The sequence below is a fragment of the Rhinoderma darwinii genome, chromosome 6 (genome assembly GCF_050947455.1).
Source record: "Rhinoderma darwinii isolate aRhiDar2 chromosome 6, aRhiDar2.hap1, whole genome shotgun sequence".
Classification (NCBI taxonomy): Eukaryota; Metazoa; Chordata; class Amphibia; order Anura; family Rhinodermatidae; genus Rhinoderma; species Rhinoderma darwinii.
In genome coordinates, this window is record NC_134692.1 from 81,050,059 (window position 1) to 81,194,237 (window position 144,179).

Genomic DNA, 144,179 nt, shown 5'->3' on the forward strand with positions numbered 1-144,179 from the left:
CAGACATGTCCGTGATTTTTCCTCAGCGTGAGTCCGCTGAAAAAAAGTCACGACATGACCGTTCTTTCGGCGTTTTGCACGCATCACGCACCCATTGAAGTCAATGGGTGCGTGAAAACCACGCATGCCGCACGGAAGCACTTCCGTGCGAACTGCGTGATTTGCGCAAGGGCTGTCAAAAGGATGAATGTAAACAGAAAAGCACCACGTGCTTTTCTGTTTACAAACATCCAAACGGAGTGTCTTCTAACCAGAGTAGAAAGAGAAGTGGGAGGCCCCGCTGCACAACTGAGCAACAAGACAAGTACATTAGAGTCTCTAGTTTGAGAAATAGACGCCTCACAGGTCCTCAACTGGCAGCTTCATTAAATAGTTCCCGCAAAACGCCAGTGTCAACGTCTACAGTGAAGAGGCGACTCCGGGATGCTGGCCTTCAGGGCAGAGTGGCAAAGAAAAAGCCATATCTAAGACTGGCTAATAAAAGGAAAACATTAATATGGGCAAAAGCACACAGACATTGGACAGAGGAAGACTGGAAAAAAGTGTTATGGACAGACGAATCGAAGTTTGAGGTGTTTGGATCACACAGAAGAACATTTGTGAGACGCAGAACAACTGAAAAGATGCTGGAAGAGTGCCTGACGCCATCTGTCAAGCATGGTGGAGGTAATGTGATGGTCTGGGGTTGCTTTGGTGCTGGTAAAGTGGGAGATTTGTACAAGGTAAAAGGGATTTTGAATAAGGAAGGCTATCACTCCATTTTGCAATGCCATGCCATACCCTGTGGACAGCGCTTGATTGGAGCCAATTTCATCCTACAACAGTACAATGACCCAAAGCACACCTCCAAATTATGCAAGAACTATTTAGGGAAGAAGCAGGCAGCTGGTATCCTATCTGTAATGGAGTGGCCAGCGCAGTCACCAGATCTCAACCCCATACAGCTGTTGTGGGAGCAGCTTGACTGTATAGTACGCAAGAAGTGCCCATCAAGCCCCAATCCAACTTGTGGGAGGGGCTTCTGGAAGCATGGGGTGAAATTTCTCCCCATTACCTCAGCAAATTAACAGCTAGAATGCCAAAGGTCTGCAATGCTGTAATTGCTGCAAATGGAGCATTCTTTGACGAAAGTAAAGTTTGAAGGAGAAAATTTTTATTTTAAATAAAAATCATTATTTCTAACCTTGTCAATGTCTTGACTATATTTTCTAGTCATTTTGCAACTCATTTGATAAATATAAGGCTTTATTCAGACGAACGGGAAAAACGTCCGTGCAACGCGCACGATTTGCACGCGCGTTGCACGGACCTATATGTGTCTATGGGGCTGTGCAGACATGTCCGTGATTTTTCCTCAGCGTGAGTCCGCTGAAAAAAAGTCACGACATGTCCATTCTTTCGCCGTTTTGCACGCATCACGCACCCATTGAAGTCAATGGGTGCGTGAAAACCACGCATGCCGCACGGATGCACTTCCGTGCGAACTGCGGGATTCGCGCAAGAGCTGTCAAAAGGATGAATGTAAACAGAAAAGCACCACGTCCTTTTCTGTTTACAAACATCCAAACGGAGTGTCTTTGAGATGAGCGAACCCGGACAACCGAACCGAACTTCACCGGGTTCGGCCGAACTCGTTTTGGCCGAACCCGGCAAAATTTTTTACGGTACGCGACGTCAGGAGCTAGTCACGGTCCAGGGTGCTGAAAGAGTTAAACTGTTTCAGCACCCTGGACAGTGACTTCCGATCCCAATATACATGAACGTGTAAAAAAAAAAGAAGTTCTGACTTACCGATAACTCCCGGCTTCTTCCTCCAGTCTGACCTCTCGGGATGACAATTCAGTCCAAGTGACAGCTCCAGCCAATCACAGGCCAAGCACAGGCTGCAGCGGTCACATGGACTGCCGCATCATCCAGGGAGGTGGGGCCAGATGTCAAGAGAGGCGCGTCACCAAGGACGCGTCACCACGGCAACGACCGGGAGGGAAGTTCTCGGTAAGTACGAACGGCTTTTTTTTTTTTTAACAGGTTGCTCGATATGGTGATCGGAATTCACTGTCGAGGGTGCTGAAAGAGTTACTGCCGATCAGTTAACTCTTTCAGCACCCTGGACAGTGATTGACGTCGACTAGCCTCATCTCTATGATGGCGGCTGCGTGTTCGTGTGAATCCAGCCTAAGTGTGAGTTTTCATGGAAAACACAAAATTGTCTGGGCGATCCCAAACATTTGAACGGTAGTGTATATACACAATGGACGTTGATCTGATATTCCTGTGCAGACCGTTGCACCGTTGCACCATTGCTTTAGATGTAATTTCCCGTACATCGGATAATCTCTATATATATCGGTCCATTTCCAACTTCCTCATTCATTTTAAAATGTTAATGTTTTTAATATAATTTCTTGCTGCGTTTTTTATTTTCTTAACATTGTTATACCATGTCTTATGCTTCTCTAGTGCATTGCACAATTGAGCTGTGTTTTTATTTCTGTTCCGACATTACGTCACAGCTGTTCTTTTTTGAACTGTTATTTGGCGGTCTTTCCGTTTCAATGTGTTTTCTAATCATGCTGTCAATCACTATATAAACCAGTGAGGTTGATTTTCGTTTGTACCTGACCTGAGGAAGACACCTGTTCAGCGTTTAAACGCATAGTCTGTAAAATAAAATAAGATATTTAACAATAATTATATGACTTTCCTTGAATGATAGCAGCGCTGCGCTTTTTCTGTGTTCACCGTTTTCCATATACTCAAGTTCTTATACAGCGGTTCCCTTGCTCAGGGACCGGCTCCTGAACCTAGCTGCAGCTTCATCATATATACCAATTTCGACTTTACCAGTGTTGTGCCTATCGCAGCACAACTTCAATAGGTGAGCAGTCATTAATACATTTTAATTGCTCTACCTCTATATTTTGTGACCTGCACCATGTGGCGCCGTGTTTTTCACCTTTTTCTCTAGATTTGCACGAGATAAATAACATAATATTTTTTGTTCAGGCAATTGCGGGCGCTGCGATACCAAATATGTATGGTTTATTTTTATTTTTTCAACAATAAATGACTTGATAAGGGAAAAAGGGCGATTGTGTTTTGTTTTATTTTATTACTTGAAACTTTTATTTTATTTTATTTTTTATGAACTTGAATGTCCAACTGTTTGATTGCTGTTCTAATACATTGCACTACCTATGTAGTGCAATATATTAGACCTGTCAGTCCTTAATTGACAGCAAGACGATTAGGCTCCACCTCTGGGCGGAGCCTAACCGGCTTCTTTAAGGCCATTTTTAGGCCTCTTGTTGCCATAGTAGCTGTCTGCAGCCCTGCTATTGCATGCAGGGTTGCCGATTTACTACAAACCACCAAGATGCAGCGATCACTTTTCACTGCATTGAATGGGTTAATGGCAGGGATCGGTGCTAGCTCAGGTCCCTGCCATTCCAGCAGGGTGTCAGCTGTAACATACAGCTGACACCCACCACTGATGACGCCAGCTCAGCTTCTGAGCCGGAAGCTGAGCCGGCGCCATCTTGCCGTCGCTACCGGAAGTCTTTTAGGCCCTGCCTCCGAGTGGGGCATAGGAGGTTTCCATAGCTGGCAGACCAGGAGGCCGTAATGTGCCTCTGGATGCCATTGCTGCCACCGGTAACCCAGCGATCACATTGCTGCAGTACCGGTGGCTAAAAACCCCTCAGATGCTGCGATCTCTATTGAGCGCAGCATCTGAGGGGTAAATCGACCTTATCAAAGGCTAGCTCCGGTCCTAGCCGTTACAGCAGGGTGTCAGCTGTAACATACAGATGACACCCAGCGGTGATGATGCGGGCTCAGCTCCTGAGCCTGCACGATCAGCGGAACGTAACTGTACTGCGCTTTGCTGGAACCCCGGTATGACAGCGCCGTATATATACAGCGGATGTCGGGAAAAATGGACTGCCCACTTCCACCTTTCCTAAACAATGCTGTGTTTTCCCTTCATTTGTATTGCAAATGGTTCCTTAGATATATCCTGAATCCTGTTTCCCGTATCCAGTATCTGAATTTAGATCTAGTGCCTAAGTCAAGTGTCCGAGATGACTTTGACATCTGTGTCCGGTGCCCTATCCATGTCCAGTGTCTGAGACGACATCATTACTCCAGTCCGGTGTCCTAGCCAAGTCCAGTGTCCAAGACGGCTGCACAACTCCAGTCCAGAGTCATAGCCCCACTTCATTATCCTGCACAGGCCTGCTTCTCCCTGACTTTCTGGCATATACCGACTTCTGACCTTCCAGGTACTTTAGCATTACTGACTCTCACAGACTCTCAGCAGCTACTCCGTTACAGCGGAGGAGCCCAATGAGTCCACATACCTGCAAATTGTTATACTTTGCTCAGGCCATGGATCCTGCTGGTCAACCCAAGACAGCGGTCCAGTTGATGCAAGCGGACATGCGTGACCTACGTGCTTGACCGGATCAGCTCCCACAGGCTGTTTACTAAATTTTTACTCATTTGGATTCGCCTTCTGTGGCTGCTATTCACCATCCTCATGTGACGTCGGCAATTCTCATTGGAGGTTGACGCTTCTTCCATTGGTGCTAGAGCACTTCTCTTCCAAAAAAAAACCACAAGGATAAGGCAGTATTCTGTCGCCTTTACTCTAAACTCTTCTCTCCAGCAGAACGCAACTATTCCATCAGGGACCGTGAGTTGCTGGCCTCCAATTAGCCTTAGAAGAGTAGAGGCACCTACTAGAAAGGAGCTGCACATCCTATAATCATCTTCACCGATCACAAGAATCTCACGTATTTACAGTCTGCACAACGTCTGAAGCCTCGTCAAGCCAGATGGTCTCCATTCTTTGCCAGGTTCCACTTTCTACTTCACTTCCATCCTGCAGATAAAAATATAAAGGCTAATTTCCTGTCTCGGTCATTTGAGACAGATGACTCAGCAGAGGATCCCCAACATATCATTGATTCTTCTAGGATAATTTCTGCTAACCCTCTGCAAATTGGAGACATTCCTCCTGGAAAAAAATTTGTTCGTGCTGTGGACAGGAAAGAAATTCTCCTCTGGGGTCACAATTCCAAGTGGGCTGGGCACTCTGGTTTCCGTAAAACTCATGAGTTTATTTCTCATCACTACTGGTGGCCCACGCTGCCTAAAGATGTTGTGGACTATGTATCTTGATGCACAAACTGCGCCCAAAACAAGGCTACCCATTCCAAGCGTACAGGTCTGCTTCAACCTCTTCCTGAAGGCCCCCGGCAACATGTTGCCATGGATTTTATAACCGATCTTCCCCCTTCTGCTGGATGTACCACTGTCTGGGTCGTGGTGGACCGCTTCTCTAAAATGGCAAATTTTGTCCCTCTGACTGGCTTCCCTTCAGCTCCTCGTTTGTTAGTTCAGCATATATTTCGTCTGCACGGACTACCGTTCCATATCGTGTCTGATCGGTGTTTACAATTTACATCTAAATTCTGGAGAGTCCTGTGTAAACTTTTAAATGTGAAATTCGACTTTTCCTCCTGCTTATCATCCAAAATCTAATGGTCAAGTTGAGAGAATTAACCAAGTACTTGAAAATTATCTTCGGCATTTTGTATCAGTTCAACATGGCAATTGGGTACATTTTCTGCCGTGGGCCGAATTCTCATATAATAATCACACGAGTGAGTCTCGTGCTTCTTCTCAATTCTTCATTGTGTACATCACGTGTTCCTCTTCCAGTGCCAGCAGCAAATTTCTGCTTCATGTTTTTCTCTTGTCAAGTGCCTACAGCCAATTCTTCTTTCGGTAGCTTCCTTCACATCTGGCGGAAAATTAGGTCCGCGGTCCTGCAGGCAGTTGATCGTATGATAAGTTATCTCGATAGGAAAAGAATAATTCCTTCTCAGTTTCCTCCCAGAGTCAAGGTCTGGTTTTCCTCAAAAAATATTCGTCTGAAGATCCCTTCCTACAAATTTGCTCCTAGATTCCTCGGTCCTTTTGAGATTTTGCAACAGATTAACCCTGTGTTTTTTGAGCTATGGCTACCTCCTACCCTCAAAATTCCCAACTCGTTCCATGTGTCCCTTCTAAAGCCTGTGGTCCAGAACCGATACAGGAAATCCCCTGGCTCTGCAGTTGCTCCCTGGAGTTCTTCTGATGTCTTTGAGGTAAAAGAGATCCTGGACTACAAGAAGGTAGGAGGGAAAATCTTCTATCTGATGGACTAGAAAGTGTTTGGTCCTGAGGAGTGGTCTAGGGGGCTTGAAGAAAATGTGGATGCCCCTGCTCTTATCAAGAAGTTCTTTCTACGGTCTGAACCTAAGAAGAGGGGGCATAAGGGGGGTATTGTAATGCCCACGGTCGCTGACCGCCGGCATTCCACACTTACTGACAGCTGTGACCGCAGGCCTCTCTGGACTTGCTGGCGTCTCATTCTCCAGAGACACTGGCACCCGCTGCTCTCCCCTCCTGCTGTTACACTTAGGGTGTGCATGCGCGCACTCGTCCCCGGTCTTAAAAGGCCAACGAGCACACCAACAATTTAGTCCCTGTCCAATTCCAGGGACGTTGAAAAGGACGTTGCCCACTTCCACCTTGCCTAAATAATGCTGTTTTTTGCCTATTTTTGTCTTGCAAATGGTTCCTTAGCTGTATCCTGTATCCTGAATCCTGTTTCCCGTATCTAGTATCTTTGTTTAGTTCTAGTGCCTAAGTCGAGTGTCCGAGGCGACTTCACCATCTTTGTCCGGAGCCCATGCCAAGCCGAGTGTCCAAGACTACTTTACCATATGTGTCCGGTGCCTGTGCCAATCCGAGTGTCCGAGACGACTTCACCATCAGAGTCCAGTGTCCTAGACAAGTCCAGTGTCCGAGACGACTGCACTACTCCAGTCCAGTTTACAGCGTCAGAATCCGCACCAGAAAACGTCCGAAATTGCCGTACGTTGATTTAAATGGGAGGCGGAGGCGTTTTTTTCCCCAGGCTGCTCTTAGCCATTCACGGGGAAAAAAAGCGGCATGTCCTTACTTACTGAAATCAATGGGAGGCAGAAAAAGCGTTTTTTGCCCACGGTCTACAATGGCCACGGGCGTAAAACACTGCAAAAAACACTGCGAAAGCCACAACAAAAAAGCACAGGCAGGTCAAAATCTGTCTTTCTGAAGGAATTTTGAGGCAGATTTTCCCTGCCTACAAAACACTCTGTGTGAACTAGGCCTTAGGCCTCATGCACACAGACACAGCAATGTAGACGGTCCGTGATTACGGGCACAGACAGCCACGGACTTCACCCGAATTTGCGTACCTTTCTCTCCTTATATGTCCTATTTTTTTTCGAGTCATTTCTATGGCCCGCACACTTACCCATAATATACAGAAAAGGTGTCTGTGGGCCATAGAAAAATTACAATCGTGTGCATGGGGCCTTATTGGCAGGTTTCCCCAAGGATTACAGTCGATTGCTATGAGACCCAATAGGTGGACACATTGTGATCAACTTATTGTTAAGGGACTCTTCTAACAGGTAGAGATTGTACACAGCAGACAACCCAATTAACCCCTGAACGAGCGGGTGCTAGTTCTGACAGTGTTCCTTTCCCTGTTATTTCACACCGAATAGCCACCTCTGTAAATTGGAAACTGAGGGCATGCATGGAAGAGGGCATGCATGGGCCTAGCAACCTACTACTGACCACTCGAACCAGGTGGGTAGGGGTTTTGGATTTCTTCACCAGCTTGAGACGAGCTACTCCTTATGAGTAACCCCCCTTTGTACTTGGACTTCCAAGGTTTCTGAATGGTCCTAACTTTCCCTATTCTCCGCAGGATACAGGATGGTTGTCTTTAGAGGGACTGTCGGTATCACCTCGTCTATTTGTGTAAACATAGTGGGCACAGTTGAGGTGTGCCCTAGTTGGTCGGCTAACCCTTGTAAAGCATCTCAGGTATAATTTACAAACCGCTGCGGGCTGTAATATATATATATAATTAATCCAGTCTACATTTTTATTAACGGTAATAATTGGGATGAGACTCAAATTCAAACTGGTATGTAGCTACATGTGTATTAGAAGAATTATACCAAAAGATGGTCACCCCATCAGCCTGGGTGATTGCTACATGTCCCCCCTCAACACTCTGTGCAATAACACGAAAAAGGATAAGGAAGTATATGGTGATAGTCATTCTTCAGAAGAGACCCTCTTGCAGTGCGATGCGTGGATCCATGTCGGCCTTCCTTCCAGCTTAACTGCAGTGGGCGAGATCAGGAGGACCTGGTATGGACCCTCGAATCTGGCTTCTAAGCCCCTAGCCTTCTTTACTGTTAAACCTACTAATATTGGCAATAATCCAAACTTCTCCTCCATCCTCCTCCGTCCCATCTCCGTGGAGTCCTTGCCCTTGTTCTTGAAGCGGTTGATGCGGGCGGCAGCGGCAACGTTCTCATTGTTAGACATGATCACAGCGTCAGATTACGGGAAACCAGAAATATCCACCTGCCCGTTCTGGTTCTTCTCCTGCAGCGGGGACAGCGGATCGTCCGGGCAGGAGCTGACCTTCCTCCTCTTCAGTAACTGGTCGTCCTTCTTGGCCTTGCGGAGCTCCACGTTCATGGGAAAGAATTGCCATCCCCGATCCCTATCACAAACGGAGTTCAGCGGTTTACCCACACCTGTCGGCGAAGGGTAGACACACGCTGGTTCGTTCAGTGTAGCACGCGTGCAGCCCCGGACATCTAAGGGCATCACAGACCTGTTATTGCTCGATCTCGTGTGGCTGAACGCCACTTGTCCCTCTAAGAAGTTGGACGCGGACCCACGACTTATCACATGTCTTATCGTGCCCCTGTATAAGACAGGTCATATTTTCTATCTAGTCCCTAATTACCCAGAGGATGGTTAGTCAGGCGCGACTAATTTCTTACGGGTTCGTGACCACACAGCGGGGATGTCTCTCCTGTCGCCTGAGGTAATCCAGCCAACCGACTAGTGTTCTACAGATTCCCACAAGACCGTCCACTAACACAGATAAGTCGAAGATTTATAAAATCACTTACCGTGTTATTGTGGAGGTTATCAGGCTCCTTCAGTGGGCAGTACCGGGTCATCTGCTTCACCCTGTGATTGTCGGTTGTCCGGATTCCGAGATCCCCTCGAGTGTGGCCCCACATTGGGCGCCAACTGACAGGGTTCCTTTCCCTGTTATTTCACACCGAATAGCCACCTCTGTAAATTGGAAACTGAGGGCATGCATGGAAGAAATATACCAGTAAGAGTTGTTGGTAAAGATCCTCTGTAATGACAGGGATAGGGAAACAGACAAGTGAGCCCTAATCTACCCGCCACTCAGTCCCTGCCTACTTGCAACGACCCGCCCTAGGCGACGGGGTACAACTGGGCGACAGTCCCTACGCTCAATCAGTGCACGACAGACAAACAGACAAGGGTACACAGAGCTAGGGGGAGAAAGGGGCAGTTGCCCACGGCAACACCGTGAGCAACAAGAGAAGTAAACAAGCCGAGTCAAACCAGGAGTGTACGCGGTACCAAACGCAGAGCAGGAGAGTAGTCAGCAAGCAGGGGTCAATATGAAGCAAGGACAATAGTACAAGACGCTGCAGCAGGGCCAGGAAACCAAACGAAAAGAATCACAAGCAAAGGAGGAACAGGAAAGGCAGGTATAAATAGACAGAGGGCGGGAGCTAGCTCCGTCTGGCCAGGCTGTGATAGGTTCTCCCACTCCTAAGCCTGCCACCCTGAATGGTGGAAGATGGAGTCAGTCTCACAGACATAGAAGCAGGTGCAGACTGATTATCTATGGGCGTTAACCCCGAAGCTGTGCTTGGCAGATCCTTTACAGTACCCCCCCCTTTTATGAGGGGCCACCGGACCCTTTCTAAGTGGACCTGGTTTACTGGGGAAACGAAGGTGAAACCTCCTGACCAATATCCAAGCGTGAACATCCCGAGCGGGTACCCAAGTCCTCTCCTCAGGCCTGTATCCTCTCCAATTGACCAGGTACTGGAGGGAGCCTTGGACCATCCTGCTGTCCACAATCTTGGCCACCTTGAATTCTGCCCCCTCAGGGGTGAGAACAGGGACCGGAGGTTTCCTCGAGGGAGCCAAGGACGGGGAGCAGCGTTTAAGGAGGTAGGCATGGAACACGTCGTGTACTCGAAAAGATGAGGGCAACTCCAGTCGGAAGGAAACAGGATTGAGGACCTCAATGACCTTGTATGGCACTATAAACAGGGGAGTAAACTTCTTGGTCGGGACCTTAAGGCGCAAATTTTTAGACTAGATCCCCGACCACAAACAAGGGGCCAGCAGAACGTCCTCCATCTGCCCGAATCCCGTGCATGCTCCGGGACGCCACCAGGCTCCTCTGAACCTTAGCCCAGACTGTGCACAGGTCTCGATGAACGACCTCTACCTCGGGATTGTTGGAACTACCAGGTGAAACGGAAGAGAACCGTGGATTAAACCCAAAATTACAGAAAAAGGGGGAGACCCCTGACGAGTTACTGACCCGGCTATTAAGGTAAAATTCGGCGAGGGGAATGAATGAGACCCAATCATATTGACAGTCAGAGATAAAACACCTTAAATATTGTTCTAGAGACTGATTATTCCTCTCAGTTTGGCCATTAGTTTCAGGATGGAAGGCAGAGGAGAAGGACAGATCAATCTCCAACTTTTTACAGAAGGCTCTCCAAAACAATGAAACAAATTGTACCCCTCTATCAGAAACAATATTGACAGGGACCCCATGGAGACGCAGGATGTGTTTGACAAACAAGGTAGCCAACGTCTTAGCATTGGGTAGTTTCTTGAGGGGCACAAAGTGGCACATCTTACTGAAGCGGTCTACTACAACCCACACCACCGACTTGCCTTGAGATGGAGGCAAATCGGTGATAAAATCCATGGAGATATGGGTCCAAGGTCTCTGGGGAATGGGCAAAGAACATAGTAAGCACGCTGGTCGGGACCTGGGAGTCTTGGACCTAGCACAAACTTCACAAGCGGTGACGTAGGCCTTAACGTCTTTGGGCAACCCAGGCCACCAATAGTTTCTGGCAATGAGGTGTTTTGTACCCAGGATGCCTGGATGGCCAGATAGTGCAGAGTCATAATTATCCCTAAGCACCCTTAGCCGGAAATTGCAGGGGAACAAAAAGCTTGTTCTCAGGAAGGCTCCCGGGTGCTGAACCTTGATCAGCCGCAATTTCAGAGACCAAATCAGAATCAATAGAGGAAATGATTATACCTGGAGGCAAAACACATGCAGGATCTTCCTCCAAAGGAGGGCTGGCCATGAAGCTACGCGACAGTGCATCAGCCTTAATATTTTTAGACCCAGCCCTACCCTTAGGGAGCTTAGCTCCTGGTACCAAATCAATTGCGCAATCGTATTCTCTATGAGGGGGTAACACTTCGGAGGCCTCTTTAGAGAAAACATCAGCGAAGTCCTGAACAAACTCAGGTAGAGTGTTCACCTCCTCAGGGGGAGAAATAGAATTAACAGAAAAACATGACGTCATGCATTCATTACCCCATTTGGTAAGATCCCCAGTATTCCAGTCAAACGTGGGATTATGCAACTGCAACCAGGGAAGGCCTAAAACCAAATCGGACGATAATCCCTGCATCACCAGTACAGAGCACTGCTCCAAATGCATGGAGCCAACAAGGAGTTCAAAAACAGGGGTATGCTGAGTAAAATAACCATTAGCAAGAGGAGTGGAGTCGATACCCACTACCGGGACAGGTTTAGGCAAATCAATCAATGGCATAGCTGGAGACATAGCAAATTCCACAGACATAATATTAGCAGAAGACCCTGAATCCACGAAGGCACTGCCGGCAGCAGACCTACCACCAAAAGAGACCTGAAAGGGAAGCAAGATTTTATTACGTTTCATATTTACGGGAAATACCTGTGCGCCCAAGTGACCTCCCCGATGATCACTTAGGCGCGGAAGTTCTCCGGCTGCATTCTTACGCTTAGGACAGTTGTTCACTTGATGCTTGTCATCCCCACAATAGAAGCAGAGACCATTCTTCCTGCGGAAATCTCTACGTTGTTGGGGGGACACGGAGGCCCCGAGTTGCATAGGTACCTCCGAGTCTTCCGTGGAGGAACGAAGCAACGGAACCTCGGGAGGCATCATGGGGGAGTCAGAGGGGAAAACACATAAACGTTCACGTTGTCGTTCCCTGAGACGTCGGTCAAGTCGTACCGCTAAAGCCATAACCTGGTCTAGGGAGTCAGAAGAGGGATAGCTAACTAGCAGGTCTTTCAGGGCGTTCGACAGACCCAACCTAAACTGGCACCTTAAGGCAGGGTCATTCCACCGAGAAGCTATGCACCACTTCCTAAAGTCAGAGCAATACTCCTCAACAGGTCTCTTACCCTGACGTAAGGTCACCAGCTGACTCTCGGCAAAAGCAATCTTGTCAGTCTCGTCATAGATGAGTCCGAGAGCAGAAAAGAAAAGATCAACGGAGGAAAGTTCAGGGGCGTCAGGAGCCAAGGAGAAGGCCCATTCTTGGGGCCCTTCCTTGAACCGGGACAGAACCAGAGGAGTGGGGCTTTAAGCGAAAATAGAGCCTACAACTCTCCCGAAAGGAGAGAAAAGTCTTCCAGTCCCCTGAGAACCGGTCGGGCAACTTGAGGTGGGGTTCAAGAGGTGAGGGACACTACCATGGTAGCATCAGGCTGGTTGACCCTCTGAGCCAGGGCCTGGACCTGTAGGGAGAAACCCTGCATTTGCTGAGCCAGGGTCTCAAGGGGGTCCATAGTAGTGTGAGGGACCAGGGTAGAGTAGGTATATGGGCTTGTGATTATGTAATGACAGGGATAGGGAAACAGACAAGTGAGCCCTAATCTACCCGCCACTCAGTCCCTGCCTACTTGCAACGACCCGCCCTAGGTACAACTGGGCGACAGTCCCTACGCTCAATAAGTGCACGACAGACAAACAGACAAGGGTACACAGAGGGGGAGAAAGGGGCAGTTGCCCACGGCAACACCGTGAGCAACAAGAGAAGTAAACAAGCCGAGTCAAACCAGGAGTGTACGCGGTACCAAACGCAGAGCAGGAGAGTAGTCAGCAAGCTGGGGTCAATATGAAGCAAGGACAATAGTACAAGACGCTGCAGCAGGGCCAGGAAACCAAACGAAAAGAATCACAAGCAAAGGAGGAACAGGAAAGGCAGGTATAAATAGACAGAGGGCGGGAGCTAGCTCCGTCTGGCCAGGCTGTGATAGGTTCTCCCACTCCTAAGCCTGCCACCCTGAGTGGTGGAAGATGGAGTCAGTCTCACAGACATAGAAGCAGGTGCAGACTGATTATCTATGGGCGTTAACCCCGAAGCTGTGCCTGGCAGATCCTTTACATCCTCCCTCAGTGAAGTAGGAAGTACCACTAAACTTTTATTACACAAAGAGTTTACAAAAAATCTTCTCTGTATGAAGGTGGGACGTGCTTAAGCCCTATTCAACTGTGAGTTCATCTGTACACTCCTCTTGCATTCCAGGGGCGGTGTCTTCCATAGGCGTGTTCCTTATGCAAACTCCATCTTGTTACATACATTCAAGTTCTTTGTGGAATATACTGATATATATATATATATATATATATATATATATATATATATGTGTATATATATATATATATATATATATATATATATATATATATATAATGTAAGGATAATATTTTTGCAAACAATATACATGCTAATGATCCCTGACAGTTCCTGCATCGTAAAGGATGTATCCGTCACTCTGATCTCATGGGTACTGCATCCGCGGCAGGAGCAAGGCTGCTATACACAGCCAGGCGCCTGCCACAATTGATGGAATTGAAGAGTACTCCGATTCCAGCAGTTTAATTCCTTAGATATCACGGTCTATAGCGACTGTGCCATCTAAGGTTTTTGACAGAGGCAGGAAGCTCCCTCTGGTAATACCGAAATGCAATCGCCGGCTCTGATTGGTTACTGCTTCTGGCATGGCCTAATAAGTTGCCTATCAGTTTTTCACTACTAAGTATTGCAAAGCATTATACAAACGATCAAAGAATCTCTGCTTCAAGTCCCATAGTGGGACAAAAAAAACATTTGTTAATGAAACCCTTTCCTCATTAAAAATTATTAGAATTAGTTAAAAATAGGTCACTGTAAAAACTACATATTAGGTACAGCTGCAATCGTAACGACCCATAGAATAAAAATAACTTATTAGTTATACTGCATGGCGCAAAAAAAACACACAAAAATCATTGGTGGAAATGCTGTTTTTTTGTTATTCCACCACAAAATTTATTATAAAAGTTAATCAATAAGTTATATGTATACCAAAATGGTACCAATAAAAACTAAATAATGCATAAAACAAACCCTCATACAGCTACGTCGAAAAATAAAAAAGTTATGGATCTCAGAATATGTCAACACAAAAGTGAATTTTTTCTATAAAACACTTTTTCACAATAATACATATTAGACCCCGGGGCGTGGCTTGGGCATGGCGGCGTGAGGCAGCATCTTCCCGGAGCTCCGGACATATCCTGCTGATCAAGACAGCACATCCCCTCTTACCTGCCCGTTGCAACATGCCTTCCCCCAGTGCATCCTCTCCTATGCCGTCAGCCATGAATACCCTGGTGGATCGCACACTCACCAAGCTATGGGAGATGGTGAGAGCTCTCCCCACGCGGGCCAAAATGGATGCGCACATGACACGTCTGGAGGAGAAACAGGCCAAAGCCCTGCAGGAGGTCTCTCTGACTGTCCGCTCACTGGATGATCGAGTCACTTGTCTAGAGAACCATAATTTGTCTCTCGCTACAGACCTCACAGCGCTTGCTACAACTGTGAGTAGCCAGGCCGTAAGTTTGAAAGACTTTGCCTTCCACCTAGATGATATCAAGAATAGAGGTCGGCGTAACAGTCTTAAGTCACGAGGTGTCCCCGAATTAGTGTCTCCAGAGGATTTATATGACGTAGTGTCCACCATCTTTAATAAAATGCTGAACCGCGCGCCTGAGGCTCCACTCGAACTGGACAGGGTCCATCGCTCGGCAGATTCTAGAGTCAGGGATCTGGAGCACCCTAGAGATGTGATCTGTAGAGTCCACTTTTACAAGCAAAAAGAGGACATTCTTCGCAATGCCTGGCAGCGTGTCTCGGTACCATATAATGTAGCCGACATCCTGATCTTACCTGATAGTGTCTAGGCTAACGCTATATATTAGATGTGTTGTTAAACCTCTATTGGAAGCCACCAAGCGGGCAGGAGCATCGTACCGCTGGGGTCATCCTTTCCATATAATCCTATGGAAGGCAGGTAGCCCCTTTGCCGTTAAAGCCCCATTGGATCTTGCTGGCGCCTTTCGTGTTTTGGAAACAGATGTGGTCTTGGTCCCGGACTGGACCTTACCTCACCCTTCATTGCCACCCAGGAGGGAAGTGGGCACACGTCCCCCCAGACCAGAGCCTCGCGGAGGAAGTTCCGTGCGTCCAGTTCGCAGTCCCCGTGTTGGTAACAGTGACTTAAGGGACAGATTTGAGTCTTTTTTGCTACCCACCAGGATTCATTCTCCTGGTCTAAGTGTGACCTCTGCTGATCACTTCGATGTCAGTTTCCTATAATGCCTTCTGACTATCCCCTCTAGGATGTCTTCCTCCTCCGACATTTTGTTCTGAGAAGAGACGTGATTTTCTGAACTTGCAGCAGATGGAGGCCAGGTTCGCGGTCCAGTTGATCACACATTCGCAGATTGCACCGATTTCTCTACTTTCACCGGGCCCAGGATATTTCTCTGGGGGGGCCGATTGTTGAGTAATATATTGGACCTTTAGTGTTTACTCGAAGTTGTTCATACTGGTGGTCCCTTTTTATATAATGTCTACAGTATAATTCTTCCTCCCCTTGGATGTTCCTGGGGAAACTTTTTGTTGGTTACTAACGATGTGTTGTCAATATGTCCTATGCACTTTGCAGTCCAGGAAGCTCTGACTTCTTATGTTGTTGTGCCTTTATACAACCTCATTTAAAGACCTGTGGTTTTGCTCCTCCCGTTTTTAGGGTCGAGCAAATGGCAGTAGTCCCTTGGAGCCTTTGGGCTCTTCTTCCTCATTTACTCCTCCTATCTTTCCTGTAGTTTCTGACTTCTTACCTTTGCTTTGATTTTCTCCCTCCTCACCCTTTCCCACCCTCTTTTCTCAGTGTCATAATGCTTATCATGTGTAACCTAACTATTGTCTCACTAAATGTCCAGGGATTGAACTTTCCCACAATGAGATCTTCTCTACTCTGTCTCCTTTAGAAAAAATGGGCTCAGGTGGCCTTCCTACAGGAGACGCATTTTCGCACGGACCAACAGGGTGTACTTGTAAATCATAAACTAAATAACAGCATGCAGTGTCAATCAGCTGCTTCAAAGGCCAGCAGGATATTGTCGTGTCTTAAAAAAGGCATGGACTCGTGGGACAGGGATGTAATATTGACACTTTACAAAGCATTAGTAAGACCTCATCTAGAATATGCAGTTCAGTTCTGGGCTCCAGTTCATAGAAAGGATGCCCTGGAGTTGGAAAAAAAATACAAAGAAGAGCAACGAAGCTAAGGGGCATCGAGAATCAAAGTTATGAGGAAAGATTAAAAGAATTAAACCTATTTAGCCTTGAAAAAAGACGACTAAGGGCGGAAATGATTAATTTATATAAATATATTAATGGCACCTACAAAAAATATGGTGAAATCCTGTTCCATGTAAAAAACCCTCAAAAAACAAGGGGGCACTCCCTCCGTCTGGAGAAAAAAAGGTTCAACCTGCAGAGGCGACAAGCCTTTTTACTGTGAGAACTGTGATTCTATGGAATAGTCTACCACAGGAGCTGGTTACAGCAGGGACAGTAGATGGTTTTAAAAAAGGCTTAGATAATTTCCTAGAACAAAAAAATATTAGCTACTATGTGTAGAAATTTTTACCTTCCCTTTTCCCGTCCCTTGTTTGAACTTGATGGACATGTGTATTTTTTCAGCCGTACTAACTATGTAACTGTATGTAACTATGTAACTATGTAAATCCCGTCCCTCCGAAACTCAAGATTCCCAGACATATATCATAGTACCTCCCCGGACTTTAAAACCAAGGGCCAGAGGCGTAGCTAGGTTCTCCAGCACCCGGGGCAAAGATTCAGTTTGGCGCCTCCCCCCCAACCTCTTTCCCGACATCTCCTTCCCCCTCGCCGTGTTTGTTTTCTATACCAATCGACGTGTCATTTCTTTTTATGTAACGCGAGCATAAAATTATTTGTACATTTCACAAGCAATATGGTTCTATACACAACACCAGAACCAAGCTCAGTACATATATACAGCCCCAGAGCAAATACAGCTCAATTTAGTGCAACCCCTGCCGTATAGGTGTGTACGGCGTAAAACTACAGCTCCCAGCATAGCCCGAACAATGGTAAGGATATGCTGGGAGATGCCGTTTCACAAAAAATAAATCCTATCATAATCATACCACCCATCATCTCGCTGCAGATCATACAGTGCTGATTAGAGGAAGAATAAACATTTACATTAAGTGACTCACCGGTGACGTCTCAGATTCTAGTTCTTTTTCTCCATCCGGTCCAGACCACTATGGTGGCTTCTCCCGGTCACAGCCCATTTCTGCAGTTTGCCGCTCACATGTCTTCAGCTTCTCACTTTTCCAACATTTCTGCACCTATAAATAAAGATAAAGTTCTCATTATACCACACACTACACCCCTAAATATAATAGCGCCATACACTGCACCTCTAATTATAATAGCACCATACACTGTGTCCCACACACACACACTGTGCCCCCTGTAGATAGTGCCTGCCATAGAGCCCCCTGTAGATAGTGCCTGCCATAGAGCCCCTGTAGATAGTGCCCCCATATAGACCACCCCTGTATATAGTGTCCCACAAATAACTCCCCCTATAGTGCTCTACAGATAGCCCACCCCTGTATATATCCCCCTGTAGATATAGCCCACCCCTGTATATAGAGCTCTACAGATAGCCCAACCATGTATGTAGTCCCCCTGTAGATATAGCCCACCCCTGTATATAGTGCTCCACATATAGTCCACCCCTGTATATAGTGTTTCACAGATAACCCACCCCTGTATATAGCCCCCCTGTATATAGTGCTCCACTAGATAGTCCACCCCTGTATATAGTGCTCCACAGATAGCCCACCCCTGTATATACTATATACAAGGGTGGGCTATCTGTGGAGCACTATATACAGGGGTGGACGATATGTACAAGGGGGCTATATACAGGGGTGGGCTTTCTGTGGAGCACTATAGGGGGAGCTATTTGTGGGATACTATATACAGGGGTGGGCTATATCTACAGGGGGACCATATACAGGGGTAGGCTATATCTACAGGGGGACCATATCTACAGGGGTACCATATCTACAGGGGGACCATATCTACAGGGCTGGGCTATACACAGGGCTGGGATATACACAGGGCTGGGATATACACAGGGGGGCTATATCTACAGGGGTGGGCTATACACAGGGGGGCTATATCTACAGAGGGGGGCTATATACAGGGGGGGCTATATACAGGGGTGGGCTATATACAGGGGGGGGCTATATACAGGGGGAATATATCTAAAGGGTGCTATATCTACAGGGCTGGGCTATATACAGGGCGACTATATCTACAGGGGGGCTATATACTGGGGTGGGCTATCTATGGAGCACCATATACAGGGGTGGGCTATATCTACAGGGGGCTATATAGTATATAGCCCACCCCTGTATATGGTGCTCTATAGACAGCCCACTCCAGTATATAGCCCCCCCTGTAGATATATTCCCCCTGTAGATATAGCCCCCTGTAGATATAGCCCAGCAGATATAGTGCCCCTGTATATAGCCCAGCCCTGTAGATATAGTCCCCCTGTATATAGCCCCCCTGTAGATATAGTCCCCCTGTATATAGCCCCCCTGTAGATATAGTCCCCCTGTATATAGCCCAGCCCTGTAGATATAGTCCCCCTGTATATAGCCCAGCCCTGTAGATATAGTCCCCCTGTATATAGCCCCCCTGTAGATATAGTCCCCCTGTATATAGCCCCCCTGTAGATATAGTCCCCCTGTATATAGCCCAGCCCTGTAGATATAGTCCCCCTGTATATAGCCCAGCCCTGTAGATATAGTCCCCCTGTATATAGCCCCCCTGTAGATATAGTCCCCCTGTATATAGCCCAGCCCTGTAGATATAGTCCCCCTGTATATAGCCCAGTCCTGTAGATATAGTCCCCCTGTATATAGCCCAGCCCTGTAGATATAGTCCCCCTGTATATAGCCCAGCCCTGTAGATATAGTCCCCCTGTATATAGCCCCCCTGTAGATATAGTCCCCCTGTAGATAGCCCAGCCCTGTAGATATAGTCCCCCTGTATATAGCCCAGCCCTGTAGATATAGTCCCCCTGTATATAGCCCAGCCCTGTAGATATAGTCCCCCTGTAGATAGACACCCCTCATAGATAAAGCCCCCCCCCCCCCCCCCCCGCAGATACAGCCGCACACTTCTATTACAATTTAAAAAAAAACAACTATTCAAACTCACCTTATTCCCGCTCCCACGCCGTCCGGCAGCCATGGAGACCTGCTTTCTTCTGCGCAGGTCTCCAGGGGGTTGAACGCGGCGTCTATGAAAGGCGCTGATTGGCTGGGCAGGATGACTTTCCCTGTCAGTCAGTCAGCGCCTTTCATCGACGGAAGCGTCACTGGTACAAAAGGTACCAGTCGCTTCATTCGTGGAAAGGCGCTGAATGGCCGGGCACGGAACGTGCCCGGTCATTCATTGCTTCTAATTGTACCTGTGTCCTTGCGACACAGGTACAATTATAGTGCAGGAGGAGGGGGCGCTGGTGCCCCCCTCTGAACTGCGCCCGGGGCACATGCCCCGCTTGCCCCCCCCCTAGCTACGCCCCTGCAAGGGCGTATCCATCCTTTTCTCAAACTCTGTGAGTGTCTGGGGTGTCGCACAGATGACGTGAGAAGATATCTATTCGTAAAAGATAAGATCGCAGACTCCACACTGATATTTGCTAACTTATACCTTCCTAACTCGAGTCAACTGACGCTACTAGAAGAGGTCCTTAATACAGTGGACGAGTTTGCAGAGGGGACTCTAGTACTGGAAGGTGACTTTAATTTACCTTTAGACTCCATGTTGGATACCACATCACCCCAGCTCGCCTCCAATAAACCATTTACCCGTCGTCTACATCGTTTGCTCCATACACACCAACTAATCGACCCCTGGCGTATACACCACCCAGGGGCGGATTAAGGGTACCATGGGCTCCGGACAATTTTTCAAGTCTGGGCCCCCCCCCCCCGAACTCCGAAGACAGAACTTTGAAGAAGCTGTACCGTATATATTTGAAGATTTCTGTTTAGGCGGCCACAGATCTGGAACAGTTTTGAATTAGCTGTAAAAGCAGAATGAGCCATACAGAAGAGAGAAATCAGAATATTTTGAGACACTAAAGTGGTCAGGAGCCTTAGAACTTTTTTATTTTTGTGGCAATTGAGTGGTGTGTGAAGGATTATTTTTTTGCGGGAGGAGTTGTAGTTTATATTGGCACCATTTAAAGTACCATATAATTGGTGAATTGGAAAAAACTGAGATTCCTCCATGGTTTTTTGGGTTTAGTTTTTACTGTATATATTTACCTTCTCTTAAGGTAAAAGTAGATTTTAACATCTACTTTTACCTTAAGAAAATGTAAATATATACAGCCCCAGAACCTAGCTCAGTACATATATACAGCACCAGAACAAAACTCAGTACATATATACAGCAACAGAACCGAGCTCAGTACATATATACCACACCAGAACCAAGCTCAGTACATATATACCACACCAGAACCAAGTTCAGTACATACATACAGCCCCAAATCCAAGCTCAGTACATATATATAGCCCCAGAACCAAGCAAAATACAAATATACAGACCCAGAACCAAGCTCAGTACATATATGCAGCACAGAACCGAGCTCAGTACATATATACAGCACCAGAACAAATACAGTTCAGTTCAGAGATCATTTGTAAATTCAGTTTAACCCCTGCTGTACAAATTTGTACGACATAAAACAACAGCTCCCAGTATAGCCTGAACAACGGTTAGGTTATGCTGGGAGTTGCTATTTAACATAAAAGAATGCTACCATCTGTCATCTCGCTGCAGATCATACAGTGACTACAGTACTGATCAGCCACAGGGAGAATAAACATTTACATTGAGTGACTCACAGGTGATGTCTCAGATTCTTTTCCGTTCTTTATCTCTTTTTTGCTCCATCCGGTCCAGACTTCTTCCGGGCACGGCCCATTTCTTCAGCTCCTCAGTTTTCCAACATTTCCGATCCTATAAATGAAGATTACATTTCTAGTGATGCCACACTCTATGCTTCTAAATATAATAGTATCATAAACTGTGCCCCTGAATATAATAGTACTATACACTGCGCCCCTGAATATAATAGTACTATACACTGCACTCCTGAATATAATAGTACTATACACTGTGCTCATGAATATAATAGTACTATACACTATGCCCCTGAATTAAATTGTGTCAAACACTGTAAAGTAAAACACCACACACACTAACAATGCCCCCTGTAGATAGTAACAGTCCCAATGCCCACTGTAGATAGCGACAGTCACAATGCCTCCTGTAGATAGTGCCAGTTACAATGCCCTCTGTAGAAAATGCCCGCTGTAGATAGTGCCAGTTACAATGCCCTTTTTAGATAATGTCCCCCGTATATAGCGCCAGTTACAATGCCCTTTTTAGATAATGTCCCCGTAGACAGCGCTAGTTACAATGCCCTCTGTAGATAATATCCCCTGTAGATAGTGTCAGTTACATTGCCCTAAGTAGATAATGACCCCTGTAGATAGCGCCAGTTAGAATGCCCTATGTAGATAATGCCCCTGTAGATTGTGCCAGTTACAATGCCTTAAGTAGATAATGACCCCTGTAGATAGCGCCACTTACAATGTCCTATATAGATAATGCCCCCTGCATCTTTTACCCTCAACGCTGCCCAGAATAAAAAAACATTCTCACCTGTCCCTGTGCCCGCTTCTTCCTCCAGCGCCGCAGGACTAGTCAGATACCAGAGGGCGTCATCCAGTGTAATGGCGCAGTCGGCGTGATGACATCATCACGCCAACTATTTCATTAGTAAAGTGCCAAATGGGAGGAAGGGAAAGGATAGTTCCCTGTCTCGCTAGCACTACAGTAAGCAATTGTACCCGCATCCTAAGGATGCGGATATAATTGGGTGAGAGGTCCCACTTCACTCCGGTTCTCTGAACTGCCTGTAAATTTAACAGCCGGTACGGGAGAACCGGGGCGAACTGGGCCCCCTTCCAGCCTCGGGCCCCGGGCACTTGCCCAGATTGCCCTCATTATAATCCGCCTCTTACTCCACCCCAATGATAGGGACTACACCTTCTTTTCTCACCCACACAATATGTACCCCCCGCATAGACTACTTCCTACTCCGCCACTCACAGCTTACACTTCTTTCCTCGGCCTCCATAGATTGCATATCGTTCTCTGACCATGCCATGATACTCTTAACTTTGTCCCTTCCCTCCCTTCACTCTACACTGTGGCAGTGGCATCTGAACGATTCCATGTTGCAAGACCCATTGATCTTGGAAGAATTGGCGACTGAACTTCGCTTTTTCTTTGACATTAACGTTACAACAGACTCTAAGCCTATCTCAGTCTGGGAGGCCCATACATGCGTCATGAGGGGCATTCTCATAAGGATTGGTTCCCGCCTCAAAAGAGAACGCTCGGCAGTCTTCGCAGAGCTTGTGGGGAAAATACACACCTTTTAACTCTCCCATAAACGGTCCCTGGACCCAGGATCGGGCTCGTAACTGACAAGGTTACGGGACAAATTGCATACTCTGACATTTTCCGCAGCTAAAGCCTCCCTCACTAAATGCCGTAGACACTACTATTAATTTAGTAACAAGCCGAGTCGAACTTTAGCACGTGCCCTACGCACGCAGAGAGCGCGCACATACGTCCCATTCATTAACACCCCTAATGGCACGAGGGTGCATACCCCAGGAGAAATTGCAGACACTTTTCGATCCTACTATTTAGGGTTGTACAACCTGCATGGTAATGCAGGCATTCCCCTTCCCAATTCCAGACTCGACACCATCAGGTCTTACATCCAGGCCTCGGGATTCGGTCATATCCCACAGGATGCTGTAACTGCATTAGACTCCCCGATTTCTGAAGAGGAGTTTCTTGAGGCCGTCAAAACATCCCCCTCGGGAAAGGCCCCAGGCCATGATGGCATATCATTACCCTATTATAAGAAACTTGCTTCCCTTCTCACTAGTCCCTTTTTGGCTGCTTTTAACTCCATCCCTGAAGGCAGATCGATGCCTGCGGATACACTGAGAGCCCACATAACAGTGATCCCCAAGGAAGACAAGCGCCCATTCCTCTGCAATAGTTACCGTCCCATCTCTCTTCTTAATTTAGATCTAAAACTTTTTTCAAAGATATTAGCCACACGAATCACACCATTCCTGTCCACAATAATCCATAGGGACCAGACGGGCATTCTCCCAGCGAGAGAGACCAGAGACAATACCATCCGGGCCATTATTCTCATTAATGCTTAAAATAAATAAAAAGATAGGACCACCGGCGCTGCAATGATGGACAGGAAAATGAAGGACTTTAGGCAACCATCACGGTAAAGATTTAATGACAGAGGCTACGCATTTCAACACCGGACTGGTGTCTTCATCAGGCCAATACAGAATGAGCAATACAAGCACATTTATATACATACAGGAAGAGAGAAAACCCGCCAAATCCAGCAGGTCAAAGATCATAAGTCAAACATATTATAAACTTTGCACATAACAAATCTAACATAAATACATAAATACTAGCTAAAATTTGATGTTTGACCACCACATAGGACATCGTGAATCACATAATCACATTAAAAGTAAAGTGACAGTAGCCGAACAACAATGCGGCTAATCTTGCCGTCTCTACACACATACAAACTAAAGGAAAATAAATGAAAATAGATGATACACAGTTCATATCATCAGTGGCCCCAATAATACCCGTAGGGATGAATGTTAATTCTAAATATTTACCAAACTTAGTTGTTATAGTTCTGAGACACTGAGCTGGCGTCTCTGGTTGCCAAGCAACCTAGACAGCACAGTGGCCGGAAGTAAGCGCTGAAGCACAAAGTGAAGCGCATAAAGCTTGATAACAAGAAAACAGACGAGTGATGAACAAGGATCCAACACTTTATTACAGAGGGTAAGTGAACCTCATTGTTACCTATACTATAGTTGCTATAATCCTGAGCCATTAAATTAGCGTCCCTGGTTGCCAAGCAACCCAGACAGCAATAGCCTGACATGAGCACTGGAAAGCAAGAGGAGCGTGTGTGGCTCAACGACGGGGAAAGAGGCAAAATATGAACAGAGCTCCCCCAATTGACCTCATTATTGGCTATACTATATTAGATGATATATAGGGGTGACATAAACAATATGAGATATTTACAGTCTTTAGTAGAAACAGATATTAATCATGTACTTTACCAACAGAGGGAAAGAAAGAAATCGCAACTAAAACGATCCAAGGAACGGAGCCCATGCAGAACAAACCCAAAGGTAAAAAACAGGTACAAGGTTCCAGACCAAGAGACTAACAATCATTGAGTAGAAGAAAATATATGGATAAAATGTCAATGTAAGGGCTTACACCAATAGGGGACCTGATTGGTATTAATACACTCATTTAAAACAATAAATATGTGAGTAGCATATGATGATGATATATATATAATAATACTGACCAGCAGCGTAAATAAATAGAAGTGATAATATATAAATGTCATAATATATATTAAAAAAATAATAATATATAGGATTGGTGACCCTGTGTAGAACATAGGGAAAAGACTAGCACAAAAAAAGGTTGAATTTATTCCAAAGCTGATTCAGTAAGATCATTTAATCCATTGGGATGAAGGGTACCTAATTTATATATCCAGAAATTTTCTCTCTGTTTGAGCCTAATATATTTATCCGATAGATCAGCAGGTATTTGCTCTATAGGGGTGACTTTCAAGCACGCAAAGTTACAATCATGCTTAGCTGCACAGTGTCGCGATACACTTTGTTTTAAAAAACCTTTATTTACATTCGACCTATGCTTATTAATACGGTTCCTCAAGGTCTGTGTTGTACGACCCACATATTGCAACTTGCATGTGCATTGAAGCACATATACTACATATGTGCTCCCACAGTTGAGGTAGTTTTTGATCGGAAAACTTTCGCCCGTCAATGCAGAGGAATAATCCGTACACTTATTGGTAATATTGTTGCAACACAAGCATCTGTTGCGTCCACAACAGAAAGAACCTTTCACATCAATTGAAGAATCTTGGTTTGTCTTTTTAATCTTACACATTTTACTAGGGGCTATTAAATTTTTAATTGTTTTAGCACGTCTGTAAGTAATTGTAGGGTTTGCAGGAATCAAAGGTTTCAAAAAAGGATCATTGGTCAGGAGGATATGCCAATGTTTCCTTAGTTTCCGGTAATAAGTGGTGTACCCCAGGGTTCAGTGCTGGGACCACTATTAGAGATGAGCGAACTTATCAAAAGTTCGGTTCGGCTAGTTCGCCGAATTTCACAAAAAAGTTCGGTTCGGACCGAACTAGTTCTGACCGAACCTGTCACTTCCCTGCGCCGAGCATGCTACTGTCCGGGGTGCTGATAGAGTTAATGGGCTGCACTAACTCTTTCAGCAACCTTCACAGTACATGCTCGGCGCGCGGAAAATACAATTTAAATGTAATAAAAAAATAAAAATTATACGTTCGTACTTACTTTCCTCCTGTCCGGCCTCCAGCGATGACGTTTCATCCCTTTCGCCGCTGCAGCCAATCACAGGCTGTAGTGGCGGTCACGCACGTCAGGATGACGCTTCATCCCACGTGACCGCCTCTGCAGCCAATCACAGGCTGCAGCGGCGACATGGATGAAACGTCATCGCTGGAGGCCGGACAGGAGGAAAGTAAGTATGAACGTATTATTATTATTTTTTGGCATGTATGTATGTTGGCATGTATGTATGTATGTATGTATGTTGGCATGTATGTATGTTGTCATGTATGTATGTATGTATATCTGTGCATGTATGTTGGCATGTATGTATATATGTGCATGTTTGTATGTATATTTGCATGTATATATTTGCATGCATGTATGTATGTTTGCATGTGTGTATGTTTGCATGTATGTATTTTTGCATGTATGTTGTCATGTATGTATGTATGTTGTCATGTATGTATGTATGTGCATGTGTGTATGTATATTTGTATGTATGTATGTATGTTTGCATGAATGTATGTATGTTTGCATGTATGTGTGTTTGCATGAATGTATGTTTGCATGTATGTATGTATGCATGCTTGTATGTATATTTGCATGTGTGTACATATATATATGTATGTATGTATGTATGTATGTTGTCATGTATGTATGTATGTATGTATGTATATATGTGCATGTATGTTGGCATGTATGTATATATGTGCATGTGTGTATGTATGTATATTTGCATGTATATATTTGCATGTATGTATGTTGTCATGTATGTATGTATGTATATATGTGCATGTATGTTTGCATGTAGGTTGGCATGTATGTATACATGTGCATGTTTGTATGTATATTTGCATGTATATATGTTTGCATGTGTGTATGTATGTTTGCATGTATGTTTGTATGTATGTTGTCATGTATGTATGTATATATGTGCATGTATGTATGTTTGCATGTTTTTATTTTTGCATGTATGTTTGCATGTATGTTTATATATATGTGCATGTATGTAATTATGTTTGCATGTATTTATGTTTGCATGTATATTTGTGCATGCTTGTATATATGTATGTATGTATCTTTGCATGTTTGTTTGTATGTATGTTTTCATGTGTGTGTGTATGCATGTATGTATGATAGTTTGCATGTATATATGTGTGTATGTTTGCATGTATATATGTGTATGTTTGTATATATGTATGTATGGCCATGTATGATACTGTCTGCTGGCGCCCTGTATCTAAGTCAACTTCACGGCAGGCTTCTATACATGGTATAACAGTCAGTATCACACATAAAACTGAATCTAAGCCTACGACATGTTTTATTTCATTTTTTTTTTTTACAGGTTTGGTGTTTGGACTACGTCGGTTTCGAGGACTACTTAGATGACGTTTTTTTTTCTACAATAAAATGGTTAATGAGGGTTGTGTTGGGGGTGCTTTATTTCAATAAAATATTTTATCTATATCTTTGTCTTTTTCTTTTCAAATTTTATTACTACCACTTTAGTAATGGCCGCTGTCTGAGTGACAACATCCATTACTAAGGCGAGGCTTAGTGTTAGCCGGTGCAGAGGCTAACACTAACCACCATTATTACCCCGGTACCCACCACCACCAGGGGTGCCGGGAAGAGCCAGGTACGATCCAGTACCCGACCATCTGTTGTGAAGGTCTGGCCCTGGGGCGGCCGCAGGCTGGTATTATGAGGCTGGGAAGGGCCAAAAACAGTGGACCTTCCCACCCTTGTAATGCTAGGCTGCTGCTGCTGTGTTGTATCTGGCTGGTTATAAAAGTGGGGGGAATCCACGTCATTTTTTTAAATTATTTATTTATTTAATTTTTTTTTTTTTAAAAAGACATGGGGTTCTACCCAATTTATCATAACCAGCCACATACAACACAGTGTTATTAGCCTGGGAATGGACAAAACCAGTGGCCCTTCCCACCAATGTAATGCCAGACTGCTGCGGCCTTGTATATGGCTGGTTATTAAAAATGTGGGGGACCATTCTATTGCTAAATTTGTTAAATTAAAAAAAAAAAACGACGTGGGGGTCCCCCCATTTTTATAACCAGCCCGATACAACACAGCAGCAGCAGCCTAGCATTACAAGGGTGGGAAGGTCCACTGATTTTGGCCCTTCCCAGCCTCATAATACCAGCCTACGGCCGCCCCAGTACCCGACCATCACAACAGATGGTCGGGTACTGGATCGTACCAAGCTCTTCCCGGCACCCCTGGTGGTGGTGGGTACCGGGTAATAATGGGTGGTTAGTGCTAGCCTCTGCACCGGCTAACACTAAGTACCGCCTTAATAATGGATGCTGTCAATCAGCCGGCGGCCATTATCTAGGCACTAATAAAGTTTAAAAAAAAACACAAAGACAATTCTTTTTTATTGAAATAAGAAATCCCCAACAAAACCCTCGTTAACCATTTTATTAAAATTTGAAAAAACGTAGAGCTATGCAGTAGTCCAACGAATCGAAGATGTAGTCCAATCGGTACATCAAAATCTGCAACAACATAAAAAAACAGTTATCAATGTGAACAATACCAATACTTCTACTCACCTACACACATATATATACACGCACACACAAACAAACAACCATACACAGACACACACATATATACACAAACACAACAAGATATACACACACACACACACACATAAACAGACAAACACACACACATATACACGAACTCACACATATACAAACAAAAACACACATATCCAAACACACACACACACAGTTATACACACACACACATACACGAACACATATACACAAACACATATACAAAAACACATATACACATATACACAAACACATATACAAACAAAAACACACATACCCAAACACACATATACACAAACACATATACACAAACACACACCCATATACACACATATACACAAACACACACATATACAAAAACACACAAACATCTACACACAAACATATACACAAATACACCCATATATACACAAACATATACACAAACACATATACACAAACACACCCATATATACACACACACACACACATATACACAAACACACATATAAAAACAAAAACAGACAAAGTCACATACCCAAACACACATATATACACAAACACGGTTTCTTTTAAATGCTGCTGGGGAACCCGCTCGATCCACTATATAAGGCTGCGCTACAGTGCAGCATTTAAAAGAAACAGGATCCTGACCTGTCCATAGAGTTTAAGGCAGCACAGAGTATTTCAGGAGATGAGCGTGCAGATTCAGTGCTGCTGTGAACTCTGCTCTTACCATTACGTAGCTCTCAGTCTGTTACCTCTCCTCCACTCCTGTCCTCCAGAACACCTTCACATGATTGGCAAGTCACCACGTAATGGTAAGAGCAGAGTTCACAGCAGCACAGAGTATTTCAGGAGATGAGCGTGCAGATCTTGTGCGGGGTGGTGACTTGCCAATCATGTGAAGGTGTTATTGAGGACAGGAGTGGAGGAGAGGTAACAGACTGAGCTACGTAATGGTAAGAGCAGAGTTCACAGCAGCACAGAATCTGCACGCTCCTCTCCTGAAATACTCTGTGCTATAAATAATTATTTAAAATCTCACATTCCTTATTGAAATATACTTCATCAGAGCAGTTTTTTCTAATTCTGCGGTATTGACCAAAGGGGACATTTTTAAGCCATGGAGAGTAGTGTGCGCTTTTAAAATCAAGGTAGCTGTTCACATCTACCGTTTTGAAATGTGTTCCAGTTAGAAAACGGCCATCCTTTTTCTCAATCTAAAAAATCTATTCCATTACCCGAGACCGTATGGGTAAAGGACAAGCCAAACATATTCTTATTCAAATAATCTATCAAATCATTTGCAGTAGATGCATCACCCTTCCAGATAAAAAACAAATCGTCAATATAACGTCTATACAGTAACATTTTATCTTTAAAAATATGCTCATTCAGTATAAAGGAGTCTTCAAAGGACCCCATATATAGATTTGCGTATGAGGGGGTAAACCGCGACCCCATAGCACAGCCCTTTATCTGCTTATAAAAATCACCATCAAAAGTAAAAACATTGTGGGTTAAAATAAACTCAATGCAGTCCATAATAAAATTGAGTTGTAGGTTAGAAAAACGGGGGTCATTTATAAGAAACCCAGAAATGGCTTCTAAACCTTTTGCGTGAGGAATATTTGTATATAAAGCGGACACATCAGCGGTAAGAAAATTGATGTCTGATATATCATTGACAGTTTGTAATTCAAAAAGATCTCTAATCAGTTGGGTGGAATCTGTCAAAAATGAAGGTAATTTTGAAACAAAAGGTTGGAGATGAACATCCACAAAATGCGATAAATTGCTGGTCAATGATCCTATGCCCGAAATAATTGGTCGGCCAGGTAGGTTTGACAAAGCTTTATGTATCTTCGGAAGATGATACATAAAGGGAATAGTTGGGAAGGGAATGGTAAGAAATGCCCTTTCTTTTTTACATAAGAGGTTGTCCTTAAATGCATTATCTATAAGAGATTTATATTCACTCTCAAATTTGGAGATAGGATTGAACTTTAGTTTCTCATAAAATTGCTCATCCGAGAGTAACCTAGATGCTTCCTTAAGATATTCAAGTCTATCTTGAATAACAATGCAGCAGATAAAGGGGGGGCCTGCTGGTTTTGGCGGGTTTTCTCTCTTCCTGTATGTATATAAATGTGCTTGTATTGCTCATTCTGTATTGGCCTGATGAAGACACCAGTCCGGTGTCGAAACGCGTAGCCTCTGTCATTAAATCTTTACCGTGACGGTTGCCTAAAGTCCTTCATTTTCCTGTCCATCATTGCAGCGCCGGTGGTCCTATCTTTTTATTTATTTTAAGCATCAAATCTGGACAGCGAACTTCGTTTGCTGTGTTTTGTACCTGGCAGCAGCCCTAATGCTTGTTTGACACTGAATGGTGTCCATCGGTCTAGGTGAGCTTATTTCTAACAAAGTTTGCTCCCTTGCCTTATCTAGTTTTTACCTGCACTATGTGGCGCCGTGTCTCTTTTGTTCTCTTGTTCTAGATTATTCTCATTGAACATATCACTGCCTCCTCTGCCCCAGCTATTTTTGCTCTCCACGGATACCGAAGAAGCTTTCGACCGGATTGACTGGTCATTTCTCCAAGAGACTCTATCTTATATAGGTCTAGGCCATGGCATGCTCAGCTGGATTTTGAGTCTATACTCATCCCCTCCAGCATCGGTGAAGGTCAACGGCCATACTTCCTCCTCCTCCCTTATTACTAACGGAACCCGCCAGGGCTGCCCGCCATTACCCCTGATTTTCACCTTGTGTCTGGAACCCTTCCTATGTCATGTCCGTGGCAACCCGGATATTGCGGGTGTGCAGGTCAGGGATATGACTCACAAAGTAGCGGCATATGCTGATGACCTACTTTTTTTCCTCTCACGTCCCCGCATTTCGGTGCCTAACTTGATGGCTGAATTTCGGTCATTTGCATCGTTGTCCAATTTTAAAATAATCTTTCAAAAGTCAGAAGCTCTCAATATCTCCCTCCCATTCCAATTAGTGGCAGCCCTAATTTACGCTATTTCAATTTACTGACAGTGCAGACACGGGACACCTTCCTTTCTGGCATGCCTCACAATTACGTCACTTTCTCCTATCCCTCCCCCCAGCCTCCGCATTTTCTCGACCTGTAACAGCTTTTGCATAACGTCTGGACACCTTCGTCACACCCTTTGTCTAACGTATAATTTGTTGAATTCCCCAATGGAAGACTCTCATCCAACTTTCCTGACCAAATGGGTGACAGACCTTAACCTAACTCTCACAGCGGACCTTCATAACTGGTTGTATAACATGACTCATCAATCTTCTATATCGAGTAGAATACAGGAAGCAGGCTTTAAGATACTGACGAGATGGTACAGGGTTCCCTCCAAACTTCACAAATTTTATCCCGAGGCATCCCCTATGTATTGGACGTGTGGTACAAGTGTGGGTGACCTTTTGCATACCTTTTGGAATTGCCCATGACTAGCTGCCTTTTGGGACAATGTCTGGTACTTAGCTTCCAAATGTACTGACTTCACATTGCCCAGGTCCCCTGGCTTCTTCCTGCTTCATCTGTGTGACATCCCTATCTCCACATATAAGAAGTCGCGTCACCTAGTCAATTCGGCTCGTGCTTGCATTCCGGCTATGTGGAAACAGGTCGAACCACCCACAATGCGCCTTTTGTTTCAGAAGAGAGACATATGGAGGAGCTCACGGCATCCATACGGGACACCCATGATAAATTTCTGCGCTATTGGTCTACCTGGGTAAGCTTTGAGAATTCTTCGGAGTACATCTCCTTGCTGTCCTAATATTAGTTATTCTTTCAACAGCAGTAAAACTATGAATGTAAACAGAAAAGCACCACGTGCTTTTCTGTTTACAAACATACAGAGTGTCATAATGATGGCGGTTGCACGAAAATCACGCAGCCGCCCATCATATGGTTATGACACACGGAGCTGTTAAGTGCCTTCTGCGCGTGCAAAACGCCAAGTTTTTTGCGCACGCAAAACGCACACGCTCGTGTAAATCCTCCCTTAGGGTGGTTTTTTTTTTCTAAGTTTGTGATTTTTGATGCACATTTGCTGTGATTCCACCACAAAAGTCGCAACACTTGACTGTTGCAGGTTTTAGATCCCCATTGAATTCAGCGGGGAAAACTTGCAACAAACTACCGGCGATTCCGCAATCCCAATTGACATGCTGCGGCTTAAAAAAACGCACCGCAGGTCAATTTGTATGCGGAATCTCTGCATATCACGTACGCTGCATGTGGATGAGATTTCTGGAAATCTCATCCACTTCTCTGCTACTGTATAATGCTGCAGATTTTCCGCAACTAAATACGTTGCGGAAAATCTGCAGTATTTATGCCAAGTGTGGACTAGCCCTTAATGTTTCACTCAATTCATATATTTTTTAAGCTATAACACTTGTCTATGTCCTAACAGACGTCAAAACATATTTATTCTTAGGAGTTGGCAGTTTGTTCTGATATTCGCCTGGGCAATATTGCTTCAAACTGGTGTTAATTGGACACCTTCTTCAAGGTGTCACATTGACAAGTGTTATTTTTAGTGGTAAAATAAATTGTTCTCCAAGGTCTGCAGACAATATTACTATTGCAGTTAAGGTGATAGATCAAAATAACACTTGTCAAATTGTCTTTGATGCTCACTGAAACAAAATAGTCACTTCTATAATGAGCAAAGAGACAGAACCACATTCCTCTTTGTTATGGCTTTCTCCTCTCCTAATGTAAGACTATTACATAGTTACATAGTTAGTACGCCTGAAAAAAGACACATGTCCATCAAGTTCAACCAAGGGACGGGAAAAGGGAAGGGAAAAAATTTCTACACATAGGAGCTAATACTTTTTTGTTCTAGGAAATTATCTAACCCTTTTTTAAAGCCATCTACTGTCCCTGCTGTGACCAGCTACTGCGGTAGGCTATTCCATAGATTCACAGTTCTCACAGTAAAGAAGGCTTGTTGCCTCTGCAGGTTGAACCTTTTTTTCTCCAGACGGAGGGAGTGCCCCCTTGTTTTTTGAGGGGGTTTTACATGGAACAGGATTTCACCATATTTTTTGTATGTGCCATTGATATATTTATATAAATTAAACATGTCCCCCCTTAGTCGTGTTTTTTTTTAGGCTAAATAGGTGTAATTCTATTAATCTTTCCTCATAACTTAGATTCTCCATGCCCCTTATTAGCTTCGTCGCTCTTCTTTGTATTTTTTCCAACTCCAGGGCATCCTTTCTATGAACTGGAGCCCAGAACTGAACTGCATATTTTAGATGAGACCTCACTAATGCTTTGTAAAGTGGCAATATTACATCCCTGTCCCGCGAGTCCATGCCTCTTTTAATACACGACAATATCCTGCTGGCCTTTGAAGCAGCTGATTGACACTGCATGCTGTTATTTAGTTTATGATTTACAAGTACACCCAGATCCTTCTCAACAAGTGATTCCCCCAGTGTAGCTCCCCCTAGGACATATGATGCATGCAGGTTGTTGGTACCCAGATGCATAACTTTACATTTATCTACATTAAACTTCATTTGCCAACTGGATGCCCAAACATTTAGTTTGTTTAAATCCGCTTGCAATTCACGAACATCTTCCATAGACTGAACTATATTACATAGCTTGGTGTCATCTGCAAAAATAGAAATAGTGCTATTAATCCCATCCTCTATATCATTAATAAATAAGTTTATACTTGTTACCTATAGGAATAAATTTTGCACTATAATTACCCAAAGTAGATTTGAAAATCTCCCATTTATCATTTGTTCCATTATTTGACATTAGTTCTTCCCAGTATATATCCTGAATTGCAGCCCTCATCCTGGGGAAATTGGCTTTCTTAAAATTAAATGTTTTTGCCCTCCCAGCCTGCGTTTGTTTTTTACAGTAGAGGTAAAATGTAACTATATTGTGATCACTGTTACCAAGTTTTTCACGAACATTGACATTCCCAACAAGATCTGCATTATTAGAAATGACCAGATCCAACAGAGCTTCACCTCTAGTGGGGTCTTCCACAAACTGGCCCACAAAATTTTCCTGCAACAGGTTGAGGAAATGTCTCCCCTTTGCAATTGAAGCCGAACCATGACACCAATTAATATCCCGGAAATTAAAATCTCCCATTATTACTACAGTACCCGCCTGTGCAGCCCGCTCCATCTGTTTATATAGCTGACCTTCCATCTCCTCAGTTATATTGGGGGGTCTATAGATTACACCAAAAGTCATTTTTTTTCAGTGATTACCTCCCTTTCTAGTTCCCACAAGGTTGTACAGCCCAGTCATGTGAAGAGTCCAGCCATGTTTCAGCAACACCAACTATATCTATATTTTCTTCCAGTACCAGTAAAAAAAATTTCAGTGATTACCTCCCTTTCTAGTTCCACCCACAAGGTTTCAACCTCCTCACAGTATTCACCCACTATTGTCTCATTCACACTCGCCTTCCTATCGCTTCTCACATACAGACATACACCACCACCTTTCCTATTTGCCCTGTCTTTCCGAAACAGTGTAAAACCCTGTAGATTTACAGCCCCGTCATGTGAAGAGTCCAGCCATGTTTCAGCAACACCAACTATATCTATATTTTCTTCCAGTACCAAGGCCTCCAGCTCCCCCATTTTGCTTGCTAGACTTCTGCCATTTGTGAACATACACTTTAACTTGCCTTTCAGTTTTTCACTTTTATTATCAGAAATGTGATTTGACAATATTTGGGCATTTTTATTTACACTGTTGTTTTTTAACAAAAGGATCTCCTTATCCTGTTGTCTAGTCTTCTCCCCACAGTCTGTTTCTTCCCCCACCAATATAGTATGACCCCTCTCTAACCTGACTACCCCTTTATTTTCTACATTGACCTCCCTCCTCAGCCCTAGTTTAAATACTCCACCACCCCAGCTAGAATTCTCTCCCCCAGCACAGCACCCCTTCCATTTAGGTGCAAATCATCTGCAGAATACAGTTTGTACCCCAATGAAAAGTCAGCCCAGTGCTCTAGGAACCCAAAGCCTTCTCCTCTACACCAAGACTTAAGCCATTAGATATTCTTTATTCCGTTGTGGTTGGTATAAAAAAATAAAATAAAAATAATGCTGAACATGTCCTGTTTTTACACTAAAATCTTTTTTTGGTATTGCGAGGCCTATTAAATTAAACAGCCCATTAAATTGCACTAATTGAAAAAAAAAAAACATTGGTGAAAATACAGTATTTTGTACCTAGAACAATAGTTGAGCTGCACGGTAAGAGGAGTGAAAAAGTATATACCTTAAATGTTTTCATTTACGATTCAATAAATAAGGAACGTTGTAGAGCGAAAGGTGGAAAAATAAGTCCTGAGAGCGCCTAAACAAACTGCAATTTTTGTGCCATTTTTCCAGACATTTTATCCTGCGTTTTTTTTTTTTGTTTTTTTGGTCATATGTTAGCTGAAAGTCTATAGTGAAATATCAAGCTACACTACAAACAATGGATTTTGTTTGTGGCGCTTTTCTGGCCTTTTGGTGTGTTTTTTGGAACAGTGGCATTTTTTTTCAGAACACATCATGATCTAAATATGGCACATTTTCTCGCATTTTTCTCATTGGTTTCTCTATAGGACTGGAAAAACGCCCAAAAAACTCTTACAAATGTAATGAATAGAAAAAGTGGCACTACAAAGGCTTGTAAAAATGCAATAAGAAATGTTTAAAATTCATGACAGTTTTTATAAGCAAAAAAAAAACAGTCTTAAGCCATGTTCACACCAAATATCTTCACGCTGAAAAATACAGATTTTTGCGCCATACACAGGAGTGGATACATATCAGACTTTTCTTTATACCTTTCCTTCCCTAGGCTGGGTTCCCACAGGTCTGATACGCTGCGTAAAACTACATAGCATATCTGATCTGGAACATATTGTGGTGTAGGTTTACGGGCGGAATTTCTGCTGCAGAATGTAGCTGTAGAAATAAAACCAAAAACTTTCATACTTGCCGTTGTCATGGTGACGCATCCCTCCTTTGACGTCCAGTCCGGACTCCCTAAATAATTGTTTTTAATCATTTTTCTGAGTTGCTATTTTTGCGGCGGAATCGCTGTGATTCCGACACCAAAGTTGCAACACTTGGCTATTTGTTATACTTAATATCTCCTTATGAAAAAATAGTAATGGGCTAGGTAATGTCCCTACGGAACAACCTCCCTTGTACTGTATAATATTCAAATTTTCTGAGAGACTACATTTTGGGTTTTCATTAACTGTTAGCCATAATCATCAACATTAAAAGAAACAAATGCTGGAAATAGATTACTCTGTGTGTAATTAATCTATATAATATAAGTTTCACTTTTTGAATTGAATTACTGAGATAAATTAACTTTTTGATGATATTCTAATTAATTGAGAGGGACTAGTATTTCACATTCACCACACAGCAAGCGGGCCTGTGTTCTATCAAATGCCATCGCTGAATTTCAGTCCCAGTCCGGCCCTGGTCATCAGTATGTCATCAGTATTGCATTCATTTTTCAAAGGGGATGTCTTATGCAATTCAACTATCTCCCTAGAAGAAAGCCCATCAGTATTAGAGATCTGTAAATACTGATACAATACTGATGAAATACTGATGACATACTCATGCAAAATCATCCATAATCCCTCCATATTACGAATCCGTAGTACAGACGCTTACAAATATGTTTGTATGAAAGAGGCCGTATGTTTTAAATGCCCATGTTTGCTGTTATATACACTGCTAAATATACACTGTATATTATCCTCTATAAATTTGCCTTTAAATCTGAACTCTTCAGATTAATTTTCCATTAGCAGAATCATTATAAACACTCTAAAAAAAAAGAGCTTTTAATTATCATAATAAAAGAAAAACACCCACATGCAAAAAAAACAAACAAAAAACATTGGAGATAGAAGAGAAAGGCTCCAGCTGGTGAATCCTTTATACTTGACACTAATGATGACACATCATTCCACAACATACTGCACCATCTTTAAAACCCATATATTCACCTCCGTTTAACATGCTTGTCACTTGTGATTTTGTTTGTCATATATCTTTTCCATCTTACTAAGCAGAAGATACACTGCTGGAAAAATTCGGAAGGCTGAGTCTTGAATGGAATTACTGGTTGTAACAATCAGCTACTCGATGCCTATGAACTGTGACAGAATGACACTCTCTTCTTGTGATGTAATCGTATAGGAGATCTGTACTATCTATGTTCCTTAGGGAATGTAAATCCTTTCTCCTTTGTTATCAACCAAAATCTGAGGCTGTAGAAGGGCAATTTACCTGTCAGCTTCCTCTCCTCACAATCATATATTCTATCAGATGCATTATGCATTACTTATTTCCTTTGCCTTCTGCTTTGAACATTTGAAAGTGCTAACTCTCATTTTATGTAATCTAATGGCAACATAAAGGAGTACACGTATTATGCAGAACTAACTGTAATGTCCACAGCCGCGGACAGTCGTTCTAACTTACCCCCCAACGGCTGTGGCCATGGACGAGTGAGTGCTGGGCGACATCTCCCTCCTGAGAGACGCCATCACTGTACTGGCTCCCATGTTCTGGCTATACTGGGAGCTGTAGTTTTATGCCGTAGAAACTTATATGGTAGGGGTTCCTTGTGAGCTGTATTTGTGCTGTATTTATGTACTGAGCTTGGTTCTGGAGTTATATACATCATAACAACCAAGCTCAATACATATATACAGCTCCAAAGTGAAGCTTAGTACATAAATACAGATCCAGAACCAAGCTTAGCATATAAATACAGCACCAGAACAAAGCTCAGTACATATATACAGCACCAGAACAAAGCACAGTAGATATATATGTACATATGCTTATGTAGATATATACAATGTGTGGAAATCCAGTTAAACATTCTGGACAGGGAAAGTCTTTATTTAGAGTCCACTTTAATAATTTGATTATTAGAATCATTTTCCATGTCACGGTGCTCTGCAAAACACTGCACACCCCCCACCCCCGGCGCAGATGTCCTTGTCCGTAAACAGGGAACCTGTTAAAGATTTGACCTCTGCATACAAAGCATGAAAAATGAGACGTTAAAAAGATATTAGTTATGTGATATTACAGTTAAAGGCCTTATGCATACGACCGTAGTTTTTATCTGTAATTACGGATCCATAATTACGGATATGGGCCCATTCATTTCTATAGGCCATGGACATCTTTCTGAATATTTACGGATCAGTGTCCAGATGTACAAATGATCCACAAAATGTAGAACATCTCGTATTCTTGTCCACAATTGTGGCATGGACTCGCCAATAAAAGTCTATGGGCGTGTGAAAAATTGCGGACGGCGACGCATGTGCATCTGTAATGTCCGTAATTGCGGAAGTGTTGCTATGCGACGGCAGGGGAGTCCTCAAAAAAATGGCGTCTAATCGATCATGTGACCTTTTCAAGGGGTTGGACCATGATGGTGACCTCATTTGCAGCCTCCCTTTTTTTTGTAGATCCATAAATACGGATGCACTACGGACCGTGTTTGTAGACAGCGCGCAAGATATGCGGATGACTTGCGGATGACTACAGAGCCTTAGGCCTCATTCACACCACCGTAAAAATCTACGTAATTGACAACTGTAATACGGTCCACAATTACGGACCCGCCCGGTTCTATTGGCCGCGGACACCTTTCCGTATTACTACAGATAGGTGTCCGTGCTGTAGAACCGTGCCGTGAATTATGGAGCATGTCCTACTTTTGGTTTTTTACGGGCCATGCTCCCATACTTTGGGAGCCGTGATTACGGGCACGGCCATGTGCATGAAGCCTTATTTGCGGGCAGTAAAAAACACTACAGTCGTGTGCATTACGTTAGGATAGCACTGTGGATGCCAATGTTAGTTGAGCTCTGTGGCTGTCAGTTTTGTTGACAGTTTAGTTGTCACTTATGGGACAGATTTTTTTTCTCTATCTATTTGAAACAAGATTACTTAGGGCATGTTCACACGTGGCGGATTTCCTCCGCAACTGTCCGCATCAATGCCGCACAGAATCTGCGTTGCAGATTCTGCTGCGGATCTGCACAAAATGTGCAGTAAATTGATGCGGACTAGCTGCTGCGGACTGCGGTAAAAGTACTTCCCTTCTCCCTATCAGTGCAGGATAGAGAGAAGGGACAGCACTTTCCCTTGTGAAAGTCAAAGAAATTCATACTTACCGGCCGTTGTCTTGGTGACGCGTCCCTCCTTCGGCATCCAGCCCGACCTCCCTGGATGACGCAGCAGTCCATGAGACCGCTGCAGCCTGTTATTGGCCTGTGATTGGCTGCAGCCGTCACTTAGCCTGAAACGTCATCCTGGGAGGCCGGACTGGAGACAGAAGCAGGGAGTTCTCGGTAAGTATGAACTTCTATTTTTTTTGACAGGTTGCTGTATATTGGGATCGGTAGTCACTGTCCCGGGTGCAGAAACAGTTACTGCCGATCGCTTAACTCTTTCAGCACCCTGGACAGTGACTATTTACTGACGTCTCCTAGCAACGCTCCCGTCATTACGGGAGCCCCATTGACTTCCTCAGTCTGGCTGTAGACCTAGAAATACATAGGTCCAGCCAGAATGAAGAAATGTCAAGTTAAAAAAGCAAAATGCATCCGCAGCACACATAACATGTGCATGACAGCTGCGGACTTCATTGCGGAAATTAGAATCTCCATTGAAGTCAATGGAGAAATTCCGCAAGGAGTCCGCAAACAGTCCGCCACACCTCCGCAACAGACAGAGCATGCTGCGGACACCAAATTCCGCTCCGCAGCCTATGCTCCGCAGCGGAATTTTACGCATCGTCTAAACGAACACTGCTTAAATTAAAGTGGAAGTCAATGGAGAAACGGCTCCGCTGCGGATTAACGCTGCGGAGTGTCCGCAGCGGAATTTAAGTGAAATTCCGCCACGTGTGAACCCAGCCTTATCCTTTACTGCTGAGATCCATTCCCATTTTGGCAAAAAAAAAAAGAAGAGCTTAGATGAATATCATGTGTGGCTCTCTGAGGGGTTCAAGGATGGTATTTGTGGGACATGGCTCACCTCCAATGTTTTAAAAACTTCTATGAAATAGTAATATTACAACATAATTAAAAAACATAAGTCTAAGGCCTTATTCACACTGGTGTCATGAATCCTGATTTTAAAGGATATATGACAGATCCCATTTAAAAAAAATGAATCAGTTAGGTTTAAATTTTTCTTAGCCCTCATGCACAAGGCCGTGCCCGTAATAGCAGGCCGTCCCGCTATTACAAGCATGGCCGGGGGCACGGCCCGTAAAAATAGAAAAGTAGGACACGGTTCTACAGCACGGACACCCGGACATACGGAAAGGTGTCTGCGGCCAATAGAACAGGGCGGGTCCGTAATTGCGGACCCTATTACGTTCCACAATTAGGGAGATTTTTTACGGTCGTGTGCACGGGGCCTTACTTGGCAAAATAGCTCAGCAAACTACTCTGCCCTAGCATCTGTACACAAAAACAGAGGACATCTTTAAAGAGGCTCTGTCACCAGATTTTGCAACCCCTATCTGCTATTGCAGCAGATAGGCGCTGCAATGTAGATTACAGTAACGTTTTTATTTTTAAAAAACGAGCATTTTTGGCCAAGTTATGACCATTTTCGTATTTATGCAAATGAGGCTTGCAAAAGTACAACTGGGCGTGTTGAAAAGTAAAAGTACAACTGGGCGTGTATTATGTGCATACATCGGGGCGTGTTTACTACTTTTACTAGCTGGGCGTTGTGCATAGAAGTATCATCCACTTCTCTTCACAACGCCCAGCTTCTGGCAGTGCAGACACAGCCGTGTTCTCCAGAGATCACGCTGTGACGTCACTCACAGGTCCTGCATCGTGTCAGACGAGCGAGGACACATCGACACCAGAGGCTACAGATGATTCTGCAGATGCATCGGCGTTTGCAGGTAAGTCGATGTAGCTACTTACCTGCAAATGCTGATGCTGCTGCAGAATCAACTGTAGCCTCTGGTGCCGACACGATGCAGGACCTGTGAGTGACGTCACAGATCTGCACGGCCAGAAGCTGGGCGTTCTGAAGAGAAGTGGATGATACTTCTCGTCAGAAAGCCCAGCTAGTAAAAGTAGTAAACACGCCCCGATGTACACACATAATACACGCCCAGTTGTACTTTTACTTTTCATCACGCCCAGTTGTACTTTTGCAAGCCTCATTTGCATAAATACGAAAATGGTCATAACTTGGCCAAAAATGCTCGTTTTTTAAAAATAAAAACGTTACTGTAATCTAAATTGCAGCGCCTATCTGCTGCAATAGCAGATAGGGGTTGCAAAATCTGGTGACAGAGCCTCTTTAAGGGTATGTTCACACGCTAGCTGTCATTTACGGCTGAAATGACAGACTGTTTTCAGAAGAAAACAGCTGCCTCGTTTCAGCCGTAAATGCTGCTCCTCGTAATATACGAGGCGTCTGTGACGCTCGTATATCTTGAGCTGCTCTTCATTGAGTTCAATGAAGAACAGCTCAAATTACGTGCCGAGGCAGACAATTTACGCGTCGTAGTTTGACAGCTGTCAAACGACGACGCGTAAATTACAGGTCGTCTGCACAATACGTCGGCAAACCCATTCAAAAGAATGGGCAGATGTTTGCCGACGTATTGTAGCCCTATTTTCAGGCGTAAAACGAGGCATAATACGCCTCGTTTACGCCTGAAAATAGGTCGTGTGAACCCAGCTTAAGACTATTTGTATGTTATTTTCATGGTTACACTAATTAACCCCTTAATGACCAGCCTATTTTGGACCTTAATGCTATTTTTTACGTTTTTCAATCGTCGCATTCCAAGAGCTATAACCTTTTTATTTTTGCGTCGACATAGCTGTATAAGGTCTTGTTTTTTGCGGGAAAAGTTGTATTTTTTAATAGCACCATTTTTAGGTACATATTATTTATTGATTTACTTTTATAAAAATTTTTTTGGGGGGGAATAGAAAAAAATCTGACATTTCGGCACTCTTTTTTGCGTCCTAAATCTACGCCGTTTAACGTGTGGTATAAATAACACAATAACTTTATTCAGTGGGTTGTTACAATTGCAACGATACCAAATTTGTATAGTTTTTGTATGTTTTACTACTTTTACACAGTTAAAAACGCTTTTTTTTCAAAATTATTTGTTTTTGTGTCTCCATATTTGAAGAGCCGTAACGTTTTTATTTTTTCGCCGATGCAGTTGTATGAGGGCTTTTTTTTTGCGGGACGACTTGTAGTTTTTATTGGTACCATTTTGGAGTAGATGCGACTTTTTGATCACTTTTTTTAAAGTCAGTATTCACAGAAAACAGCAATTTTTCCATAGTTTTTTATTAATTTTTTTACGACATTCACCGTGCGGGTTAAATAATGTCATAGATTTATAGTCGGGGTCGTTACGGACGCGGCGATACCAAATATGTGTAACTTTTTAACTTTATTTTGTTTTTTTAATAGTAAAGCATTTTGTAAGGGTAAAAGCTGGGTTTTTCATTTTTTTTCAATTTTTTTTTAAAATTAACTTTATTAAACTTTTTTTTCACTTTTTTACTAGTCCCACTAGGGGACTATAATATGCGATTCTGCGATCGCATTTATAATACACTGCAATACTTTTGTATTGCAGTGTATTACTGCCTGTCCGTTTAACACAGACAGGCATCTGCTAGGTCATGCCTGCGGCATGATCTAGCAGGCATTCACTCCAGGCAGACCTGGGGGCCTTTATTAGACCCCCGGCTGCCATTAGAGATACAGACACTCGGCGATCGTATCGCCGGGTGTCGGTGGGAGAGAGAGGGAGCTCCCTCCCTCTCTCCAAAACCACTCAGATGCAGTGCTCGCTATTGAGCACCGCATCTGAGGGGTTAAACGTGTGAGACCGATACTAATATCGATCTCACACGGCAGAGCAGGGACGCCCCCAGCCAGGGGCGTAGCTAAAGGCTCATGGGCCCCGATGCAAGAATTCTTACTGGGACCCCCCCCGCAAACTTCTCATGGCCGATGGTCCGCAGCTTTCAGCTGCATCGCTGGGTCTCCTAAGTGACCCAACAATGCAGCACTAGCAGCCGGGGCGTCACTAAGGCTGGGTTCACACACCCTATTTACGGACGTAATTCGGGCGTTTTAGCATTGAATTACGTCCGAAAATGCGGCTCAAAAGCGTTGCAAACATCTGCCCATTCATTTGAATGGGTCTTACGATGTTCTGTGCCGACGGTCATTTTTTTTTACGCGCCGCTGTCAAAAGGCGGCGCGTAAAAAAGACGCCCGCGTCCAAGAAGTGCCTGTCACTTCTTCAGACGGAAATGGAGCTGTTTTCCATGGACTCCATAGAAAAACAGCTCCAATTACGTCCGTAATGGACGCAGCGAAAGACACCTGCTCTTGCCATTACGGCTGAAATTACGGTGCTGTTTTCTCCTGAAAACAGCACCGTCATTTCAGCCGTAACATACGCTGCCGTGTGAACATACCCTCAGGGCTTAAAATGTCAGAGGAAATAGCCCCAATACATATGTGTCCGCCCAAAAAAAAGTGTGTGTATAGGAGACAGCATATCTATAGCACTACGACCCTATAAACTATGGCTAGGATTAGATACAGTGGCTCAGCAGACAGTACCACACATGATAGGATTAGATACAGTGGCTCAGAAGGCAGTATCACACATGATAGGATTAGATACAGTGGCTCAGCAGACAGTATCACACATGATAGGATTAGATACACAGCTCAGCAGACAGTATCACACAAGATATGATTAGATACAGGGCCCAGCAGACAGTATCACACATGATTGGATTAGATACACAGCTCAGCAGGCAGTATCACACATGATTGGATTAGATACACAGCTCAGCAGACAATATCACACATGATTGGATTAGATACACAGCTCAGCAGACAGTATCACACATGATTGGATTAGATACAGGGCCCAGCTCGCTGACATTGCGGCTCCAGCGCTGGACCCAGGACAGGTAAGAATAATAATTTTGCTTCTTTATGTGTTACTGATTATTTTTGTGTGTTTGTGTTATTTTACAGGTTAGGTTGTTGGACTTCGGATACGAGGACTTCAATGACGGCGTTTTTTTTATTCTCAATAAAATGGATAATGAGGGTTGTGTTTTTTTATTTCAATAAAATATTTTTTCTATGTGCTTGTATCTTTTTAAACTTTATTATCACCGCCTTAGTAATGGCCGCTGGCTGATTGACAACCTCCATTACTAAGGTGAGGCTTAATGTTAGCCGATGCAGAGGCCAACACTAACCCCCATTATTACCCCGGTACCCACCGCCACCAGGGGTACTGGGAAGAGCCGGGTACGAACCAATACCCGACCATCTGTAGTGACGGGCAGGCACCGGGGTGGCCGCAGGCTGGTATTAGGCTGGGGAAGGCCAAAAACAGTGGCCCTTCCCACCCTGGTAATGCTGCCTGCTGCTGCTGTGTTGCATCTGGCTGGTTATGAAAATTGGGGGGGACCCCACATCGTTCTTTCCAATTTTTTTTTTAATTTTTTTAAATGACGTGGGGTCCCCCCCATTTTTCATAACCAGCCAGATACAATAAAGCAGCAGCAGCCTAGCATCACCAGGGTAGGAAGGGCCACTGTTTTTGGCCTTTCCCCTCCTGATAATACCAGCCTGCGGCCACCCCGGTAGCCGACCATCACTACAGATGGTCAGGTACTGGATCGTACAATCTGTGATCCTGTCTCATGGGCCCCCTAAGCCTGATACATAGTAGGCTTAGGGGTTGTGCAGTCCCTAAACATTGATGGCCTATCCACAGGATAGGCCATCAATAGCTGATGTGTCGCCCGGGACCCGCAAATCAGCTGTTTTGAAGGGGCCGCAGCACTCGTACGAGAGCTGCTTCCCCTTCATTTCACTACTCGCTCACACTGTGAATCGCCGACACGGATTCACAGTGTGACCGGAATGAAGTGACAGGAATGAAGGGGAGCAGCTCTCGTACGAGTGCTGCGGCCCCTTCAAAACAGCTGATTGGCGGGTCCCGGGAGTCGGACCCCGCCAGTCAGGGCTAACCTTACCTTCCCCGGCGGGAGTTCTGTCGTCTCGATGCTGTTCGCGGCGCATAGCGCTGTGACGTCATGCGCTGCGCACAGCGCCTGACGTCAGGACCTCCGCTGCCATCCAGAACCAGGAAGGTAAGTAAAGTATGTTACTATAGAAACAGGGGCCCGCGGCCCGAGTTACTATAGTAACTTTTTATTGATGTGGTGCGGGGGACCGTGGGCCCCCCTGGCTTCGGGGCCCGGTCGCAATTGCGACCGCTGCGACCCCTATAGCTACGACAGTGCCCCCAGCCCTCAGCTGCCTCTAACAGCTGAGAGCAGAGAGATTTGACAGCTCCCTGCTCTGTTTACTTATTCCGATGCCGCGACGTAAAAAGTCTATGGCATCGGAATAAGGCCCGTTAGTGACCGACGTAGAAACACGATGGGCCAGTCACTAACGGGTTAATTAAGATTAATAACGTTTTCATTTTTATTTTATTTCCGTTTAATATCAGTCTGCAGGGTGTATTATTATCAAAAATTACCAATTCCGTCTGTGCCTCTTTTCCGCACTAGCTCCGCTTTTAAAAGATTTTGAGCGTTAGTTTCCAACCACAAAAGACCTGCGAACTAGAAAGGAATGGATCCGCGACCAATTTTTTAACAAGCTGAGTGAATCGACCTTGTCCATGCTGGAAGAAGACCAACTGCTTGAGATCACATACATATGATGGGGGCCTTAAAAGTTTGTTTGAGACTTCAGATCTCCCAACGTTCGGGATTAAAATCAAAGCGGAACATGCTGAGATCGCCACAAAACCCTGCTTTCCAACATCCTATCTTTGTGAAGTGGGATTTATGGCAGTGACAGCAACTAAAACGAGATTACAGAGTAGACTGGTCATAAGGAACACACTTCGGGTGTCACCGTCTCCCATCACCCCTAGATGGGACTGTCTCGTTGCGGGGAAACAAGCTCAGTGCTCACACTGATTCTGCATTACGTTGAGTTGAGTCACATTTACATTATAAATGTAATAATTATCTTATATTATATGCACTTTACTGTGTTTTGTAATTCACTTAACACCCCCCCCCCCCCCCCCCCGCCGCCGATCCGTAGAAAAATTGTCTTGCATGAAACTGATCCTCGGTGCAAAGAAGTTTGGGGACCGCTGCCTTAGGGCTTATTTATACGAACGTATAATAGGTCTGTGCAACGCGCAGGATTTTCAAGCACCTCGCACGGACCTATGTTAGTCTATGGGGCCATGCAGACTGTCCGTGGTTTTCACGCAGCATGTGTCCGCTGCGTAAAACCCACGACATGTCCTATATTTGTGCGTTCTTCGCGCATCACGCACCCATTGAAGTCAATGGGTGCATGAAAATCACGCACCCATTGAAGTCAATGGGTGCATGAAAATCACGCGCAACACACGGAAGCACTTCTGTGTGACGCGTGTGATTCGCGCAACAGCAGTAAAAAGTATGAATGAAAACAGAAAAGCACCACATGCTTTTCTGTTTACAAACATAGATACAGTGTCATAATGATGGCGGCTGCGCGAAAATCACGCAGCCATGCATCAGACGCTGCTGACACACAGAGCTGGTAAGTAACTTTTGCGCGCGCAAGACGCCGCGTTTTTTGCGCGCGCAAAACGCACACGCTCGTGTAAATCCGGCCTTAGACTATTACTTTTTCAGGTTGTGTATGTTTGGGAAATATATTGTTACTTTTTTTAAATTTCCAGCTTTATGCCTCTTTCACACGGCAGTATTTTGCTTCAGTATTTGTTAGCCAAAACCAGAAGTGGGTCCAAAACAAGTAAGGGCCTGTTCACTTAAGCGTCGGGTTCCGTTTGGGGTTTCCGTTTATCTATTCCGTCAGAGGAACAGAAGAACCGAAAGCCGAACGGAAACTATAGCTTCCCATTGATTTTATTTGTAATGCTTCCGTTTCAGTTGGCTTCCGTTTGTTTCCGTTCCATAAAATTGCATTTTTTTTTTCATGGAAACATTAGCGTAGTTGACTGCGTTATTGGTTTAGGTTAAATACATATGCAGAAAATCAGTGTTAAATGACCCAAACATTTTCAAAATGAATCCTTTTTGAAAATTTTCAAAATAGATCCTTTTTCCCCCTGACGAAGCTTGGTGGCGAAACGCTTTGGGTGTAAGTGGGCTCCTGGCACATTGCTACTCTTTATCCCATTGCATATCTGCATGGTCTGTCAACTTCTCTTTTATTCATTTTTTGGCTACCTTGCCAGTTCTGTCTATCGATTCTGATGGTCTATTTCACAGTTGTTTATTTTTGTTATGTGACATGGCAGTATTTTGCTTCAGTATTTGTTAGCCAAAACCAGAAGTGGGTCCAAAACAAGTAAGGGCCTGTTCACTTAAGCGTCGGGTACTGTTTGGGGTTTCCGTTTATCTATTCCGTCAGAGGAACAGATGAACCGAAAGCCGAACGGAAACTATAGCTTCCCATTGATTTTATTGGTAATGCTTCCGTTTCAGTTGGCTTCCGTTTGTTTCCGATCCATAAAATGTAATTTTTTTTTCATGGAAGCATTAGCGTAGTTGACTGCGTTATTGGTTTAGTTTAAACACATATGCAGAAAATCAGTGTTAACCCCTTCAGGACTGAGCCTGTTTTGGCCTTCAGGACGAAGCCGATTTTTAAAATCTGACATGTGTCACTTTATGTGGTAATAACTCCAGAATGCTTTTACCTATCCAGGCGATTCTGAGATTGTTTTCTTGTGACATATTGTACTTTATGTTAGTGAAAAAATTTGGTCGATAAATTCAATATTTATTTGTAAAAAACACCAAGATTTGGAGAAAATTTGCAAAAATTTGCATTTTTCTAAATTTTAATGTGTCTGCTTGTAAAACAGATCGTAATACCACACAAAATAGTTACTAGTTAACATTTCCCATATATCTACTTTAGTTTGGCATCGTTTTTTGAACATTCTTTTATTTTTCTAGGCAATTTCTCATATTTTCAAGAAAATTTCAAAAGGCGATTTTTACAAGGACCAGTTCAGTTCTGCAGTGGCTTTGAGGGCCTTATATATTAGAAAGTCCCCATAAATCACCCCATTTTGAAAACTGCACCCCTCAAAGTATTCAAAACAGCATTCAGAAAGTGTATTAACCCTTTAGGCGTTTCACAGAAATTAAAGCAAAGTAGAGGTGAAAGTTACACATTTCATTTTTTTTTTACAAAATTCATTTGTAATAAAAAAAATTCTATACCACAGAAGGTTTTACCCGAGAAATGTAACTTATTATTTATTGCCCAGATTTTTATAAATACCCCACATGTTGCCCTATTGCGCTAATTTACTGAAACACAGGCCTCAGAAGCAAAGGAGCACCTAGTGGATTTTGGGGCCTCCTTTTTTTTAGCATATATTTTAGGTACCATGTCAGGTTTGAAGAGGTCTTGTGGGGCCAAAACAATAAAGACCCCCAAAAGTGACCTCATTTTGGAAACTACACCCCCCAGGGAATTTATCTAGGGGTATAGTTAACATTTTGAACCCACAGTTTTTTTGCTAAATTTATTTGAATTAGTTTGTGAAGATGAAAATCTACTTTTTTTCTGAAAAAACGTAGACATTTTTAATTTTTTCAAGGAATAAAAGAGAAAAAACACCCCAACAAATGTAAAGCAATTTCTCCTGATTATAGCAATATCCCATATGTGGTAATAAACTGCTGTTTGGACCCACAGCAGGACTCAGAAGGGAAGGAGCACCATTTGGATTTTGAAATTCTGATTTTGCTGGAATAGTTTTCAGTGCCATGTCGCGTTTGAAATGCACTGGAGGGAACAAAATAGTGGAAACCCCCGGAAAGTGACCCCATTTTGGAAACTACACTCATCAAGGAATTTTTCTAGGGGTAAAGTTAGCATTTTGACCCCACGGTTGTTTTGCTGAATTCATTGGAATTATTCTGTAAAGGTAATAATTCGACTTTTTTTCTGAAAAAAGGTAACCATTTTTAATTTTTACAAGGGATAAAGGAGAAAAAGCACCCCAACATTTGTAAAACAATTTCTCCCGATTACGGAAATATGCCATATGTGGTAATAAACTGCTGTTTGGACCCACAGCAAGGCTTAGAAGGGAAGGAGCGCTATTTGGCTTTTGGAGCTCAAACTTAGCTGAAATGGTTTTTGGGTGCCATGTCGCATTTGCAAAGCCCCTGAGAGGCCAAAACAGTGGAAACCCCCCAAAAGTGGAAATTACACCACTTAAAAAATCTATCTAGGGATATAGTGGGCATTTAGACCCCACAAGTCTTTTGCAGGATTTATTAGAATTAGGCCGTGAAAATGAATATCAACATTATTTCCACTAAAATGTTGCATTTTTTCAATTTCACAAAGGATAAAAGGGGAAAAAGCTGCCCAACATTTGTAAAGCAATTTCTCCCGAGTACGGCTATACCCCACATGTGGTCATAAATGGTTTTTCATTAGAAAGTAATTAACCCTTTCTGGACTGATCCATTTTTTTCTTTTCCTTTTTCGTTTTTTCCTCCCCGCGTTCCAAGAGCCACAACTTTTTTATTTTTCAGTCAATAAAGCGGTGTGAGGGCTTATTTATTGAGGGACGAGCGGTCATTTTTATTGGTACCATTTTTTGGTACATATAACTTTTTGAGCACTTTTTATTACATTTTTAGGTAGAGCCAAGGTGACCAAAAAAACAGCGATTTTGCAGATTTAAATTCTTTATTTTTCACGTGAGACGCTTCATACATCACCCCCGACACTAAAACATGCTATGTTGTGGTGTGCGAAGGGGTTAATGTGCAGCGCATGGTGCGGAGTGAAAATTAAAATTTTCCACTCATATGCCATTTTAGTGCACTATATGTTATGCCCAGTTTGTGCCACTGAAGACAAATACCTCATAAAATATTAACAGGGTTCTCCCGGGTATGGCGATGCCATATCTGTGGAGGTAAATTGGTGTTTAGGCACGCTGCAGGGCTCAGAAGGGAGGGACGCAATTTGGTTTTTTGGGGCGCAGATGTAGATTGGTAGTAGTTCTGTTTGGGGTTTAACTGGTGTTTCAGTTTATAATGTGGGGGCATATGTAATCTGTGCAGAGTACATCAGGGTATAATAAGAGGGTATAATAATGGGGTAAATAAATAATAATCCGCAGATATGTGGCCGGTGTCGCACTGATAAATGGCGCCCGATCTTATCTGCTTTTGGACACTCTGCACATTTTGCATCGCCATATTCTGAGAGCCAGAACTTTTTTATTTTTTCTCCGCCGGAGCCGTGTGAGGGTTTATTCTTTGCGGGACAATCTGTAGGTTTTCATTGGTACCATTTTGGGGTACCAGAAATTTTTTGGATCACGTTTTATTCCATTTTTCGGCAAGCAAAGTGACCAAAAACCATCAATTCTGACAATGTTTTTTATTCGTTTTTTTATGGCCTTCACCCTGGGCTATAAATGACCATTTTACTTTATTCTGCGGGTCGATACGATTACGGCGATACCAGATGTATATAATTTTTTTATGTTTTGCAGCGTTTGTGCAATAAAATCACTTATTTATAAAATAAATTATATTTTCTGTCACCATATGCTGAGCGCGATAACTTTTTTATTTTTCAGTCAAAAAAGCGGTGTAAGGGCTTGTTTTTTGCGGGACGGGATGTAGTTTGTATTGGTACCATTTTGGCGTACATGCGACTTTTTGATCACTTTTTATTGTATATTTTGGGAGGGGTGGTGACCAAAAAATTGTGATTCGGGCACTGTTTTTCCTTTATTTTTTTCGCGGTGTTCACCGTGCGGGAAAAATAATATTACAGTTTTATAGTGGGGGTCGTTACGAACGCGGTGATACCAAATATGTGTGCTTTTTTCTAACGTGTTAATTTTTTTCCTGTAATAAAAGACTTATTATTGGAAAAAAAGCAGTTCTTGTTTATATCACTTCTAACTTTTATTTTTACACTTTTTAAAAACATTTTTATTATCTTTTTTTTACTTTTTTTACTTGTCCCACTAGGGGACACTTAGACTTGCAGCTCTGATCGCTGCTGGAACACATTACACTACACACGTAGTGTAATGTGTTCTTACTGTCATTGTGACGTAACTGTCACACTGACAGGAAGCATCGGAGGACTGGCCGGAGGCTGATCCTCCGAGGCTTCCGTACATGGCAACCCGGAGGTCATTGTCTGGCCTCTGGTTGCCATGTTAAGGATCGCCAGCCCCCGCAAATGCATGTGGGGGGCTGCCGATCCGCTGTAAACCTCTTCGATGTGGTGATCGCAATCGACCACCGCATCGAAGGGGTTAACTGCCGATTTCAGCGGCGACAGGCCGCTGATCGGCAACGGGGAGAGCTTGGCAGACGCCCTGCACAGTTAACTGCCGTTGCGGTGTAGCGCCGCGCGGCGGTTAACTGTTGAAGCACGGACGTAACTGCACGCCCAGGTGCGCAAAGTTACTGCTCACCTGAACGTGTATTTACGCCAAGGTGCGGGAAGGGGTTAAATGACCCAGACATTTTCAAAATAAATCCTTTTCAAAATTTTCCCCCTGACTTATATTTTAATCAATTTTTGATACTATTATCTGTATTTTGTATTTTTATCATGTCTCAATAAAAAATATTTTATTTTGAAAATGTTTGGGTCATTTAACACTGATTTTCTGCATATGTGTTTAAACTATGACTTTGGTGTTTGACCAAATTATTCTATTGAGGCACTTTTTTGGTGTTATGCGTTATTGTTTTAGTTAAAAAAAAAAAAACTTTACAGAAATGGAAACAAACTGAAACGGAAGCATTACCATTGAAATCAATGGTAATGCAAACGGAAGCTAAAGTTTCCGATCGGCTTTCCGTTCATCTGCTCCTCTGGTGGAATAGATGAACGAATACCCCGAACGGACCCGAACATTGATGTGAACTGACCCTAAGAGGTACAATTTTTCCATTATACTTTTTCTCTATGTAGGTTCCACTACTAGTTTTGACCAAAGTGAGAGTAGAGTAGGAATAAGTGGCACGTACTGTGTGAACTCTGACCATTTTGTTGTGTATTGTGTACCTACATGGTGTGGTTTTGCCGAGTTTTTTGTTGCGTGGCCGAAAACCAAATCGTGGTAAAACGCATGCAGTTTTTCAGGGGGGAAAAATGGCAGAGTACCAGCAAACTAAATTCGATTTCAAGTGATCTCATCTACACCTTGTAGATTGTTTCTGCATGTCAATTCATCTGCAGTGCGCATTTCCGCCTGCTAACTTTATTTTGCTAGTTTAAGATAGGAACAAACACAGCGCAAACACTGCGGATTTTCCACAAAGGATTAATTGCGGAATATCCGCAGCGTATTACAGTAGCAGCAGTGTGGGTGAGATTTCAACAAATCTCGTCCCCACACTGTGGTAAATGTCCACCCAAAAAAACGCACATAAATTGACCGGCGGTGCGGTTACATCAACCGCAGCATGTCAATTAATGTATGTCAATTAATTCTGCGGATACGCAACTCTTCTGTTGCGGGTTTACCCATTGAATTCAATGGGGTGCTTAATCCCGCAACAAAGCAGTGTGTTGCGATATTTGCGACGAAATCACAAGAAAATCAGTAAGAAAAAATATATATAAAGTTATACTTACCCAGACTTCCCTGCTTCTTCTCCAGTCCAGCCTCCCTGCATGATGTTGCAGGTCATGTGACCGTCACATGGGCCTGGAACGTCATCCAGGCAGGGAGTAAGTATGTGCGATCATTTACGCAGCGGAATGTACACCCGAAATAACGCACCACAGTGTGGTGTGGGCTTTCGGACGGCATTCCCTGCGGTGTTCAGGGTGGATAAGCTGCGCAGCTTGACAAAATATGTTGCATGTGTACCTACCCTATAAAAAAAATGCAACAAAATCCGCAGAATAAAACTGCACCTAATTCCGCATGAAAATGTAAAAAATGCATAAAAAACGCACTATTGAGTGTGGATTTCACATGCGAGATTACCTGCGTTTACTTGTGGGTTTGATGCAGATTTTCTGCACCTATTTACGTGTAGCCTTAAACTTTTATTTTTAGGAGGGGTACTGCGTCTAGTTTTCTGCTTTGGTCAGACTTTCAATCACAAACATTAACTTTAATGCATTTTTTTTACGAAAAGTTACACTTTGACCAAAAAATGCATGAATGTGTCTGTATGTATAAGGTGATAAGTGTAATTTTAATAATGTGTCAGGTGTCAAATTTTCTGAAAATGTATGGTATTGGGGCTTAGTATGCAAAAAGTCCAGAAAAATCGGGCAGCTAAAGGGTTAAATAAGGTAAATACCCAGTTGCCATAGTTTGGTTAGAGTAAGAACATTTTCACGCTAAAAGGGTATGTTCACACGTAAACGCCCCGTAAAACGGCAGAAAAATCGGAAGCAAAACGGCCGCGTAAAAAAACGGCCGCGAAAAAGAAGTGCATGTCACTTCTTCAGTCGTTTTTGGAGATGTTTTTGATAGACTCTGCAGAAAAACAGCTCCAAAAACGGCCGTAAAAAACACAGCGAAAAACAGTGAAAAACGCTAGTGGTTTAAAAAACGCCTGAAAATCAGTAGCTGTTTTCCCTTTTCAAATGTTTTTTGTTTTGCGTGTGCACATACCCTTATATGTACATGAAAACTAAAGACTTTAAAACTTTAGCAATTTTATACTTTATAATAAATGTATAAAATGTTTAATCAAGCGCTCTTATTTTTCTGTCTAAACAAAAGCAGTAAAAAAATGTTTCACATAAACGGCTAGATGAGCTACCGCCTGGCATAAACAATTGTCTGCCATTATGCACTGAGATATGCTTGATTACAATCTGGACGCCAGAAGGATTTCCTTTAATCCTCTTAGTTTTCATTTTTTAATGCAGTTTCATTTTAATTAGCTTTGCTTGTATATGATGCTTGTTTATCAGCTCCAACTTTCTCTAATCTTTCCCACATTTATTGTATTTAGAATTGCAATAAGGGGATAAGAATATAATTTTATTTCTAATGTTTTAAATATTAGCTCCAATTAACCTCTTTCATGCTGTACAGTTTTGTTGGCTTCAGTTTGTCTTGTAATATTGTATTAAGAGGGTTCTCCCATCAGGGGCATTTATGACATAGCCACAGGATATGTCATAAATGTCAGATAGATGCGGGTCCCACCTCTGGTCCCACCTCTATCCCTATATGGACAGTGAAGTCAAGGGCTCTCCCAAGACAGGAGTACCCTGCCATAGAGCTTGCGATGCTCTGGCCCAGGGACTCCATAGTTGAATGCTGAATCAGGGACAGGGAGCTGACGGTTCCTTGATTTAGCATTGGATTCAACTATATCTGTGTCCTGAGGACGCAGATACTGTTGACACCCCGGAAAAAAACACCGTCCCACCCCCGGGACACCGCTCGGAATCCGGGACTGTCCCACTGAATCCGTGATGGTTGAGAGGTATATTTATCCCAGTCAGTGGCGTACCTCCAATAGAGGCAGACCCTGCCACTGCTGTGGGGCCCATGCTCTAGGGGGCGCTCTCTTCCTGATTACTAGTTTCTTTGTTTGTGTAGGAAAAGTGCTGATTGTTAGTGCAGTCTGTCAGTCACTGATCTGCTATTGTTCTACAAATCAGCACTCTCCCCAGGGGCATATATAGGAAAGACTGGGCCCCATAGCAAACTTTTGACTGTGCCCCTCTACAGGTGCCACACGCAGCCCCGCTTATAGATAGTACCCCCTGTAGATACTGCCCCCTGTAGATTGTGCCATACAGCCCACTGAAGACAGTGCTATACAGTCCCCTGTAGACAGTGTCACACCCCCCTTGTAGCTAGTGTCCCCCACTTCCCCCTGTAGATATCGCCATAAAGCCCCCATGTAGATATTGCCATACAGCTCCCCCTTATATTAAGTGCCACACAGCCCCCCTCCCTTGTATAAAGTGCCACACAGCACCCCTCCCTTTTATAAAGTGGCACACAGTCCCATCCCTTGTATATAGTGCCACACAGCCCCCTGTAGATTGTGCCACGCACAGCCCCCTGTAGATTGTGCCTTGCAAAGCCCCCTGTAGATTGCGGCACACACAGCCCCCTGTATATTGCGCCACACACAGCCCCCTGTAGATTGCGCCACACACAGCCCCCTGTAGATTGTGCCACACGCAGACCCCTGTAGATTGCGCCACACAGCCCTCCCCTCTTGTAAAGTGGCATACAGCCTCCTAGTAGATAGTGCCACACAGCCCCCCTTAGTAGTGCCACACAGCCCCCCTTGTATATAATGCCACTCAGCCCTCCCTTTGTCGATAGTGCTACACAGCCCCCCCCTTGTAGATAATGCCACACAACCCTCCCTTGCAGATTGTGCCACACACAGTCCCCAGTAGATTGCGCCACACACAGCCCCCTGTTGATTGCGCCACACAGCCCTCCCAACTTGTGAAGTGCCATACAGCCCCCCTAGTAGATAGTGCCACACAGCCCCCCTTAGTAGTGCCACACAGCCCCCCTTGTATATAATGCCACTCAGCCCTCCCTTTGTCGATAGTGCTACACAGCCCCCCCCTTGTAGATAATGCCACACAACCCTCCCTTGCAGATTGTGCCACACACAGTCCCCAGTAGATTGCGCCACACACAGCCCCCTGTTGATTGCGCCACACAGCCCTCCCAACTTGTGAAGTGCCATACAGCCCCACTAGTAGATAGTGCCACACAGCCCCCTTAGTAGTGCCACACAGCCCCCCTTGTATATAATGCCACTCAGCCCTCCCTTTGTCGATAGTGCTACACAGCCCCCCCCTTGTAGATAATGCCACACAACCCTCCCTTGCAGATTGTGCCACACACAGTCCCCAGTAGATTGCGCCACACACAGCCCCCTGTTGATTGCGCCACACAGCCCTCCCAACTTGTGAAGTGCCATACAGCCCCCCTAGTAGATAGTGCCACACAGCCCCCCTTAGTAGTGCCACACAACCTCCCTTGTATATAGTGTCACCCTGCTCCCCCTTATATATAGTGCCACCCTGCTCCCCCTTGTATATAGTGCCACCCTGCGCCCCCCTTGTATATAGTCCCACCCTGCTCCCCCCTTGTATATACTGCCACCCTGTTCCCCCCTTTTATATAGTGCCACCCTGCTCCTTCCTTGGATATAATGCCACCCTGCTTCCCCCCTTGTATATAATTCCACCCAGCTACCCCCCTTGTATAGAGTGCCACCCTTTTCACCCCCTTGAATATAATGCCACCCTGCTCCCCCCTTGTATATAGTGGCACCCTGCTCCCCCCCCTGTATATTGCAACACCGTCCCCCCCAAAAAATAAATATTGTACATACCTTGCCCCGTTCCTGCAACCGATAGAGCACTTCACATCCTCTGGGCGGGTCGCATGCGCAGACCAGCATGATGCAGTAACGTCACCGGGCCGGCCTGCGTAGGGAGTCTTCCCTTGTAGATAGTGCACAGCCCCCTGCATATAATGCCACACAGCCTTTGTAGATATTGCCCCACTGCAATCCCCCCCCCCCGATTTAGATACACCCGCCCCCCCAAAAAAATTATTTTACTTACCTAGACTTGTATAGAACTTACCGTGATGGACGGAGCTGCTCCACGCAGCTTCCAGACGGGACCCTTGCGTAGGCCGACGTGATCCAGTGACGTCATCATGCCAGCCTACACAGGGATTCTGTCCCAGCATCTTATAGGCTGTAGGCCTAACGTGGCCTGCAGCCTATAGTATTCATTTGTGTCTGTGTCCTGAGGATGCAGATACAAATGAATGTGGCTGTCGCTAGCACCGGGGGCCCCTCAGGTGCTAGTGACGCCACCGGGCATGAGGGGGTCCGTGCTGCCCGGCCCTTAAATGTTAGGGGCCGGGTGGCGCGGGCCCAATAGTGGCATCGTTACCGCTGTATTTACAACTTTTTGCACAATAAAATTACTTTTCTTTCGCCAAGTTGTGAGAGCCATAGCTTTTAATTTTTTCGTCGACGGAGCTGTATGAGGGCTTGTTTTTTGCGAGACGAGTTATAGTTTTTATAGGTACTGTTTTTGGGTACATGAGACTTTTTGATCACTTTTTATTTACATTTTTGGAAGACAAAGTGACCAAAAAATAGCAATTATGTCAGTATTTTTTAGGGTTTTTTTTTTACGGCATTCATTCTGCAGAATAAATAACATAATATTTTTATAGTTCAGGTCGTTACGGTCGCAGCGATACCAAATATCTATAGCTTTATTATTTTTTTCAATAATAAATGACTTGATAAGGGAAAAAGGGCGATTGTGTTTTATGTTATTAGTTGAAACTTTATTGTATTTTTTAAAACTTTTATTTTTACACTTTTTTTTACCCTTTTCTTTAGTCCCACTAGGGGACTTGAAGGTCCAACTGTTTGTTTGATGTTCTAATACATTGCACTACCTATGTAGTGCAATGTATTAGAACTGTCAGTTGTTCACTGACAGCAAGCCGATCCGGCTCCGCCTCCGGACGTGGCCTAATCGGTTTCCGTAATGGCAGATAGGAAGCCATTGTTAGGCCTCCTGTTGCCATAGTAGCAGTCGCTAGCCTTGGCATCGCATGGCAGGCTGCCGATTTGATACAAACCACTTTGATGCAGCGATCGCATTGGATCTCTGCATTGAAGGGGTTAATGGCGGGAATCTGAGCTAGCTCCGGTTCTTGCCTTTACAGTGGGATGTCCGCTATAATATACAGTGGACACCCACTGCTGATTACGCCGGCTCAGCTTCTGAGTCGGTAGCTGAGCCGGCGCCATCTTGCCGATGGTACCGTAAGCATTTTGGGCCCCGCCGACGAGCGGGGCATGGGAGGATTTAGTTGCTGGCAGACTGGGAGGTAAGTATTAGGCCTCCAATCAACTTTTCAGCCACCGGCAACCCAGCGATCACGTTGCTGGGGTGCCGGTGGCTAAAAACTCCTCACGTGCTGCGATTTCTATTGAATGCAGCATGTGAGGGGTTAATCGGCCGGATCGGCAGCTAGCTCCGGTCTGGGCCGATACCTCAGAGTGCCAGCTGTGACATACAGCTGTCACCCGGCGGTGATGTCGCTAGCTCAGCTCCTGAGCCAGCTCCATCTCCTTCACGTAGAGTTACGTGGAATTGCGTTAAAACATGAGTTCCCATCACGTAACTGTACATAAAAATGCGGGGAGGGGTTAAAGGGCCAGTGCGCACACAATTGCAGGAAGTCTGCAATCAGTCCAGAATGCTGCTGGACTATAAAAAGGGCTCTGCCCTCTTGATCATTGCCTGGTTTCCTAGTGTTTTCCAGTTCCCAGTGAAACCCGTTCCTGCTGCCTTTACCCTGTATCCCGTTCTACCGTGCTTCTGAGCCACCTAGAGTTGAAGTCGAGTTGTGTCTTCCGCTGCATCTAATGTGTCACACCCCGCTGGGTGTCTGTCTACTGCCGGAGCCTTATTTTCAGCCTGAATCACCGCTGCTGTCTACATTGCCTCAGGTGACCTTTCTGGACTATAGACGTTGTAATGTACCTGTTTGGCCAGCTGCTATCCCGCTATGCGGTACACCCCGCGCTGTGACATATACATGCTTCCTGTGTGTGTGTGTGTGTGTGTGTGTGTGTGTGTGTGTATATATATATATATATGTATACATGCCTCCAGTGTCTGTGTAAATATAAGTATTCATGTCTCTTGTGTTGTGTATATATGTATAAATGCGTCCTGTGTGCATATATTTATACATGCCTCCTGTGTGTGTGTGTGTGTGTGTGTGTGTGTGTGTGTGTGTGTGTGTGTGTATATGTATACATGCCTCGTGTGTGTGTGTATGTGTATATACATACATGCCGTGTGTGTATATATGTGTATACATGCCTCGGGTGTGTGTGTATATATATATGTATACATGCAACATGTGTGTGTGTGTATGTATACATGCCTCGTGTTTGTATGTGTGCTGTGTATACATGCCCCCTGTTTGTGTGTGTGTGTGTGTGTGTGTGTGTGTGTGTGTGTGTGTGTGTGTGTGTGTGTGTGTGTGTGTGCCTGTATGTCTAAACATATCTTTTTATACAGTATATTTGTGGTTACTTCATTATTTGTGGAGGGCAGCAATAAAGAGTCCCGCACAGTGCGCCATCCAACCTAAGGCCGGCCTTGGTCAGAGGGGACCGCACACTTTTTCTAATGGCAAAGATGATGTGGCTACTATTGACCACGGCATCTAAGGGGTTAAATGACGTTTCAGTGAAGTGTCAGCTGTTTCATACAGCCGTCTCCCGCTTAGTATCGAGGGGGGGAACGTCGGGGGATACTAAGTGGTTAAACAAGCGGAATCAAAGTGATCTTTGATTCTGCCAGTTGCAGTGAGGTGTCGGCTGTATTACACAGCCAACACCCACTAAGTATGGAGCAAGCTCAGCCTGTGAGCCCGCTCCATACTTCCCCTTAACGTCTGCCATCTATGTGTACGTGGCATGTCGTCAAGGGGTTTATAGTGAGTAAAATGTATTCTACAATACAGAACTGACATGACGCGATGTATTACCCTGTATTAAATATATAATAGGCACTGGTGTAGGTGAAGGTAGTGATGAACTGTTATTATGGGATGGAGGGATAAGGTAATGTGAACTTTTGATGGAGTGTTCCCAGTGGTTCAAAAAAACATTGCTGTCATAGGACTGCAGAATGCTTCTGATGCAAAAAAATAGAGTGCTTTCTAAACCACAGCTCTGTTTTCTCCTCCCTCCACTGATCTTAGATATTAGTGCAGGTCTTAAAAGATAAATGTGCGCACTCTAGTAGCTGCTCACATGAACTTACCTCATGGAAGCAAGGGCATTAATAGGTGAGTATTAATGATGTACTGGCTCACACTGTTAAGGGGGCACTGTCTGGCTAGCACTTTTATGGGGGCATTGTATGGCTAGCACTAATGAGATGAGCACCATGGGGCTGAATGAATTATATTTTGAGCATCTTAACGTGTATACTTTTCATGAGCGGCAGGCAGGAGCTGCATCATGATTAACATGTTTCTCATGCTGATCACGTGGGCACTGCTACTGTGCCCATGCAATCAAGATCGGGACAATGGCTACATATGCAGCTACAGCCCCAGGGGCATAGCTTAAGGCTCATGGGCCCTGGTTCAAGAATTCAGCCTGGGCACCACTACCCCTCCCCAACACAACCAGACCCCTGCGCGCGCCTATGCCCGACAGACCCCATGAATGTCCCCACAGTGTAATGCCCCCATAGCTGCCACCCACACAGCATATTGCCCCCCATAGCTGCCCCCACAAAATAATGCCTCTATAGCTGCCCCATACAGTATAATGCCCCATACAGTATAATGCCCCCATAGCTGCCCCATACAGTATAATGCCCCATACAGTATAATGCTCTCCATAGCTGCCACATACAGTATAATGCCCCCCATTGCTGCCCCATACAGTATAATGCTCCCCATACAGTATAATGCCCTCCATAATTGCCACATACAGTATAATGCCTTCCATAGCTGCCACATAAAGTATAATGCCCCGCGCAGTATAATGCCCTCATAGCTGCCCCATACAGTATAATGCCCCATACAGTATAATGCCCCCTTAGCTGTCCCATACAGTATCATGCCCCCCATACAGTATAATGCCCTCCATAGTTGTCCTACACAGTATAATGCCTCCAAACAGTATAATGCCACCATAGCTGTCCCATGCAGTATAATGCCCACCATACAGTATAATGCCCCTCTTAGCTGTCCCATACAGTATAATGCCCCCCTACAGTATAATGCCCTCCATAGCTGTCCCATGCAGTATAATGCCTACCATACAGTATAATGCCCTAAGAGCAGCTACCATATGAGCCCCCCCTCCCACACCCAGTATAATGCCCCCGTATGTACGTACCTAATAAAAACATAATAAGATTATTACTTACCTTTCCCCGTTCCCACAATGGGTGGAGGAGATCCTTCTTCTCCTCTGCACTGTGCTGTCAGTGACTCGGCGCAGACAGGCACGATGATGTCACTATATCGCGCCTGCCTGCGCCAAGCCGCTCGCGGAACAGTGAATGCTGGAGCAAGGCTAGAGCATTAAACCCAACTGAATGTGCGTCCTGTGGACGCTGATTAAGTTGGAAGCCGGACTAGTGCGGTCAGCACTGTGTAGCAACAAGGCTTAGGTGCCTGGTCACAGTAGCGACTGCTGCGACCCCTTTAGCTACACCACTGTAGAGCCCCATTCTAACTGCAGAATTTAGATTTGATCTTGTAAGTCGTTGATCGTGGCATATAAAGAGAAAGACTGAGGAGGGACTTCCCTTTGATCACAGTACGGGGAAAAGGTTGTAGACAGAATTGAAAAAATGTGTTAGTAGCCAGAAGTAGTAAAAGTAAAACTGCACCCTAAACCCCCTCAGAGCTGAATCAAAGATCACTAAAGTTATGCACCGCCCCTTTCACGCCTTGCACTAGGTATGTATAACTGTGTATACGTTTTTCCTGGAGTATTCCTTTAAGGCCTCATTTACACGAACGCAATATACGCGCGTGCGACGCGCGTGCTTTTCACGCGTGTCGTATGCACCTATATTAGTCTATGGGGCAGTGTAGACGATGCGTGAATTTTGCGCAGCGCGAGTGCGTTGCGTAAAACTCACGACATGTTCTATAATCGTGCATTTTTCGTGCATCACGCACCCATTGAAGTCAATGGGTGCGTGAAAACCACGCATGCCGCACGGAAGCCCTTCCGTGCGAACTGCGTGATTCGCGCAAGAGCTGTCAAAAGGATGAATGTAAACAGAAAAGCACCACGTGCTTTTCTGTTTACAAACATCCAAACGGAGTGTCAAATTAGAGATGAGCGCACCGAACTTCACCGGGTTCGGCCGAACTCGTTTTGACCGAACCCGGCAAAAAATGTTCGGGTACGCGACGGCAGGAGACAGTCACTGTCCACGGTGCTGAAAGAGTTAAACTGGTTCAGCACCATGGACAGTGACTTCCGATCACAATATACATGAACGTGTAAAAAAAAAAGAAGTTCTGACTTACCGAGAACTCCCGACTTCTTCCTCCAGTCTGACCTCCCGGGATGACAATTCAGTCCAAGTGACAGCTGCAGCCAATCACAGGCCAAGCACAGCCTGCAGCCAATCACAGGCTGCAGCGGTCTCATGGACTGCCGCGTCATCCTGGGAGGTGGGGCTGGATGACAAGAGAGGGACGCGTCACCAAGGCAACGGCCGGGAGACCGGACTGGAGGAAGCAGGAAGTTCATGGTAAGTATGAACGTCTTTTTTTGATTCACAGTCGAGGGTGCTGAAAGAGTTACTGCCGATCAGTTAGCTCTTTCAGCACCTTGGACAGTGACGGGCGTCGACTAGCCTCATCTCTATGATGGCGGCTGCGCAAAAATCACGCAGCCGCGCATCATACACGGATGACACACGGAGCTGTCAAATGCATTTTGCGCGCACAAAACGCAGCGTTTTTTGTGCGCGCAAAACGCACACGCTCGTGTAAATCAGGCCTAAATCAGTGGTTGTGTTAATGAAAGCAGTGGCTTTGGATCTCTGTGTTAGAGCGCTGACCCCTATAAAGAACTTTGGACATATTTAGAAGAAATAAAATGTAACTATACAAAATGAAGCAATTCAGCACACTATATGGAATAAAAATGATTGTCTTTATTTCAACCAGCAACTCTATATACAGTGAAGAAAATAAGTATTTGATCCCTTGCTGATTTTGTAAGTTTGCCCACTGTCAAAGACATGAACAGTCTAGAATTTTTAGGCTAGGTTAATTTTACCAGTGAGAGATAGATTATATTTAAAAAAAAAAACAGAAAATCACATAGTCAAAATTATATATATTTATTTGCATTGTGCACAGAGAAATAAGTATTTGATCCCTTTGGCAAACAAGACTTAATACTTGGTGGCAAAACCCTTGTTGGCAAGCACAACAGTCAGACGTTTTTTATAGTTGATGATGATGTTTGCACACATGTTAGATGGAATTTTGGCCCACTCCTCTTTGCAGATCATCTGTAAATCATTAAGATTTCGAGGCTGTCGCTTGGCAACTCGGATCTTCAGCTCCCTCCATAAGTTTTCGATGGGATTAAGGTCTGGAGACTGGCTAGGCCACTCCATGACCTTAATGTGCTTCTTTTTGAGCCACTCCTTTGTTGCCTTGGCTGTATGTTTCGGGTCATTGTCATGCTGGAAGACCCAGCCATGAGCCATTTTTAATGTCCTGGTGGAGGGAAGGAGGTTGTCACTCAGGATTTGACGGTACATGGCTTCATCCATTCTCCCATTGATGCGGTGAAGTAGTCCTGTGCCCTTAGCAGAGAAACACCCCCAAAACATAATGTTTCCACCTCCATGCTTGACAGTGGGGACGGTGTTCTTTGGGTCATAGGCAGCATTTCTCTTCCTCCAAACACGGCGAGTTGAGTTAATGCCAAAGAGCTCAATTTTAGTCTCATCTGACCACAGCACCTTCTCCCAATCACTCTCAGAATCATCCAGATGTTCATTTGCAAACTTCAGATGGGCCTGTACATGTGCCTTGTTGAGCAGGGGGACCTTGCGGGCACTGCAGGATTTTAATCCATTATGGCGTAATGTGTTACCAATGGTTTTCTTGGTGACTGTGGTCCCAGCTGCCTTGAGATCATTAACAAGTTCCCCCCGTGTAGTTTTCGGCTGAGCTCTCACCTTCCTCAGGATCAAGGATACCCCACGAGGTGAGATTTTGCATAGAGCCCCAGATCGATGTCGATTGACAGTCATTTTGTATGTCTTCCATTTTCTTACTATTGCACAAACAGTTGTCTCCTTCTCACCCAGCGTCTTACTTATGGTTTTGTAGCCCATTCCAGCCTTGTGCAGGCTGATTAATTGAGTCTGTGGACAGGAGTCTTTTATCCAGGTGACCATTTAAGACAGCTGTCTTTAATGCAGGCACCAAGTTGATTTGGAGCGTGTAAGGGTATGTTCACACGCTAGCTGGCTTTTACGGCTGAAATGACAGCCTGTTTTCAGAAGAAAACAGCTGCGTCGTTTCAGCCGTAAATGCTCCTCCTCGTAATATACGACGCGTCTGTGACGCTCGTATATCTTGAGCTGCTCTTCATTGAGTTCAATGAAGAACGGCTCAAATTACGTTGCAAAGAAGTACCCTGCACTTCTTTGCCGAGGCAGTCAATTTACGCGTCGTCGTTTGACAGCTGTCAAACGACGACGCGTAAATTACAGGTCGTCTGCACAATACGTCGGCAAACCCATTCAAATGAATGGGCAGATGTTTGCCGACGTATTGTAGCCCTATTTTCAGACATAAAACGAGGCATAATACGCCTCGTTTACGTCTGAAAATAGGTCGTGTGAACCCAGCCTTACTGGTCTGGAGGAGGCAGAACTCTTAATGGCTGGTAGGGGATCAAATACTTATTTTTCTGTGCACAATGCAAATAAATATATATAATTTTGACTATGTGATTTTCTGTTTTTTTTTAAATATAATCTATCTCCAGGGGCGTAGCTAAGGGGGGGCAAGCGGTGCACGTCCCCCGGGCGCAGTTCAGAGGGGGGCGCCAGAGCCCCCTCCTCCTGCACTATAATTGTACCTGTGTCGCAAGGACACAGGTACAATTAGAAGCAATGAATGACCGGGCACGTTCCGTGCCCGGCCATTCAGCGCCTCTCCACGAATGAAGCGACTGGTACCTTTTGTACCAGTGACGCTTCCATCGATGAAAGGCGCTGACTGACTGGCAGGGAAAGTCATCCTGCCCAGCCAATCAGCGCCTTTCATAGACGCCGCGTTCAACCCCCAGGAGACCTGCGCAGAAGAGAGCAGGTCTCCATGGCTGCCGGACGGCGTGGGAGCGGGAATAAGGTGAGTTTGAAATTTATTTTTATTTTTTTAATTGTAATAGAAGTGCGTGGCTGTATCTGCGGGGGGACTTTGTCTACACGGGGGACTTTATCTACGGGGGGTGTTTATCTACAGGGGGACTATATCTACAGGGCTGGGCTATATACAGGGGGACTATATCTGCTGGGCTATATACAGGGGGACTATATCTACAGGGGGGCTAAATACAGGGGGACTATATCTACAGGGGGGCTATATACAGGGGGACTATATCTACAGGGGTGGGCTATATACAGAGGACTATATCTGCTGGGCTATATACAGGGGGACTATATCTACAGGGGGACTATATCTACAGGGGGACTATATCTACAGGGGGCTATATACAGGGGGACTATATCTACAGGGGGGCTATATACAGGGGAACTATATCTACAGGGCTGGGCTATATACAGGGGGACTATATCTACAGGGGGACTATATCTACAGGGGGGCTATATACTAGAGTGGGCTGTCTATAGAGCACCATATACAGGGGTGGGCTATATAGTATATAGCCCCCTGTAGATATAGCCCACCCCTGTATATGGTGCCCCATAGATAGCCCACCCCAGTATATAGCCCCCCTGTAGATATAGTCGCCCTGTATATAGCCCAGCCCTGTAGATATAGCCCCCTGTAGATATATTCCCCTTGTATATAGCCCACCCCTGTATATAGCCCCCCTGTGTATAGCCCACCCCTGTAGATATAGCCCCCCTGTGTATATCCCAGCCCTGTGTATAGCCCAGCCCTGTAGATATGGTCCCCCTGTAGATATGGTCCCCCTGTAGATATGGTCCCCCAGTAGATATAGTCCCCCTGTAGATATAGCCCACCCCTGTATATAGTCCCCCTGTAGATATAGCCCACCCCTGTATATAGTATCCCACAAATAGCTCCCCCCTATAGTGCTCCACAGAAAGCCCACCCCTGTATATAGCCCCCTTGTACATATAGTCCACCCCTGTATATAGTGCTCTACAGATAGCCCACCCCTGTATATACTATATACAAGGGTGGGCTATCTGTGGAGCACTATATACAGGGGTGGACTATCTAGTGGAGCACTATATACAGGGGTGGACTATATGTACAAGGGGGGGCTATATACAGGGGTGGGCTATCTGTGAAACACTATATACAGGGGTGGACTATATGTGGAGCACTATATACAGGGGTGGACTATCTAGTGGAGCACTATATACAGGGGTGGACTATATGTACAAGGGGGGGCTATATACAGGGGTGGGCTATCTGTGAAACACTATATACAGGGGTGGACTATATGTGGAGCACTATATACAGGGGTGGGCTATATCTACAGGGGGGGTACATACATGGTTGGGCTATCTGTAGAGCTCTATATACAGGGGTGGGCTATATCTACAGGGGGCTATATACAGGGGTGGGCTATCTGTAGAGCACTATAGGGGGAGTTATTTGTGGGACGCTATATACAGGGGTGGTCTATATGGGGGCACTATCTACAGGGGCTCTATCGCAGGCACTATCTACAGGGGGCTCTATGGCAGGCACTATCTACAGGGGGCACAGTGTGTGTGTGTGGGACACGGTGTATGGTGCTATTATAATTAGAGGTGCAGTGTATGGCGCTATTATATTTAGGGGCCTAGTGTGTGGTATAATGATAACTTTATATTTATAGGTGCAGAAATGTTGGAAAAGTTGAAGACATGTGAGCGGCAAACTGCAGAAATGGGCTGTGACCGGGAGAAGTCATCATAGAGGTCTGGACCAAATGGAGAAAAAGAACTAGAATCTGAGACGTCACCGGTGAGTCACTTAATGTAAATGTTTATTCTGCCTCTGATCAGCACTGTAGTCACTGTATGATCTGCAGCGAGATGATGGGTGGTATGATTATGATAGGATTTATTTTTTGTGAAACGGCATCTCCCAGCATATCCTTACCATTGTTCGGGCCATGCTGGGAGCTGTAGTTTTACGCCGTACACACCTATACGGCAGGGGTTGCACTAAATTGAGCTGTATTTGTTCTGGGGCTGTATATATGTACCGAGCTTGGTTCTGGTGTTGTGTATAGAACCATATTGCTTGTGAAATGTACAAATAATTTTATGCTCGCGTTACATAAAAAGAAATGACACGTCGATTGGTAGAGAAAACAAACACGGCGAGGGGGAAGGAGATGTCGGGAAAGAGGTTGGGGGAGGGGGCGCCAAACTGAATCTTTGCCCCGGGTGCTGGAGAACCTAGCTACGCCTCTGTCTATCTCTCACTGGTAAAATAAACCTAGCCTAAAAATTCTAGACTGTTCATGACTTTGACAGTGGGCAAACTTACAAAATCAGCAAGGGATCAAATACTTATTTCCTTCACTGTAGCAGGGAAATAATACAACACTTGCACAGTTAAGGTGCAAAGCAGTGCTCATGGCAAAATAAACCACATAAAGACACAGACAATTTTAAATTTTTTATTTGGGTTTTTCCATCATTGCATTCCAAGATCTATAACTTTTTATTTTTCCTCCAACATAGCCATATAATGGGCTTGCATTTTTCAGGACGAGTTATATAGTTTTAACAAGACCATTTAATATACGATTACGTACCATAATGCATTTCAAAGACTTTTTAAAGAAAAATGGTGGAGTGGAAGGGCATAAATGCAATTCCTCCATAGTTTTTTGTGTTTTGTTTTTACGGCGCTAAATGTGCAGTAAAAATGACATGTTAACTTTACTCTGCGGGTCACTACGATTATGGTGATACAAAAATTATATCGTTATTTTTATGTTTGTAATCAAAAGCTATGCCATCCAGTAAATGGGAGACTATGAGAGACAGATGGCATCCGTCAGAGGCACCTGTCACAGCCATCCAGTAAAAAAACATATGAAAAGCATAAGTTTTTCGACATGGGAGTCTATGGGCGATGGATGACTGATGAAAGAGACATACGTCAGAGGTAAATATTTTTTCCTTAATAAAAGTAAAGTGTGTGTGTGTGTGTGTGTGTGTGTGTGTGTGTGTGTGTGTGTGTGTGCTCCAGTATCTACCATAAGAAAACCAATCATATGTCCCACAAAAAATAAAGACTAAATAATGTGCCATTCCAAAAGCCAAAATTTGGTATGTGTAGCACGAACTTAGACCAGGCAGTGAGAAGATGTGGCAAATTTATCAGAGTCGTGGCAAAAATGATCACATTCAACCCTTTCAGGACCGAGCTCATTTTGGCTTTCAGGACCAGCCCCATTTTTTCAAATCTGACATGTGTCACACACACACACACACACACACACACACATACACACACACACTCATATATATACACACAAATTTTTTCGTTCTAGGAAATTATCTAAGCCTTTTTTAGAGCCATCTACTGTCCCTGCTGTGACTAGCTCCTGCGTTAGACTATTCCATAGAAGGCTTGTCATCTCTGCAGATTGAACCTTTTTTTTCTCCAGACGGAGGGAGTGCCCCCTTGTTTTTTGAGGGGGTTTTACATGGAACAGCATTTCACCATATTTTTTGTATGTGCCATTCATATATTTATATAAGCTAACCCTTTCAGGACCAAGCTCATTTGTCCTTCAGGACCAGCCCCATTTTTTCAAATCTGACGTGTCAGTTTATGTGGTAATAACTCTGGAATACTTTTGCCTATCCAAGCTATTCTGAGATTGTTTTCTCGTGATATATTGTACTTTATGTTAGTGGAAAAAATTGGTCAATAAATTCATTGCTTAATTGTGAAAAACACCAAAATTTAAAGAAAATTTGCAAAAATTATGAATTTTCTCATTTTGAATGTATCTGCTTGTAAAACAGATGGTAATACCACACAAAATACTATTTCACATATTCCATATGTCTACTTTATATTTGCATAGTTTTTTTTAACATTATTTTATTTTTCTAGGACGTTACAAGGCTTAAAACTTTAGAAGCAATTTCTCAAATTTTCAAGAAAATGTCAAAAGGCTATTTTTCAAGGACCAGTTCAGTTGTGAAGTGGCTTTGAGGGCCTTATATACTAGATAGACCAAATAAATCACCCCATTTTAAAAACTGCACCCCTCAAAGTATTCAAAACAGCAATCCGAAAGCTTCTTAACTGTCACGTTGCGGGTTTGTTGACCCACTAGGCCGTACCGACGTAGCGGGGAGGCAGCTAGCCAAACAACAGGGAACTCCAGCAATACAATGTAGCGCACAAGGGTAACTGGATAGTCCAGACAGTGGCCACAGCTCTGGCACTGATGGAGATAGGTGCAGCAAGTAACGCCAAACATGGCGGATGACACAGGTGCCGCAGGTTGCGCCGGACGTGGCGAATTTCTCTGGATGTGGCAGATGACACAGGACGTGACACAACTCCGACACTAGTAGGCACAGGAACAAGAACAGCACGGGATACAGGAACAGGTAACAGGGCACGGGTAACAACTGGAACCGGAAACACTAAGGGACCATTTGCAAGACAGACTTGGGATAACTAACAACGCTCAGGCAAGGATCAGTAGGGCTGGTGCCTTCTTATAGACCAGGAAATCATGGGCAGTTGATGATGATGATTTCCTCTTGTGCGCGCAGTGGCCCTTTAAGGCCGGGCACGAGCGTGCGCGCGCACCTTACGGGACACAGCAGACCGGAGCGGAAGTGAGCGCAGGCGTCTCCTAGGAAGAAGATGGGGACCAGCGCTCACGGAACCATGGCTGCGGGTGTCGCGGGCTGAGTAAACCCGACAGCCCGTGGCCATGGATGCTACATTAACCCTTTAGGCTTTTCACAGGAATTAAAGCAATGTAGAAGGGAAATTTACAAATGTGATATTTTTTTCACCGAAATTCATTTGTAACATATTTTTTTCTGTAACACAGAAGGTTTTACCAGAGAAACGCAACTCAATATTTATTGCCCAGATTCTACAGTATTTAGAAATTTCCCACATGTTCCCCTAGTGTGCTAATGGACTGAAACACAGGCCTCAGAAGCAAAGGAGCCCCTAGTGGATTTATGATGCCAAAACAGTGGAAACTCCCCAAAAGTGATACGTTTTTGGAAACTACACACCTCAAGGAATTTATCTCGGGGTATAGTTAGCATTTTGACCCCAAAGTTCTTTTGCTATATTTATTGGAGTTTGTCTGTGAAAATGAAATCTACTTTTTTTCTGAAAAAATATTTAAAAAAAAGATTTTTACAAGGAGTAAATAATAAAAATCACAACAAAACTTGTAAAGCTATTTCTCCCGATTACGCCAATACCCCATATGTGGTAATAAACTGTTGTTTGGACCCACGGCAGAGCTCAGAATGGAAGGAGCGGCATTTGAATTTTGGTGTGCAGATTTTGCTGGATTGGTTTTCAGTGCCACATCGCGTTTGCAACGCCCTGGAGGGACCAAAACAGTGGAAAACACCCAAAAGTGACCCCATTTTGGAAACCACCCCTCAAGGAATATTTCTAGGGGTATAGTTAGCATTTTGACACCACAATTTTTTTGTTGAATTTAGTGGAATTAGATCGTGAAAATGAAAATCTACTTTTTTTCTGGAAAAACATAGAAATGTTTAATTTTTACAATGAATAAAGGAGAAAAAGCAATTTCCCATGATTACGGCAATATGCCACATGTAGTAATAAACTGCTGCTTGGACCCACGGTAGGGTTCAGAAGGGAAGGAGCAATATTTGACTTTTGGAGCTCAAATTTAGCTGGAATAGCTTTTGGGTGTCATGTCGCATTTGCAAGGGCCCTGAGAGACCAAAACAGTGGAAACCCCTCAAAAGTGACCTCATTTAGGAAACTACACCCCTTATGGAATCTATGTAGGGGTATAGTGAGCATTTAGACTCCACCCACAGGTCTTGTGCATAATTTATTAGAATTAGGCTGTGAAAATGAATATCAAAATTTTTTCCACAAAAATGTTGCATTTTTTTCATTTTCACAAAGGATAAAAGAGCCGCACAACATTTGTAAAGCAATTTCTCCCCACGAGGTCATAAATGGTTTTTCATTAGAAATTAATTGACCCTTTCAGGACTGATCAATTTTTTGCTTTTTCATTTTAGTTTTCCCTTCCCGCTTTCCAAGAGCCGTAACTTCTTCTTTTTTTTTTTCCATCAGAAGAGTGGTGTGTGGGCTTATTTCTTGCGGGAGGAGTTGTAGTTTCTAGTGACTTCAACTAAAGTACCATTTAAATCAATAGATCTTTATTGAAATTTTACATCTTTTTTAAACAAGAAAACATCAAAATAAGCCCAAAAACACGGACTAACAACAATAGTGCTTCAATACATTGAATATATACCAAGTTGAATCAGTCCATTAGCACCAACTTATAACAGTGAAAATAAGCAAAAATAAACAACAGTGCAGTATCATATTTTCAGTTACATACATGTCATACTTTATACCTTTATGTATAGTATCTCGAGTCTATCCATATCTCCCAATTTTTCAAACCTTTATCATGACTGGCAGGAGTATGCAATAAAATAGATTCATAATGGCAAGTATTATTTATTCTACTGATTACTTCTGTTATTGATGGCGATATATTCGCCTTCCAGGATTTAGCAATGGCTATCCTAGTGGCTATGAATATGTGATGTGTCATTACTCGGTCTTCATGGGGGATATCACCTAGCCCAATATCCAGAACTGCCAATTCTGGTTTGAAAGGAATATCTCTCCCAGTAATCTCTTTCATCAATTTATACACCTCTTTCCACATACCCCTAATCCTCGGGCAATACCACCACATGTGAATAGTCGATCCTATCATTCCACACCCTCTCCAACATTTATTAGTTGATCCAACCATTAAATGGGCACATCTAGCTGGTGTCATATACCATCTGAGGTGGATTTTCCGTATGAGTTCCACATGATTAATACATCTAGAATGACGTAGAATCCACCCTGACGCCTTTGCCCAATCCTCCTCGGAAAACTCCTCTCCCAACTCACGCTCCCATCTCAACTCGTTTGATGATTTACTTATAGCCGTGTTATTTAGAAGAAGATTATAGCTACAGGAGAGTCCCTTATCATATCCTTGCCACTGAAAAAAATACTTATGGAATGCTGACAAATGGTCTGGCTGAGTTGGGAACTCTATAGATTGTAGTAAGTGTCTGATTTGAAGATATTGATAAAATAACTTGCTGGGAATATCAAACCTGAATGTTAAGTTCTCGAATGATCTCATACTTTCTCCTTCATAAAAATCAGAAATACTCACTATCCCCGCCTTCATCCATGGGAGCAGAGACAAATGAGGGGCATAAAACTGCACTATGTGAAGCGGTAGATGTTCAAGACTTAAATGTACCCAATTGTTTTTGCATATGTATGATTTCCATACCTTCAATGAGTCTAAAGTCGTTTGTAATGCCACCTTTGGCATCTTAGCCCCTATATATATTGCCGCCATTAGACTTTTTAAGGATGTTTGCGATAACATATCTCCTTCCAGCTGAGCCCATAAATTAGTGGCTGGATTCTTCCATAACATACGCGTTTGGTCCATAAGTGCGGCTATATTATAGGCCACCACATCTGGGACCCCCAATCCTCCCGATTTAACCTTACGAAATAGTAATTTTTTAGCTACTCTTGCTCTTTTACCATTCCAGATAAATGTAAGGAATAAATTCTGAATTTGTGAAGTAATTGGCCCAGGTATCAACAAAGGAATAGTTCTTCAAAAATATAAATACTTGGGGAGTAGCATCATTTTAACCAGGTTAATTCTGGCAATCCATGATAGCTGGAAAGTGTTCAACCTTGTGCATTCTGACTTCAACCCCTCAATGAGATCCACATAGTTGTTATTTAATATTTGAGAGATTGAGGAGAATAGTACTTATTCCTAAGTACGGAAGTCCTGATGTAGCCCAACTCATTTGAAACTTTGATAAGGAATTTTTAAGTATAGGATCTACATTGATGGCTAACATTTTGGATTTAGAAATATTCAATTTGTAATAGGATACTTTTGAGTATGCTGAAATAATGGCCATTAATTCCGACAAAGACACAAGAGGAGAGGTACATGTTAATATAACATCATCTGCATATAACCCTATTTTATGCTCTCTCGTTCCTATCTTAATACCTGAGATGTTATTGGAACTACGGATCATTTCCGCAAAGGGTTCCATACATAAAGTAAAAATTAAAGGGGATAAAGGACACCCCTGTCTAGTCCCATTAGTAATTGATATATCTCTGGATAAAAGACCAGAAGACAGGACCTTGGCTGATGGAGTGGAGTATAAAGAAAGAATGGCCTTTTTAATAAAGGAATTAAACCCAAATGTGTCTAACGTACCTTCCAAGTATTGCCAATTTACTCGATCGAATGCCTTTTCGGCATCTAGGGAGATAAACAGGGACGCATTACTGGACTCGCCAGCTATTTGTATTAAATTTAGGATTCTAGGAGTTCCGTCATTGGCTTGACGCCCTTTTACGAACCCTACTTGGTCCAACGCGATCAAAGAGGGCAAGCAATCATTTAGCCTATTCGCCAATAGTTTAGCATATAGTTTTATGTCATAATTTAAAAGCGAAATTGGCCGAAAGTTAGCTGGAGAGTCTGGAGTTTTCCCAGGTTTGGGCAGAGTGACAATAATGGCCTTTAACAGTTCTGGAGGGGGATTAGGGTTGGCTGCAAATCCTTCAAACATGTCCTTCAAGTGGGGTAATAGAATTTCTGCAAATGATCTGTAATATTCATTTGGTAGGCCATCAGGCCCGGGAGACTTATTGTGTTTCGATTTAAGTAGTAATACCCTTATTTCATCTACAGATATCTGAGCATTTAATTTCTTGAGCTGTTCTTCAGACAGTTTAGGTAATTTCACCTTTTCTAAAAAGGAATCAACCTGTTCTCTAGACACTGCCGCTATTTGTGTATCCTTTTTAAGATTGTACAAAGAACTATAATACTCTGCAAATGTCTCTGAGATATCTTGAGGGTCATACACTCTTGTCCCATCTGTTTTTTTTATCCAGGCAATTTTTGTTTTTGCCATATGTTGTTTCACTCTCCTAGCCAGAATTTTACTCGGTCTATCTCCTTGAACATAAAAGTTCCATTTTAATTTTTTTAGTGTTTTTTCATACATAAACAGGTGGTGTACTCGTAGTTTTTCTCGAAAAGTTCTCAGCTTTTCTCTTATTACTTCTGAGGGGATAATTTTCATTTGGGCTTCCAAGGATTTTATATTACCTATAAGCATATCAAACTCTTTAGTTCTTTCTTTTTTAGCTCTAGCTGCGGCCTGAAGGAACAACCCCCTGACGAAAGCTTTGTGTGTGCACCAGAGGAGTTCAGGGGATGATGCAGATGGGGCATTAATGTCAAAGAATTCTTCCAAAGCATGTCCCACCGATGTCATGAGTGTTGGAGAATTTAATAGGAATGTATTTAAATGCCAAGGAGATTTAGGCATTGCAGTATATGAAATTATGAGCTCAATCGGAGCATGGTCTGACCAGGTAATCACACCAATACTAGAAGAGCGCGAGTTCATAAGAACTTGCCTATCCACCAAAAATAAATCAATCCTTGAGTATACTTTGTGCGGTGAGGAATAAAAAGTATAATCCCTTTCTGCCGCATGTTGGTACCGCCAAACGTCATGAAGGTCTTCTTCCCCTATCAATACATTTAGCTCCTGAGTCAATCTATTACCCCCGTCAGAACGGTCCATATCTTTATTTACCACTGCATTTAAGTCTCCACATATTATTAACCCCCCTTTTTGGTATTCTTTGGCTTTTGAAAACACTTTTTTAAGAAAAGCTAGTTGTCTGACATTAGGGGCGTACAATGAAATTAAGGTATACACCAGATTGTCTATTTCACACACTAAAATTATAAATCTGCCCTGCGGATCTGAATAAGATTGAAGATATTTAAATGCTATGGTGTCTTTTACAGCAATAATCACCCCAGCTTTCTTTACCTCATTAGACGCATAATACATATGAGGAAATTTTTTGTGTTTAAATAATTTACAATCTTTTGTGCGTAAATGTGATTCCTGTACACATAAGATGTCACAAGAGGACTGTAGGGCTTCAATCCACACCATGGACCGTCTGAAGGGAGAATTCAGACCATGAGCGTTAATCGAGATCAACTTCAGATCCATCAGGAGTAATGGGGTTCGCCGTAAGGTATGATACAGCACATAACCAAAAGAAAAACCAAAAACCTATTAACAAAAACCATAGGTAATACTTCGAGATTACCCAATAGGACATTCCCTCTTTCAGGGAAAGGGTCACAGGGACTCAAGTTCAGCTTTCTTGTAAAGTAAAAGTTACTTCAAAACAGAAGAAGGAATGGAGAACGTCCCGGATTCGTCACGAAAGCCTTGACGAGAAAGATTTGTTTCTGCTGCAAATATCATTAGACGGGCAGCCGACGACTGGATCTCCTACTACTATCGGACCATAACGGGGCGACATTTTCCGGTCTGATGTTAGGAGGACGAGCGGGACTCTGATCTTGCGACGGGAGCGAATTCCAAGAATTAAGAAGCTCTTTCACTGCTGTCGGAGTGAAGCAGATGTGTTGTTTTCCTTTGTTCGTAATAATAATCTTCACTGGAAAGCCCCATTTGTAAAGAATCGCATTATCTCTTAAGATTTTTGTTGAGGAAGCAAATTCCTTGCGTCGTAGCATGGTTGCTGCCGAAAGATCCGGGTATAGAACAATATCTTTAAACCTTTCTGGAAGCTCAGGGGAAATCTTTAGACATCTTAAAAATTCATCTTTCACATGGAAGAAATGAATACGTGCTATCGTGTCACGAGAAAGATGTGCAGCAATATGTTTGGGTTTAGGAATACGGTGGATTCTGTCAATTAGAAGCTCTTGGGTGGTTTTTTGCGGTAGGACAATGGCCATCATGTCAGTAAGGAATTGGTTCAAAAGGTCTGGAGTGACCGATTCCGGTATGCCCCTGATGCGGACATTATTTCTGCGAGATCTATCTTCTAGATCTAAAACTTTACTGGAAAGTCTCATCACCTCTTCCTCCAAACTTGAATTAGCATCAATGAGCATATTGTGGGATTTAACAACTTCCTCCATCTTATGTTCCATGTGATCTGTTCTGGAGGCTATAGTTTGAATATCTTTTCTCAAATCTCCAATAACTTGTCTTATATCTGTTTGGAGTGATTCTCTCAAGGAATCCAACAACCTTTTAATTGTGGGCTCCGAGACTGGCTGAGATTCCATCTCATCTTGTGTGTCATTATCTACCGATTCCGCTCTGGATGACGGAGCAGGCGAAGAAGGGGTACAAGGTATACGTTTGTGCGCACCCAATTGTTGTGAAGATGACGGGTTAAAAAATTCAGTAAGTTTAGCAGGTTTGGCTTTGGTGTTCTTTTTGGATGTGCCTCCCATTGCCTCTCAGAGGATTAGATGGGATATATACAGATGAATATCTTGTATAGTATACTGGTATATTGAATAGTCAGACAGTTTGTCCATACACAATTGTGGTGGATTTGCCACAGGTATTGAACTTTCCCTTTATGCAGATGTAATTCTGTACCCAGGACTGTAAGGTGTTCTCCAGCTACCCCCAAGGTATGTAGTGGTGCCTCCACTGCAGAAATAAAATTACAATCCCTCTTTATCTCCACCTTCAATCCTTAAGGGACCAGACAACTTATCCTCCACGTTAGCACTGCGTACTCACTCAGATCAGGCCTCCCCAAACGATGGCTGCCAGACGTATTCCAAGCCAGAGTTGGCTGTCACATTCCTCCCGAAATTTACCACTGCTTGTGGCTGTGAATGTTCTATCCCTTCACTGCCGCAACCTCTCCTTTTACTAGGTGTTAGGTGCTAGGCTGCACTTCTGATTTCCTCACTGTCGCCACGTGTGCAGCCCAATGGCGCCGTGCAGAAGATGGCCGACTGAGGAAGAAGGGCGGCGTCAGAGGATATCTTCCCCCTGCTTGATTCACCCCGTCTCCTTTGCCTCCGGTAAGTGTTCTCGATTTCCTCAGCCCCTTGTGTCGTCTTACTTTTTGCCACGTCGTTTTTCCAATGTCCTCTTGACCGCCGATGGTACTGAGATCTGCCGGATATACCTCGTCTCCACCGTGCTTGTCACCATCAAGGCCCTTTCTCCTCCGGTGCCGTCACACGCTCCCCCACTGCCAGCCAGGTCGGATGCTTTCTACCGGACTATTCTTGCAGCACAGTTTCTTCACTTGACCTTCGTCAAAGTAGGTTTATTTGGGCCGTTTTAGGCTTTCTTATCCCGGAGCTCAGCAACTATGCGACTTCCTCCATTCACCTCTAGGCCACGCCCCACTAAATTACCATTTAATGTACTGGGAAACTGAAAATAAAGTTCTCTGCAGGCTGAAATTGGAAAAAGCTGCAATTCCTCCTTGGTTTCTTGGGTTTCGTTTTTACGGTACAGTGCAGTAAAAATAACAACTTAAATTTTTTCTGAGACTTAATACGATTGACGAAATACCAAGTTTATACAGTTTTTTTTATCATATTTTACTACTTTTACAAAGTAAACTATTTGTTTCACCACATTCCGAGAGCCATAACTTTTTTGGTTTTTCCGTCAATAGAGTGGTGTGAGGGCTTATTTTTTGCGGGACAAACTGTAGGTTTTATTGGTACCATTTTTATTGGTACATACAACTTTTTGAGCACTTTTTATTAAATTTTTTTAAAAACTAAGGTGACCAAAAAACAGCGATGTGGGCGTTTTAAATTCTTTATTTTTTACGGCGTTCACCGTGCGAGTTAAATAATGGTATATTGTAATAGTTCGGACTTTTACGGATGCAAAAATAGCAATTTTGACAATTTTTTTTATTTTTTACATTACTTTAGAGGACAAATGGGAAAGGGTTTTTTTTTTTGGACTTTAAAAATATTATATATTTTTTGCACTAATAATAACTTTACTTACGAATTATTTTTTACACATTTTATTAGTCTCCCTAGGGGACTTGAACCAGCTATCATTAGATCGCTGGTATAATTCACTGCAATACTAATGTATTGCAGTATAATGTCATTATTACAGGCTCCTGTAACAGCGCGATCACAGTTCCTGTCCGTTTGTCCCAGGTGTCAGCTGTAATACACAGCTGACACCTGCAGTATATGGAGCGGGCTTAGCGCATGAGCCCACTCCATATATAACACCCCCACACTCCCACACCACGACATGCTATTAAGCCGTGGTGCACGAAAGGGTTAATGCGCAGCGGATGGTGCAAAGTGAAAATTAAAATTTTCCACTGATATGCCATTTTAATGCACAATATGTTGTGCCCAGTTTGTGACACTGAAGACAAATACCTCTTACAATGTTGAGTGGGTTCTCCCGGGTATAAAATGTCATATATGTGGACGTAAGCTGGTGTTTGGGCACGCTGTAGGGCTAAGAATATAGGGAGTGCCATTTGGCTTTTGGAGTGCAGATTTTGCTTGGTAATAGTTCTGTTTGGGGTTTTGCTGGTATTCAGTTTATAATGTGGAGGCGTATGTAAGCTGGGCAGAGTACATCAGGGCATAATGAGAGGGTAAAATAATGCGGTAGATATGTGGCCAGTGTCGCACTGATAAATGGTGCCCAATCTTATCCGCTTTTCGAACGCTCTGCACAATTTCTGTTGCTATATTCTGAGAACCAGAACTTTTTAATTGTTTCTCTACTGGAGCTGTGTGAGAGCTTATTTGTTACAGGACAACCTGTAGTTTTCATTGGTACAATTTTGGGGTACATGCGATTTTTTGATCACTTTTTATTCAATTTATTTTGCCAAGCAAGGTGACAATAAAAACATAAATTCTGTTAACGATTTTTGTCCTTGACATTTTACTTTATTCTGCGGGTTGATGCAATTACGGCGATACTATATGTATGTAGGTTTTTTTATGTTTTGTGCCGTTTGCGCAATCAAATTACTTTTTAACTTTTTTTTGTGTCACCATATTCTGAGAGCCATAACTTTTCTATTTTTCAGTCAAAAAAAGCTGTGTAAGGGCTTGTTTATTGCGGAACGGGTTGTAGTTTTTATTGGTACTATTTTGTGGTACAGGCGACTTATTGATCACTTTTTATTCTATATTTTAGGAGGGGTGGTGACCAAAAAATAGTAATTCTGGCATTGTTTTTTTAATATTTTTTTGCGGTGTTCACCGTGCAGAAAAAATATACTTTTATAGTTTGAGTCGTTCCGAACGCCGTGATACCAAATATGTGTACTTTTTTAACATTTTCATTTTTTTCCTATAATAGACTTATTATAGGAAAAAAATTATTTTTTGTTTTTGTAACTTATAACTTATTTTTACATTTTATAAAACATTTTTATTACCTTTTTTTTACTTTTTTTACTTGAAGACCTGCAGCACTGATAGCTGCTGTAATACATTACACTACCTAGGTAGTGTAACGTATTATAAACTGTCAGTGTGACGCTGAGAGTCCCACTGACAGTAAACCTATGAGCCTCCTCATAGGCTCCCGTGCATGGCAGACCCGGAGGCGGTTGTTTGGCCTCCGGTTTTGCCATGACAACCGATGGCAGCACCTGCAATCGGTCCCCGGGAAAGTTTGTTGTAGCAACAAACTTTCCAGTTTGTTGCTACAATAAACTTTCCCTGCGATCACATAATCAGGACCTGAACTAATCAGGTCCCAATCATGTCTCCGGGACCAGAGGCAGGGGTTAACAGCGCGATCCGGGTGTCAGCGCTACTCTGAGTCACCCGATCGCGCTTTCAACACCCACCGTGTTTTCACGTTATTCCCGTTGGCACTGCACAGAGCCCAGCAAGCGCCGACGTGAATTTACTGTGGGCGGTCGGGAAGCGGTTAATCACCTCGACACATAAGAAAAAACTTGCTACAATATTGTAATTGACCATTAATTGTCACATTTTTGTCAATCGGATGAGTCATGAGTGATGTATGATTTCACGGTGAGGTACACTTAGGCAGGTTGTAGATTTAAATTTTTGCACGGAGGGGGAATCTGTCAGCCTTTCTATTACAATTTTCTGGTGTCGAAAATTTGCAAAATGGCCTAAAAGGCACAATTTGCGGAAAGAATTGCAACATTTCGGCATTTTGCATGGCCCTTGGCACTTTTGTTAAAAAGGAGTGTGACTTCCCAGTAGGGGGTGGGGCCAAAGTGGGCCGACAAATTTTGTATAATTTCCACAAGAAAACTGTCTGGCATAGATTTCCCACTGTGAGGCGTATTAAGGTATAGACCAATACGAGGCCCTGTACTGTGCCCGCCTGATCGGACTATCTCGCTCACCCTTCCCCATCACCACCTCAGGCTCCCTCAGCATGCTGCAGCTCATACAGCGTACTGTGATCATGCTGTGGCTCAAACAGCGTTGAGTGTTGCGTCACATATAAGGCCCTGATGCTGCTCAGCATCAAGACTTTTTATGAGCCTCGGCTTGCGGAAGGAGACTGAGGGGACCCGGAAGAGAGAAGAGGAGCAGTTAGGTGAGTATACTTATCTTTATTTTATGTTTAATAGGAAGGGGGGAATAGATGGCGGACGTTGGAGCGGAATCCCCATGTGACCGATGTCTCTTTCCACATATGGACAGTGACATCAGGGGAAACTCCTGAAGCGGAATCCCCGTCCACAGCGGTGCAGACGCTGTGACCGATGATTCCACTCCAGGAGAAGCCAATGACGTCACTGTCCATAAATGGATGCAGACTACAGGGATTCCACTTCAGGAGTTTCCCCTGATGTCACTGTCCATATATGGACAGAGAAGTCATGCGCAGCGCTCCAGGAGCGGAATCCTCGGTCACACAGGGATTCCACTCCTTCAGGGAGCTACAGTGGCGCTATCTACAGGAAGGGGGGGGGGGTGCTATCTACAAGGGGGCTGTAGGTTGTGTGGCACTACCTACAAGGGGGCTGTGGGCTGTGTGGCACTACCTACAGGGGGCTGAGGCAAGTGTGGCTCTTATCAACAAGGGGGCTGTGGGCTGTGTGGCACTTCTACCATGGGGCTGTGTGGCACTCCCTACCAGGGGGCTGTGTGGCCCTCCCTACCAGGGGACTGTGTGGCCCTCCCTACCAGGTGGCTGTGTGGCACTCCCTACCAGGTGGCTGTGTGGCACTCCCTACCAGGGGGCTCTGTGGCACTCCCTATCAGGGGGCTGTGTGGCACTCCCTACCAGGGGGCTGTCTGGCAATCCCTACCAGGGGGCTGTGTGACACTCCCTACCAGGGGACTGTGTGGAACTCTACAAGGGGGCTGTGTGGCGCTATCTACAAGGGGGCTGTGTGGCGCTATCTACGAGGGGGCTGTGTGGCGCTGTCTACGAGGGGGCTGTGTGGCGCTACCTACGAGGGGGCTGTGTGGCGCTACCTACAAGGGGGCTGTGTGGCGCTACCTACAAGGGGGCTGTATGGCGCTACCTACAAGGGGCTGTGTGGCACTACCTACAGGGGGAATCTGTGAGTGGTGGGCTGATGGTCATTTTACTGTGAGTGACCGGCTGAAGGTTATTTTACTGTGAGTGGGGGGCTGATGGTCTTCAAGTGGTTTCTGCCTCTGACCTCCAATTAAAATTAATAGGAGGCAGAAAATACCTGCGGCGGCCGTTTGGAGCTTTTTTGCCTGCGTCTTTTGAATTTGCTTCAACGGCTTCAGAAAGAACGCAAAAAAAAAGTCAAACAACGCTGTCAATACAAAATCTGCTCCAAAATTCCTGAAGGAATTTTGAGGCCGATTTTTTTCGGCATTCAAAAAATGTGTGTGAACATACCCTACGAGTGTAGTGCTTGTTTTTAGCCATTTTCGAGTCCGAAAAGGTTGGGAAACTCTGTACTAGGCTACAGGATCACAACCTAGTTCTTCGTGGGAATGGGCCTAGGTGGGTATAATTTTTGTATTGGTTTGGGGGCACTGCCTACAAGGGGGAGGTGGGTGACTGTATGGCACTGTCTACTAGGGGGAGATGGGTGGGCTGTATGGCACGATCTACATACTTTGAGAATGCTGAGTAGGAAAAGGCCAGTGACCAAACCGGCGAAACTCACTGATTTCTACCCCCTCCAGGCACATGCAGACGGGGATGACGCAGACACCGGCTCACATGCCGGATCTTTGGTTTCAGAAGCCACCGCCGGTTCCCACACCGGCTCAGATGTTGGAGCTTACCACTCACAAACGGCGCAACTCGGATCCGCTAGTGTCTTCTTACTTATCTCAGGAGCAGAGGAATCGCCAGAAGTAAGATTTAATATATTCCCCCATCATCCCTGTATATAGCAGTCATCAGCCCTGAATATACCAGCCATCACCCCTGCATATAACCCACATCATCCCTGTATATACCAGTCTGACTGGAATATACAGGGATGATGAAGGTTATATACAGGGATGATGGAGGCTATATACAGGGATGATGGGAGTTTATGTACAGGGATGATGGTTGTTATATACAGGGATGATGGTTGTTATATACAGGGATGATGGTTGTTATATACAGGGATGATGGGTAGTCCAGCCATCATCCCTGTATGTAACAATCATCATCCCTGTATATAGCAACCATCATCCCTGTATATAAACCCCATCATCCCTGTATATAGCAGTCATCAGCCCTGAATATACCAGCCATCACCCCTGCATATAAACCCCATCATCCCTGTATATACCAGCCAGGCTGGCATATACAGGGATGATAGGGGTTATAAACAAGCATGATGGCTGGTATATACAGGGATGATAAGGGGTATATACAGGGTTGATGGCTGGTATATACAGGGATGATCGGGGGTATTTACAGGGATGATAGCAGGTAGGTATATACAGGGAAGATGGGGTTATATACAGGGATGATGGGGGTTATATACAGGGATGATGTCTGGACTATCCATCATCCCTGCATATAACCTACATCATCCCTGTATATAAACTCCATCATCCCTGTATATACCAGCCAGGCTGGTATATACAGGGCTGATTGGGGTTATATACAGGGATGACGTGCTTGTATACAGGGATGATGGCTGGTTCAGCCATGATCACTGTATATACCAGCCATCATCCCTGCATATAACTCCCATCATCCCTGTATAGAACTCCAATCATCCCTCTATATAACTCCCATCATCCCTGTATATAGCAGCCATCATCTTTGTATATAACACCCATCATCCCTGTATATACCAGCCTGTCTGGCATATATAGGGATGATGGGGGTTATATACAGAGATGAGGGCTAGTATACAGATGTAGCCATCTTTATCTTTACTTTTAACACATTAAATACACAGTGGTAAAATCCTTTATCTTGACTTTTTCAATAATTTTTTAATGGCTTTTTTTGTGTGATATCACGCTGCAGCAAGTTATCAGAGTCAAGATAAAGATGGCTACATCCATATACAAGGATGATGGGGGTTATATGCAGCGATGATGGGTAGACCAGCCATTATCCCTGCATTAACCCCATTATCCCTGTATACAAACCCCATCATCCCAGTATCCATCCATCCATTTATTAGGGAGGACTGCTTGTTCACCCTCTCCTCACACGCAGGCTTCTTCTGTTCTTCTGCTCCTCTCTGGTGGGCAGCGTCAGGGGGGTGCTCTATTAGAAGTGCCTAGTGTGCGGCACATCTGCTAGATGGAAGAGTATTTTGGCCTGGCCGCGTCGGACATAGCAGGAGCAGTGAGAGTAATGGCGGGGACGGTGGGAGAGGCGGTCACGGTGGGAGCCATGACAGTATTGGTGGGAGCGGGGGGCCCCACCATATCAGTGGGCCTGGGGACCCCCCCCCCCCCACATACACTAGCTACGCAACTGTCTGCCCTGGATGCCTAGTGCTAGCGATATCACTGGTGACTGGTACCGGTGGGGCCCCGGTAAAAGAAAGCAGGTTTGCCCACAACAGGAGGCGGTTCTGTCTAAGCTCATCTCTGCTGAAGGAAGCTAGAGCTGCAGAGCGTTTGAGAGCTAAAAACACTGCAGCGGCTGACAAGATCCGCCAACAGATAACCAGATCTCCTTACAAGTACAGCTATACAGAGTGGAAAATGTTCCTAAGCGTGGGATATTGACCACATGCCTCCAATCTCTTGGTCCCTGGGCTTAACTATCTAGCCCCATTATCGAAAAGACTAACCAACAGCGAATTCGCAGCCTGTAATGATGTTACAAGATGTCGCTAACATGGGGAAGCCACAGAAGGACAAGGAGGTGCTGCACAGATGGGAGGTGGTTTTGTCAGCCACCACGGTGCAACTCCTGAACAATTGGTACACCAAAAAGAAAAGAAAGTGGAGTGCGGAGGACTGCATTTGTTAAACCTGGAATCCTGGAACAAGGAATTTTAGTGCTGTCAGTCTTTCTGTTGGGGCAAAGTGTCAAGCCTCTGATATTTGCATATTTTAAACTCACTGCTGCTAATTTACGTATTTACAATTTGAATTACTGGTTCTGAAGGTAAATTGATGTATTAAAAAAAATACAAAATTGGAGCAAATTGTTTTTATATAAACTGCCTATATTATGCTAATGCTGGTTTGGTGAGTGTTTGGTGGTGCCAGATCTATTTTGTGGATCTGGGAATTCAGCCAAAAAAAAGATGTCTAATCACAGATTAACCCCTTTAATATGAGATCTGCTGCAGGGATCAACCGATTGTCCCAGGTCAGGCTACTAAGACCTCCAGCAAACAGCTGACTGCCAGGGGAAGTTGCCACCGGCTAATCATTTTACCCGTATTATTGCATGGCGCCCATTCAGATAAATGGATGTTTATGTCATACATGGACAGGGATTTTCCTGATGGGACAACCCATTTAAAGTTGATGTTGAATGAGATTATAGAACACCCCAAAAAATGTGCCTAATATTGAAGTATTATATTCTCTGTGAGGAAGGTATATGAAAAAGACAGAAGGTTAACAAAGAATTGCTTGGTAGAAAACTCTTTAGGATTTAATAAAACATACAGTACTGTACTTTACTAAGTAAAACCCAGTCATGCAAATAATATTTTTTCAAGTGAATATTTAATAAGCGGCTCACCACACATATATAATAATTCATCATCTAAAACCATATGAATATTTTCATCTGGTTGATTGCAATACCTACTGCACAAGAGAAGACCCCAATTCCAGAACTGATGACATGAGGACATTGCTTTATTAAAAGGGTATGCTCAACTGAACCCGTTTGACTACTTGATTTTCTCATGCGGTGCATTGTTCTTTCCATCAAAGCGCCATTCATCTGCTGCTTGTAAATGACCGATTATAGCTTGCTTTGAGATTATTTTAGTTTCAAATGTATTAAACACCATTTAACAGTACCTAGTTCTTGGAGAACTGCCCTCTGAGCGCCTGGTGCACTCACCCACACAGGATACCCTCTATAAATCTTCTATCAGGTTATATAATTCTATTTTAAGGATATAAGATTTCATATGCATTTAACCAGCCATGCTTCATATTTGTTGCCAGGCTTCACTGAGCAATAAAATAGTTAGTTCAAATATATATGGTGTAAGATAAAAAGCAATAGAAGGGATAATATTCACTTCCTAAACTAACACACTATTTTCTGCCAGATTTGGTGATATTTTAGATTTTATAATTAAAACATGATGCAATTATTACAATATATACCGCAGGGGAGCCAGAAATCTGATTTGACAATTTAATTTTCATTTCTTTAATGAAGTCTGAAGGTGTCTACATTATTCTGAATGTGCGGATTTTAAAAGTACTATTCACATGCATAGCTTTTACCACCACCAGGGGTCACATCACAGTTCTTTAGGATATTTTGCTGAAAAGGGCAAACTATTAGTTCCATCAATCATGTCTTGTTAAAAACATGCATAAAAACTGAGCTTAAATGTTCTTTTCCATCGATTTTGACAGTTACTGCAAGTGGAAAAGTTATTCTAGAAATAAGACCTGCAGCATATATACAATATTACTGACATTAAAAACCTGGAGACCAAACAGCAAGCCTCCAATAAATATGAGTTTAGGTAAAATGGAATTGTGTAATTATGATTTTTTTTTCCGACTAGATAACAGTGTTTTGACTAAAGCTAGGAATTCAGTTTTTGTTTCATGAAAACCATTTTGTAATCCCCACTCTACATATGTGCCAATGTTTGATAATGTCTTATGTGACTGTATTTCATACAGTATGCTGCATAAATTAATGCAAAAGAACCCTAATACATTCAGCATTTTCTTTTTACAAATTAGACATATTTGGAGTTCTATTTGATGTACTGTTCCAGCAACTGATTTATCAGTTACCAACAGGGGTGGATTGGAAACTTAAAGTGGCCCTGGAAAAAAATCTAAACGTGGCCACATGTTGTGGGTGGGGCCAGCACAAGTGGGCAGAGTCAGCAAACCATTAGTTGTAGCCACATTAGTGATAGATGTAATAATGCAGCCTTATTATTATTGTCAGCATTGGGCTGTGATCACATCTGCACTGGAAGCTTTTAAGCGGCTTTCACACCACAGTATTAATATAATGTACACCACCGTTCAAAAGTTTGGGGTCACCCAGACAATTTTGTGTTTTCCATGAAAACTCACACTTATATTTATCAAATGAGTTGCAAAATGACTAGAAAATATAGTCAAGACATTGACAAGGTTAGAAATAATGATTTTTATTTGAAATAATAATTTTCTCCTTCAAACTTTGCTTTTGTCAAAGAATGCTCCATTTGCAGCAATTACAGCATTGCAGATCTTTGGCATTCTAGCTGTTAATTTGCTGAGGTAATCGGGAGAAATTTCACCCCATGCTTCCAGAAGGCCCTCCCACAAGATGGATTGGCTTGATGGGCACTTCTTGCATACCATACGGTCAAGCTGCTCCCACAACAGCTCTATGGGGTTGAGATCTGGTGACTGCGCTGGCCACTCCATTACAGATAAATAGTTCTTGCATAATTTGGAGGTGTGTTTTGGGTCATTGTCCTGTTGTAGGATGAAATTGGCTCCAATCAAGCGTTGTCCACAGGGTATGGCATGGCGTTGCAAAATGGAGTGATAGCCTTCCTTATTCAAAATCCCTTTTACCTTGTACAAATCTCCCACTTTACCAGCACCAAAGCAACCCCAGACCATCACATTACCTCCACCATGCTTGACAGATGGCGTCAGGCACTCTTCCAGCATCTTTTCAGTTGTTCTGCGTCTCACAAATGTTCTTCTGTGTGATCCAAACACCTCAAACTTCGATTCGTCTGTCCATAACACTTTTTTCCAGTCTTCCTCTGTCCAATGTCTGTGTGCTTTTGCCCATATTAATGTTTTCCTTTTATTAGCCAGTCTCAGATATGGCTTTTTCTTTGCCACTCTTTAATGAAGCTGCCAGTTGAGGACCTGTGAGGCGTCTATTTCTCAAACTAGAGACTCTAATGTATTTGTCTTGTTGCTCAGTTGTGCAGCGAGGCCTCCCACTTCTCTTTCTACTCTGGTTAGAGCCTGTGTGTGCTTTCCTCTGAAGGGAGCAATACACACCGTTGTAGGAAATCTTCAGTTTCTTGGCAATTTCTCGCATGGAATAGCCTTCATTTCTAAGAACAAGAATAGACTGTCGAGTTTCACATGAAAGCTCTCTTTTTCTAGCCATTTTGAGAGTTTAATCGAACCCACAAATGTAATGCTCCAGATTCTCAACTAGCTCAAAGGAAGGTCAGTTTTATAGCTCCTCTAAACAGCTAAATTGTTTACAGCGGTGCTAACATAATTGCACAAGGGTTTTCAAGTGTTTTCTAATCATCCATTAGCCTTCTAACACAGTTAGCAAACACAATGTACCATTAGAACACTGGAGTGATGGTTGCTGGAAATGGGCCTTTATACACCTATGTAGATATTGCATTAAAAACCAGACGTTTGCAGCTAGAATAGTCATTTAGCACATTAACAATGTATAGAGTGTATTTCTGATTAATTTAATGTTATCTTCATTGAAAAAAAGTGTGCTTTTCTTTCAAAAATAAGGAAATTTCTAAGTGACCCTAAACTTTGAACAGTAGTGTATGTGCTGATAAAGCTCCCAGGACAGGGGCGTAGCTAGGGGGGCAGGCAGGGCATGTGCCCTGGGCGCATCTAGGTGGTAGGGAAGGGGAGCGCTGCAGAGCAGCTGATAGGCGCCCTGTATGTCGGAAACCTGCAGCAGCTTTAGGAAGAGCCAGGAAATCACGCAGCGGCATTCTGACTAGGGTCTGTGACGGCCAGGGAGTGGACCGGTCCAGACACCTTACCTGTCACCTGACCGCACGTCAGGGACATGAGGTCAGATGACTCAGGTCAGGGAACTGGACTGGTCCACTCCCGTGCTGCACCCTCCCAGCATGTAGGGGGCGCCACTGGGCTCTTCCTCTACTCTGTGCTCTGCTGTTACACACATGGAGTAAATAACAGCCGAGAAGCAGAGGAGGAAGCTCCGCCCACAGCCCGTCCTGACCTGTGATCCTGTCAGCAAGGAGACATGGTGAGTGTCTGTGTGTGTATATGTGTGTGTAGTGTGTATACAGTATGTGTCTCTGAGTATACAGTACGTGTCTCTGTGTTTGTATGTGTATATGTTACAGTGTGTGTGTGTGTGTGTGTGTGTGTGTGTGTGTGTCTCTGCATGTGTTTGTCTCTTACATCTACTACATTATCTGTACTCAGAGAGTTATCACTGTGTTATCTGTGGTGTTATATAGGACTGCAGGCAACATCTACCACATCTGTAATCAGAGAGTTATCACTGTGTTATTTGTGGTGTTACATAGGACTGCAGGTGACATAATTACATTATCTGTACTCAGAGAGTTATCACTGTGTTATCTGTGGTGTTACATAGGACTGCTGGTGACATAACTACATTATCTGTACTCAGAGAGTTATCACTGTGTTATCTGTGGTGTTACATAGGACTGCAAGCAACATCTACCACATCTGTAATCGGAGAGTTATCACTGTGTTATCTGTGGTGTTACATAGGACTGCAGGTAACATCTACTGAATTATCTGTACTCAGAGAGTTATCACTGTGTTATCTGTGGTGTTACATAGGACTGCAGGTAACACTACTACATTATTTGTACTCAGAGAGTTATCACTGTGTTATCTGTGGTGTTACATAGGACTGCAGGTGACATAATTACATTATCTGTACTCAGAGAGTTATCACTGTGTTATCTGTGGTGTTACATAGGACTGCAGGTGACATAACTACATTATCTGTACTCAGAGAGTTATCACTATGTTATCTGTGGTGTTACATAGGACTGCAAGCAACATCTACCACATCTGTAATCGGAGAGTTATCACTGTGTTATCTGTGGTGTTACATAGGACTGCAGGTAACATCTACTGAATTATCTGTACTCAGAGAGTTATCACTGTGTTATCTGTGGTGTTACATAGGGCTGCACGTGAAATCTACAACAATATCTGTACTGTGCATATATGTGCCTGTGTGGGTATATATGGGTCTGTTTGTGAATGTGTATTTTCGCTTGTATATATGTGCCTTTTATGTATTTGTATATGTCGCTGTCTGTGTATTTATCTGCCGGTGTGTATGCGTATATGTGTCTGTACGTCTATATATTTACCTGTATGTATATATTCCAGAATGTGTGTATGTATATTTGCCTGTATGTCTAAATATCAGTCTTTATGTATGTACAGTATATATGTTCCAGTGTGTACATATATGTGGTTCATTTTTGGTTTGTGTAGGGGGCGGCAATAGAGAGTCCCGCACAGGGAGTCATCCAAGCTAAGGCCGGCCCTGGATGTCACCAACCCTAGTCAGAAGGAACTCCGCCGCTGCCTGTGCCGCATGACCTCCTCGACTCCTCCGGTAAAGTCACACCAGGCAGAGCGGAGAGTGGTAGCGGTAGGCTACCGCTCACCGCTCTGTTTACAGTGTGGCGCTAAGTACAAGGGGGGAGTGTGGCGCTATTTAAAAGGGGGGGTGTGGCACTCTTTACAAGGGGGGAGTGTGGCGATATTTACAAAGGGGCAGCGGGCTGTGTGTGGCACAATCTACAAGGGGGGGAGATGCCGCTATCTACAAGGGGGAACGGGCTGTGTGTGGCACTATCTACAAGGGGGGTCTGTGTGGCGCTATTTACAAGGGGGGCTATGTGTGCGCTATTTACAAGGGGGCTGTGTGTGACGCTATCTATAGGGGGCTGTGTGTGGTCTCTTTAATTTATTTTCTTTTAATTTATTGTTATGTTAATTACATTATATAACTATATCGCTTGTAAAATGTAGAAATACTTTTATGATCGAGTTACATTAAAAAAAAAATTTGAAAAATAAATTACACCTCATTGATTGGTAGAGAAAGCAAACATGGCGAGGGGGAAGGAGATGTCAGGAAATAAGTTGGGGGGCGCCAATCTGAATCTTTGCCCCGGGTGCAGGAGAACCTAGCTACGCCTCTTTCCCAGGAGATGCTGTAACGGTTTAAAATACGTATATATCTCTGCTATCCGTCCTCCATGTTAAAAAAAAAACAAGCAAAAAGCACATTTATGTGCATTGGAATAGCGCAACCTTCAAAGCTATTCCACGTAGCAAAAAGAAAAGCTTTTTTAGCCTCTGTTGAGTGTATGGGGGTCGATGGATCCATTTATCATAGGCGTCAAAAGCTTTCCTGCCACATACAGTAAACTGATAGAAATACAACTGTGTGAATGAAGCCTTAGAAGCTTTTACTGCGGGTAAAAAAAATTGTGACCACAATAGTGCAGCATGCCGGGCAGCAAGTAATAGGGGTACTGTGGGGAATAGAAAGTGGCAGGGGGGTCTCATAGGGTGCAGGGGACACTGAAGAGAATTTTGAACCTTTACTTTTGGTGGGGGAGACAGATGGTGGCAGAGGCTCTGCAAGAGGAGGGGAGAGGCGCGTAGAAGAAGGTAGAGGTTAAGTGGGGGGCAGGGGGGAGAGAGTTGGTGAAAGTTGGGCCGTATTTAGAGTTGATGCTGCCCTATAACTCCTGAAGTTACGGAAATAGCGTAGCTTGCTGACATTGCGGCTCCAGCGCTGGATCCAGGAAACGTAAGTGTAATAATTGCTTGGCTTTTTCATGTGTTACTAATTATTATTTTTTTTTGTGTTTTTTTTATAGGTTCGGTTGTTGGACTACTTTGGATTCGAGGACTACTTAGATGACGCTGTTTTTTTATTCTCAATAAAAGGGTTAATGAGGATTGTGTGTGCGTTTTTGATTTCAATAAAAGATATTTTTTTAATGTCTGTTTTTTTTCTTTTACTCTATTACTACTGCCTTATTAATGGCCTGCTGGCTGATAGACAGCTTCAATTACTAAGGAGGGGCTTAGTGTTAACCGGGGCCAAGGCTAACACTAACCCCCCATTAATACCCCGGTACCCACCGCCACCAGGGGTACCGAGAAGAGCCGGGTACGATCCAGTACCCGACCAAATGTAGTGACGATCGGGTACTGGGGTGGCAGCAGGCTGTTATTATTAGGCTGGGAAAGCCCAAAAACAGTGGCCCCTCCTACCATGGGAATGCTAGCCTGCTGCTGCTGCTGCTGCTGCTGCTCTAGCTAGTGATGAAAAATGGGGGGGGGGGGGTCCCACGTCTTTTTTTTCAGGTTTTTTTCAATTTTATTTTAAAAATAACGTGCGGCCTCCCCTTTTTTTTTTATAACCAGCTAGATACAACATAGAAGCAGAAAGCTAGCATTACCAGGAAGGCCATGGTTTTTGGGCTTTCCCTACCTAATAATACCGGCCTACGACCTCCACCTTTGCCCGGCCATCACTACAGATGGTTGGGTACTGGATCGTACCCGGCTCTTCCCGGTACCCCTGGTGGCGGTGGGTACCGGGGTAATAATGGGGGGATAGTGTTAGCCTTTTCACCAGCTAACACTAAGCCCATCCTTAGGAAAGGCCCTGCCAATCAGACAGCGGCCATTACTAAGGCAGTAGTAATATAGTTTAAAAAAAAACAAAGACATAAAAAAGTATTTTATTGAAATAAAAAATCTTCACATAACACTTGTTAACCATTTTATTGAGACTAAAAAACAACTTCGTCATCGAAGTAGTCCTCGAATCAGAAGTAGTCCAACAACTGAACCTGTCAAAAAACACAAAAAAAGTAAACAATCAGTAACACATAAAAAAGCAAAACAATTATTATACTTCCCTTTCCTGGGTCTGGTGCTGGAGCGATGGGTAACTCCTAACGTCACTGCCCATATATGGATAGTGACGTCAGGAGCAGTGCTGGAGTAGAGCATTAGTAGGGGCTCTGACCCGGGACAACGGTCCAGGGATAGCTCCTGAAAGTCATGAACAGTCTAGAATTTTTAGGCTAGGTTAATTTTACCAGTGAGAGATAGATTACATTAAAAAAAAAAAAAAAAAACTGAAAATCACATAGTCAAAATTATATATATATATATATATATATATATAATTTTGACAATGTGATTTTCTTTTTTTTTTTTTTATATATATAATCTATCTCTCACTGGTAAAATTAACCTAGCCTAAAAATTCTAGACTGTTCATGTCTTTGACAGTGGGCAAACTTACAAAATCAGCAAGGGAACAAATACTTATTTCCTTCACTGTATATATAAACCATAGAACAAAGTAACGGCACCAGGACTTCAGAGTGGATGAAATAGGGTGGATTTATGAACCTCAAGTGAGCGACATTTCGGTTCTTCACAGAACCATTCTCGAGCTACTAAAAACTACATACAGTGTCAAGTATAAATAGGCAGCATACACAATAATAAATCAAAGCCTAATTACTATACATTATATAAAAAACTGTTGTATAAACATAAATTCCATCACATATCAAATGACCAGTATTTAGAGCAGGGGTCTCAAGCACGCGGCCCGCGGGGCTGTCATCTGCGGCCCGCGGGACACAGAGCCACTAGTATCGGCTCTGCTCCGAGACTCTGGAATTCCTTGACATCGCTGTCCATATATGGACAGTGTGTCAGGGTCTTCCCCAGAGCCGGAGTCCCGTGCAGAGCGCTAGTATAGGCTCTGCTCCGGGACTCTGGAATTCCTTGACATCGCTGTCCATATATGGACAGTGTGTCAGGGTCTTCCCCAGAGCCGGAGTCCCGTGCAGAGCGCTAGTATAGGCTCTGCTCCGAGACTCTGGAATTCCTTGACATCGCTGTCCATATATGGACAGTGTGTCAGGGTCTTCCCCAGAGCCGGAGTCCCGTGCAGAGCGCTAGTATAGGCTCTGCTCCGGGACTCTGTGGAATTCCCTGACATCGCTGTAAACATATGGACAGTGTGTCAGGGTCTTCCCCAGAGCCGGAGTCTCGCGCAGAGAGCTAGTATCGGCTCTGCTCCGGGACTCTGTGGAATTCCCTGAAATCGCTGTCAACATATGGACAGTGTGTCAGTGTCTTCCCCAGAGAGGAGTCCCGGGCAGAGCGCTAGTATCGGCTCTGATCCGGGACTCTGTGGAATTCCCTGACATCGCTGCCCATATATGGACAGTGTGTCAGGGTCTTCCCCAGAGCGGAGTCCCGGGCAGAGAGCTAGTATCGGCTCTGCTTCGGGACTCTGTGGAATTCCCTGACATCGCTTCCCATATATGGACAGTGTGTCAGAGTCTTCCACAGAGCAGAGTCCGGGGCAGAGCGTTAGTATTGGCTCTGCTCCGGGACTCTGTGGAATTCCCTGACATTGCTGTCCATGTTTGGACACACGATGTCTGGGGCTTCCCCAGAGCCGGAGTCCCATGCAGAGCGCTAGTATAGGCTCTGCTCCGGGACTCTGTGGAATTCCCTGACATCGCTGTCCATATATGGACAGTGTATCAGGGTCTTCCCCAGAGCGGAGTCCCGGGCAGAGCGCTAGTATAGGCTCTGCTCTGGGACTCTGGGGAAGCCTCTGACATCGCTGTCCATACATCGACAATGATGTCAGGGGCTTCCCCAGAGCAGGAGTCCTAGTGATGTCAGGAGCACAGCTGGAGTCCCAGGAAGAGCCTGGTAGCGCTCTGCCCAGGACTCCAGCTCTGGGGTTGCCCCTGAAATCTCTGTCCATATATGGACAGTGATGTCAGGAGCAGAGCTGGAATCCCAGGCAGAATGCTAGAAGCGGCTCTGCTCCGGGACTCCAGCTCTGGGCAAGCCCCTGACATCACTGTGGTAGCATCTGCGGAGGACACTGTGGCAGCATCTGCGCAGGGCACTGTGGCAGCATCTGCAAAGCGCACTGTGGCAGCATCTGCAGAGGGCACTGTGGCAGCATCTGCGGAGGGCACTGTGGTAGCATCTACAGAGGGCACTGTGGCAGCATCTACAGAGGGCACTGTGGCAGAATCTACAGAGAGCACTATGGCAGCATCTACAGAGGGCACTGTGGCAGCATCTACAGAGGGCACTGTGGCAGCATCTACAAAGTACACTGTGGCAGGATCTACAGAGGGCACTGTGGCAGCATCTACAGAGGGCACTGCGGCAGGATCTACAGAGGGCACTGTGGCAGTATGTACAGAGGACACTGTGGCATTATCTAAGGGTGTGTTGAATTATCTACAGAGGGCACTGTGGCATTATCAACAGAGGGCACTGTGGCCTCATCTGCAGAGGGCACTGTGGCCTTTTTTAGGGGTGTGTTGCATTATCTACAGAGAGCACTGTTGCAGCATCTACAGAGGACACTATGGCAGCATCTACAGAGAACTCTGTGGCAGCATCTACAGAGGGCACTGCGGCAGCATCTACAGAGGGCACTGCGGCAGCATCTACAGAGGGCACAGCGGCAGCATCTACAGAGGGCACAGCGACAGCATCCACAGAGGGCACTGCGGCAGCATCCACAGAGGGCACTGCGGCAGCATCCACAGAGGGCACTGTGGCAGCATCCACCGAGGGCACTGTGGCACTATCTAAAAAGGGGCTGCCCAATCTTGACATGTGTGCTAACTGAGACTCCGGACTGCATTTAGCGACACTTAAACTGGAAAGCTGGATTGTTGAAATAAGCACGTGGAGAAATATCTCAAATTTTAAAACTAGCGGTATTATTATAGTAATGTAGTATTATTATTATTATAGTAATATAGTGTTATAGTAGTTCAAACAACTAATTGATTAACAATAATTTTGTATTGTATCAAATTTGAAAGTAATGCGGCCCGTCAACTTCCCATTTTTTCTATATGCGGCCCACTTACCCGGCCGAGTTTGAGACCCCTGATTTAGAGTGTACTGTTTACATAGTGAATACATATATCCATCTCATAATGAACGTGAACATATCTTTTAAAAGTGATACACAGTGAGTTAATGAGCAATTATGGCTACATTGGAGCAGGGCAGAGGCCAATCAAATTCAGTACATAAATATGATTTATAAACAGGAAAGTTTTGTACATTACCCATCCCACATGCATCCTGGGTTCAGTGTTCGCGCGTCTCTACTGCACATGATCCAAGATGGCGTTCAAAACCGGAAATCCGGTCCAATAGAACGCAAACATCAGGGAAATCGCTATTGCGCATGCGCAAACGCAGAACTTGCGTTCCAGCCGCTGTGCGCATGCGCGAACTGCGGAACTAATGCAGATATAGAATGTTCAATAAACTGATAGAATTTTTCTGCAAGGGTGAGGAAACACATAGAAATGAAACTCAAATAGACCATGTCTACTAATGCATCAATTAGATGCAATAGGGTGACATGGAGTGCAAGAGCTGGCACATCAATCACCATAACCATAGCTTACACCACATGAATGCCTGAAGGTCTCATTGATAAAATCAATGATATATATATAATTTCACTAGCAAATGTAAATTTACATACATGGGAGCTTACAAGTTTAGTGGGTCTGTTCTCATCACCACTTTTGACGTCATGATAGCCCCATACTCATACCCACAAGGAACAGACGTACTATAAGTACTGTCTATATACGTAATAGATTATGATAGGGAAGCACCAGTGCACTAACTTTCAGCATTCAACATGTATGTATTAACATTCAGCATATATGTGGGGAGTAATTCAGATAAGGATAAAAGTTCTATTGTATAATTCATAATCACTTTGTATCATAATTCAATACTGCAAAGCAAAATTCAAAGAATCAATAGGTATCCTTTATTGCAATAAATGTTTTACGACCTATGAAAGATGGGCCTCTGCTACCCTCAAACAGCCATCACAATTGTTTTCTCAGAAAAAAAGTGTATCTAAAAGAATACAAAAGAGACACAGTTAACCCCTTCAGGACTGAGCCACTTTTGGACCAAATGACAGAGCCTCATTTTTTAAATCTGACGTGTGTTAATTTATGTGGTAATAACTCGGGAATGCGTTTACCTATCCAAGCGATTCTGAGATTGTTTTCTCGTGACATATTGTACTTTAAGTTAGTGAAAAAATTTGGTCGATATATTCAATATTTTTGTGTGAAAAACACCAAAATTTAGAGAAAATTTGCAAAAAATTAGTATTTTCTAAATTCAAATGTATCTGCTTGTAAGACAGATAGTTATACCACACAAAATAGTTACTAGCTAACTTTTCCAATATGTCTACTTTAGATTGCCATCATTTTTTGAACATCCTTTTATTTTTCTAGGACGTTACAAGGCTTATAAGTTTAGCAGCAATTTCTCACATTTTCAAGAAAATTTCAAAAGCCCAGTTTTTTAGGGAACAGTTCAGTTGTTAAGTGGCTTTGAGGGCCTTATATATTAGAAACCCCCACAAATCACCCCACTTTAAAAACTTCACCCCTCAAAGTATTCAAAACAGCATTCAGAAAGTTTTTTAACCCTTTAGGCGTTTCACAGGAATTAAAGCAATGTAGCGGGGAAATCTACAAATTAAATTTTTTGGGCAGAAATTCCATTTTAATCCATTTTTCCTGTAATACTGAAGGTTTTTACCAGAGAAGCACAACTGAATATTTATTGCCCTGATTCTGCAGTTTTTAGAAATATCCCACATGTGGCCCTGTGCGCTACTGGACTGAAATACCGGTCTCAGAAGCAAAGGCGCACCTAGAGCCTTTTATGGCCTTCCTTTTCTTCGATTATATTTCAGGCACCATGTCAGGTTAGAAGAGGTTTTCTGGTGCCGAAACAAAGGAAACACCCCAAAAAATACCCCATTTTGGAAACTAAACTCCTTGAGGAATTAATCTAGGGGTGTAGTGAGCATTTTGACCTCACAGGTGTTTCATAGATTTCATTAGAATTGGGCAGTGAAAATGAAAAATGACATTATTTTCCAATACCATGTATTTTTACCTCAAAATTTTTAATTTTTTCAACAAATAAATGAGGAAAAGCACCCCAACATTTGTAAAGCAACTTCTCCAGAGTACGGAAATACCAAACATGTGTTCATAAACTGTTTGGGCAAGCGGCAGGACTCGGAAGGGAAGGCACGCCATTTAGCTTTTGAAGTACAGATTTTGCTGGTTTGATTTCTCGGCACCATGTCACATTTGTAAAGCTCCTAAGGTACCAGTACAGTGGAAACCCCCCAAAAGTGACTCCATTTGGGAAACTACACCCCTAGAGGAATTAATCTAGGGGTGTAGTGAGCATTTTGACGCCCCAGGTGTTTCATAGATTTCATTAGAAATGGGCAGTAAACATGAAAAATTTCATTTTTTTCCACTAAGACGTAGCTTTAGGTAAAGATGTTTCATTTTCTCATCAAATAGAGGAGAAAAATCACTGTAACATTTGTAAAGCAACTTCTCCAGAGTACGGAAATACCCTATATGTGGTAATAAAGTACTGTATGAACACACATCCGGGCTCAGAAGGGAAGGAGCGCCATTTGGCTTTTGGAGAGCAGATTTTGCTGGATTGGTTTTTCTGCACCATGTCGCATTTGCAAAGCCCCTTAGGTAGCAGTACAGTGGAAACTACCCAAAAGTGACTCCATTTGGCAAACTACACCCATTGAGGAATTCATCTAGGGGTGTAGTGAGCATTTTGACCCCACAGGTGTGTCATATATTTTATTAGAAATGGGCAGTGAAAATGAAAAATGACATTATTTTCCAATAAGACGCAGCATTAGTTAAAAAAAATTCATTTTCTCAACAAATAAAGGAGAAAAAGCACCATAACATTTGTAAAGCAACTTCTTCAGAGTAGGGAAATACCCCACACGTGGTCATAAACTGCTATTTGGACACACAGCAAGGCTCTAAAGGGAAGAAGCGCCATTTAGTATTTAGAGTGGAGATTTTATAAGATTTGTTTTTTGACACCATGTTGCATTGAGCTATAGTACCAGTACAGTGGTAACCCCCAAAAAATTACCCCATTTTGGAAACTAGATCCCTCAAAGAATTGATCTAGGGGTGTAGTGAGCATTTTGACCGCACAAGTGTTTTGCAAAAATGAGTAAACAATAGATGTTGCAGTTTGAAAATTGCTGTTTTCCACAAATATGCCATTTCAGTGCCCAATGTGTTGTGCCCAGCTTGCACCACCGTAGACACACATGCCATAAATTGTTAAGCGGGTTCTCCAGAATACAGTAGTTCTTCATATGTGGTCATAAATTGCCGTTTGGGTACACTGCCAGGCTCAGTTGGACCACCATTTGGCTTTTGAAGCGCAGATTTTGCTTGGTGTATTAGTGGTATTTCAGCTTATAGTGTGGGGGCATATGTGAGCTGGGCGGAGTACATCAGGGTATATGTAAGCTGGGCGGAGTACATCAGGGTATATGTAAACTGTGCGGAGTACATCAGGATATATGTAAGCTGTGCGTAGTACATCAGGATATATGTAATCTGTGGAGTACATCAAGGTATATGTAAACTGTGGAGTACATCAGGGTATATGTAATATGTGCGGGTACATCAGGGTATATGTAAGCTGGGTGGAGTACATCAGGGTATATGTAATCTGTGCGGAGTACATCAGAGTATATGTAAACTGTGAGGAGTACATCAGGGTATATGTAATCTGTGCGGAGTACATCAGAGTATATGTAAACTGTGAGGAGTACATCAGGGTATATGTAAGCTGTGAGTACATCAGGGTATATGTAAGCTGGGCGGAGTACATCAGGGTATATGTAAGCTGGGCGGAGTACATCAGGGTATATGTAAGCTGTGCGGAGTACATCAGGATATATGTAATATGTGCGGGTACATCAGGACATATGTAAGCTGTGCGGAGAACATCAGGGTATATGTAAACTGTGGAGTACATCAGGGTATATGTAATATGTGTGGGTACATCAGGGTATATGTAAGCTGGGCGGAGTACATCAGGGTATATGTAATCTGTGCAGAGTACACCAGGGTATATGTAAGCTGTGTGGAGTACATCAGGGTATATGTAATATGTGTGGAGTACATCCGGGTGTATATAAGCTGTGCGGAGTACATCAGGGTATATGTAAGCTGTGAGGAGCACATCAGGCTATATGTAAGCTGTGCGGAGTACATCAGGGTATATGTAAGCTGTGCGGAGTACATCAGGGTATATGTAAGCTGGGCAGAGTACATCAGGGCATATGTAAGCTGGGCGGAGTACATCAGGGTATATGTAAGCTGTGAGGAGTACATCAGGCTATATGTAAACTGTGCGGAGTACATCAGGGTATATGTAAGCTGTGCGGAGTACATCAGGGTATATGTAAGCTGTGCGGAGTACATCAGGGTATATGTAAGCTGGGCGGAGTACATCAGGGTATATGTAAGCTGGGCGGAGTGCAACAGGGTATATGTAAGCTGGGCGGAGTGCAACAGGTCATAATAGGATGATGTAATAAATGGGGTGAATGAAGAATCCATGGATTGGTGTGGTCGCTTGGAACCAATCCTTTATACACAGGCCGGGTTTATTGGGTATTATACAAAATATCTGCGCTCCAGCGTTGCCTTATATTTGACTTCTTCACTAGCCCTATAAGCCGCACAAGGCCCTAAAGTTTCCTCATCTCCGCTGCGTCTACGGGGTCCACCTGAGGGGTCCAGCAAATGACGATGTGGGGTATTTAGTGAAATTCTACTTGACCTAAAAATGAGTCTGGGTCGTCATTTAGCATCATTTTGCACCATTGCGTTTTGAGAGTCATAACGTGTTATTTTTCCGATGACGGAGCTGTGTGAGGGCGCGTTTTTTGTGGAATGAGCTGTAATTTTTATTGGTTTCATTTTGGGGGACATGCGATTTTGTTATCACTATTTATTCCATTTTTTGGGAGATGAGGAAACCAAAAAACAGCCATTCCAGCACGTTTCTTTTTTGTTTGTTTTTTTACAGTGTTCACCGTGCAGTATAAACAACATGTTAACTTTATTCTGCGGGGCGATACGATTACAGTGACACCAAATTTATATAGTTTTTTTACGTTTCCCTACGTTCCCACAATAAAAATACTCTTCTAAAAAAATCATGTGTTAGTGTCGCCATTTTCTGAGAGCCGTAACTTTTTTATTTTTTGTTGATATCGCTGCGGGAGGGCTTGTTTTATGCGTGGCGAACTGTAGTTTCTATTGGTACCATTTTGCGTTACTTGCAACTTTTTGATCACTTTTTATTAAATTTTTTTTGAGACAAGATGACCAAAAAATAAAATACTGTCATTGTTTTTTATTAAACATTTTTACGGTGTTCACCGTGCGGTAAAAATAATGTGATATTTTTATAGATCAGGCCGTTCCGAACGCGGCGATACCTATTATGTATAGTTTTTTTTCATATTTTCAGGTTTTTTTAATAATAAAGGAGTTGATCAGGGAAACAGGGCAAGTGTTGTTTTTATTATTTATTTATTATTTATTAACTTTTATTTATTTATTTTTCTTTCACATTTTTTTTTACATTTTTCACTTTTTCTTTTACACTGACCTGGGGACTTGAAGATTTGGTCTTCTGATCCCCGGTACGATGCATTGCACTACTTATGTAGTGCAGTGCATCGTAACTGTCATTTTTCATTTGACAGTTAGCGTATTAGGTCCTGCCTCGGGCAGGACCTAATAGGCTACCGTACCTGGGCAACCAGGAAGCCTAGTAACGGCTTCCTGGTTGCCATAGCAACAATCGCCACCCGCGATCCACCGCGGGGGCGCCCGGGGGTTACAGAGGGAGCTCCCTCCCTCTCTAAACCACTTCAATGCGGCGGACGTGATTGACAGCCGCATTGAAGGGGTTAAATGGCTGCGATCGGCGGTAACAGCCATCGCAGCCATTGCAGCGGCATGTCAGCTGTGTATAACAGCTGACAGCCGCTGAAGATAAAGCGCGCACAGCTCCTGTGCTCGCTTTATCTGCAGGGCGTAACTGTACGCCCGTCTGCGGGAAATCACTTTGATTTCAGACGTACAGTTACGCCCAATCGCGGGAAGGGGTTAATATACAGTATTTATAAACAGAAAATACTGTAAAAGCCGTGTAGATGAGAATTAAAAACTAAGAAAAAAAATTTATAAAGACCAAGTTCCAAATCAGACTTAGAGTCACTTATATACATGTACTGACTATACCATTGAAGAAATCTAACAACAGTACCCCCAATATCCAAGGCAAGTTAACCCACACTGTTCTAGATATGTGGACCATAAGGATACTCTACATTTAACCCCTTAGGAGACATAGTCTCTTATCTATGTATCCATTCTAACTCCTTTCTTTTAAGGGCCAGCTCTCTATTGCCCCCAAGTCTCATTAGGGGTACCGAATCAATGATTCTAAACTTAAGTTGTGAAACCCTATGCCGATTCTCCAGAAAATGTCTTGATACTGGCAAATCCCGCCTCTTAGTGTTTATATTGGATCTGTGATTCCTCATCCTGAGAGTCACTTCCGTTGTGGTCTCACCAACATAGTGAAGACCACTAGGGCAGCTCAACAGATAAATGTGAAAAAACCTTTAATATTCATTGATCTACCAGTTTGTGGATGGTTAAAGGTGCTACCTTTAATCATGTTACAAATATTACACCCAAGGCATATATAACAACCCTGTTTCAGAGGGGCCAAAAAGTTCTGACCCCAATGTCAGCCTTGACTATATAATCTTTAATTGTTTTACCCCTTCTATAGGCCATCATGGGTTTGTCTTGGAATTCAACAATTTTAGGGAAAACCCTGCCCAATACACTCCAATCCTTTCTCAAAATGTTACTAATTTGAGGACTGATCACGGAAAAATTAGAGACGAAGGGTAAACGTGTCTTCCCTTTCTTAGTCACATTCCCACGTAATAAGGCATTTCTATCCAACATCTGTACTTTTTGTTTATTTATCTCAAGAATGCTTTTGGGATACCCCCTGTCAAAAAATTTGGGCCACATTTGATCAAGCCGTGAGGATAGCTTGTCCTCTTGACTCACTACCCTCTTGACTCTGAGCAACTGGCTAAAGGGCAATGATTTCAACATTGTCCTGGAGTGACCACTGGTATAATGTAAAAAGTTGTTCCTATCTGTTTTGTTTTTTTTTTAAAAAGAGATCAGAAGTCAAGCTGTTACCAGATATTGAAATTTGCGTATCTAAGAATTCAATTGATGAAGTGTAATATGCCATAGTGAACTTAATTGTAGGGTTCATACTATTCAGAAAAGCAAGAAATTCTTGCAACTGACATATTGAACCGGTCCAGATGAGGAAGACATCGTTTATGTTACGCCACCACCGCAATACATGATTGAAGTGGTGGGACACATAGACGAGGTCCTCCTCAATCCAAGTCATAAAAATGTTTGCATATGTGGGGGCCCTATTGGACCCGATTGCAGTCCCCCTCTTCTGTAAATAGAAACTATCTCCTATCAAAAGTAATTTTTCTTAAGGATAAACTCCAGGAGTGTTCTGACAAATGCAATTTTATCATCAGTAAACCCTGACTTTACTAAATAAAAAAGTGAGGCATCAATACCCTGTTGGTGATCGATTGAGGTGTAAAGACTCCCCACATCAAGGGTAACCAGGACCAACCGGTCAGGTATCTCAAGAACATGGATCCTGACCAGGAAGTCCGAGGTGTCCTTGATGTGAGAGTACACATTAATGGCAAATAGCCTAAGGATTTTAATTGTAAACACCGCTGAGGGTACAAACAGGGAATCACTCTCTGATACGATGGGACGCCATGGAGGTTTAACAGGATCCTAATGAATTTTATGGCAGAAGGTATAATACAGGGGTAACAGTAAACTTTACTTTTAGAAAATCACACAAATTTTTATCAATAATTTTATTTGTAAACACCATTGTGACTAAGGTATCCAGTTCACGAAGATATGTGAACTTAGGGTCCCCTGATAGCAAAGTGTAGATATTAGTATCACTGAGCTGACTATCCATTTCCTGCAGATAAAGGGAGGTATCCATAACAACTATGGCACCCCCCTTATCTGCAGGTTTGATTGTTATATCCTTGTTATCTGCCAACTGTTTAAGTGCCAGATGTTCTGTATGTGTAAAATGTCTGCTGATATACTGCGTCTTCTGTATTCGTTTCAAAGAGTCAACCTGATTTCTAACCAGTGAAATGTAAGTCTCAACAACATGAGTGGTTTGAGGGGGCTGAAATCTACTTCTATTATATAGCCCATAATCACTAAGTTGGAACATCTCATTGGTTTGGTGACCAGATACAGTGTTTACATTCTGATATACAGGCTGTTCAGAAAAGTGTACCTTTAATATTAAAGAGCCTGAAAAAACATTCCAGCTCAAGATCCAAAGCAAACCAATCAACAAGATTGATAGGGCAAAATGACAAGCCCTGATTAAGTACTTTGATCTGTGAATCAGTTAACAAATTGGATGAAATATTCACCACTAAATCAGAGGATTTTTCTTCGGGGTGTGACATTGTCGGGACCCACGTGCTGGAGTCATCCTCCCTCTGGTTTTGTTGTGGCTTGCCCTTCCTCCTATGTTTCCTACCACCCCTGTGGGATAGTTTTCTCCTGTAATTGGAGTATACATCGTACCTCCTAAAAAAGGTGTTGTGTACTGGTCATCAGACAATTCTGAGTCCGTAATATTAGTGTCAGTTAATCTAGGGTGTCTTCTTAACCCTCTTTCATTCCTTCTGGGACCCCTAAGGTCGGCATCCTCAACCTGCCAACAATAGATTTTACCTGTGGCATAGTCATCCAGATCTCGTTGCCATTTTTGGCGTTTGGTTTTTTCAATCTCACCACTAAATTTTAGAAGATATGTGGTCATCTTTTCTTTCAAATTCTGTAGTTCTTGTGTAGGAACCATTTCTGTCAACTGGACATGTCTCTCATTGAGCCGTGTTTTCACAAGATCCATCGCCTTCTGTAAAAATTCTAAATTCAGCAACAAGAGATCCTGAGAATACGTGTTAGATACGGCTTCAAATCTTTCCTTGAATGACACATTTGTAGGAAAGAGGTTGGGTCTCAGATGAGAGCGCATCCCACGTGGAATGCGTAGGCATTTATAGTATTCTCCTAGGGTTGATAAATGCAGCTCCAGAGAAATCAATCTTTTGGAGTCTGCCTCCGATTTTCTCCTCACGTTTTCCACAGTGGGCAAACTTAAAAAGGCAACATCTCCAGACAGGCCCTGGAGGATACGGTCAGCGTCCTCTCTGGTATAGGTGAAAACTTGAGATGTAATCACACCTACATCCACATCATCTTCAAGAGGCATCATGTCACAGTGGGTTGCTTTTTAACTATATATATATATATATATATATATATATATATATATATATATATATATATATATATAAAAAGCAAAATAGAAGCAGCACCGTTATCTTTAGTATCGGGTGCACAGGTTCCTGTTCAGACACATGACCAGTGTCCCAAATAGCCAGCAACAATTCCAAAAGACAAGACAGCACTCCAAATTCAGTGATAGATAGGATCACTTTAATCACCACTTGCGACGTTTCAACCCTACTCAATGGGGTTTTCTCAAGCAATACATCTCAGTGAACAGTGCACATATATATACATGGTTTACAAAATTGTATAATGAAGCAATAAAAATTCAATATTGCATAATTCTCTGAATTCAAATGCAAACATTGCAGTGAAAAAACATCAACGTGCTAAACACACTTTTCTTGTGTACTTTGTGTACAAACGATTATAAGGGCATATTCCCGTACTGTATAAAAATTAAGATACAATATAATTGGCTAACTGCCAATCAATGGAAGTGCAGGTGCAAAACATTTTAAAGATTAAAAACTATTTGATCATTTCTTAATTTCTTAATTCGGCTCACCGTTCAGTGGATCCCCTCACTTCTTCCATGCTGATCATACTTCTCGGCTTCTTCCGGGAATGAATGCGCATGCCTAAACCAAAACGTCACGTAGAGGGCTGTTCCTGCTCTTGGCTTGAGAACGAGTCCTGGTACGCTGTGATTGAGTTGGAATTAGATTTACATAGATTTTACCGCACAATCAAATTAAAGACGTGGTTTGCAGAGCATAGCTATAGCCCTGCCAATGATAGAGTTGGAGAATTAAAACTTTGTGATTTTGATCTTTCCCTCAAAAGCGATTTTGTCCCCTTTTGTAGTTTATCAGCAATCGAAACCTTCATTACAGCTGTTAAACTAGACATCGGAACTTTGAAGTATAAAAGTAGAACTCGGGGATTCAAACACCCTAACATGACAACGGAAGAGGTTGAGGCGCTGACAGAACTCAAAGGAAACACTAAAATTACTATCAAACAGGCAGATAAGGGGGGAGCAGTGGTGGTCATGGACACTAAGGAGTATATTGAAGAAATCATGAGACAATTGCAGGACAAACAGATATATGGGGAACTAACATCTGATCCAAAATGTAACATAGGAAGACTTATTGAGAGGGTAGTAGAAAAAGCAATACAAAATAACATTATAGACAAGGACTTAAAACAATTTTTATTGGTCCAACATCCAGTTACACCCATAATATACATACTCCCAAAGATACATAAGTCTCTCATAAAACCTCCTGGAAGACCAATAGTCTCCAGTATTGGGTCTATTCTTGGCAATATCTCAATCTTTTTGGATAAAATATTAAGGAAATATGCAATTGAAGTGCCTTCATTTATAAGAGATACCTCTGACTTTTTGCTAAAAATCAGAGAAGTCCAGGTTCCCACCACGGCCCTGCTGTGCTCTTTTGACATAGTAAGTCTGTACACGTCGATAGACCACAGTAGAGGGATTTCCTCCATCCACAAGGTTCTACGTGACAGCGAATATACACCTGCGTGTACAGAATTTATACTCGCCTTATTGGATATCATCCTGAGGCACAATTACTTTTTGTTCCAAGATCAGTTCTTTATACAATTGAGAGGGACAGCCATGGGTGCCAATGTGGCACCAACTTATGCCAATATATTCATGGCGGCTTTGGAGAGGGAGTTCGTCTATGTGTCCCACCACTTCAGACAGGTGCTGAGGTGGTGGAGATACATAGATGACATCTTCTTCATCTGGTTGGACACAGTAGAGGAACTGCACCTGTTCCATGAATACATTAACCAGATTGATGCAGACATAAAATTTACGCTGGTACAGTCCAGTAACTCTATAGAATTTTTGGATACCACGATAACTAAATTAGGATCAAGACTCACATCAGACATTTTTACGAAAACAACGGACAGGAATAATCTATTGCGATTTGAAAGTTGCCATCCCAGGGGCCTAATTAGGGCCCTTCCATACAGTCAGCTACTGAGGGTTAAACGTATAGTAGACACAGAAGAGTTAAGAATTAAAAGGTTGGATGAAATGGGTGAAAAAATTATGTCACGAGGGTACCCAAAGAAACTAGTCCAACAACATAGAAATAAGGTATTAATATCTGACAGAGAAATACTTTTGTCTACACAGAGAACCAAAAAGAACCTTGACAAAAGGATACCATTTGTGTCTACATATAACGAAACAAGTAAAGATGTAGCAAAGATAATTAACAAACACTTGTTGATACTTGGTAGTAATCTAAAATATGTTCCAGAATTTTTAGCACCCCCTCTTATGTCATACAAACGTACTAAAAATCTGAAGGATAAATTGGTAAGAGCAGATGTGGGCTCTAATAAGAAAAAGACACAGACCTTTTTTGGCAGCCAGAAATTGGGATGTTTTCCCTGTCTTGGTTGTGTGAACTGCAAATATATGATTAAAGGGGAATTCTTCACTCATCCCATAACCGGTACTGAATTTAAAATAAAGCAATTCCTCACTTGTACATCAGAATGGGTTATCTACATGCTGCAATGTCCATGTAATCTTCTATACATAGGAGAGACAACATTGGACTGCAAAACACGTATAAACAACCATAGGTTTACCATACGAGGCAAAAGACTGGATTTACCAGTATCAAAACATTTTGTGGAAGCAAGCCACACAGAAAAGGACTTACGGTTTAGAATTATAGATCAAATTACTAAACCAAGACGAGGTGGGGACAGAATATCTTTTTTTTTAAAACGTGAGTTAGAATGGATCTACAGATTGAACACATTACGACCATACGGGTTAAATGTTGACTTTAAGTTGAGTGGTGTGGGATAGGAAGTGATTTGCCCATGACCTTGTTGTGTACTTGACATGTCGAGGGGTATTTTAAGTAGACAGAATGTATATTCTATCGGACTAACATAAAAAATTCTTTCTCTGTCTATTACAGATAAACTGTGAAGACTCACCGAATATGGATCCCCTCATTCTAATATCATGCATACGTTATATATAAAAAAATCGGCTTATCTATTGCTATGTTCTGAAAAAATGTGAAAATTAAATGGAATGTATACATTGTAATCGAAGTGTTGTGATAAAACCCTAAATGAATATGAATATCAAGTGTGATATAGCTCTAATGGTCCTCAGAATGTGGTTATTACAGTCCGTAGGGATGAAATGTGCAGGATCTGTGGATAACGGATCTAGCACTATAAACATACCCTGATATAGGTTGGGTGTACCCGTGTTTATGGGATTCCCTTAACCTTAAGGACTTAGACTAATCCAGAGGATAGAGTGTATATTTATTTCTATTTCTTTTTCGTTATAAAAATAGAAAAAGATAACCTATGATCGTTACGCAGTGTTCCCGAAAGGGACATGTAGGGTTAAATTCACAATATATCAAAAAATACATCCAAGATGATTGAACCAGCGCGAGATGCGTTCCATTCAATCACAGCGTACCAGCACTCGTTCTCAAGCCAAGAGCAGGAACAGCCCTCTACGTGACGTTTTGGTTTATGCATGTGCATTCATTCCCGGAAGAAGCCGAGAAGTATGATCAGCATGGAAGAAGCGAGGGGATCCACTAAACGGTGAGCCGAATTAAGAAATTAAGAAATGATCAAATAGTTTTTAATCTTTAAAATGTTTTGCACCTGCACTTCCATTGATTGTCAGTTAGCCAATTATATTGTATCTTAATTTTTATACAGTACGGGAATATGCCCTTATAATCGTTTGTACACAAAGTACACAAGAAAAGTGTGTTTAGCACGTTGATGTTTCTTCACTGCAATGTTTGCATTTGAATTCAGAGAATTATGCAATGTTGAATTTTTATTGCTTCATTATGCAATTTTGTAAACCATGTATATATATATGTGCACTGTTCACTGAGATGTATTGCTTGAGAAAGACCCCATTGAGTAGGGTTGAAACGTCGCAAGAGGTGACAAAAGTGATCCTATCTATCACTGAATTTGGAGTCATGTCTTGTCTTTTGGAATTGTTGCTATATATATAAAAACATATGAGGTGCTTTAAAATTTCCTGGTAGACGGCTGCGTTGACTCTGGACTTGATATAACACACTGGACTAACACTGTTGCTCCGTGGCCCAAAGTCCTGTTTTGTTTTCAGATGAAAGTAAATTTTGCATTTCATTTGGAAATCTCGCTCCCAGAGTCTGGAGAAAGAGTGGAGAGGCATCAATCCAAGTTGCTTGCGGTCCAGTGTGAAACTTCCACAGTCAGTGATGGTTTGGGGAGCCATGTCATCTGCTGTTGTTGGTCCACTGTGTTATATCAAGTCCAGAGACAGCGCAGGAGTCTACCAGGAAATTTTCGAGCACTGCATGCTTTCCTCTGCTGACAAGCTTTATGGAGATGCTGATTTCATTTTCCAGCAGGACTTGGCGCCTGCCCACACTGCCAAAAATACCAATACCTGGTTTAATAACCACAGTATCACTGTGCTTGATTGGCCAGCAAACTCGCCTGACCTAAACCCCATAGAGAATCTATGGGTTATTCTCAAGAGGAAGATGAGAGACACCAGACCCAACAATGCAGATGAGCTAAAGGCCGCTATCGAAGCAACCTGGGCTTCCATAACACCTCAGCAGTGACAGAGGCTGATTGCCTTCATGCCACGCCACAATGATGCAGTAATTCATGCAAAAGGAGCCCTGACCAAGTATTGAGTGCATGTACCATACACACTTTTCAGTAGGCCAACATTTCGGTATTAAAAATAATTTTTGAAATTGGGCTTTTATATAGTATTCACATTTTCTGAGACACTAAATTTTGGGTTTTCATTAACTGTTAGCCATAATCATCAACCTGAAAATAAAAAAATGCTGGAAATAGATCACTCTGTGTGTAATGAATCTATATAATACGTGAATTATATTTTGTGAATTGAATTACTAAAATAAATTAACTTTTTGATGATATTCTAATTCATTGGGAGGGACTAATATATATATATATATACAAACACACACATACATACATATATATATATATATATATATATACACATACACACACATATTTCTACACATACATACAGACATATGAGTATATATATATATATATATATATATATATATATATATATATTGTGGCAGTGTGGCTACTAAAGGGCAGGATTTGGGCCCATAATGTTATATTCAAAAGGAAAGTTACAAGAAAAAGTGTCCTTTCTCCTTATTTATTAGGCAAGAAACCTGGAAAAAGGTCTGGCTTGCTGGAGTGGAAGAGAAGTTCCACTCCATCTTTAGGACAGTCCAGGGCTTGAGCTGCCTTATGAGTCCCATTAGCCTTGTAAGGGGGTGATACTGCCCTTCTAAAGTGAACTGTCTTCCCTGTGCATCTTTCATGTTTAGTGGTACTTCTATTCTGTGTTCCCTCTTGTCTGGAGTATGACTGCTCCTGTTTTATCTGAACCTACTATAAGTGTTATCCTGTGTATGCCTGCCATATTATTAGCAGCCACAAGGTGTCACTGTAGGACCAGTGACTGAGGAGACTGAGCTGTGTGACAGGAAGTGGAAGTCAGTGGGAGCCATGTGACACGGTGGAGAGAGGAAGACAGACAGAGGGACAGAGGCTGCACCCTGTGAGGAATAGTTAGGGGTTTTCCTCAGTCTGAAGCAGTGAATGGAGGCTGAATTGCATCCCTATTATCCAGGAACATCAGAAGAGAGTCCACTGTATTACTGATTCTCTGAATGGAGCAGCTCTGATATGGTGAAGAAGTCTTCTGAAAGCTACAGGACACTCAGACTCTCCTATTGGCACCCAGCAGACCCTACAAGACAAGTTAATTGTTACATTGTTGAGTTCTGGTGAAGCAGAGTGTGATATCTGCAAAGCTGCTGTTTAATGGTGAGTTGGTCTGAAAGGGACGGTAGCCTGCAAATTGAATTGTGGACTACGAACTATTGCTGTGGCACCATTTCCCTGTCGGCAGGGTAAATTGGGTTGCTTGTGACGTTTGCAAGCAACCGCTCGAGTGTGTTACCGGTGATACTGTGAAAGGTAGTGGTTAACCGCCACTAGGACCCGCAGTGGCATAGCAGCAACGTTCTCTAAGTTCGTGGTGCAACCACGAGCAGATGGATCCTCCCTTACTCTTGGAGTAGGCCGTGAGGTAGTGGGGTGGTTCCCGCAGTGACCCACGGAGGCGAAGTAGGAACAACGACCGACCGGTCGGACACGCATATTAGATGCAACCGGTACAGGGTGGGACTCCTGTGTTCAGTTGAGGTCCCCGGCCTCGAGTTGACCACTCAGCGTATTACTACTTTAATTCATCTTAATAAAGTAATAAAGAAACCAATTGTCTCCTTATTGCAGCTCTACATAATTGGCATAGTCGGCAGGATCCAGAACCATGTGGCAGAGCAACGGAGATGCTCCAAGCAGCAGTGCCAGAACAGTAGGAGAGACCACCATGCCTGTTATTATCCCAGTCGGAGCCGCAATGGCCTGTGTGCCAAAGTTTGATAGCAAGAATTTGACGCTGGAGAGGGCTCATCAGGCAGACTTAGCTCTAAATGCACTAGAAGGAGATGCCCGTGAAGCAGTAGTAGTTCTGCCCACGGAACTACGTCTGAGTGCGTATGATATATTCCAAAGGTTAGAAATCTTGTATGGGGAAGTCACACCAGCTACAGAAATCTGTAAGGGTGTAATGATGGGGGTGGGGAAACAGACAAGTGAGCCCTAATCTACCCGCCACTCAGTCCCTGCCTACTTGCAACGACCCGCCCTAGGCGATGGGGTCAACTGGGCGACGGTCCCTACGCTCAATAAGTGCACGACAGACAAACAGACAAGGGTACACAGAAGCTAAGGGAAATGGGGCAGTTGCCCACGGCAACACCGTGAGCAACAAGAGTAGTGAACGAGCCGAGTCAAACCAGGAGTGTACAAGGTACCAAACGCAGAGCAGGAGAGTAGTGAACAAGCCGAGTCAAACCAGGAGTGTACGAGGTACCAAACGCAGAGCAGGAGAGTAGTCAGTAAGCCAGGGTCAGTATGAAGCAGGGACAAATAGTTCAAGAAGCTGCAGCAGGGCCAGGAAACCAAACGAGAAGAATCACAAGCAAGGAGGAACAGGAAAGGCAGGTATAAATAGACAGAGGGCGGGAGCTAGCTCCGTCTGGCCAGGCTGTGATAGGCTCTCCCACTCCTAAGCCTGCCATCCTGAGTGGTGGAAGATGGAGTCAGTCTCACAGACATAGAAGCAGGTGCAGACTGATTACCTATGGGCGTTGACACAGAAGCTGTGCCTGGCAGATCCTTTACAAAGGGATTCCATACACACAGTCAGGGTGAAACAGAGACTTTGCAACAATTCTCAGTAGGTCTGCAGAGCCTGTGGAAGATACTGATACACAAAGACCCAGATGGCTGTGCTACAATCCCAGACCATGATCGTGTGATTAGGGAACAGTTTGTGGCCGGACTAAATAATCGTTCCCTCCGGCAAGCGCTGAAAAATTACATCCGGGCGGATGCAACTATGACTCTTGCAGAGACAATTAAAGAGCCCATTAACCGCCAGCGAGAGGAGGATGAGCACACTACTGTGGCAACTATGGGAGCCCAGCGGCTACCTTCTAAACCCATTGATGATATTTAAACTGGGTTAAAGGGATTTGTGAAGGAAATGAGAGATGCTCTACAGCAGTTGAAGGATGAACTGGCTCAGATTCGGGCAACCCAGTCTACAAATAAATTTGGCGACTGGTCAAGAAGGAATGCTGTTGTCTCCAATAACAGGCGGTGCTAGTGCTGTGACCAGCTGGGACATTTGGCGCAGGAGTGCGCGGTCATCCAGCTGCATTTAAACTAGAAGGACCCGCTGCTGAGGGCCGAGTGGCGGAAGTTCCTTGTAGAGGCCCTCTGTCATTCACTCAGAGAGCTATTGGGTGCCGCATAGGAATACCAGCAGTACAGCACAAGGCGTGGAACCTTAGCCAAGTGGAAGGAAAGTTTATTGCTAGTCAAGTAAAAGGGACGGTGAAGTGGTTTCACGTCCGAAAGTGCTACGGTTTTATTCGACGAAGTGACCATAAAGATGATGTGTTTGTCCACTGGTCTGCTATAAAGTGGAGCATCCCACTGAAGTCTCTGCGCAGCGTTGGAGAAGGAGAGATGGTAGAATTTGATGGGGTGAGGGGAAGAAAGGGCATTGAAGCTGCCAATGTCACAGGCCCCGGTGGTGTTCCAGTTAAGGGAAGCAGATTTGCCCCTGACCGGCGGTGACCCCGTCAGCCCTTTCACCTGCTAAGGTCAGGGAGTTTAGAAGAATCGAGAGACCCGGCCATAGGTCAAGTTCACACCAGCAGTCTTCCAACGTCCTAAGTTGGTAGCAGCCAACTACTCAAGACCAGGATTGATTACTAAAGAACCACAGTTTCAACAGCATTTTGTCTGTTCAACTGGCCAGCCTAAAGATCAGCGGGACCTGTCGACGGTAACAGAACCGGATGCAGTGGGATTCCAAGAGGTCGACAGAAAGGAGAACACAGTACTACAAGGGTGGGGAACTGTAACCGCTACAGCAATGAATGCCTGGCTCGCCTCTGTGAGTGCAAGGGACTGTAAGGGGGTGATACTGCCCTTCTAAAGTGAACTGTCTTCCCTGTCTTCCCTGTCTTCCCTGTCTTCCCTGTACATCTTTCATGTTTAGTGGTACTTCTATTCTGTGTTCCCTCTGGAGTATGACTGCTCCTGTTTTATCCGTACCTACTATAAGTGTTATCCTGTGTATGCCTGCCATATTATTAGCAGCCACAAGGTGTCACTGCAGGACCAGTGACTAAGGAGACTGAGCTGTGTGACAGGAAGTGGAAGTCAGTGGGAGCCATGTGACACGGTGGAGAGGGAACTAATGCTGTGGCACCATTTCCCTGTTGGCAGAGTAAATTGGGTTGCTTGTGATGTTTGCAAGCAACTGCTCGAGTGTTTTACCAGTGATACTGTGAAAGGTAGTGGTTAACCGCCACTAGGACCCGCAGTGGCGTAGCAGCAACGTTCTCTACGTTCGTGGCGCAACCACGAGCAGAGGGCTCCTCCCTTACTCTTGGAGTAGGCCGTGAGGTAGTGGGGCGGTTCCCGCAGTGACCCACGGAGGCGCAGTAGGAACAACGACCGACCGGTCGGACACGAATATTAGACGCAACCGGTACAGGGTGGGACTCCTGCGTTCAGTTGAGGTCCCCGGCCTTGAGTTGACCACTCAGCGTATTACTACTGTAATTCATCTTAATAAAGTAATAAAGAAACCAATTGTCTCCTTATTGCCGCTCTACAAGCGGTCCCCTGTGAATGCTCCTTTAAGAAAGGTGTGATGTATTCACACAAGGCTCCCAGTCTGAGGAAGACAGGCATTGCCAGCCTGTGGGAGGCAGAAGTTCTGGTAAGAACACATTTGTCGTGAGGTGCTGGGCAGAAGGCCTCTCACCCAGATAGCTAGGGAAGCTATATGCTTAGTTAGAGGATGGACTGCCTAGGGTTTATTTTGAATTGTTTTTTAAAACCGCCTTTCATGTATGAAGACAATAAAGCTTGTTGCGGCCAGTTTAAAACCGAATCCACTGTGTTGGAGTGAAGAAGTGTGCCAAGCATCTTGACCCGGGAGATGGCGATCCTGTCAGCTAACTTACCCGAGTTGTCACATGTGGTGGAGAATTGCTTTGGGCATAAAAATGGCACATGGGATTTAAAACATAAACCTATTGATACATGCAGGAAAGGGGTCTAATTAGTATACATATAAATATACACTATACTAGTGCCTGTACATAAAGGCTAGACCTCAGTGCGCCAAGTAACCCTTGGTGTGTTGCCCTAAACGACTAATATAAACCTATAGAATATAGGGCACAATTAACACAAATAACTTGAAAAATGTATAAATTTTATTGAATATTACAACATTAAAAGATGAGTCATACTGAGCAAAAAACACAGAAGACGTCCGACACATACAGAGAACATACAGAAAAAATTGTAAATGACAATTTCACGGGTATCGGTATATATCTGTCCCTAGGTAATGTTGGCCCTATAGCTAGTAGTTAAAGCCTCTATATATTTAAGCAACCACTTTTGCCAAGTGGAAAAAATGTGTGTATACAGCTGAAAAGAGGCTGGAAAATCAGACCCATGTGCCCAATGCACAGATATAACAAAAAAACTGCAGGCTTGAAGCTGAGGACTGGTGTAGAGAACACAGCATGTCTGCAATGATGATAAAGGCAATTGGAATGAACAAATACCTAGGGAGAGAAGATGTGTAACATACCCATTTGTAGTCCTCTGCATGGAGAGAACGTCAGTACCCGACGCGCGTTTCGGCGAAATGCCTTCGTCCGGGGGTGCCGTCTCTCCAGCAGGAACCTCCCCTTTTGAAACATATAGCCGTCCAATCATGTCAACATTTAGAGATCACATGGGGCAGTGAATGTGTAAATACTGGCGTCATGTGTCGGGAACGGGAACAATCCCCCGACTGCGCGTCATCAAGGGGGCGTGAACCAACGGCGACTGACGCCGTAGATACACGCCCACCCAGATGCAGACGCACGAGTCAGAGGGAAGCCGAGTAAACCCTCCCGGCGCAAGCGCACGAACAAGCACTGCTACGAAAAAAATGTATCCCATGAGATATACAGAGTGCAGGATCAGACAGCAGATATGAAGTCGGTAGGGCATGAGATACAATGTTTAAACAGTAATGACTATACATTAGATCAAGTGCGACAGCTATAAGCATATTTAACATGCAGTGGGACAGTATGAAGTTCAATAAAGAGCAATGTAAATAAGACCAAACAACATATTTAAAAATGTTACAAAATATATGTCAATTTACACTATATAAAAAAAAGGTAAATATGTCATATTACATAGTTACATAGTTACATAGTTTGTACGGTTGAAAAAAGACACATGCCCATCAAGTTCAACCAAGGGATGGGAAAGGGGAAGTAAAAAATTTCTACACATAGCAGTTAATATTTTTTTGTTCTAGGAAATTATCTAAGCCTTTTTTAAAGCCATCTACTGTCCCTGCTGCGACCAGCTCCTGCGGTAGGCTATTCCATAGATTCACAGTTCTCACAGTAAAGAAGCCTTGTCGCCTCTGCAGGTTGAACCTTTTTTTCTCCAGACGGAGGGAGTGCCCCCTTGTTTTTTGAGGGGGTTTTACATGGAACAGGATTTCACCATATTTTTTGTATGCGCCATTCATATATTTATATAAGTTAATCATGTCCCCCCTTAGTCGTCTTTTCTCAAGGCTAAATAGGTTTAGTTCTTTTAATCTTTCCTCATAACTTAGATTCTCCATGCCCCTTATTAGCTTCGTTGCTCTTCTTTGTATTTTTTCCAACTCCAGGGCATCCTTTCTATGAACTGAAGCCCAGAACTGGACTGCATATTCTAGATGAGGCCTCACTAATGCTTTGTAAAGTGGTAATATTACATCCCTGTCCCGCGAGTCCATGCCTCTTTTTATACACGACAATATTTTGCTGGCCTTTGAAGCAGCTGATTGACACTGCATGCTGAAATTTAGTTTATGATTTACAAGTACACCCAGATCCTTCTCAACAATTGACTCCCCCAGTGTAGCTCCCCCTAGGACATATGATGCTTGCAGGTTTTTCGTACCCAGATGCATAACTTTACATTTATCTACATTAAACTTCATTTGCCAAGTGGACGCCCAAACACTTAGTTTGTTTAAATCTGCCTGCAATTCACAAACATCTTCCATAGTCTGAACTATATTGCATAGCTTGGTGTCATCTGCAAAAATAGAAATAGTGCTATTAATCCCATCCTCTGTCTAGGCTTCTGCTTACCTCTTCATAAAAACAAATCAGGTTGGTTTGACAGCTTCTGTCCTTTGTAAAACCATGCTGGCTGTCACTTATAATACTATTTATTGTCACATAATTCTGTATATAGTCCCTCAATAGCCCCTCAAACATTTTCCCCACAATTGATGTTAAGCTTACTGGTCTATAATTACCCGGCGAAGACCTAGAGCCCTTTTTGAAAATAGGCACCACATTTGCCCTGCGCCAGTCCCTTGGCACTATACCACTCATGAGCGACTAAATATTATGAAAAGGGGGACAGAAATAACTGAACTAAGCTCTTTAAGAACTCTAGGGTGTAACCCATCTGGTCCCGGGGCCTTGTGTACATTTATTTTATTTAATTTAGCTTGGACCATATCTACATTCATCCAATTCAGTATATCAACTGATATATTAACAGCACCGGCAGCGGCTACATCAGCTGCTCCTTCTTCTGTTGTATATACAGAGCGGAAGAACCCATTTAGTAACTCTGCCTTCTCTTGATCCCCTGTGACCAACTCCCCATTACCACTATCTAAGGGTCCTACATGTTCAGACCTGGGCTTTTTTGCATTTATATGCTTGAAGAATTTTTTAGGATTTGTTTTACTATCCTTGGCCACCTGCCTTTCATTTTGTATTTTTGCTGATTTTATTACATTTTTACAGATTTTATTAAGCTCTTTATATTTTACAAAGGCTGCAGATGTACCCTCAGATTTGTATTTTTTAAATGCCCTTTTTTTGTCATGTATTGCCCCTTTCACAGAAGGTGTAAGCCATGTGGGGTTTAATTTTAGTCGTTTATACTTGTTACCTGTAGGAATACATTTTGCACTATAATTACCCAAAGTAGATTTGAAAATCTCCCATTTATCATTTGTCCCATTATTTGACATTAGTTCTTCCCAGTCTATATCCTGAATTGCCGCCCTCATCCTGGGGAAATTGGCTTTCTTAAAATTAAATGTTTTTGCCCTCCCAGCCTGCGTTTGTTTTTTACAGTATAGGTAAAATATAACTATATTATGATCACTGTTACCAAGGATTTCACGAACATTGACATTCCCAACAAGCTCTGCATTATTAGAAATGACCAGATCCAACAGAGCTTCACCTCTAGTCGGGTCTTCCACAAACTGGCACATAAAATTTTCCTGCAACAGGTTGAGGAAATGTCTCCCCTTTGCAGTTGAAGCCGAACCATGACACCAATTAATATCCCGATAATTAAAATCTCCCATTATCACAACAGTACCCGCCTGTGCAGCCCGCTCCATTTGTTTATATATTTGACCTTCTATCTCTTCAGTTATATTGGGGGGTCTATAGATTACACCAAAAGTAATTTTTTCAGTGTTTACTTCCCTTTGTAATTCCACCCACAAGGTTTCAACCTCCTCACAGTCTTCACCCTCTAATGTCTCATTTACACTCACCTTCATATCGCTTCTCAAATACAGACATACACCACCACCTTTCCTATTTGCCCTGTCTTTCCGAAACAGTGTAAAACCCTGTAGATTTACAGCCCAGTCATGTGAAGAGTCCAGCCATGTTTCAGCAACACCAACTATATCTATATCTTCTTCCAGTATTAAGGCCTCCAGCTCCCCCATTTTGCTTGCTAGACTTCTGGCATTTGTGAACATACACTTTAACTTGCCTTTAAATGTTTCACTTTCACTATCAGAAATGTGATTATTTGACATTTGGGCCTTTTTATTTTCACTGCTGTTTTGTAACGAAAGGATCTCCTTATCTTGTTGCCTAGTCCTCTCCCCACCGTCTGTTTCTCCCCCCACCAATATAGTCTGACCCCTCTCTAACCTAACTACCCCTTTATTACCTACATTGGCCTCCCTCCTCAGCCCTTGTTTAAACACTCCGCCACCCCAGCTAGAATTCTCTCCCCCAGCACAGCGGACCCCCTTCCATTTAGGTGCAAATCATCTGCAGAATACAGTTTGTACCCCAATGAAAAGTCAGCCCAGTGCTCTAGGAACCCAAATCCTTCTCCTCTACACCAAGACTTAAGCCATGCATTTAACTCCCTGAGCTCCCGCTGTCTTTCCTGTGATGCGCATGGCACAGGCAGTATTCCTGAGAATACAACCTTGGAGGTCCTTCCCTTCAGCTTGTAGCCTAGTTCTTTAAAATTATTCTTAAGGCTCCTCCACCTACCATTTATTCTGTCGTTGGTACCGACATGGACCACAACAGCTGGATCATAGATATTAGATATTAGCATGGATATTAGAGATAGATAATATGTCTCATACATAACCATTGTGACAAAGATAGTAGCAACATCTATTTGATCAAACTTATATAGCTATATATCCAAATAATTATAGATAAATAAGACTACATATACATTAGTTGTTATATATATATGACAGAGATGTTTAAACAATAAATAAAGAATAATATATATGAAATATATATTAAAAATTGGTCTAAAAGACCTGAATAGATAACATTTAGAGAAATATATACGTACAATATCTATGTGAAATGAAATTATATAATGAATAGAAGAGATAATAAAAAATAAGAAATAAATAAGAAATAAAAAATATATATATGTTGTACATGTATATGTGTAATGAGAAATAAATTATATACGTATCAAATATAAAATACAACAATTTAATAATTGTGAATTGTGAACCGAAAAAATATATATATATAATAAATAATAAAACGATATAATGTGTGTTGTATAAAACAAATAATTATGTATATGTATAGTGTATACTTATAAGAGTGATAAAAAATTACATATAATGCTATACAATGAAACAAAAGTGTAGTGGGTGTTGCAAAGCACCATATTAAATTTTATTAATATATTAATTCGAATGGATATCACGTAGCATGTGAAACCAAAATAAAAAAGTGATGAAAGAATAATGAAATAAATAATAAAAAAGTGCATATGTGTGAATATTAATGGACAATTACCCAGAATAGATATAAATAAAACGTGATAATAAATGGTTAAAAAATAATAAAGATAAGATATAAATAAATGTAATTAAATAATTACTGATTAATTGATAATTGTGCATTTAAACGAAATTAAAAATGAATAGTAAAAAGTGTGTGGTGTAAAGAATGTATATTCATATGAATATGACGTACATGAATATAGAATAAGTGTCATAGACATGCAATGAAATAGGAGCGTTATGTTGGTGAATATACAAGGACGCACCATATTGTGTATAAGAGATATATATATATGTTAATTCGAATATATATCAAAAACAAATAAACCAATTAATATAATATAAGAATACTAAAAAAGAAAATAAAAATAAAAAATGTATATATTGTAAATATTTATAGACAAATAAACACAACAGATATAAAGTAGATGAATGAAAATGGTAAATAATAGATAATACATAAAGAAATAAAGAATATATATAGTGATAAATAGTATATATATATATATATATATATATATATATATATTTGACTACATAAGGTCGTAGTAACGACCATTAGGCAAGGAAAATACATAGCGTTCTTCATTGGATGTAAATACATGTTCATCGCACTGTATTCACGACCTCTCATTCTTCAAAATGTATCAGGTCATAGTAAGTTCTATAATGAAAGGAATTGGGAGGAAGCTTGCAACCAAAGTTCCTTTAAATTCATGGAGCTATTAGTTAATTTGAACCAAACCACATTAGATCAGCTCGACATTGATATTGAAGTAATACAATCCGATCTCAAAGAAAAAATGACGCCTGAAGGCTTGGCTAGGTTCAACCTTACGCTGGAACAACAGTTCACTGAATGGGAAAAGGAAATTAAAGACATGAAGTCTAAAAAATTCTCAAGAGATACTAACGATTACGCCCAGCAAAAAGTCTACAAATGGAGAAAAAGCACTCCATCTGTACAGACCAATCGCCATATGTCTACAACATCGATCTCATCTCAGAGTGAATCTGATGGTGGATCACGACAGCGACCTTATCACACCTATAGTACGAGACAAAAAAGAAAAGTACCATACAAACAAACCTCAAATAAAAGAAAGCCTGATGTCGATAGATCTTCAAATCCACTCAAGGTAATCAATTTATCTAATCATGTTTTCTCTACATCCAATATGGAGGTTTTAGAGCGAGGGTTAACATTTGCCCCATGTGCCCGTTTTGACACATTCTCCGCAATTAAGGATTTGCATATTTTCGGTCGATCTCTTATTTATAAAAAATATTTTCATAGGTCTGATGTTGATGAGACTTTCCCTACTATCACTGAACAACAGACCCTGTATGACCTAGAGGAATTGTTGAGGGAACAAGACTATGATCCAACAGGTAAGGTCCCCCCAACACTTAGGGTAAAATCAAAGCGGTTTCCTGCAATGAGTATGTGCTCGGCAGTAGACTCCTTCGTTAAATCAGTCAGCCAGGAATTTGCAAAAATACCTAATGGAATTAAAAATGACAATTCATCGGTAGCACAGCGACAAAGTCTTAAAAAACTAAGTAAAATTGACGATGTCGTGTTTAAAGCAGCCGAGAAAGGCGGAAATATTGTGGTCTGGCCTTGTGTGATGTATGAAGCTGAGGCCTATAGACAATTAAATGACAAAAACTGCTACAAAAGATTGACATATAATCCTTTACATACCTTCCAAATAGATCTGGAAAAGATCCTAATAAAGGCCAAAACTGAGAATATCATTACCAAAGAAGTATATGATGCACTTATCCCTACTGAACCAACCATATCAACACTCTATCTGCTACCAAAGGTTCACAAAGATGCAACCGTTCCCCCAGGAAGACCAATCATCTCAGGTAGGGGTAACTTAACGGAGAAAATTTGCAAATTCATTGATCATCATCTTAAAGGGGTTGTCGAGTGTTTACCGTCACATGTGCGTGATACTGCAGATCTTCTGCAGAAAATAGATGGAATCAGTGTGGAGGAAGATATGTTACAGGTTACATGTGACGTTAAGTCACTCTACACTAGTATCCGCCATGCTGATGGTTTAAGAGCTGTCTCTGCATTCCTAACTATGGGAAATATGGAGCCTATCTTTACAAACTTCATCTCGACACTTCTTGAATTTGCACTTAAACACAACTTTTTTATCTTTAAGGACAAATTTTACCTCCAGCTCTAGGGAACAGCAATGGGGGCAGCATGTGCCCCTTCATATGCGAACCTGTTCCTGGGGCTGTGGGAACGTGACCTTTTCCATGGTGGGCGGGGTGTCTCCATGGACCGGGTCATATTTTGGGCCCGGTACATCGATGACATCCTACTTATCTGGAGGGGGACACCTGAGACTTTTGAGAATTTCATCAATGCATTGAACCTTAGTGACTTGAACATCAAGCTCACTTATCATTACGACAAATGTCGGGCTGAATTTTTAGATATTAAGGTGTGTAAGGATGTGAACGGTTTTCTCCAATCAGACGTGTTTCGGAAGACAACGGCGGTTAATGCTTTTCTTCACGCCTCTTCCTCTCACCCTGTACAGACGATAAAGGCAGTTCCAATTGGCCAATTTTTAAGGATTCGAAGGATCTGTTCCTCTACTGATGCATTTGAGAAACAGGCCTATGACCTCACCAATCGTTTCCTTGTCCAGGGATATAGTAAACGCTCAATCAAAAAGGCATATCACCGTGCGAAAAATACATCAAGAGATGAGCTTCTATTTCCTAAACTAAAAAACAAATTAGAGACACAGGTAAGATTTACTACAGAGTATCATTCAAGATGGCCTCAAATGAAAGATATACTAAAGCAGTTTTGGCCCATATTACTCACCGATCCAACAATCGAGAAATATATCTCTAGATATCCAAACATTTCGGCACGACGTTCAAAAAATCTTAAAGATCACCTTGTCCGCAGCCATTACCAACTAAATAGGCAAAGATTCCCTTTGGGACTAAAGGCCCTAAATGGGGCTGCAAGACATGCGGACATTGTGTAGCGTGTCCTAATATCGAAAAGGCGACAACGTTTGTCGACTCAATGGGCAAACGTACATTCACTATTACCCACTCTATCACTTGTTCAACTAAGGCAGTTGTCTACTATGCCACCTGCCCCTGCCCCAAAATATATGTCGGACACACTACACGTGAACTCAAAATTCGAGTTAGGGAACACATCCGTGACATCACGTTGGCTGAAACGTCTGAGACCCCCGAAACCTTGAAACCTGTCGCCCGACATTTCAAGGCATACCATGCATGTGATTCAACAAAACTTAGGGTTAGAGGAATCGACTGTATCGAAAAACATATTAGAGGGGGTGACATATCTAAAAGATTGGCAAAGTGTGAATCTAAGTGGATCTGGACTCTGGGGACTATGTCTCCTTCTGGGCTCAATGAGAACCTTAATTTCACCCCATTCCTTTGACCATTAACCTCCAGTGGGTTATTTTAAATATTTTAAATATGTTTCACTTGTTTATGTGTCTAATTACCTCCCCTTTCATTATAGAACTTACTATGACCTGATACACTTTGAAGAATGAGAGGTCGTGAATACAGTGCGATGAACATGTATTTACATCCAATGAAGAACGCTATGTATTTTCCTTGCCTAATGGTCGTTACTACGACCTTATGTAGTCAAATATATATATATATATATATATATATATATATATCTACTATTTATCACTATATATATTCTTTATTTCTTTATGTATTATCTATTATTTACCATTTTCATTCATCTACTTTATATCTGTTGTGTTTATTTGTCTATAAATATTTACAATATATACATTTTTTCTTTTTCTTTTCTTTTTTAGTATTCTTATATTATATTCATTGGTTTATTTGTTTTTGATATATATTCGAATTAACATATATATATATCTCTTATACACAATATGGTGCGTCCTTGTATATTCACCAACATAACGCTCCTATTTCATTGCATGTCTATGACACTTATTCTATATTCATGTACGTCATATTCATATGAATATACATTCTTTACACCACACACTTTCTACTATTCATTTTTAATTTCGTTTAAATGCACAATTATCAATTAATCAGTAATTATTTAATTACATTTATTTATATCTTATCTTTATTTTTTTTTAACCATTTATTATCACGTTTCATTTATATCTATTATGGGTAATTGTCCATTAATATTCACACATATGCACTTTTTTATTATTTATTTCATTATTCTTTCATAACTTTTTTATTTTCGTTTCACATGCTTTGTGATATCCATTCGAATTAATATATTAATAAAATTTAATATGGTGCTTTGCAACACCCACTACACTTTTGTTTCATTGTATAGCATTATATGTAATTTTTTATCACTCTTATAAGTATACACTATACACATACATAATTATTTGTTTTATACAACACACATTATATCGTTTTATTATTTATTATATATATATATATATATTTTTTCGGTTCACAATTCACAATTATTAAATTGTTGTATTTTATATTTGATACGTATATAATTTATTTCTCATTACACATATACATGTACAACATATATATATTTTTTATTTCTTATTTATTTATTATTTTTTATTATCTCTTCTATTCATTATATAATTTCATTTCACATAGATATTGTACGTATATATTTCTCTAAATGTTATCTATTCAGGTCTTTTAGACCAATTTTTAATATATATTTCATATATATTATTCTTTATTTATTGTTTAAACATCTGTCATATATATATAACAACTAATGTATATGTAGTCTTATTTATCTATAATTATTTGGATATATAGCTATATAAGTTTGATCAAATAGATGTTGCTACTATCTTTGCCACAATGGTTATGTATGAGACATATGATCTATCTCTAATATGACAAATTTACCTTTTTTTATATAGTGTAAATTGACATATATTTTGTAACATTTTTAAATATGTTGTTTGGTCTTATTTACATTGCTCTTTATTGAACTTCATACTGTCCCACTGCATGTTAAATATGCTTATAGCTGTCGCACTTGATCTAATGTATAGTCATTACTGTTTAAACATTGTATCTCATGCCCTACCGACTTCATATCTGCTGTCTGATCCTGCACTCTGTATATCTCATGGGATACATTTTTTTCGTAGCAGTGCTTGTTCGTGCGCTTGCGCCGGGAGGGTTTCCTCAGCTTCCCTCTGACTCGTGCGTCTGCATCTGGGTGGGCGTGTATCTACGGCGTCAGTCGCCGTTGGTTCACGCCCCCTTGATGACGCGCAGTCGGGGGATTGTTACGAGTCTTCCCGTTCCCGACACATGACGCCAGTATTTACACATTCACTGCCCCATGTGATCTCTAAATGTTGACATGATTGGACGGCTATATGTTTCAAAAGGGGAGGTTCCTGCTGGAGAGACGGCACCCCCGGACGAAGGCATTTCGCCGAAACGCGCGTCGGGTACTGACGTTCTCTCCATGCAGAGGACTACAAATGGGTATGTTACACATCTTCTCTCCCTAGGTATTTGTTCATTCCAATTGCCTTTATCATCATTGCAGACATGCTGTGTTCTCTACACCAGTCCTTAGCTTCAAGCCTGCAGTTTTTTTGTTATATCTGTGCATTGGGCACATGGGTCTGATTTTCCAGCCTCTTTTCAGCTGTATACACACATTTTTTCCACTTGGCAAAAATGGTTGCTTAAATATATAGAGGCTTTAACTACTAGCTATAGGGCCAACATTACCTAGGGACAGATATATACCGATACCCGTGACATTGTCATTTACCATTTTTTCTGTATGTTCTCTGTATGTGTCGGACGTCTTCTGTGTTTTTTGCTCAGTATGACTCATCTTTTAATGTTGTAATATTCAATAAAATTTATAAATTTTTCAAGTTATTTGTGTTAATTGTGCCCTATATTCTATAGGTTTACATGGGGTTTAAAAGGCCAGAAGCCGCATGTTTGAAAGTGACTGTCTCTGAGGAGAGAAGTTGTTTATTCTGTGTTGTGAAAGTTCGGAGACCGTTGCCATGGGTCTTATGGTTGAATTTGTAAAACAAATGTAGCAGATACAGCAGCAGGAAGACCTTGTTAAACAAAATGGTCATACCCAAAGTGTCCAGTTTGAAGCAGAGCGAGGGGCTGCAACTGCAGGTGTTGCTGGATAAAGGGGCCTCTGTACAAGGTGGATGCTCCATAACACAAGGTGCCTTGATGTCGGAGACTCCTAAAGTTTTGGAAAAGGTTTGCAAGCAAGGAGCTTGGATGCCAAAGATACAAACTGTGATTACCGTTGCGAAGGGCAACACAACGGAGCCAGGCTGGAGATGTCTGAGGGCGAATTGCTGCATGGTCGGATATCCTGTTGCTGAGTAGCCAAGTGTTAAAAAGTCAATTCGTCTGTGGCGCCATGATGCAGTTGCTAGGGGTAATAAATTTCCACAGCAGGTGGCTGTTGCTCAGCCGAAGGAGCTGTGCAGGAAGTGCTATCAAGTGGAGAAATGTGCACTTCGTTGTCCTTTGGTCGAGAGGCCAGAGGAATGGCAGAACAAGACCTTGGAGTTGGTGGTGGGCGGAGTACCACTACTTGTTAAATTGGATAACACCCAGGCGGTGTCGAGGGTGCTTCCGGAGATTTTGTTGTTCGTTAAGAGGAATCCTGAGAGGTGAGAATGTTCTTCTTACTTTTGAATGAATATTTGTGGTATTATTTGAAGTCCACCACCTGGACATAAATAATTTTAAATTCGTTCTCCGTGTTATTATAACAAGAAAAACAACAGAATCGTTGCCTGCAGACCCAGCATATCTCCATTTGATGAGAGACAGCAGGGAGCTTGACTATGGCGTGGACTGGGGCGGTGGCTCGGCGGGTCATCGCCCCGAACAAGACACACACACCCCCAAACGTCACAGGGAGTTGTGTGTGTAGAGGAAGGGTTTAGGGAATGACTGGATATAAAAGGGACAGGGAATCCTTCAGTATAGTGACGTCAGACGCTAGGAACGGGCGTTGTTACTGACTTCCCAGACGGGAAGCTTGATCTCTTGCCACTGTAAGTATGCTCTTATCAGAAAGCACTTTTCTCGGATAGACAGCTATACTAATCTCCAAGCAGCCTCCTATGAACCCAGATGAAGCAGCTGTTTTGACCTATCTCCCCTGAGGAATCGTTTGGTCAGGAAGAAACGCGTTGGGAGAATACTCATCTATCATTTACTACCTAAAAGAGGTTCACCACTATGTTGGCATTGGACACAACTGTTAAAGGACTACTAACACCGGAAAAAGGGGTAGGAGGGCAACTGCCCTAAAATCTCTATATTACCCCTATATGTTTTTCATGCAAATTAAAGAAACTAAACAAATGTGGGGGAACCTCCTGAAGAGAATAACAATCAAATAATACAGATTAAGAAACCTTACATAGGTGGACTCATTTGGTGTCTCAAAAATCATGATGAAAATGCATATCATAAAAAATATATGAAAAATTGCATGCAATATTGGCACATGAAATTTTTAAGTGTATATGTCGCATATTACGAATGTTTTAAACAAAACTCAGTAAAAGTTATATTTATATACACTCCGGATCTATTTTTTTTCTTCTTACTTTTGAGACTGATTTTGGGACTATACAGCACAAACTCCTAAAATGTGAGGGACTTAATGTGGGATTTGTACTTGGCAGAGACTTTCCTCATTTTTGGCAGCTATGGGAGAAAAACAGTATTCCAAATAACCATGACGGCTATTCCTGGGAGAAGCCTTCTTCAAAGTATGCTGCTACTAATTCTAAAAGGGGACATGCACATGTTGTAACTGTGTCTGATGATAGAAATGTGTTTACTGTAATATCCGTAGAAAATGACACACAACAGGTATGTGATGACACTAACAAAATGTCCAGTGGTTAAAATGTCTGTAACACATGAACAGGTCACACAGTCTGAACAGGTGAATGCAGCGTGTGAACTGGCTGGTAAAGAAACAGCAGCCGAAATAGAAAAGGAGATTAGCTCAAGTGTGCCCCTTGAGGCCGTAGTTGAGAATGTCAAGTGTGTCACATGTGATGTGCGTGCTGTTACTAATGGTAATCCATGGTTGCATGTCAGTTTTGGGTGAAACTAATGTGGTTGCTACTGGCAACCAGCTGCTTTGTGCATCTGCGAGTGACTATGATCAAATAAGTTTTACTGAAGGAGTGGTTGATTTTGACAAAATGCAAGCTGTAAGGGTGACCATACCTCGCAACCGTCCCGGACCGGTGGGACAGTCCCGGTTTCTCACTGCTGTCCCGCCAGTCTGCAAAATGTCCCGCTGGTTGCTGCATCCAAACAGCTGATCGCTGCTGACTGCAGCAGCGATCAGAAGTCAGGAGTCTTGCGGCGGTGTTCTCACTGCGATCACCTGTCTGGTCACCTCACTGGTCAGGTGACTGGACTGGTCTACTCCCGGGCCGGCATCGACACCAGTGAGAACGCCGCTGCAAGACTCCTGACTTCTGACGGTGTGTGACGTCAAAAGCAGAGTGGAGAGTGGCAGACGTAGGGCCGGCTACCTCTACCGTTCTCTGCTCTGACGCCAATGTGGCGCCATCTACAGGGAGGCTGTGTCTGGTGCCATCTACACGAGGGCTTTGTCTGGCTCCATCTACAGGGGGGCTGTACCTGGCGCCATCTACAGGGGGGCTGTGCGTGGCGCCATCTACAGGGGGGCTGTGCGTGGCGCCATCTACAGGGGGGCTGTGCGAGGCGCCATCTACAGGGGGCTCCATGTGGCGCCATCTACAGGGGGGCTGTGCGTGGAGCCATCTACAGGGGGGCTGTGCGTGGAGCCATCTACAGGGGGCTGTATCTGGAGCCATCTACAGTGGGGCTGTATCTGGAGCCATCTACAGGGGGGCTGTATCTGGAGCCAACTACAGGGGGGCTGTATCTGGAGCCATCTACAGGAGGGCTGGAGCTATCTACAGGGGGGCTGTATCTGGAGCTAACTACAGGGGGCTGTATCTGGAGCTAACTACAGGGGGCTGTATCTGGAGCTAACTACAGGGGGCTGTATCTGGAGCTAACTACAGGGGGGGCTAGATCTGGAGCTATCTAAAGGGGGCTGTATCTGGAGCTATCTACAGGGGGGTTGTGTGTGGAGCTATCTACAGGGGGGCTGTGTCTGTAGCTATGTACAGGGAGGCTGTGTCTAGCGCTATGTAAAGGGGGGCTGTGTCTGGCACTATGTACAGGGGTGCTCTGGTGGATGATTTTTCCATTGACCGGTAGCAGAGTTACACAACTGGAAAAAAAAATCCCCATCATGTAACTCTGCTACCAGTGAAATGAAAAGTCATCAACCACAGGGTCTCCCTCTTGACTTTCATTGTTCTCAGCCTTTTGGTTTGTCCTGCAGCTGCTGCCGCCGTGATGAGCTAATGTTATACCCAAGTTAGGAAAAGTAACACAAAGACGATATAACCGTCTCCACAATATCTGTGATATCCAGACAGTCTAGAGATCTGCAGTGAGAATGTGCGCGTGTTATTTGCAGAAGGATCTGGACGTAATTTGATGTGGTGATGCGGGATATTGGAAGTGGTTAGGGGGCATGGGTTAAATGTCCCTCTTTTCCGAATTCAAAAGTTGGGAGGTATAGGGGTAACCCTGAGTAAAACTGAAAGTTCTCTCATAGAGGTTGATACAGGAGATGCTGAGAAGACATTTCCACATTTTGCAGCAGAGAGGGAACTGTTAAATAGAGCCAGTGAGGTGTATGTGGGGAGGGGGGGGGGGGGTGTCCTTGGACACAGATGTACCATGTAATAAACCAGGTGTATCTGAGATTTCCCTAGAGGTTGGGATTGTTGATGGTAGCCTGGAGTTCACCCCTGCCATACCTAATGATTGTGATGAAAATGTGCATGGTGCAATAGATGAGACTCCACACCTTTACAAATGGTGCCCCCTACAGGTCATTCATATCCTGTAGAGACGGAGACTAATGTAATGCTCACTCATTCCAAGGACATAAGGGAAGCACAGGAGTTAGACTTCAAACCTTCTTCAGTGGATGCTACTATAGTGTATGCTTATGTGACTGATATTACATGTGATATAAAAAAGGTTACTAATGGCAACAAGCTGTGTTCAGTGGATGCTACTATAGTGTATGCTTCTGTCACTGATATTATGTTTGATATAGAACAGGTTACTAATGGCAACAAGTTGTGTTCAGTGGATGCTACTTTAGTGTATGCTTCTGTCACTGATATTACGTGTGATATAGAACAAGTTACTAATGGCAACAAGCCATGTTTAGTGGATGCTACTACCGTGTTTCCCCGAAAGTAAGACAGTGTCTTACTTTCTTTTTATCCCCAAAAGCCCCACTATGTCTTACTTTCGGGGTATGTCTTATATTGGAAAAAAATTGTCGCATCTTTTGCACTTTACTTTATTATTTATTATTTTTTTATTACTATGGTCTGTCCCTCAAAGGTCAAAAAAGACCTTTGGGGAACTTTATATATATTTTTTTCTTTCTTTTACACCATCTTTTCCCCTGTAACTGGAGCTGCACAGCAGCCCCAGTTACAGGGGAAATCAGCCCTCTCATAGTGACGATTGTCACTAATAGGGCTGTGCTGGGTCTTGTTAGACCCAGCAGCAGTCTGTCACTAACGGGACCCGGCGATCATGTGACCTGTCACATGATCACCGGGAGGAATAGAGACAGCGCCGCTGCTGCTGTCTCTATTCCTATACACAGCGTTCATTGAACGCTGTGTAAAAACACATCGGAGAAGACAGAAGCAGCTAAAGCTGCTCCTATCCTCTCCTCAGGGTCCCCGGCAGTCACTGACAGCCGGAGACCCGACATTCAGCTGCCCGATCGCGCGGGCAGAAAGTTAAAACCCGAGCCGTAAAAAGTCTATGGCTCGGGTTTTAAGGAGGAGGCGGCATTGACAAGTGCTGGGGACGGCGCGGTGACGTATGGAGAGGGGGGTGGCGCGGAAGTGGGCAGGAGGCGGCAATACCCCCGTGTTTCCCAGAAAGTAAGACATATGTCTTACTTTCGGGGTACGGCTTATATTAGCCGACCCCCCTGAAACCCCCGATACGTCTTACAATCGGGGGTGTCTTACTATCGGGGAAACACGGTATAGTGTATACTTATGTGACTGATATTACATGTGATATAAAACAGGTAACTAATGGCAACAAGCTGTGTTCAGTGGAAGCTACTATAGTGTATGCTTCTGTCACTGATAGTACATGTGAGTAAGAACAGTTTACTAATGGCAACAAGCTGTGTTCAGTGGATGCTACTATAGTGGATGCTTCTGTCACTGATAGTACATGTGATATAGAACAGTTTACTAATGGCAACAAGCCGTGTTCAGTGAAACCTACTACAGTGTATGCTTCTGTCACTGATATTACATGTGATATCGAATAGGTTACTAATGGCAATAAGCCGTGTTTAGTGGATGCTACTATAGTGTATGCTTCCATTACTGATATTACATGTGATATAGAACAGGTTACTAATGGCAACAAGCCGTGTACAGTTGATACTACTACAGTGTATGCTTCTGTCACTGACATTGTATGTGATATAGAACAGGTTACTAATGGCAACAAGCCGTGGTCAGTGGATGCTACTACAGTGTATGCTTCTGTCACAGATATTATGTGTGATATAGAACAGGTTACTAATGGTAACAAGCCGTGTTCAGTTGATACTACTACAGTGTATGCTTCTGTCACTGATATTACATGTGATATAGAACAGGTTACTAATGGCAACAAGCCGTGTTCAGTGGATGCTACTACAGTGTATACTTCTGTCACTGATATTACGTGTGATATAGAACAGGCTACTAATGGCAATAAGCCGTGTTCAGTGTATGTTACTATAGTGTATGCTTCTGTCACTGATATTACATGTGATATAAAACAGGTTACTAATGGCAACAAGCCGTGTTCAGTGAATGCCACTACAGTGTATGCTTCTGTCACTGATATTACGTGTGATATAGAACAAGTTACTAATTGAAACAAGCCGTGTTCAGTGAATGCTACTATAGTGTATACTTCTGTCACTGATATTATGTGTGATATAATAGAGGTTACTAATGGCAACAAGCCGTGTTCAGTGGATGCTACTATAGTGTATGCTTCTGTCACTGATATTACATGTGATAACGAACAGGTTACTAATGGAACAAGCCGTGTTCAGTTGATACTACTACAGTGTATGCTTCTGTCACTGATATTACATGTGACATAAAACAGGTTAATAATGGCAACAAGCTGTGTTAAGTGAATGCTACTATAGTGGATGCCTCTGTCACTGAAACTACCTGTGATATAGAACAGTTTACTAATGGCAACAAGCCGTGTTCAGTGAATGCTACTATAGTGTATGCTTCTGTCACTGATATTACGTGTGATATAAAACAGTTTACTAATGGAAACAAGCCGTGTTCAGTGGATGCTACTATAGTGTATGCTTCTGTCACTGATATTACGTGTGATATAGAACAGGTTACTAATGGCAACAAGCCGTGTTCAGTGGATGTTACTACGTATGAATCTGTCACTGATATTACGTGTGATATAGAACAGGTTACTAATGGCAACAAGCCGTGTTTAGTGGATGCTACTACAGTGTATGCTTCTGTCACTGATATTACGTGTGATATAGAACAGGCTACTAATGGCAATAAGCCGTGTTCAGCGGATGTTACTATAGTGTATGCTTCTGTCACTGATATTACATGTGATATAAAACAGGTTACTAATGGCAACAAGCCGTGTTCAGTGAATGCCACTACAGTGTATGCTTCTGTCACTGATATTACGTGTGATATAGAACAAGTTACTAATGGAAACAAGCCGTGTTCAGTGAATGCTACTATAGTGTATACTTCTGTCACTGATATTATGTGTGACATAATAGAGGTTACTAATGGCAACAAGCTGTGTTCAGTGGATGCTACTATAGTGTATGCTTCTGTCACTGATATTACATGTGATAACGAACAGGTTACTAATGGAACAAGCCGTGTTCAGTTGATACTACTACAGTGTATGCTTCTGTCACTGATATTACATGTGACATAAAACAGGTTAATAATGGCAACAAGCTGTGTTAAGTGAATGCTACTATAGTGGATGCCTCTGTCACTGATACTACCTGTGATATAGAACAGTTTACTAATGGCAACAAGCCGTGTTCAGTGAATGCTACTATAGTGTATGCTTCTGTCACTGATATTACGTGTGATATAAAACAGTTTACTAATGGAAACAAGCCGTGTTCAGTGGATGCTACTATAGTGTATGCTTCTGTCACTGATATTACGTGCGATATAGAACAGGTTACTAATGGCAAGTAGCCGTGTTCAGTGGATGTTACTACGTATGAATCTGTCACTGATATTACGTGTGATATAGAACAGGTTACTAATGGCAACAAGCCGTGTTTAGCGGATGCTACTACAGTGTATGCTTCTGTCACTGATATTACGTGTGATATAGAACAGGCTACTAATGGCAATAAGCCGTGTTCAGCGGATGTTACTATAGTGTATGCTTCTGTCACTGATATTACATGTGATATAAAACAGGTTACTAATGGCAACAAGCCGTGTTCAGTGAATGCCACTACAGTGTATGCTTCTGTCACTGATATTACGTGTGATATAGAACAAGTTACTAATGGAAACAAGCCGTGTTCAGTGAATGCTACTATAGTGTATACTTCTGTCACTGATATTATGTGTGATATAATAGAGGTTACTAATGGCAACAAGCTGTGTTCAGTGGATGCTACTATAGTGTATGCTTCTGTCACTGATATTACATGTGATAACGAACAGGTTACTAATGGAACAAGCCGTGTTCAGTTGATACTACTACAGTGTATGCTTCTGTCACTGATATTACATGTGACATAAAACAGGTTAATAATGGCAACAAGCTGTGTTAAGTGAATGCTACTATAGTGGATGCCTCTGTCACTGATACTACCTGTGATATAGAACAGTTTACTAATGGCAACAAGCCGTGTTCAGTGAATGCTACTATAGTGTATGCTTCTGTCACTGATATTACGTGTGATATAAAACAGTTTACTAATGGAAACAAGCCGTGTTCAGTGGATGCTACTATAGTGTATGCTTCTGTCACTGATATTACGTGTGATATAGAACAGGTTACTAATGGCAACAAGCCGTGTTCAGTGGATGTTACTACGTATGAATCTGTCACTGATATTACGTGTGATATAGAACAGGTTACTAATGGCAACAAGCCGTGTTTAGTGGATGCTACTACAGTGTATGCTTCTGTCACTGATATTACGTGTGATATAGAACAGGCTACTAATGGCAATAAGCCGTGTTCAGCGGATGTTACTATAGTGTATGCTTCTGTCACTGATATTACATGTGATATAAAACAGGTTACTAATGGCAACAAGCCGTGTTCAGTGAATGCCACTACAGTGTATGCTTCTGTCACTGATATTACGTGTGATATAGAACAAGTTACTAATGGAAACAAGCCGTGTTCAGTGAATGCTACTATAGTGTATACTTCTGTCACTGATATTATGTGTGATATAATAGAGGTTACTAATGGCAACAAGCTGTGTTCAGTGGATGCTACTATAGTGTATGCTTCTGTCACTGATATTACATGTGATATAGAACAGGTTACTAATGGCAACAAGCCGTGTTCAGTTGATACTACTACAGTGTATGCTTCAGTCACTGATATTACATGTGACATAACACAGGTTAATAATGGCAACAAGCTGTGTTAAGTGAATGCTACTATAGTGAATGCCTCCGTCACTGATACTACCTGTGATATAAAACAGTTTACTAATGGCAACAAGCCGTATTCAGTGAATGCTACTATAGTGTATGCTTCTGGCACTGATATTACGTGTGATATAAAACAGTTTACTAATGGAAACAAGCCGTGTTCAGTGGATGCTACTATAGTGTATGCTTCTGTCACTGATATAACATGTGATATAGAACAGGTTACTAATGGCAACAAGCCGTGTTCAGTGGATGCTACTACAGTGTATGAATCTGTCACTGATATTACGTGTGATATAGAAAAGGTTACTAATGGCAACAAGCCGTTTTCAGTGGATGCTACTACAGTGTATGCTTCTATCACTGATATTACGTGTGATATAGACAGGCTACTAATGGCAACAAGCTGTGTTCAGCGGATGCTACTATAATGTATGCTTCTGTGACTGATATTACTTGTGATATAGAACAGGTTACTAATGGCAACAAGCCGTGTTCAGTAGATGCTACTACAGTGTATACTTCTGACACTGATATTACATATGATATAAAACAGGTTACTAATGGCAACAAGCCGTGTTCAGTGAATGCTACTGCAGTGTATGCTTCTGTCACTGATATTACATGTGATATAGAACAGGTTACTAATGGCAACAAGTTGTGTTCAGTGGATGCTACTTTAGTGTATGCTTCTGTCAATGATATTACGTGTGATATAGAACAAGTTACTAATGGCAACAAGCCGTGTTTAGTGGATGCTACTATAGTGTATACTTATGTTACTGATATTACATGTGATATAAAACAGGTTACTAATGGCAACAAGCTGTGTTCAGTGGATGCTACTATAGTGTATTCTTCTGTCACTGATATTGTATGATAAAGAACAGGTTACTAATGGCAACAAGCTGTGTTCAGTGGATGCTACTACAGTGTATGCTTCTGTCACTGACATTGTATGTGATATAGAACAGGTTACTAATGGCAACAAGCCTTGGTCAGTGGATGATACTACAGTGTATGCTTCTGTCACTGATATTACATGTGATTTAGAACAGGTTACTAATGGCAACAAGCCGTGTTCAGTGGATGCTACGACAGTGTATGCTTCTGTCACTGATATTACGTGTGATATAGAACAGGCTACTAATGGCAACAAACCGTGCTCAGCGGATGTTACTATAGTGTATGCTTCTGTCACTGATATTACATGTGATATAAAACAGGTTACTAATGGCAACAAGCCGTGTTCAGTGAATGCTACTACAGTGTATGCTTCTGTCACTGATATTACGTGTGATATAGAACAAGTTACTAATGGCAACAAGCCGTGTTCAGTGAATGCTACTATAGTCAAAACAGATAAAAACAAGGACATTTATTCAAAAACACCGAAAAAGGCCATACTTACAAATGGACACAGCCAGGTCTGAAACGCTGATGAAGGCGAGTGAGCAGGTGCTTTAAATAATAATAGCCACTCCCACTAGTCTTGAGGGGAGTGGTATGTGGTGCATGGGATGTGTAGTAAGAAATAATAAATGAATAGTGTATGTGCAAGTGTAATAATGTGAGTGAAATATAGGGGGCAGTAATGAGTGAAGTGCCTAAAAAATAAATGAATAATGGGATGCAAGTGTGTGAAACATGGAGGAATAGTGTGTAAGTCATGAGGCGCAACGTGACTAGCCAGGTAGAAGCCTATTTGTGACGCCTTGATAATTCATAGAGCGGGCTACCCTGCTTGCTAGGCCAAACAACAACACACCATGCTCTCCCAGCATCAAAGACCTGGCTGTGTCCAAAAGAAGCGAATATAAGTAATAATGAAAAATACCTGGGGTATTAGTGATCATTTTGGCCAAAAGGACGCAAGCTCGCAATCCACGACAAGGATCCCCAGACTTGCGAGTCCCTAACTGGAGCGAAAAGCTCCTGATGTACAGACAAAACAGATAAAAACAAGGACATTTATTCAAAAACACCGAAAAAGGCCATACTTACAAATGGACACAGCCAGGTCTGAAACGCTGATGAAGGCGAGTGAGCAGGTGCTTTAAATAATAATAGCCACTCCCACTAGTCTTGAGGGGAGTGGTATGTGGTGCATGGGATGTGTAGTAAGAAATAATAAATGAATAGTGTATGTGCAAGTGTAATAATGTGAGTGAAATATAGGGGGCAGTAATGAGTGAAGTGCCTAAAAAATAAATGAATAATGGGATGCAAGTGTGTGAAACATGGAGGAATAGTGTGTAAGTCATGAGGCGCAACGTGACTAGCCAGGTAGAAGCCTATTTGTGACGCCTTGATAATTCATAGAGCGGGCTACCCTGCTTGCTAGGCCAAACAACAACACACCATGCTCTCCCAGCATCAAAGACCTGGCTGTGTCCAAAAGAAGCGAATATAAGTAATAATGAAAAATACCTGGGGTATTAGTGATCATTTTGGCCAAAAGGACGCAAGCTCGCAATCCACGACAAGGATCCCCAGACTTGCGAGTCCCTAACTGGAGCGAAAAGCTCCTGATGTACAGACAAAACAGATAAAAACAAGGACATTTATTCAAAAACACCGAAAAAGGCCATACTTACAAATGGACACAGCCAGGTCTGAAACGCTGATGAAGGCGAGTGAGCAGGTGCTTTAAATAATAATAGCCACTCCCACTAGTCTTGAGGGGAGTGGTATGTGGTGCATGGGATGTGTAGTAAGAAATAATAAATGAATAGTGTATGTGCAAGTGTAATAATGTGAGTGAAATATAGGGGGCAGTAATGAGTGAAGTGCCTAAAAAATAAATGAATAATGGGATGCAAGTGTGTGAAACATGGAGGAATAGTGTGTAAGTCATGAGGCGCAACGTGACTAGCCAGGTAGAAGCCTATTTGTGACGCCTTGATAATTCATAGAGCGGGCTACCCTGCTTGCTAGGCCAAACAACAACACACCATGCTCTCCCAGCATCAAAGACCTGGCTGTGTCCAAAAGAAGCGAATATAAGTAATAATGAAAAATACCTGGGGTATTAGTGATCATTTTGGCCAAAAGGACGCAAGCTCGCAATCCACGACAAGGATCCCCAGACTTGCGAGTCCCTAACTGGAGCGAAAAGCTCCTGATGTACAGACAAAACAGATAAAAACAAGGACATTTATTCAAAAACACCGAAAAAGGCCATACTTACAAATGGACACAGCCAGGTCTGAAACGCTGATGAAGGCGAGTGAGCAGGTGCTTTAAATAATAATAGCCACTCCCACTAGTCTTGAGGGGAGTGGTATGTGGTGCATGGGATGTGTAGTAAGAAATAATAAATGAATAGTGTATGTGCAAGTGTAATAATGTGAGTGAAATATAGGGGGCAGTAATGAGTGAAGTGCCTAAAAAATAAATGAATAATGGGATGCAAGTGTGTGAAACATGGAGGAATAGTGTGTAAGTCATGAGGCGCAACGTGACTAGCCAGGTAGAAGCCTATTTGTGACGCCTTGATAATTCATAGAGCGGGCTACCCTGCTTGCTAGGCCAAACAACAACACACCATGCTCTCCCAGCATCAAAGACCTGGCTGTGTCCAAAAGAAGCGAATATAAGTAATAATGAAAAATACCTGGGGTATTAGTGATCATTTTGGCCAAAAGGACGCAAGCTCGCAATCCACGACAAGGATCCCCAGACTTGCGAGTCCCTAACTGGAGCGAAAAGCTCCTGATGTACAGACAAAACAGATAAAAACAAGGACATTTATTCAAAAACACCGAAAAAGGCCATACTTACAAATGGACACAGCCAGGTCTGAAACGCTGATGAAGGCGAGTGAGCAGGTGCTTTAAATAATAATAGCCACTCCCACTAGTCTTGAGGGGAGTGGTATGTGGTGCATGGGATGTGTAGTAAGAAATAATAAATGAATAGTGTATGTGCAAGTGTAATAATGTGAGTGAAATATAGGGGGCAGTAATGAGTGAAGTGCCTAAAAAATAAATGAATAATGGGATGCAAGTGTGTGAAACATGGAGGAATAGTGTGTAAGTCATGAGGCGCAACGTGACTAGCCAGGTAGAAGCCTATTTGTGACGCCTTGATAATTCATAGAGCGGGCTACCCTGCTTGCTAGGCCAAACAACAACACACCATGCTCTCCCAGCATCAAAGACCTGGCTGTGTCCAAAAGAAGCGAATATAAGTAATAATGAAAAATACCTGGGGTATTAGTGATCATTTTGGCCAAAAGGACGCAAGCTCGCAATCCACGACAAGGATCCCCAGACTTGCGAGTCCCTAACTGGAGCGAAAAGCTCCTGATGTACAGACAAAACAGATAAAAACAAGGACATTTATTCAAAAACACCGAAAAAGGCCATACTTACAAATGGACACAGCCAGGTCTGAAACGCTGATGAAGGCGAGTGAGCAGGTGCTTTAAATAATAATAGCCACTCCCACTAGTCTTGAGGGGAGTGGTATGTGGTGCATGGGATGTGTAGTAAGAAATAATAAATGAATAGTGTATGTGCAAGTGTAATAATGTGAGTGAAATATAGGGGGCAGTAATGAGTGAAGTGCCTAAAAAATAAATGAATAATGGGATGCAAGTGTGTGAAACATGGAGGAATAGTGTGTAAGTCATGAGGCGCAACGTGACTAGCCAGGTAGAAGCCTATTTGTGACGCCTTGATAATTCATAGAGCGTGCTACCCTGCTTGCTAGGCCAAACAACAACACACCATGCTCTCCCAGCATCAAAGACCTGGCTGTGTCCAAAAGAAGCGAATATAAGTAATAATGAAAAATACCTGGGGTATTAGTGATCATTTTGGCCAAAAGGACGCAAGCTCGCAATCCACGACAAGGATCCCCAGACTTGCGAGTCCCTAACTGGAGCGAAAAGCTCCTGATGTACAGACAAAACAGATAAAAACAAGGACATTTATTCAAAAACACCGAAAAAGGCCATACTTACAAATGGACACAGCCAGGTCTGAAACGCTGATGAAGGCGAGTGAGCAGGTGCTTTAAATAATAATAGCCACTCCCACTAGTCTTGAGGGGAGTGGTATGTGGTGCATGGGATGTGTAGTAAGAAATAATAAATGAATAGTGTATGTGCAAGTGTAATAATGTGAGTGAAATATAGGGGGCAGTAATGAGTGAAGTGCCTAAAAAATAAATGAATAATGGGATGCAAGTGTGTGAAACATGGAGGAATAGTGTGTAAGTCATGAGGCGCAACGTGACTAGCCAGGTAGAAGCCTATTTGTGACGCCTTGATAATTCATAGAGCGGGCTACCCTGCTTGCTAGGCCAAACAACAACACACCATGCTCTCCCAGCATCAAAGACCTGGCTGTGTCCAAAAGAAGCGAATATAAGTAATAATGAAAAATACCTGGGGTATTAGTGATCATTGTGGCCAAAAGGACGCAAGCTCGCAATCCACGACAAGGATCCCCAGACTTGCGAGTCCCTAACTGGAGCGAAAAGCTCCTGATGTACAGACAAAACAGATAAAAACAAGGACATTTATTCAAAAACACCGAAAAAGGCCATACTTACAAATGGACACAGCCAGGTCTGAAACGCTGATGAAGGCGAGTGAGCAGGTGCTTTAAATAATAATAGCCACTCCCACTAGTCTTGAGGGGAGTGGTATGTGGTGCATGGGATGTGTAGTAAGAAATAATAAATGAATAGTGTATGTGCAAGTGTAATAATGTGAGTGAAATATAGGGGGCAGTAATGAGTGAAGTGCCTAAAAAATAAATGAATAATGGGATGCAAGTGTGTGAAACATGGAGGAATAGTGTGTAAGTCATGAGGCGCAACGTGACTAGCCAGGTAGAAGCCTATTTGTGACGCCTTGATAATTCATAGAGCGGGCTACCCTGCTTGCTAGGCCAAACAACAACACACCATGCTCTCCCAGCATCAAAGACCTGGCTGTGTCCAAAAGAAGCGAATATAAGTAATAATGAAAAATACCTGGGGTATTAGTGATCATTTTGGCCAAAAGGACGCAAGCTCGCAATCCACGACAAGGATCCCCAGACTTGCGAGTCCCTAACTGGAGCGAAAAGCTCCTGATGTACAGACAAAACAGATAAAAACAAGGACATTTATTCAAAAACACCGAAAAAGGCCATACTTACAAATGGACACAGCCAGGTCTGAAACGCTGATGAAGGCGAGTGAGCAGGTGCTTTAAATAATAATAGCCACTCCCACTAGTCTTGAGGGGAGTGGTATGTGGTGCATGGGATGTGTAGTAAGAAATAATAAATGAATAGTGTATGTGCAAGTGTAATAATGTGAGTGAAATATAGGGGGCAGTAATGAGTGAAGTGCCTAAAAAATAAATGAATAATGGGATGCAAGTGTGTGAAACATGGAGGAATAGTGTGTAAGTCATGAGGCGCAACGTGACTAGCCAGGTAGAAGCCTATTTGTGACGCCTTGATAATTCATAGAGCGGGCTACCCTGCTTGCTAGGCCAAACAACAACACACCATGCTCTCCCAGCATCAAAGACCTGGCTGTGTCCAAAAGAAGCGAATATAAGTAATAATGAAAAATACCTGGGGTATTAGTGATCATTTTGGCCAAAAGGACGCAAGCTCGCAATCCACGACAAGGATCCCCAGACTTGCGAGTCCCTAACTGGAGCGAAAAGCTCCTGATGTACAGACAAAACAGATAAAAACAAGGACATTTATTCAAAAACACCGAAAAAGGCCATACTTACAAATGGACACAGCCAGGTCTGAAACGCTGATGAAGGCGAGTGAGCAGGTGCTTTAAATAATAATAGCCACTCCCACTAGTCTTGAGGGGAGTGGTATGTGGTGCATGGGATGTGTAGTAAGAAATAATAAATGAATAGTGTATGTGCAAGTGTAATAATGTGAGTGAAATATAGGGGGCAGTAATGAGTGAAGTGCCTAAAAAATAAATGAATAATGGGATGCAAGTGTGTGAAACATGGAGGAATAGTGTGTAAGTCATGAGGCGCAACGTGACTAGCCAGGTAGAAGCCTATTTGTGACGCCTTGATAATTCATAGAGCGGGCTACCCTGCTTGCTAGGCCAAACAACAACACACCATGCTCTCCCAGCATCAAAGACCTGGCTGTGTCCAAAAGAAGCGAATATAAGTAATAATGAAAAATACCTGGGGTATTAGTGATCATTTTGGCCAAAAGGACGCAAGCTCGCAATCCACGACAAGGATCCCCAGACTTGCGAGTCCCTAACTGGAGCGAAAAGCTCCTGATGTACAGACAAAACAGATAAAAACAAGGACATTTATTCAAAAACACCGAAAAAGGCCATACTTACAAATGGACACAGCCAGGTCTGAAACGCTGATGAAGGCGAGTGAGCAGGTGCTTTAAATAATAATAGCCACTCCCACTAGTCTTGAGGGGAGTGGTATGTGGTGCATGGGATGTGTAGTAAGAAATAATAAATGAATAGTGTATGTGCAAGTGTAATAATGTGAGTGAAATATAGGGGGCAGTAATGAGTGAAGTGCCTAAAAAATAAATGAATAATGGGATGCAAGTGTGTGAAACATGGAGGAATAGTGTGTAAGTCATGAGGCGCAACGTGACTAGCCAGGTAGAAGCCTATTTGTGACGCCTTGATAATTCATAGAGCGGGCTACCCTGCTTGCTAGGCCAAACAACAACACACCATGCTCTCCCAGCATCAAAGACCTGGCTGTGTCCAAAAGAAGCGAATATAAGTAATAATGAAAAATACCTGGGGTATTAGTGATCATTTTGGCCAAAAGGACGCAAGCTCGCAATCCACGACAAGGATCCCCAGACTTGCGAGTCCCTAACTGGAGCGAAAAGCTCCTGATGTACAGACAAAACAGATAAAAACAAGGACATTTATTCAAAAACACCGAAAAAGGCCATACTTACAAATGGACACAGCCAGGTCTGAAACGCTGATGAAGGCGAGTGAGCAGGTGCTTTAAATAATAATAGCCACTCCCACTAGTCTTGAGGGGAGTGGTATGTGGTGCATGGGATGTGTAGTAAGAAATAATAAATGAATAGTGTATGTGCAAGTGTAATAATGTGAGTGAAATATAGGGGGCAGTAATGAGTGAAGTGCCTAAAAAATAAATGAATAATGGGATGCAAGTGTGTGAAACATGGAGGAATAGTGTGTAAGTCATGAGGCGCAACGTGACTAGCCAGGTAGAAGCCTATTTGTGACGCCTTGATAATTCATAGAGCGGGCTACCCTGCTTGCTAGGCCAAACAACAACACACCATGCTCTCCCAGCATCAAAGACCTGGCTGTGTCCAAAAGAAGCGAATATAAGTAATAATGAAAAATACCTGGGGTATTAGTGATCATTGTGGCCAAAAGGACGCAAGCTCGCAATCCACGACAAGGATCCCCAGACTTGCGAGTCCCTAACTGGAGCGAAAAGCTCCTGATGTACAGACAAAACAGATAAAAACAAGGACATTTATTCAAAAACACCGAAAAAGGCCATACTTACAAATGGACACAGCCAGGTCTGAAACGCTGATGAAGGCGAGTGAGCAGGTGCTTTAAATAATAATAGCCACTCCCACTAGTCTTGAGGGGAGTGGTATGTGGTGCATGGGATGTGTAGTAAGAAATAATAAATGAATAGTGTATGTGCAAGTGTAATAATGTGAGTGAAATATAGGGGGCAGTAATGAGTGAAGTGCCTAAAAAATAAATGAATAATGGGATGCAAGTGTGTGAAACATGGAGGAATAGTGTGTAAGTCATGAGGCGCAACGTGACTAGCCAGGTAGAAGCCTATTTGTGACGCCTTGATAATTCATAGAGCGGGCTACCCTGCTTGCTAGGCCAAACAACAACACACCATGCTCTCCCAGCATCAAAGACCTGGCTGTGTCCAAA